The sequence below is a fragment of the Lactuca sativa genome, chromosome 7 (assembly GCF_002870075.4).
Source record: "Lactuca sativa cultivar Salinas chromosome 7, Lsat_Salinas_v11, whole genome shotgun sequence".
NCBI lineage: Eukaryota > Viridiplantae > Streptophyta > Magnoliopsida > Asterales > Asteraceae > Lactuca > Lactuca sativa.
Genome location: NC_056629.2, coordinates 183798886 through 183931661, shown reverse-complemented (window position 1 = coordinate 183931661; position 132776 = coordinate 183798886). Strand labels below are relative to the sequence as shown.

The 132776-nt window shown below is 38.6% G+C and overlaps 3 protein-coding genes and 2 non-coding genes across 8 annotated transcripts; 2 read left to right on the top strand and 3 right to left on the bottom strand.

Moving 5' to 3' along the window:
- Positions 1-16998: 16998 nt before the first annotated feature.
- Positions 16999-17105, bottom strand: LOC111915101 (small nucleolar RNA R71). Its single transcript, XR_002858045.2, has one exon. It is a non-coding gene; the product is annotated as a small nucleolar RNA R71 (small nucleolar RNA).
- Positions 17106-31468: 14363 nt separating this feature from the next.
- On the bottom strand, positions 31469-31575 carry LOC111915135 (small nucleolar RNA R71). The gene has a single exon (XR_002858061.1). It is a non-coding gene; the product is annotated as a small nucleolar RNA R71 (small nucleolar RNA).
- Positions 31576-77516: 45941 nt separating this feature from the next.
- Positions 77517-81827, top strand: LOC111913955 (protein trichome birefringence-like 41). Its single transcript, XM_023909671.3, has 5 exons — positions 77517-77897; positions 80546-80723; positions 80844-81019; positions 81094-81252; positions 81374-81827. Exons 1-5 carry the CDS (start codon positions 77626-77628, stop codon positions 81657-81659), a joined length of 1071 nt encoding a protein of 356 aa, XP_023765439.1. The 5' UTR covers positions 77517-77625; the 3' UTR covers positions 81660-81827.
- A 142-nt stretch (positions 81828-81969) lies between these two features.
- LOC111913947 (protein ROOT INITIATION DEFECTIVE 3) lies at positions 81970-83556 on the top strand. The gene has a single exon (XM_023909665.3). It carries the CDS (start codon positions 82100-82102, stop codon positions 83318-83320), a length of 1221 nt encoding a protein of 406 aa, XP_023765433.1. The 5' UTR covers positions 81970-82099; the 3' UTR covers positions 83321-83556.
- Positions 83557-89991: 6435 nt separating this feature from the next.
- On the bottom strand, positions 89992-93526 carry LOC111913963 (uncharacterized). 4 transcript variants are annotated; one of them, XM_052765396.1, is made up of 13 exons: positions 93373-93526; positions 93220-93292; positions 93064-93144; positions 92910-92973; positions 92733-92820; positions 92561-92645; positions 92030-92109; positions 91508-91670; positions 91302-91403; positions 91067-91138; positions 90694-90792; positions 90343-90448; positions 89992-90177 (listed from the first exon to the last, which is right to left on the bottom strand). In XM_052765396.1, the coding sequence occupies exons 1-9, from the start codon at positions 93471-93473 to the stop codon at positions 91341-91343; spliced, it is 798 nt and encodes a 265-aa protein (XP_052621356.1). In that variant the 5' UTR covers positions 93474-93526; the 3' UTR covers positions 89992-90177; positions 90343-90448; positions 90694-90792; positions 91067-91138; positions 91302-91340. The 4 variants fall into 4 exon arrangements, with proteins under 4 accessions (XP_052621356.1, XP_052621354.1, XP_052621355.1 ...); XM_052765394.1 differs by having other exon boundaries at positions 89992-90174; XM_052765395.1 differs by having other exon boundaries at positions 90343-90444.
- Between the last annotated feature and the right edge of the window lie 39250 nt (positions 93527-132776).

The following is a 132776-nucleotide window of genomic DNA, read 5'->3' as shown; positions in this document are numbered from 1 at the left end:
GGGGGTGCGTGCAGGAGTGGTAGCGGTGGTGAGTCTGGCTGCTTCAAGTGCGGTCGGACTGGTCATTTTAGCAGGGATTGTACTGTTACCGCCGCGCAGGGATCAGACATGATATGTTTTCATTGCAACCAGCGGGGCCACAAGAAGGCCCAGTGCCCCAGTTTGTCTTCAGCAGGACGGGTGATGGCACCCGCCCCTGCAACCTTGAGGATCGCAGATGGCCGTCAGGGCCGGGTAGAGGCACCTGCAGCAGGGAGCAGGGCTTTCCAGATGACGACTTTGGAGACGCGAGCATCGCCGGATGTTGCAGGTATGCAATTCCCATTCTCAGTTCTTTTATTTTGTGCATGATTTCATTGTTATGGTTCTGCATCATTATCGGTATAAGTGTTTTATTTTGATTGGTTGATTGTGATCGAGTTATATGCCTTTTGCATACCTTGGATAATTGTATGCGAGTTAGGGGGGGATGTGCTCTATTGAAGAAGGTTTCGAAGGATGCAGTAACTGTAGCATGCTTGGGAGGGATTTGGTTCGTTTCGTTAGTTCGGAGTGGTGCAGTGATTGTGATGGATTGGCTAAAGCCCTAGCTATGGCGGGCTTGGGTTCCTCAGTGGATGGGTTATGGAATGGTAGCAAGGATCGGGATCTCTTTGAGTATTGAGCAGCAAGGGGTAAGCAGGATCGAGTGGGGGAGAATTCTCCGGGTGTGCCCAGGGAGGAGCACACAGACCCAGAATGAGTGCGTGACCTCCAAGAGGGAAGAGAGAGGTAGTTCAGCGTTTGTTGGATTGAGGATTTCAGGGTGGGGAGTTTGAAAAACTCCACATCAGCTAGTGCGTGATATGGTAATGGTTAGTTATGGTTGCGAATTCAGATTGTGGATCGCCTGAAGGACTCGCGGGAGTCGGAATAAGGATCTTCAGAAGCTGATGTCTCGTGGGTGCCTTCGTATTAGCAGTCGGCAATGGTTGGTGATGTAAGACTACGGGTAAGCCGTAGCATTCATTGGTAGCTCCGTTAGTAGAGTTGGGGCGAGGCCCTTATCTCCTAGTGATCAGGTAGGGATCCAGATTGGGTAGTGGATGAGAATGTTAGGGAGTTGCCTGTATAGCTCTAGAGAGGTGAGACCTTGGGAGAGGCCGTTCCAGGATATAGTTGGGTGAGACCCGTGGGCGAGGCCCGTATGAGATTAGCGGTGCAGGTGAGACCTGGGAGCAGGGTTGCTCAGTAGTATGGTTGGGTGAGACCCGAGGGCGAGGCCCGTGAGTTTAGCAGCGCAGGTGGGACCTGGTCGGGATCTTAGTGTCAAGATAGGGGATCGGGGATCCCGAGTTTGTAGTGCCTGGATGGCAGGATTGTTTGAGCAGTTATAGATGGTCGAGGTTTCCTCGGTAGTCGCTGAGAGCGACCAGGGATGGTGTTGGGTTTAGCTACCGGTGGGAGCCGGTAATTCAGTCATTGATAGGTTGGTAGGGACCAGGGCGGTCGCAGTTTATCGGAAAGTCAGTCGAGGAATAGCGGAATTGCCAGTCGGTGGCAGTGCGAGTATGCAGCGTATGGTGGAGTTCAGTTGGCTGAGTCGAGGGGTGCTCGACACCAAGTGTTGGCAGGAAGGAGTGTCAGTGAGTGCTGACAGCGGTGACCCGTTCTGGGAATAGCAGGGGGGTGATGGAGTCAGTGAAGGATAGGACCTTCACAGTGTCAAAGGAAAAGTTGGTTATGAGGCTATGCCTTGGGAATGCAAGAGAGTTGCGCAAGGAAAGAAGTGGAGAACCTCTGCGGATTCAGTGCAGTATTGGTGGAAGACCAGCGCAGGTAGGCGGCTGGTGTTGGGTATTGGAGGCAGACCGTTGGCGGTGGGCCATGGTAAACTTCGAGGACGAAGTTCAGTTTAAGTGGGGGAGAGTTGTAACACCCAAGATTTTATTAGCCAAGAAAGTAAAGGAAACCCTAAATTTAAGAGGGACTCGACGAGTCGAAGGAAGGACTCGGCGAGTCGGAGCGGGATCCGGGTCGATAAGAAAGTGACCAACTCGACGAGTCGGCTAAGTGGACTCGGCGAGTCTGGTCTGTGCGAGGAAAACCCTAAATCCGGGGCTTGGAGCCTATTTAAGCATCTTAATCTTCTTCCTAGGGCTCCTTTACAGCCTCTTACACCCAGAACGCCGCACCTTGAGCCCCCATTGTGTTCATTCAAGCTTCTAGCCATTTTTGAGTGGGTTTAAGGAAGAAGAAGGAGTGGGAATCCTTGAAGCATCAGGGAGTGGCTTTGGATCTGAAGTTTGGGAAGCATTTCAGAGCAGTGGAAGGTATCAATTCGTTTCTCTCCTCCATAATTTCCCTTGGTTATGAGTTTTGGGGCTTTTAAGCCATGTTTAAGACCAATCTTGAGCTTGAGGTCCAGATCTGAGGTTGCTACCTCAGATCCATGTTTATTTTGGTATGTAATCCCATAAAGTATCAGCCATTGGGTGGAAATTGGAGTCTCTTGGTCCTAAACCCTAGCCATGGGTGTATTTTGCCTAGATCTCACTCTCTACACGTAAAGTTTGCAACTTTACGTGGGAAATAGGCTTGGGGAGGGTAGATCTATAGTTTGGAGCTCATGCATGACTCGGAAGTCCTCTGCATGTAAGTGGATCTTAGTGGACTCGACGAGTCCTTCGAGTGGACTCGGCGAGTAGCTTGAAGATGAGGAGGAACTCGACGAGTGGGATGAACAGCTCGACGAGTCGGATGAAGATGGGAATGAACTCGGCGAGTTGGATGAACAACTCGTCGAGTTGGATGAAGTTTGTCGTGTGCTCGGCGAGTCTGTTCTTAGACTCGGCGAGTCAGGTCGAGTGGTCCCAAACTCCTTCGAGTTAAGACTCGAGTCAGCGAGTCGAGCCAGGACTCAGTGAGTTGGTCAGGACAGGAATCGGGAATCAGTAAACTCGGCGAGTCAGGGGCTGACTCGGCGAGTAGAGTCGCGAGTGGAAGGACTCTGGAATTATGAACTCGGCGAGTCAGTAGGGTGACTCGACGAGTAGGGTTGACCTGGAAGGTTGACTTGGACCAGGATGTTGACTTTGATCAGAGTTGACTTGGTTGACCTTTGGAGGTCAGTTAGACTAAGTGTTGGGTTGTTGTTGGTAGCTCGGGGAGCTAGCGGAGCAGCAGTTCGGAGTTAGCGGTCAAAGGGGTTAGCAGCGGCAGTTCGGCAATATCAGGTGAGTTTCCCTTTGTATGAATGGGTCTACGGCCACAATGCCGGCCCATGTAGTTATGAGTAGAAGACCCGGGGGTTAGCCCTAGGCACAGTATGCTAGTATGATATTTGGACGAGGTCCAATGACAGAGGGCGGGTGCCCAAGGAACGGTTTATGTGATAGTTTATACTTGTTGTCTGTGTGATACTTGTATGTGCCTGGTAGGAAGGTGAGAGAGGGCGAGGTCCCGTATCTCACCAATAGCAGAGTGTGGATGGTGTTCCATATCTCAGTAGCAGCAGAGCAGGGGCGAGGCCCAAGTTAGGAAAGGAGTGAGGGTGGGCTGGGCCCGAACCTCACTATCAGCAGGAGTATGGACGAGGTTCCATGACTCCTCAGTAGCAGAACTCGGGCGGGGCCCAGAGATAGGCGAGGCCTTAGAGCAAGAGTTGTTAGTATATGTTTAGTTTATGTAATGTTATGTGATATGTTTATGTGCTATTATATGTTAGAGGGCGAGGCCCTGTGACAGGCGAGGCCTAAGTGAAACAGATCTGTATCCGAGCGGGGCTCGAAGCCAGGCGGGGCCTGGAGCGGCGGGGCCGTTGTAGCGGGCGAGGCCCGAAGTAGAGGGCGAGGCCCAGGATAGCGGGCGTGGCCCAGTATGTGCAGTATGTGGTTTTGCATGGTATGTGGTAAGGTGGGGAACTCACTAAGCTTCGTGCTTACGGTTTTCAGTTTTGTTTTCAGGTACTTCCGGTAGCGGAGGGAGGAGCTCGGGGTGATCGCATGGCACACACCATAGATTAGTCAACCTGGGAATGTTTACTCTGATAATAAACATGTGTTTTGAAAACCTATACTCAGATTATGTTTTGGAATGATGTCTTTGGTTAAAGTAATGTTTTATTAAAAAGAAATTTTTGGTCATAAATTTTGGGATGTTACATTCATCTTTCACCAAGAACACACACTAGTTCTTGGTGGCTGTAAACCCTCTTCAAGCTTCCAAATCGTGAGTAATTTCTTCCTATGCTTGTTACCTACTAGAAATGCTTGATATTCACCTGGAAATTGACCAACTTAGCATGAACATGAAGGGTGTACGGCCGTACACACCTCATAGGGCCGTAAACCCTCTTTGATGCTCATTATTGGCCTTAAACTTGCATTAAAACTAAGCATGGGACCTAGAACACTTCTTTGATGCTAGTTAGGACCTTAAAAACACCTCAAATGCACACTTCATTATGAGTGTACAACTGTACACCCATGGCTGTACACACCTTTGTGTGGCCGTAAACCTCCCTTATTCAATCACATATGATTCTAACACTTAGTTTCAAGTGTTTCCAAGTCCATAGGGTGGGTTCCTATCATAACTAGTTGTGATATACCCTAATTTGATACATATATGTGTTATTACATGCTAAATAGGATCCGTTTGTGTTCAAGACTTCACTTGACACTCAACATCCCATATCGATCTTTCATTCAAACCACTCACTTCAGGTGAGTTCATACGCCTATATTTTCCGAGTTTTTAATGTTTTCAGGGGGGATACAAGTAAAAGCATAAGTAACATTGTGTTTAAAATATAATTAGATTTATTATATTTTCCTATTGCTATTATACATTGAACATAGAAATTGCATACATGGTAAACATCGTCACCACTAGACTTGAAATCAATTTTACAAAACATGTTAAAAATACAAACATTACAAATACAATTTTCAGAACAGACGTAACAAACTTATGAATTATGAATTAAAAGACATTATTTTATAAGGATTCATAACAAAAAGGGTTTTCATAGTATTATTTGTGAATTCGTTGACAGAGCCAGCAGTGTGAGACGCCTTGTAACCAGAGTCTCTTGAGAGGGAGAGCGTGAGTTTGTGTATAGATCTATATGGGAGTGACAATCCCGCAACCTGACTATTAGCTATAGTCAACCAAGGGTGACAAACGTCATTTTTATCGACGTACCTCCGAGTACGTCGTATTGTTGAGCGTCCACAGTATGGTTATAAGAATCCACAGGTGAAACAACGACTCGTTCACATAATTATACACCTAACAAACATATACCAGGGTTAGTAACTATGTGATTACTTAGTATATACACTAGGGTAATATGAAATTAACATCCAACTTGCAGTGGGATGTGTGATCTCCGCCTCATTTCCTGTTCCTTGTTTGGTTGTGGGCTTAGGGCGGAATCACCCAATCGACTGTTTGTTCGATCCAAATTTCTATAACTCGTATGTACTAAGTGATCGCATGAGGGTATCCAAAATATGATATTCACACTATGGTATTCAAACTACGGTATTCATACAAAGGTTTTCATATTGGGTTTCAAACAGAACAATGCTTATACAACATAAGTATGGTAGATACTTATACTATATGGTTTGGAACAGATAATTCAATAACTTACACTTAGGGAAAATATAGGATTTTCCAGCGTAAACTGATGGGTTTCGAGCATTTTAACACTTCCTAAGTGTACATGAAACCTTAATAACCTTGGATCTATGTTTGTCTAATTATCATGCAAAGTTGAATTCCAAGGTTATATTCCTATCTAGCATACATGGGGAACAATTTTTAACTTGAATGAAAGATAGAATAACTTACCTTGTTGTTGCTTATGTTCCTTGAAACCTTGTGAGCCTAGCACCCCAAGTGTGATGCCTCAAATGCTTCACACAACACCAAATGTTCTTGGAAAGACTTTTGAGAGAATACACACTTCTTGAAATCGGCCTAGCCCTCTTGTTTCTTATGTGTAGCCGATTTTGGTGGAGAATGGGATTCTTATATAGTGTTGACACATCTAGGGTTACACCATGTAAACCCTAATGTGTCATGACTCTTCATTTCCATGACCCATGGGTTTGTAACTCCCATGGAGCATCCATGGAGCATCCTATGGGTAGAACCCAACTTGATAATCCATGGAGCCTCTTAGCCCACTATACAAGATATGAATGATTTACATAATCAACCCATATATTTAATTAGTTATCTTTTGATCACTTAATTAATTCTAAATTAATTCTTTGATCAAACTAATCAAAGAATATTATTAATATATTAGAACTTATAATATATTAATAATCTCCAAGTGTTATTCCTCTCATTTAGTCTATCCAATTGCATGGTGCCATGCAACCCAAATGGACCATGCCGAGTCGGGTCAAGTACTAACCATAAATAGTTATGGACTTAGACACCTTATCCAACAGTCTCCCACTTGGATAAGTGTAATAACTATAACTCCAGTACTTCAGGAAACGACCGACAATCGTAGCTCTTTCAAGGTCTCTCGGAACTGAGAAGATGTTGATATGCCATTTAAGATAAGTGATCATATAATCCTCTGTTTTGAGATATCAGCCGGACAAATACATGGAACAATGTCTTACTTATTGTCCAGCAGTTTGTTTCTCGATTTCCGATTTGTTTGACAAAGAACTTTAATTGAACACATCAACTTAGTTCTGACCGGGCCCGGTACATAGGTCAAAACAAAATCATCGAGGGGCCCATATATCAGCTTCTAATCCAAGAAGGAACAGATAAACTTCAACTCATATGTTTGTTCTACCACTCGTTGAATTATACACAAAAGCACGTTTTATAACATCGAGTTACCAATGCATTTTTGTACAATCAATGCATAACCAACTTGTAAGTAACAAATCATATCTCTAGGTTTGAAGACTTATATGATATTATCGTTTCACGATCACTCGAGATAGAATTCCATGAAGTGATTCCAGTGAGCGTGGGTTGAGTCCAATGCTCAGAACTTATGAGCACTCATGATTGTTGTAGCCTTGTCCAACACCGTAGACCTCTGCAACCAATCATGACAGCCTTAATTCGTACCTACTTCCAACATATGACCGACTGTGGAGGTTTGAATAATATGTTATACCAAACAAAATTATTCTGGAAGTCAAAACATGCAAAAGAAATATAGTAAACGATCGACAAGAGATAGCAACACTTTACTCATAAATAAAACACCTTTTATTCATCATCTAATGTCAATTACACTTTACAAATTTCGAGGTTATCTAACCACTAAATCTAATATCATCCTTCAGCGCTATGCTCCGAGCATGCTGGAGATGCTTAACCCGAGTCAGTCCCTTCGTGAGGGGATCTGCTGGGTTGTCATCCGATGATACCCTCTTTGCCACGATGAGTCCTTCTTCTATTCGATGTCTGATAAAATGGTATTTTCTGTCGATGTGTTTGGATCTCCCGTGATCCCTTGGTTCCTTGGCTAAGGCAACAACACTTTCAGTATCACAGAAAATTTCCATTGGCTCTTTAATAGCTGGTACAACTCCAAGGTCTCCAATGAAGTTCTTCAGCCATATCGCCTCCTTTTCCGCCTCCCTAGATGCAATATATTCTGATTCACAAGTTGAATCAGCCACTGTCTCTTGCTTGGAAGTCTTCCAAGTAATTGCTCCTCCATTTAGGATAAAGACCCAGCCCGACTGAGAGCGGAAATTATCCCTATCAGTCTGGAAGCTAGCATCACTATACCCTACAACTCTCAAGTCATCACTCCCACCGAGGGTAAGGACCCAGTCCTTAGTCCTCCATAGGGACTTGAGGATATTCTTTACTGTAGTCCAGTGTGCCTTGCTAGGGTTCCCCTGATACCTGCTAAGCATGCTCAGGGAAAAGGCTACATCAGGTCGAGTACACGTCATAGCATACATGATCGATCCTACAGTCGAAGCATAAGGTATTCGAGTCATTTCTGCTATCTCAGCCTCAGTGCTAGGGCTTTGTGTCTTACTCAATCTGGCGTTACTCTAGATGGGTAACTCTCCTTTCTTGGAGTCCTGCATGCTGAATCTCTTCAGCCCCTTATCCAAGTAGGTACTCTGACTAAGTCCAATTAGTCTTTTACTCCGATCTCTCAAGATCCTTATCCCTAGAATATAGGCAGCTTCTCCTAGGTCCTTCATAGAGAAACACTTCCCAAGCCAGGACTTAACTTCCTGCAGAGTTGGGATGTCATTTCCTATGAGTAGTATGTCATCCACATACAACACCAAAAAGCTAACTATACTCCCACTAGCCTTGACATACACGCAAGACTCATCTTCACTCCTAGAAAAGCCAAATTCCTTGACCTTTTTATCAAAGAAAAGATTCCATCTGCGAGGTTCTTGCTTCAATCCATAAATTGATTTCTCAAGCTTACACACTCTATTAGGGTACTCGTTGCTGACAAACCCTCTGGCTGACTCATGTAAACATCTTCAGCCAACTTTCCATTAAGGAAAGCGGTTTTGACATCCATTTGCCATATTTCATAGTCATGAAATGCAGCTATGGCTAACAGAACCCGAATAGACTTAATCTTGGCTACTGGAGAAAAGGTCTCATCATAGTCCACTCCAGGAATTTGAGAGAAGCCCTTTGTGACATCCCCAAAATCACGGCCAGAAAAGACCGATTTTGTTTATGCTTTATGAAAATCAGAGTACTTCGTTTTATAAAAAGGTTGCGGAATGTGTTCCCAGAAAAACATGGTAAATACGTTATTAAAACATTTTCGAGGAAACGTATTTATTTCATTTTAAAACGTTTGGGATGTCATCGTTAATACCGAAACATAAGCATAAACAGAACTTACACTAGTGATCTACATCTCTTTAAATCTCTCAGTGTAATGTCACTTCACTTCGTCACCTGTGATATACATAAACTGAGTGGGTCAGGTTGGGAAACCTGGTGAGTACATAGGGTTTTCAACCCACAATAATATAATTGTTATGTTTAATCATCAAACAATTAACCCCATTACCCATCCCCGTTATCTTCTTTACTCTTAAGGATTTAACCTAAGAGTCGTCTATCCTGCATTCGTTTATTCCGAAGTCCCTTACTTCCAGGGTTATAGGACTGGCACTAAATCCATAGCTGCCAATGTTCGTTCATAAAGCACTAATTCCATAGCTGCTATAGTCTATTCATCGGGTACTAAATCCATAGCTACCAGTCTTTATCTAATAGGTACTAAGTCCATAGCTACCAATGTTCAACAGGTACTAAATCCTTAGCTACCAGCGTCTAACTAATAGGTACTAAGTCCATAGCTACCAATTCCCAACAGGCACTAAATCCATAGCTACCAACGTCTAAAAGGTACTAAGTCCATAGCTACCGGTGTTCGTCTCATAGGCACTAAGTCTATAGCTGCCAATATATACTCACGTCATCTTCTATCTCTCATCATTCATCTACCCATCTCATACCCAACATATTCGTATATATAAAATACGTATACAGTTTAAATCCTTTAAAACATGTATAAAACGTTCATCCAACATAGACAGCAAGTATTCAGATAATATGCACACATAGCACGTAAAATACTTCATATCTATGTGTAAGATGAAAGGGACCATGCACTCACTTGAAAGGTGGTGAGTCGGCACTCGGACAGCACTTCGTTACTCTTAAAACAATTATCCCTTGACGAAACCTAGTATCATTACCACTATAGTTTAGTCTAACGCTTGACGAGACTAATTTAATAGTCTAGCTATTATTACTATTATATAAGCGTTAAATAACACTCAATATAACTCATAATAATAGCCTAAATAATTATTTTAAGGTCCTAACAATGTTACTATAATTAAATAAAATCTATATTAAATATACTATAGGCGTAGCTCACTTACAGCGGGTTTTTATTAAAAACCGGGCTTCGCTGGAGCAGCGTTTCCGAGCCGAAAGCTTTTCTTCTCGGAGCCGTCGGGCGCTCCGGGGCTCTCTTCTCGTGCTAGGGAGGTTCCGTAGACTTGGGAGGGGTTTAGGGAGGCTAGAGAGAAGTTAGAGAGAGAAAGAAAGGCTTATGGTGTGAAGAAAATATGAGGAGTTCACCCTTGTATTTATAGGAAGTGTATAGTAAAGTAGTCTCCAAGCTTCGTCCGTAACTTTTGCATACGAGCTCCGTTTTTGTCTGTCTTTTTACTGTTGAGTTCCTATTAATGAGATCTTCAACTTTCATTTAGACCTCGTTGGCTAATTCTCATTCTATCTCGTATTTACAAAACTGTATCAAATTCGCCGCGCTCGAAAAGTAGGGACTAAGCTTCGTCCATAACTTTCGCATACGAGCTCCATTTTTGTCTGTCTTTTTACCGTTGAGTTCCTATTAATGAGATCTTCAACTCTCATTTAGACCTCGTTGGCTAATTCTCATTCTATCTCGTATTTACAAAACTGTATCGAATTCGCCGCGCTCGAAAAGTAGGGACTAAGCTTCGTCCATAACTTTCGCATACGAGCTCTATTATCGACGTTCTTTATATCCACGCGTTGGTATTTGTGAGTACTACAACTTTCATTTAGATCCCGTCGGCTAAAAATCGACCGATCTAAAATTCAGATTTCGGGCTGTGCACTGTTATGCTAAATCTTAGAAAAATCATAACTTCCTCATACGAAGTCAGATTTGGGCGTTCTTTTTATCGATGTTCTTAGTTTAACATATTCTACGACTTTCGTTTAGATCGCTAAGGCTAAATCTCTCTCTATCGTAAATTCACTATTTACGCTTCCCGGTATCGTGCCGGTTCCGTCGCGAAACTTCAACGGGTCATAACTTCTTCGTTATAACTCAGATTTTGGCGTTCTTTATATGTACGAAAACCTTGTAACATACTCTACAACTTGGTTAAGATTATTTATTCTAAATAATCTTTTGTCGAAAAGTCGTTTTCGACCCCTAATGCCTCTAATTTGACTAGCTCGGATTTGCGGGCGTTACACCCTTTGCAACCAGTCTAGCCTTATAAGTGTGTACTTTACCATCCATGTTGGTCTTCTTCTTGAAGACCCATTTGCACCCAACTGTCTTACGACCTGGTACATTCTCAACCAAGTTCCAAACTTGATTGTCATACATGGACTGTATTTCGCTGTCCATTGCCTCTTTCCACTTGGCTGACTCAGGGCCTTCCATGGCTTCCGCGTAACTGTTAGGCTCATCCAGACCTATCAGTGTCTCATCACTGATAAGTGTATCTCCTTCTGCAGTAATATGGAATCCATAGTAATGCTCAGGAGCATTCCTAACCCTTGTGGAACGCCTCAGAGGTACATACTTGTCAATTGGCTCAACAGGAGTTTCCTCCTCAAGTTGAGTGCTAGGGTTTGAAGTTCCTTCACCGCTTGACTCTTGAATTTCTTCAAGATCAACTTGCCTCCCACTGTTTCCTTGGCTTATGAACTCTCTCTCTCTAAAGAAAGCCCTCCTAGCTACAAAGACCACATTTTCACTAGGTCTGTAGAAGAGGTAACCAAAGGATTGCTGTGGGTAGCCGATGAAAATACACCTCTCGCTTCGGGGTTCGAGCTTATCATGAGTCTCGCATCTCACGAAAGCCTCGCAACCCCAAATCTTGATGTGGTCTAGTTTGGGTACTTTACCAGTCCACATCTCGTGAGGAGTTTTGGCAACTTTCTTTGTAGGGACTAGATTAAGGATATGGGCGGCAGTCTCTAAGGCATACCCCCAGACTGAGATTGGTAGCAAAGCTCGACTCATCATGGAACGAACCATATCCAACAAGGTTCGATTACGCCTCTCTGCCACACCATTCAACTGAGGTGTCCTGGGAGGTGTCAATTGTGAGACTATCCCACATTCCCTTAGATAGTCAAGGAACTCTGAACTAAGATACTCACCACCACAATCGGATCGAAGCATCTTAATGTTCCTGCCCAATTGATTCTCGACTTCCTGTTTAAATTCCTTAAACCTTTCGAAAGTCTCGGACTTATGCTTGATCAAGTAGACATATCCATATCTACTGTAATCATCAGTAAAAGTCAAATAATAACGATTAGCATCCCTTGTGGCATGTTTGAATGGTCCACACACATCCGTGTGTACAAGGTCCAACAAACCTTCACCCCTCTCACACGATCCTGTGAAGGGTGACTTTGTCATTTTTCCAAGTAAGCGTGATTCGCAACTATCATCTGACTTTAGGTCAAATGATTCCAAGACTCCATCCTTTTGGAGTTGGCCTATGCGTTTCTTGCTTATATGTCCAAGACGACAATGCCATAATGATGCCATAATGATCCACTCATTGAAGTTGGATCCATCAAAAGTGACTTTCCCACACAAGTTCATAAGTGTAAAGGAGCAATTAGGATTAGAGCCAGAAGCAGCATTGTTTGAAGACATCTGAAAGAAAAGGACAAGATTAGTTTAGATATTAAGAGAGTCCTTAATAAAACACCCAAATGTAATATTAAGGCTAGGATCCAATCACAATATATTATAACTTAGAAGAGGTATGCCATAATCAAAGCTATAACATATTTGAAAGGTAGGTGAATGACGATTCACCAATTTCCACCACGAAAACCGAAATATTAAGTATTAGGTTTTGATTGGTTCTTAGAAATTCCTAGATTCTTTGAGATCCAATGAACTTTTCAAAGGCATGTTTCAATCTCGAGTGTGCCCTCCAAGTTTTGTGACTAGGATACCGAGGATCACAAAACGAGGTGTGAAGTAACCATGCAAATCACTTGGTGCCCTTAAAGTTTATCACTCAATCGATGTGCCGGTAAACCACACACGCTCCACCGATACTATAATAAACCTTAAGTCACCCTTTACCTACCTTGTTAAGTCCAAGTTAGTGTGCCGGTTAACTACACACGCTCCACAAACGACTTAAACAAAGTGTAAAGTGTAATTTCATGGATTAGCACCTTATTCACATTTTTCCTAAAGTAACTAAGATTGGGAATTTAATAAAACATTTAGTTACTTTATAATATTCGTCATACTTTTAATGAGAATTTATAAGTCCTTGTCTTACCCGTTCGGCTATCGACCCTCCACCGGTCAAGCAAGCGGTGGGTGAGAGTGGACACCGATTAAGTTGTCATTTTATAGGCAACAACCTTATACCCACCTTATAGACCGACTTCGTGAATGAGGCGTACTAGTGGTAAGACGACTTTGTTCTTATACATACATACATACATATATATATATATATATATATATATATATATATATATATATATATATATAATTATTAAATCATAATAATATAAGTATAAGTGTTGAATTTTAACTTTTAAAATTCTAAGGGTTGGAACTAAAGTTTTTAACATGACTTTACTTGTTCCAAAACTTGAGGGCAAGTTTTGTAAACTTTCAAAACTTTTCATTTCTTGTAACTTATGAGTTTAATAGAGTAATAAAATGAAGAATCTTCATTTTTCTAACTCTTGTGTTCTTTTAATGGTTTTAACTCAAGTGACTTTTGGTTTTCCATAACTTGAGGACAAGTTATGGACTCCATTAAAACACATTATGATCAAGAATTAAACTACGACATAGGTTACAAATAATTCCTATGATTATCTAAACATCATAAGATCAAGAACATGAACATGAACACTTTCATGAATCAAAACTACACTTAAAACTTTGTAATTTTGATAACTAGTTGTTGTAAATGGATTAGCAAAGACATTACACCATCTAAAACAAGTTTTCAAGTACCAAAACAGTTTAGGGTAATGTTTCTAGTCCATTTCCAGCAACTAAAGTCGAAAATCTGTGGCTCCTACTCGCCGAGTGCATGAACCTACTCGGCGAGTAGGTTGAAGATACAAGTGAACTCGGCGAGTCCCCCCATGGACTCGGCGAGTTCATCAGGCAGACAGCAAGTTTTTCGACTTTTTTCAACTTTTAAGCACAAATAACAAACAAACAAGCCTAGGCTCTGATACCACTGATGGGTTTTGAGCATTCTAACACTTCCTAAGTGTACATGCAACCCTAATAACCTTGGATCTATGTTTGTCTAATTATCATGCAAAGTTGAATTTCAAGGTTATATTCCTATCTAGCATACATGGGGAACAATTTTTAACTTGAATGAAAGATAGAATAACTTATCTTGTTGTTGCTTATGTTCCTTGAAACCTTGTGAGCCTAGCACCCCAAGTGTGATGCCTCAATTGCTTCACACAACACCAAATGCTCTTGGAAAGACTTTTGAGAGAATACACACCTCTTGAAATCGGCCTAGCCCTCTTGTTTCTTATGTGTAGCCGATTTTGGTGGAGAATGGGATTCTTATATAGTGTTGACACATCTAGGGTTACACCATGTAAACCCTAATGTGTCATGACTCTTCATTTCCATGACCCATGGGTTTGTAATTCCCATGGAGCATCCATGGAGCATCCTATGGGTAGAACCCAACTTGATAATCCATGGAGCCTCTTATCCCACTGTACAAGATATGAATGATTTACATAATCAACCCATATATTTAATTAGTTATCTTTTGATCACTTAATTAATTCTAAATTAATTCTTTGATGAAACTAATCAAATAATATTATTAATATATTAGTGATATGTGCATAATTAGTTAGTTATTTAGTATACATTTTTATTCATTTTTAACTAATTATGTGAATAATATGGACAAAAGGTACTTAATATTGTTTAAATTTTGTTTTCAGTCCAAAAGACATGCTTGGGAGTGAAAGGGAGCAAGGGAAAGCAATTAAAGACCAAAGAATGAAGATTGAAGAACAAAAGTCCATCTACTCGGCGAGTACACGAGTCTACTCGGCGAGTCCAGCTGAATATTCCAGAAGATAGCCACGACTCCTGATCTAAGACGGATAACAACGAGTCTACTCGGCGAGTTGGGTCTGCTACTCGCCGAGTACCCCCTGTTTTGAGATATCTATAAAAATCGAACCTTTATCCAAGGGGACTACACTTTTGGCGATTTTTGAAGATCCTTCTGCGATTGAGAGCACTGGAAGACGCTGAGGAATTCTAATCTCCAACCTTTTGAAGAATTGAAGCAGCTAGGTTAATCATTCCACTTAGCTTTAGGATTTGAGTATGTCTAATCTAGTTGAACTTGCTTTTGTGTGTGATTTTACTGCAACTATGAACTAATTTTGTTTTTGTTTCTGTTTGGGGAATACCAAGGAACTCCTATGGTTCAATTCTTAGTTTTGATTAATTGTTTATTGGTGATCTATTAAATTAAGTTTGTTAAAGACCCTTATGCATTAATCACGATTATTTTCTGTTAATTGGAAGACAATTAAGCTGCATGAATATCTCTTAGTTGTTAACCTCATATGTCTATGTGAACACCAATTCATATGCTTAGGATTAATGATTATGAAACTAAGATTAATAAGACAATAATTAGATTAATGTGTGAGCTTGTTTGAGAAACCATCAAACAAGAGGTTAATTGATTTACTAAATTGATTCACCACTACAAATCTTATTTAATCCAAATCATTAATCTAGGGAATTAATTAGTTTAAACATTTGATCACCGCTTAAATTAGTTGATTGTCTAAGGGCTAGGAGTAATGAACATGAACCTAACCACTTTAATTGGTAGCCAATAACAATTAATCTATCATAAATATAAATAACCATAGGAGTGAATTGGTTGAACCTAAATAGAAACATCTTTATCAAATTTGGTGAATTAGTTGTTTGTTTTAGTCATTTAGTTAAGTAAGTGTTGCTTAAGTTTCTAGTCTTGTAAAACTAGAAGAAAAACCTTTTACTTTCATTAATTGTGTTAGTTAAAATTAGTTGTTAGTTTAATTTTCCGTTCCCTGAGTTCGACACCTTACTTACTAAACTATACCACTAAAAGACAGGTTCACTGCCTTTGTGTGCTAAATATATTAATAAAAGTAGGGAATAAAATAAGTGTATTTTATACACATCAAGTTTTTGGCGCCGTTGTTGGGGAACGGTTCTAAATAATTAATCTAATTCCTAATTTTTTCGATCCTTTGTATGAGTTTACTTGCATAAAGTTACTTTATTGTAGTTAGTAGTCAGTAATTAGGTTTTAGTATCTGTTTTAGTTTTAATATTAAGTTTATAATTTTTTCAAAAACACACTGGTACTCGCCGAGTGCAGTCGCACCTACTCGGAGAGTAGCAGCGTAATCAATAGTTAAATTTTCGATTTCTTTTAGTACAATTTTTTTTGTTCTTTTTACGCTTTTATTCTGTTTATTTCAAGACTTTCATGACCAGAGGATCAAACACCCCGCTGGTACCCCCGTTTGAAGATCCCGAAACCGCATTGAAAAGAAACAAGGGAAAGGACGTCGAGAGTTCAAGTACACCAAAGAAGTCACCCTTGTCCAATTTGAAGACTATTTTTGGGAAAAAGAAGAGCAGCAAATCAGGAGCATCCAGCGCTTCCTTAGTAATCGACGAACCGGATAAGGAGGATATCGAGTACGAGACCGAGGAAGAAGAGGACCCGACATATGAGCACGAAACCGAGTCCGAGGAAGAGTTAACTGTCACAATGGCTAACATTGATGAAATCCCCATGGGAGAATGGAAGAAGAGGATGCGGGACGACACTGGCCCGAGACTTGTGCAACCCGCAATTCCCGCGACTGCTACCTTCGAGCTAAAGGGTCATATCCTAGCTTTACTTAAGGAAATACCTTTTTATGGAAAAGACCATGAAGATGCCTACAAAAATTTGGATGAAGTCAATGATGTAGCTGATTACTTCAATGTTCCAAATGTGCCCCGCGAGACTCAGCTACCTCGTATGCTTCCGGTGACATTCAAAGGTGTTGCAAAAGACTGGCTCAAGTCACTCCCCCCCCGGATCAGTCACCACTTGGGCCAAGATGAAAGAGGAATTCATTGATCACTTTTGCCCACCTTCCAAGATAGCCAAGTTGAAGAAGGTCATTGCTAACTTTGAACAACAAGCTGGAGAGTCACTATATGAAGCATGGGAGAGGTACAAGAGCTTACTAAGAAACTGCCCACACCATGACCTTAACAGCCAGCAAGAAGTATCCATCCTCTATGATGGAGTCAATGTCACAACCAGACAGTTACTAGACTCACAAGGCCCGCTCACAAAGAAGCCACCCCCGGTGATCAAAGAATTGATTGAAGAATTCTCTAAACACTCTAGAGAATACCACAACCCTAGGCATGATGTCACTAGGGGAGCCGCTTATGCAGCTACTGAAGACTTATCCGTGGTCATGGTTATGCTAAAAACAATGGATAGAAGGATGCATAAGATGGATCAAACAATCGATGCTATTCGGGTGGGTTGTGAAAACTGCAATGGGCCTCACCTCACTAGAGACTGTGATTTAGATGAGAATGGCAACAAGAAGGCGCAAGTGTGTTATTCAAGTGGAGACCGATACGATGAAGACTGGCGCAAACAAAAGAAAGATTGGATCCCTTATGAAGAGTACAAGAAAGCCAAGGAGGAAAGGTTTAGGCAAAAAGGGAGAGGGTTCTACCAAAAGGAGGAGCCGGTGCAAGAAAGGAAGCCCAGCTTGGAAGAAATGCTCACAAAATTTGTAGCTGCTTCAGAAAAAAGACATAGTGACCATGATGTTGCAATTCAAGAAACAAGGACCATGCTAAGGAACCAGCAAGCATCTATCCACAATATAGAGACACAACTTGGGCAACTTGCTCAACAAATCAACCAAAGGTCACCGGGCGAACTTCCTGGCAAAACTGAAAATAACCCACGAGGTGCGCAAATAAACATTGTCACAACAAGAAGTGGGAAGATAATCACTCCCCTAGCACCTATTCAGACTGAGTTATCCAAGAAATCACAGAAGGAGGAGGTAGAAAAGCAAACAGAAAACCAAGAAATGCACTCTGACAGTCCTACTCGCCGAGTACCACGTATGGACTCGGCGAGTACATCACAAAATCCCATCCCACAGGTTCCTGAAAAACTTTACCAGCCTCCCATGCCATACCCAACCCGAGCTAAGAAGGAGAAGCAGGAAGAGGAGTATCAGAAGTTTCTAGATCATATCAAGACTCTTCAAATCAACATACCCTTCATTGAAGTCGTCATGCAAATGCCCAAGTATGCAAAGTTCCTTAAGGAACTTCTCACCAATAGAAGGAAGATGGAAGAACTGAATAAGGTAGTACTCAATGAAAACTGCTCAGCTGCTATGCTAAATAAGCTACCAAAGAAAAAAGGTGATCCGAGGAGTTTGACCTTACCTTGCCAATTTGGCAACTTGACCATCATTCATGCCTTAGCCGATTCGGGAGCAAGTGTGAATCTAATTCCACATTCATTCTTTAAAAAGCTTGATCTCCCGGAACCAAGGCCAATTCGCATGGCAATACACTTGGCCAACAAAACAGTCACCTTCCCAAGAGGCATATGCGAAGACATACTAGTCAAGGTGGACAAATTCGTCTTTCCCGCTGATTTTATCATCCTAGACATGGAGACAGATCCACAAGTGCCAATCATCCTTGGAAGACCCTTCCTCAACACGGCAAGTGCCATAGTAGACATGAGGGACTCAAAACTCACCTTGCGGGTAGGAGAAGATTCAGTCACATTCGGAGTGGACCAAGCCATGAAGTATTCAAGGAACAGTGACGACACGACATTCTCAATCGATATGTTAGATGAGTTACTAGAGGAAGGCATAACTGAAGATTCCATCAAGTTCACAGCTGAGGATGAAGAATTTGATCCAGAAAAAGACTTGATGGAAATTGAAAGACTGCTGGAAGAAGCCGACTACGAAGAATTGGTAAAGAACACAAACAGTTCTACTCGCCGAGTAGGACCGATATACTCGCCGAGTACCTCTGAAGAAAAGGCAGAAGTCGTGAATACAACCACAAACTCGCCGAGTACCCTACCTGAAATCGGCGAGTCCAATAGTCAGAGCCAAAAATCGGAGCTTAAAACTTTACCAGATCATTTGGAGTATGCCTTTCTCGAAGAAGGCAACCAAAAGCCAGTAATTATAGCCTCCGACCTGACCAATTTTGAAAAAGAAGAACTCGTGCAAGTGTTGAAGAAGCGGAAACGGGCCATAGCATGGAGCATCACCGACATCAAGGGAATAAGTCCATCCTATTGCTCCCACAAGATCAACTTGGAAGAAGGAGCAAAGCCGGTTGTACAGCACCAAAGAAGACTGAACCCGAATATGCAAGAAGTAGTCAAGAAGGAGGTGGTCAAGCTTTTAGATGCGGGAATTATATATTCCATTTCCGACAGTCCATGGGTGAGTCCGGTCCAATTAGTGCCCAAGAAAGGAGGGATGACGGTGATAACCAATGAAAAGAACGAGCTAATTCCGACACGAACGGTAACCGGTTGGAGAGTGTGCATCGATTATCGGAAACTAAACGATGCCACTTGTAAAGACCATTTTCCCCTACCTTTTATTGATCAAATGCTAGAAAGATTATCGGGCCATAGCTATTATTGCTTTCTAGATGGATTTTCGGGTTATTTTCAAATACCCATAGACCCAATGGACCAAGAAAAGACCACATTCACTTGCCCAAGTGGGACTTTCGCTTATAGACGCATGCCTTTTGGGTTATGCAATGCACCCACGACTTTTCAAAGGTGTATGACAACTATATTCCACGATATGGTGGAAAAATTCATGGAAGTTTTTATGGACGATTTTTCCGTTTTTGGATCATCTTTCCATGATTGTCTCACTAATCTTGATTTAATGCTTGCTAGGTGTGAAAAAACCGACTTGGTACTCAATTGGGAGAAATGCCATTTTATGGTCAAGGAGGGTATAGTGTTGGGCCACAAGATTTCCAAAATGGGAATTGAAGTGGATAGGGCAAAGATAGACACTATTTCCAAATTACCCCCACCAACCAATGTGAAGGGCATTAGGAGTTTTCTAGGACACGCGGGTTTTTACTGACGTTTCATAAAAGATTTTTCCAAAATAACTAGACCTCTAACACAACTACTACTAAAAGATGCACCATTTAATTTCACTAAAGAGTGTTTAGAGGCATTTGAATTTTTAAAGGAAAAACTAACTAATGCCCCGATCATTATTACACCAAATTGGAACTTACCTTTTGAGATTATGTGTGATGCTAGTGACTATGAATTAGGAGCTGTCCTTGGTCAAAGGGTTGATAAGCACTTTCAACCCATATATTATGCTAGCAAGACTCTAAACCCAGCCCAAGAAAATTACACCACCACTGAAAAAGAATTACTAGCTGTGGTGTATGCCTTTGACAAATTCCGCCCTTATTTGGTTTTATCTAAAACCACTGTTTTTACTGACCACTCGGCTATCAAGTATTTATTTTCCAAACAGGATGCCAAGCCAAGACTGATACGATGGGTGCTACTTCTTCAAGAATTTGACATAGAGATACGAGACAAGAAGGGAATGGAGAATGTGGCAGCTGACCACTTGTCAAGGCTTGAGAACCCGCAATTGCAAGAAGATAAAGTTGGAGACGACTTCCCGGATGAGTACATCATGGTGACAGTGGGAGAAGATCCATGGTTCGCGGACATAGCTAATTACTTAGCTACAAATTACATCCCGAAAGACTTTAGTAGTCAACAAAAGAAGAAATTCTTTGCTGAATTAAAATATTACTTTTGGGATGAGCCATACCTCTTCCGAAGCTGTGTGGATGGGATCATATGAAGATGCATATTCGGAAAGGAAAGCCGGAAAATACTAGAGCATTGTCATAGTGGGCCCACGGGTGGACATCATGGAGCACATTACACGACGAAGAAGATCTTTGACATTGGGTTTTATTGGCCCACAATTTTTAAAGATGCAACCCAATTTGTCAAAGAATGTGATGCTTGTCAAAGGGTGGGAAACATTTCATCTCGAAATGAAATGCCACAACATAGTATCCAAGTATGCGAGGTGTTCGACGTGCGGGGAATTGATTTCATGGGACCATTTCTCATGTCTAAAGGAAACAAATACATACTAGTGGCGGTGGATTACGTATCTAAGTGGGCGGAAGCACAAGCATTACCAACAAATGACGGACGGGTGGTAGTACGGTTTTTAAAGAAACTATTCTCACGATTTGGAGTCTCGAAAGCCCTTATAAGTGACCGAGGCACACATTTTGCCAATGATCAATTGGAAAAGGTGTTAAAGAAATATGGGGTCACCCATAAGTTTTCCACATCATACCATCCATAAACTAGTGGACAAACCGAAGTGACAAATCGAGCCTTAAAGCGAATTTTGGAGAAATCGGTGGGGAGCAATCGCAAGGAATGGTCGGATAAGGTAGATGATGCACTTTGGGCCTTTCGTACAACTTTCAAAACACCTATTGGTACCACACCATATAGGTTAGTCTATGGAAAGCAATGTCATTTACCGGTGGAGCTAGAACACAAGGCGTTTTGGGCTTTGAAGAGGTGTAATTTTAACATGGAGGAATTAAAGAGCAACCGGTTAATACAAATGAATGCTCTTGAAGAACTAAGGAATGATGCATACTCCAGCTCATGGCTATATAAAGAGAAGACCAAGATGTGGCATGATAAGAGGATCAAAGATAAACAAATTCATGAAGGCCAAAAAGTGTTGCTTTTCAACTCAAGACTAAAGCTTTTCTCGGGAAAACTCAAGTCAAGGTGGGATGGGCCTTTTATAGTGAAAACGGTGTTTCCACATGGTGCCATAGAGCTATTATCAAGAGATGGCATGCCTTTCAAGGTCAATGGTCATAGGGTTAAAAAATATGAAGAAGGAGTCCCCCGGAATGAAGGAATGGAAGAGTTGTTGTTGCTGGAAAAGATTGCAGCCACGTAGAAGGGGAGGAGTCCAGCTAATGACTCCCTAAAAACAAGCGCTTCTCGGGAGGCAACCCAAGTTTCAAGTTTGCATTTTCTTTCCTTTTCTTTTACTTTATTTTTCTTTCTTTTCTTCATTTATTTTGAGAACATAACTGCTTGAGGACAAGCAATGCTTAGAGTGTGGGGTGGATGGTTTAAAAAAGGAGAAAATACATAAATTTTTAAAAATTGTTACAAAATTTTCAAACTGTAAGGTTTACTCGCCGAGTAGGCACGTATACTCGGCGAGTAAACCTTACAGTTTGAAAATTTTGTAACAATTTTTAAAAATTTATGTATTTTCTCCTTTTTTAAACCATCCACCCTAGGCACGTATACTCGGCGAGTACCTACCCGAGTAACCTGAAAAAACGCGTATTTGCACATCTACTTGGCGAGTAGGTCCTTTCTACTCGGCGAGTAGCCGATTTACACGGGTGAATTATAAGTCTGTAAAAAGAGGGTTTTTTCACCCATTACACCACATACTCGCCGTGCACAGCATGTCCTCGAGCAGTAGGCGATTTTCGCGATTCCAGTTCTCCGATCTTCTACTCAATTTGCATCATTCAACCGAAAAGGTAACATCTTTACACTATAAACTCCTTAAAGGTTCGATCTTTATCATGGATTTGCCCCGATTTTACTTGATTTCGGATTTGGGGGTTTCCTCAAATTCTAGGGTTTCGAATTAGCCATAAATTAAGTGATATTAGGACGAATTTCTTTATGATTTGTGGTTAGATAAGCCATTACAACAAACCCCTGTGGAAAAATTGGATTATTAACCGCTATACACAGGTCCGAGACAATACAGTCCCGAAGTTCATCCTACTCGCCGAGTAGGTCGTGTACTCGGCGAGTAGATGACTATTCAGACCCACTTTCTTGTTTTTAATTACTAGGTATTGTTTGCTGGTGTGTTTGTTGGTGTGTATGCAGGAACCATGTTCAGAAGGGGGCAATCTTCGCGCGGGGGAAGTCAAAATGATATTCCATGGCTTTCCTTTCAACACATAACGTCCAAGTCATCCCAAACCCGGGCTGGAAACAGGTTGGAAGCCCTCAAACAAAAGGAAATTCATCTCCCAAATGCAGTTGACTGGGGTTAACTGGGAAATGTCGGGTTAGAGGAGGAACTTACACCATATTTGGTGAAAGAGTTTAGTTTGGGGTACACCACCATTACGTGTGATGGGTGGTTACAATTGTTCAAAATTCAGGAGTCCGTGTATGCTGAGTTGTGCTGGGAGTTTTTCGCTACCATCTCATTCCGAGGTGGTAGTGACTACTACAATCCCAACGTAATCTCTTTTTCTTTGGGTGGAGAGCTGTGACAATGCAGCATTGCTAAGTTCTCGTGGAGGTTGGGAATTTATGATCAAAGCATGATGATGACGGAAGATTTTGAAGCGTTCCTGGAAAATAGCCACAAAGAACTTCTGGAGGCAGTGGTGGCCTTGACATGGTGGAACACAATCGCCAATCGAGTTTATATACCGTCCACCGCTCAAGAAGGCCACATCCGTTCACCAATCCACCGCCTTATTCACTGATTTGTTGCCAGCACCATCAACCAAAGGAAGGATTGGGACAAGGTCCCAACCCTTGACATCTTCTATTTATGGAGTATCATTACTCCCGAATCCTTTTGCAACCTCCCATACTACATTGCCAAATTCCTTGCCGAAGGGGCGGTCAAGGAGAAAGTCAATTCAAAAATCAATGGAGGAATGTTTATCACTCGACTGGCCAAGTCATTTGGGATACTTGATCTGCTGCAAGCTGGAGCGCTCACGGTTATCCACCCTCCACCATTCAACACGACATTATATCGGAGGGCGAGGATAGTCGAAAAGTTTGGTGACTCATTCACCATCCCACATGAAGACGAGCCGACGATTCCGGAGGAGCCGGGGAGGCGGGTCAGACAGCATAGCGAGCGGGTACGAGAAGACCCACCGGTTATTCCTGTGGAGGAAGATAATGATGGATGGAATCAATTAGAGTACTGCCGCTACCTAGATGACATTGGGAAAGGGGTGAACTACAATAACCAATCTTTTGAATATCTTTTTCAACAAATGAATATCACCCCAAGTTCCGATCCCGGATATCCATATATCATGACTTGGGATGAGCGGATGAGGAGGAGAGCCGGAGAAGGAGGAAGTGGCACAGGAGGAGCCGATATGGAGGATGAATGATGAAGAATTGTTTTCTTTTATGTTTTTTTATGATGTTTTAATTATGTTTTGGACAAATGTTAAAACACTTGGATGATGTTTGTTTTGGTGGTTTGATTATTAGTGTCACTTTTAGTTGTTTAATTTTTTTCAGGATAGAAGATTAGGAGGCATGATAATTTGGGGGTCAAGAAGGGATTAAAAGATTTCCAAGAAAAAAAATGGAGTGTTGTCCTTAGGGTTGAGTCCGAGCAAGTTGAGAGTAATGGAGTGTGCTATTACTGAATGAATTAGAAGAGAGGGTCAGGTTGCATTTCCAAACTAGAGTCAAATGGAGTATCAGTTATTAATTTTGGAACTGACAGTTCTACTCACCGAGTACACAAATTCTACTCGGCGAGTACCTGATTTATTGCACGATATCGTTCTAAGACAAGAGCTACTCGCCGAGTCCACGATTCTACTCGCCGAGTAGTTTGCCAATTTTCGAATTCCAGAACTGCTTTGGGCACTTTCACTGCAACATTTACCCACTTTTTGGGAGGAATTGTCTCTGGAGATATTCTAAAGAAGATTGTTCCTTAAAACTTTCGAGCCGTCAACCACACGAGACGCATGACACCCGAGCCATGGATGAGCTGTTCCCATGGTAAAAGTCAAGAGAAGAAGGAGCTGAAGAAAAGAGTATCAATCTATCGACTGCTACCCCAGGGGAGTTTGTTCCAATTCTCTCTATATTTGCATTTTTATTTTTGCATAATATGTAATGAGGGCATTGCATAAAATAAGTGTGGGGTAGGGGGTTGGTCACATAAATAGAAAACTTAGAATCTTAATTTAGGCTAATTTTAAAATTTTGTTGCATACCAAAAATATTACTTAGAACTTAATTTAGAAAATTTTGGTAAAAGTAAAATTAGGATTCCATGTTAGAATTGTGTTGATAATTGCATGATAACCCAAATGTTTAGTTGAGCCTATATACATTCTAGTGCATTTGTGGCTTCCTTATTTTAGTGAAATCATGGGACAAAAACACGACCCCGCTCGGCCCGAGGGATGCAATATGTTTAGCAACCTAAACCTGAAATGTATCCAGGAAGATTGTTATCGTTAGCCAATAAAGGTTGAGATTGAGCGCCCCTGCTTAAGCATGTAAGGATTTAAGTGAAAAAGTGAGTTACATGTAAAAAAAAAGAGAGGATTACAAGAAAAGTTTGAAGAATTTTTGGAGCATCAAAGTCAAATATGAAATTAGAAGATCAAAAATTCCAAGAAATTCAAAAAGTTGAAGATACCAAAAATCAAACAATAAAGGTGGTGAATTCAAAAAAAAATTAAAGATCAAATTACCAAAGGAAGTGAAGAATTCCAAAAGAGCTCCATAGTGGTATCGAAAAGTTGTAATTCTAGATTATGTATGCTTAGGTTGCTCAATTAAAAATACCTTGAGGGTAAGAGGTTTTCTGAGGATGGATTCGGAGGGTTGCATAAAATGAGCATAGTTCGGGATGAGTGGGCAAGTGTTTATGAGGATTGTGAGTATTTGGAGTAAGGGAGGTCCTTAGGAAAAATTTTAGACACAAATGCACGCGTTGCGGTCTCGACATAATGGTTGTGTTAGATTGGAGTTGTCATATGTGATTCTAATATGTTTAAAATTTAGTTTTGCTTGGGGGCAAGCAAAAGTCAAGTGTGGGGTATTTTGATATGTGCATAATTAGTTAGTTATTTAGTATACATTTTTATTCATTTTTAACTAATTATGTGAATAATATGGACAAAAGGTACTTAATATTGTTTAAATTTTGTTTTCAGTCCAAAAGACATGCTTGGAGTGAAAGGGAGCAAGGGAAAGCAATTAAAGACCAAAGAATGAAGATTGAGGAACAAAAGTCCATCTACTCGGCGAGTACACGAGTCTACTCGGCAAGTCCAGCTGAATATTCCAGAAGATAGCCACGATTCCTGATCTAAGACGGATAACAACGAGTCTACTCGGCGAGTTGGGTCTGCTACTCGCCGAGTACCCCCTGTTTTGAGATATCTATAAAAATCGAACCTTTATCCAAGGGGACTACACTTTTGGCGATTTTTGAAGATCCTTCTGCGATTAAGAGCACTGGAAGACGCTGAGGAATTATAATCTCCAACCTTTTGAAGAATTGAAGCAACTAGGTTAATCATTCCACTTAGCTTTAGGATTTGAGTATGTCTAATCTAGTTGAACTTTCTTTTGTGTGTGATTTTACTGCAACTATGAACTAATTTCGTTTTTGTTTCTGTTTGGGGAATACCAAGGAACTCCTATGGTTTAATTCTTAGTTTTGATTAATTGTTTATTGGTGATCTATTAAATTAAGTTTGTTAAAGACTCTTATGCATTAATCACAATTATTTTCTGTTAATTGGAAGACAATTAAGCTGCATGAATATCTCTTAGTTGTTAACCTCATATGTCTATGTGAACACCAATTCATATGCTTAGGATTAATGATTATGAAGCTAAGATTAATAAGACAATAATTAGATTAATGTGTGAGCTTGTTTGAGAAACCATCAAACAAGAGGTTAATTGATTTACTAAATTGATTCACCACTACAAATCTTATTTAATCCAAATCATTAATCTAGGGAATTAATTAGTTTAAACATTTGATCACCGCTTAAATTAGTTGATTGTCTAAGGGCTAGGAGTAATGAACATGAACCTAACCACTTTAATTGGTAGCCAATAACAATTAATCTATCATAAATATAAATAACCATAGGAGTGAATTGGTTGAACCTAAATAGAAACATCTTTATCAAATTTGGTGAATTAGTTGTTTGTTTTAGTCATTTAGTTAATTAAGTGTTGCTTAAGTTTGTAGTCTTGTAAAACTAGAAGAAAAACCTTTTACTTTCATTAATTGTTTTAGTTAAAATTAGTTGTTAGTTTAATTTTCCGTTCCCTAAGTTCGATACCTTACTTACTAAACTATACCACTAAAAGACAGGTTCACTGCCTTTGTGTGCTGAATATATTAATAAAAGTAGGGAATAAAACAAGTGCATTTTACACAAATCAATTAGAACTTATAATATATTAATAATCTCCAAGTGTTATTCCTCTCATTTAGTCTATCCGATTGCATGGTGCCATGCAACCCAAATGGACCATGCCGGGTCGGGTCAAGTACTAACCATAAATAGTTATGGACTTAGACACCTTATCCAACAGTCTCCCACTTGGATAAGTCTAATAACTATAACTCCAGTACTTCAGGAACCGACCAGCAATCGTAGCTCTTTCAAGGTCTCTCGGAATTGAGAAGATGTTGATACGCCATTTAAGATAAGTGATCATATAATCCTCTGTTTTGAGATATCAGCCGGACAAATACATGGAACAATGTCTTACTTATTGTCCAGCAGTTTGTTTCTCGATTTCCGATTTGTTTGACAAAGAACTTTAATTGAACACATCAACTTAGTTCTGACAGGGCCCGGTACATAGGTCAAAACAAGATCATCGAAGGGCCCATATATCAGCTTCTAATCCAAGAAGGAACAGATAAACTTCGACTCATATGTTTGTTCTACCACTCATTGAATTATACAAAAAAGCATGTTTTATAACATCGAGTTACCAATGCGTTTTCGTACAATCAATGCATAACCAACTTGTAAGTAACAAATCATATCTCTAGGTTTGAAGACTTATATGATATTATCGTCTCACGATCACTCGAGATAGAATTCCATGAAGTGATTCCAGTGAGTGTGGGTTAAGTCCAATGCTCAGAACTTATGAGCACTCATGATTGTTGTAGCCTTGTCCAACACCGTAGACCTCTGCAACCAATAATGATAGCCTTAATTCATACCTACTTCCAACATATGACCGACTGTGGAGGTTTGAATAATATGTTATACCAAACAAAATTATTCTGGAAGTCAAAACATGCAAAAGAAATATAGTAAATGATCGACAAGAGATAGCAACACTTTAATCATAAATAAAACACCTTTTATTCATCATCTAATGTCAATTACACTTTACAAATTTCGAGGTTACCTAACCACTAAATCTAATATCATCCTTCAGCCCTATGCTCCGAGCATGCTGGAGATGCTTAACCCGAGTCAGTCCCTTCGTGAGGGGATCTGCTGGGTTCTCATCCGATGATACCCTCTTTGCCACGAGGAGTCCTTCTTCTATTCGATGTCTGATAAAATGGTATTTTCTGTCGATGTGTCTGGATCTTCCATGATCCCTTGGTTCCTTGGCTAAGGCAACAACACTTTCACTATCACAGAAAATTTCCATTGGCTCTTTAATAGCTGGTACAACTCCAAGGTCTACAATGAAGTTCTTCAGCCATATCGCCTCCTTTTCCGCCTCGCAATATACTCTGATTCACAAGTTGAATCAGCCACTGTCTCTTGCTTGGAACTCTTCCAAGTAATTGCTCCTCTATTTAGGGTAAAGACCCAGCCCGACTGAGAGCGGAAATTATCCCTATCAGTCTGGAAGCTAGCATCACTATACCCTACAACTCTCAAGTCATCACTCCCACCGAGGGTCTATAATTTCAGAAATTAAAAGAACTTTACTAGTAGGTCTATAATTTCGGAGTGCATAATCCCAGGGTTTTATATAATTGAGATTTTATAGACTTAGAATTGGTGATCTACGCTCTGCTTCCTATTCCTTGTTTGGTTGTGGTTTCAGTGTAGGGTCACTTATTCGAATGTATGTAATCTTAAATTATATACAACTTGTATACATTACGTGATTATAGAAGGACCCGGTAAGGATCACCCCATAATGTTTCGCTTAATCTCATAGATTCTTTAGACACTCCCATTCTCGTATGACAAACCTAGATAGATGTAACCACTCCATCATAGCAGTTAGCAGAGGAGTCAAGGAGGAACAAGAAGAGAATCATGAGTACCTTCAAATAGATTTTCATTAAACGCCTGACCCAGCGACTGATATGTGCATATTTAGTTATATATTTAGTATAGATTTTCATCATTTGTTAGCTAATTATTTACATATTATGGAGAAAAAGTACTTAATAATGTTCAAATTGTATTTTCAGTCCAAAAGGGAAGCTCGGAAGCAAAAGGAAGCTGGAGATACGATCGAAAGCTTGGGAACTGAAGAAAGAAGAAAAATGCTAAAATCCTGAAGCTACTCGGCGAGTAGGGACGTCTACTCGACGAGTACCCACGAAGATTCGCAAAGCTACACGTGGAGTCCTTTTCGTATACGGATTCCTCAAGGGGGCTCGCCGAGTCGGTTGTCTACTCGACGAGTAGCCCCTGTTTTGAGATATCTATAAATAGAAGCCACAAATCTGAATTGACTCTCTCTCTAGCTTTTGGAAAACTTACTTGGCGACTAAGGAGACTGCTGGAGATCAGAAGAACGTGAGAAGAACCCTAATCCTCAAATCTAAGAAGAATAAGGAAACTTAGGTCTAATTTTCCACTTTACCTTTGAATAGGGCTATGTCTAGCATGTTTGAATTTGTTTTTAGGCTTTTATCAACTATAATCATGAACTAATTTTGTTAGTTTCTGTTTAGGGTAGACAAGTTTGCTCCTATGGATTAATTTACAATTTTGATTAATTGTTATGTGGTGAATTTTGTTAAATAAGCTTGTTAAAGACCCTTATGCATTAACCATAACTATTTTCTGTTAATTGCTAAGTAATTAAGTTACACGAACATCTCTTAATTGCTTACCTCATATAATTATTGTGAACACATTGCTATATGCCTAGGAATAATGAATACGAAACTAGGATTAATTAGAGAATGGGTAAATTAATGTGTAAGCTTAAGTGATACACCATCATCAAAAGGTTAACTGAATCATCAATTTAATTAGCTAGTTACAAGTCTTATTTAACCCAAATAATTAAACTAGGGAATTTATTAGTTTGAACACTTGATCACTGCTTAAATTAATCTATTTTCTAAGCATTGGTTATAACAAATGTGAATCTAATCACCTTACTCGGTAACCAAATAACAATTAATCCATTACATCACCATAAAAATTAACCTTAGGAGTAAATGAGTTCAACCTAAACAGAAACCCTTTTAATCATTGAATTTAGTTGATATTTACGTGCTTTCAGCTGTTAGTTAATTCGTTAAGTTTTAGTTAAGTTTCTAGTCTTGCAAAACTAGAGAAAACCCCTCTATTTTACTAATTGTTTTAGATAATTCTAGTAATTAGACTAATTTCCGTTCCTTGAGTTCGATACCGTACTTGCTAATTTATATTATCAATTGACAGGTCCACTGCCTTTTGTGTGTCAAATTCATAAATAAAAAGCAGGTTAAAACTACTTAGTTTAACACACATCAAGTTTTTGGCGCCGTTGCCGGAGAACGGTTCAAAATTTTATTCTAATCACTAGTGTTATCGATCCTTTGTGTGAGATTAATCTTACACAAAGTTACTGTTTTGATAGTCTAGGTATTAGGTTTAGTTTTAAGTTTATCTAATTTGTTAGAATTTTTGTTAATTTTTTTTTCAGTTTTAGCCGTGAACTCGCCGAGTGCAATCGAAGCTACTCGACAAGTCCATCGTTGAAACTCGGTTTCATTTTTTTATTTTTGTTCTTTTTACGCGTGTTTTTTGTTTTGTTTACAGTTCGTTTATGTCCAGGGGAGGAGGTACACCTTTGATCCCACCGCTTGAAGACCCGGGAGCAACCTTGAAGAAAAACAAAGCAAAGAATGTAGGAGAAACCGCAACATCGAAGAATTCACCGTTGAAGAATCTAAAAGTTGTCTTTAGTAAGAAAAGGGGCAAGAAAGTAGGAGAATCCAACTTCTCTTCAGTGGCGGACGAAGACCCGAAGAAGGAGGACACCGAGTATGAAACCGAAAGGGAAGAATCCGAAACCGAGGAAGAAAGCGACTTTGAAGGCGATTAGCTAATCCCATGGCTAACATCGATGAAGTTCCTATGGGTGAATGGAAGAAGAGGATACGTGACGATACCGACCCAGGACTCGTGCAACCCGTGAATCCCGCGACAGCTACTTTCGAACTCAAAGGCCACATACTTGCTCAACTTAAGGAGATTCCCTTCTATGGAAAACATCACGAAGATGCATACAAACATTTAGACGAGGTCAACGATGTAGCCAACTACTTTAATGTTCCAAATGTACCTTGCGAAACTGTTTTACTCTATATGCTTCCCGTTACATTCAAAGGAGCTGCGAAAGACTGGCTCAAATCACTCCCTCCCGGATCCATCACCACATGGGCCAAGATGAAAGAAGAATTTATTCACCAGTTTTGCCCACTTTCAAAGATAGCCAAGTTGAAGAAATCCATTGCCAACTTTGTACAACAAGTTGGAGAGTCACTTTATGAGGCTTGGGAGAGATACAAGGGCCTACTAAGGAACTGCCCACATCATGATTTAAACAGTCAACAAGAAGTCTCCATTTTCTATGATGGAGTCAGTGTAACAACTAGGCAGCTCCTTGACTCGCAAGGACCCCTCACAAAGAAGGCACCCCTGGTGATCAAAGAACTAATTGAAGAATTCTCTAAGCACTCTAGAGAATATCATAACCCAAGGAATGACTTGACTCGAGGGGCGGTAAATTCTATCACTGATGACATGGCAGCAATGATGGCAAAATTGGAAAGCATGGACCAAAGAATGACTAAGATGGACCAATCCATCCATGCTATTAGAGTGGGATGTGAAAACTGTAGAGGGCCCTACCTTACAAAAGACTGCGATCTTAATGAGAATGGGAACCGCAAGGTATAAGTGTGTTATTCAATTGGTGATATATTTGATGATAATTGGCGAAAACCAAAGAAAGAATGGCTACCATATGATGAGTACAAAAAGACAAGCGAAGAAAAGTATAAGAAAAAGGAGAGAGAATTTTATCAAAAGGAGGAATCGGTACATGAAAAGAAATTAGATTTGGAAGACATACTTACAAGATTCGTGGCCGCATCCTAGAAAAGACACAATGATATCGATGCTACACTTAAAGATCAACAAAATATGTTGAGAGAACACCAACTTATGATGTAAGATCAACAAGCCTTGCTTAGGAATCAACAAGCATCTATTCTCAACATAGAAAAGCAGTTGGGGCAACTTGCACAATAAGTGAATGAGAGAATACCGGGTGGACTTCCTAGTAATACTGAAAGTAACCCGAAAGGTGCACATATAAATATTATGACAACTAGGAGTGGGAAGATTATAACCCCCTGACTCCTATTCAAAAAGAAGATCCTAAACTGGTGCAAGAGGATAAAGAAGAACATGAAGAATCACAGAATCCTGACTCGACTCGCCGAGTCGACGTTATGGACTCGACGAGTCCCCCGGCTGAATAGAAAAACCAGCCACCTGTTAAGCCATACCAGCCTCCACTTCCCTTTCCGGCTTGAGCTAGACAAGAAAAAAAATGAAATTGACTACCAGAAGTTTCTGGAACACATAAAGGCTCTCCAGATTAATATGCCATTCATAGAGGCGGTTGCACAAATGTCAAAGTATGCCAAATTTCTCAAGTAGCTTCTAACTAATAGAAAGAAGATAGAAGAGGTGAAGAAAGTGGTCCTAAATGAGAATTGTTTAACTGCCATGTTGAACAAACTACCTAAGAAGAAAGGTGATCCGGGAAGCTTAACATTACCTTGCCAATTTGGGAACTTGGCTACCATTTATGCATTGGCTGATTCTGGGGCAAGTGTAATCTCACGCCATACTCATTTTTCAAGAAATTAGATCTTCCGGAGCCAAGGCCAATTCGAATGGAGATTCACCTAGCAAATAAAACGGTTACATTCTCAAGAGGAATATGTGAAGATCTATTGGTGAAGGTTGATAAGTTCGTGTTTCCCGCGGACTTCATAGTTTAAGACATGGAAGCGGATCCTCAAGTCCCGATAATACTTGGAAGACCTTTTCTTAACACCGCAAGTGCTATAGTTGATATGCAAGATTCTAAACTTACCCTTCGGGTAGGAGACGATCAGTCACTTTTGGGGTCAATCAAGCCATGAAACATCCAAGGAGTAGTGATGACACAACATTTTCGGTTGACATGTTGGAAGAATTGATGGAGGAATGGGATGATGTTGATTCAAACAAGTCCACCATCACACATGAAGAAGAATTTGATGCGGAAAGAGACCTACTGGAAATAGAAAGATTGCTCAAGGAAGCTGAGTATAATGATCTAATCAGAAATGCAGAACACCCGACTCGTCGAGTAGCCTCGACCGAATCGACGAGTCCATCCGAAGAAACCCGATCAACCACAGCTTTTATGAAGGACTCGACGAGTCCCCTCACTGGACTCGACGTGTTCAACATTTAGAACACGAAAATTGAACTTAAGGCACTACCATATCACTTGGAATACGCGTTTCTTGAAGATGTCCAACAAAAACCTGTAATTATAGCTGCTGATTTGTCCAAACATGAGAAAGAAAGTCTTGTAGGTGTATTGAGGAAGAGCCAAGGTGCTATAGCATGGTATATCATCGACATCAAAGGAATTAGTCCAGCTTATTGTTCTCATAAGATTAACTTAGAAGATGGAGCTAACCTGTAGTTCAACGCTAAAGAAGACTTGACCTGAACATGCAAGAAGTTGTAAAAAAGGAGGTGGTTAAACTACTCGATGCCGAAATCATTTACTCAATCTCCGATAGCCCATGGGTGAGCCCGGTGCAAGCGGTACTGAAAAAAGGAGGCATAACGGTGGTGGTCAATGAGTATAACGAATTAATTCCAACAAGAACGGTAACCGGGTGGCCAGTTTGCATAGATTATAGAAAGCTAAATGATGCCACATGCAAGGATCACTTTCCTTTACCCTTTATTGACCAAATGCTCGAAAGACTCTCCGACCATTTATACTTTTGTTTTCTTGATGGGTTTTTGGGGTATTTTCAAATTACAATAAAACCCTAAGACCAAGAGAAGACAACTTTTACATGCTCGAGTGGAACATTTGCATATAGACGCATGCCTTTTGGGTTATGCAATGCACTGGCCACTTTCCAAAGGTGCATGATGGCCATCTTTCATGATATGATCGAAAAGTTTATGGAGGTCTTCATGGATGATTTCTCGGTATTTTGAGTTATCTTTTTAAGATTGTTTATCTAATTTAGACTTGATGCTAGCTCGATGTGAGAAGACAAACCTTGTCCTTAATTGGGAAAAGTGCCACTTCATGGTGAAAGAAGGAATTGTATTGGGTCACAAAGTTTCAAGAAAAGGGATAGAAGTGGATAGAGAAAAAGTGGACACAATAGCTAAGTTACCCCCTCCAACTAATATAAAAGTGGTAAGGAGTTTTCTTGGCCATGCGGGATTTTATCGCCGCTTTATTAAAGATTTTTAGAAGATTACTAGGCCCTTGACTCAATTACTCTTGAAGGATGCCCCATTTGATTTTTACAAGGAATGTCATGAAACATTTCATTTGTTAAAGGAACGATTAACCACTACTCCTATCATGATAGCACCAAATTGGAATCTTCCTTTCGAGCTAATGTGTGATGCAAGTGATTATGTTGTGGGAGCTGTTTTGGGACAAAGAGTTGACAAGCATTTTCAGCCCATCTACTATACAAGCAAGACACTAAACCTAACTCAAGAAAACTACACTACTACTGAGAAGGAGCTACTTGTTGTGGTATACGCTTTTGATAAGTTCCGCCCTTATTTGGTATTATCAAAGACCATAGTTTTTACCGACCATTTGGCCCTAAAGTATCTTTTTACTAAACAAGATGCTAAGCCCCGATTGATACGTTGGGTCTTACTTTTTCAAGAGTTTGACATTGAAATACACGATAAAAAGGGCATGGATAAAGTAGCTGCCGACCATTTGTGAAGATTAGAAAACCCGCATTTGGAGGAATTGGAAGAAAACAAGATTGGGGACGATTTTCCCGATGAATATCTTTTAGTATTATCCAGATAAATGCCATGGTTTGCGGATATAACTAACTACTTATCAACCAATTACATTCCAAAAGACTTGACCCGCCTACAAAAGAAGAAATTCTTTTCAGAAATCAAGTACTACTTTTGGGATGAGCCGTATCTCTTCCGAAGCTGCACAGAAGGAATGATAAGAAGATGTGTATTCGAGAAGGAAAGTCGAGAAATCTTGGAATACTGTCATAGCGGGACCATCGGAGGACATCATGGAGCACACTACACAGCTAGGAAGATTTTTGATATTGGGTTTTATTGGCCCGCAATTTTTAAAGATGCTGCCAAATTTGTCAAAGAATGTGATTCGTGCCAACGAGCGGGAAATATATCATCCCAAAATGAAATGCCCCAACATAGTATTCAAATTTGTGAGATATTTGATGTCTGGGGTATTGATTTTATGGGACCTTTCCCAATGTCCAAAGGGAATAAATACATCTTGGTGGCAGTCGATTACGTGTCTAAATGGGCGGAGGCACAAGCATTACCAACTAATGATGCTTGGGTGGTGGTGCGATTTCTAAAGAAGTTATTCTCAAGATTTGGAGTTCCTAAAGCTCTTATTAGTGACCGTGGCACTCACTTTGAAAATGATCAATTTGCCAAAGTGTTAAAAAAATATGGGGTACATCATAGGTTCTCCACATCTTATCATCCACAAACTAGTGGGCAAACTGAAGTGACAAATAGGGCGTTAAAAAGAATTTTAGAAAGATCGGTTGGAGGAAATCGAAAAGAATAGTCGGATAAATTAGATGATGCACTTTGGGCCTTTCGAACACCTTTCAAGACACCTATTGGTACCACACCATATAGGCTAGTTTATGGAAAGAATTGCCACTTACCGGTAGAAATTTAGCATAAAGCTTTTTGGGCTCTAAAGATGTGCAATTTTGATTTGGCTGAACTTCGAACCAACCAGTTGATGAAAATGAATGCCCTTGATGAGCTTAGAAATGAGGCTTACACTAGTTCCTTGATATACAAAGAAAAGACAAAGAGTTGCCATGACAAAAGATTAAAGAGTTGCCATGACAAAAGATTTCTTAAATGACTCGTCGAGTAGGTACACCTACTCGGCGAGCCCATTTAAGAAATCCCGATCAAACGTGGAATAGCGAAACTACTTGGCGAGTAGGTATATCTACTCGGCGAGTCCACGTATTTACACGCAAAAAAAATTATTTTTACATTGTGTAAAAGGGGATTTACCCTAATTGTAAAACACTTTCAACCATTCATCCAGCCGCCACCCATACACAACGAGCAAAGTTCCTCTCAAGTTTCCATCTTGATTTCTTCTATTTCCTAGCAATTCCAACTCAAAGGTAACCATTTTCACTCTTAATTTGTTAAAAGTTTCAATCTTTGGTGGCGTTATACCCTTAATTTCTGCAAAATCCCGATTTTGACAAAACTTGGATTTTAGGGTTTTGAGTTCGTGTTAAATTAGGACGTTTTAGACAAAATTTCTTACATATTTATGCTCCTGGAACATACCGAAGCAAACCCCTAGAGTAATTTATAGATTTGGCCGATTCATTCCATCTAACAGGACTGGACTCGTAATGTTCATCCTACTCGCGAAGTCGGTTTGTGGACTCGGCGAGTCCAAGATGCAGAAGCTAGAAATTTTTATGTTTTTAATCTCTCTGTGTTTTGTTTTTGGTTTTTTTGGTTGTGTTTTGTAGGAAGAATGTCTAGAAGAGGGCAGAGTTCTAGGGGATGTGGCTATGGGGATCTTCCATGGTTAACCTTTCCAAGCATTACCTCAAAATCTTCACTTGCCCGTGCAAAAAACAAGCTGACAGCTTTGAGGCGCAACGAGATATATGTCCCAAATGAAATTGGCAGGCACTGGCTTGGTCAAACGGGGTTGGAGGAAGAATTGACTCCTTACTTGGTCAAGTCTTTCAACAATAATGGGGTAACAATAATCTGTGATGGCTGGAGCCGACTATTCAAAATTCAAGAACTTGTTTATCAGGAGCTGTGTTAGGAGTTCTTTGCTACCATCTCCTTCAGAGGTGGTAGTGACTATTACAGTCCAAACATTATATCTTTCTGTCTTGGAGGGGAGCTGCGCCAACGCAGCACTGCAGAGCTTGCATGGAGGATGGGGATTTATGATCAAGATGTGATCATGTCTGAAAAATTTAAAAGATTTTTAGAGCATTGTCACAAGGACCTACTCGAGGAAGTGGTTGCCTCGACCTGGTGGAACACAATCGCCAACCGGGTCTACATTCAATCATCTACTCAAGAGGGGAGTATCCGTTCCCCAATCCATCACCTAATTCATCGTTTGGTCACAAGTACCATTAATATGATCAAGGATGATGATAAGGTGCCCACCCTTAACATTTTCTACATGTGGAGTATTATCACTCCTAATATTTTCCGCAACTTCCCTTATTGTTTGGCAAAGTATTTATTAGAGGGTGCAGCCAAGGAACGGATTACCTCTAAGATTAATGGGGGCATGTTTGTCATAAGATTAGCAAGAACATATGGGATCTTAGACCAAGGTGCAACGAGGGTGTTAACAATGATTCCTTCTCCTCCGTTTAGTACTAGTTTATTCAGGAGAGCGAGGATCATTGAAGATTATGGCGGGGGAAATTTTCGGATCCCGGACGAGGATACGGTATTAGAGCCGGGAAGAAGGGTAGGGAAAAGGCGGGAGCAAGTCTTGGAAGACCCACCGGTCATTCCGGTGGATGAAGAGTTACCTATGGATTGGTACAACATTGAAGCAAGAAGGTACCAAGATGACCTTGGGAGAAGCATGAACTATAACAACGAGTCATTTGTTTATTTGTTTGAACAAATGAATATCGCACCAAGGCCTAGACCCGGATTCCCCTATGTGCCAAGTTGGGAGGAAAGATTGCAAGCAAGGAGAAACCAAGCTAGTGGAAGCGGGATAGGAGGCAATGAAGAGTAGGATGATGATTGATATTTTTATTTGTTTTGTTTTGGATGTTTAAAAACTATTTCTATTTGTTTTGTGGGTTTGAAACTGTTTGAAACTTTTAGTACGATAAGTAGGAATTTATTTTTATCACTTGTGGTTGCTCTTATTTATTTTTCAGATTGAGGCTAGGATGCATGCGAGAGTCTCAAGTGTCAAGGCTAGAGTAAGGGTCGGGTCTAGAATAAAATGTGCAATTTTTGAGTTTAAGGTCGAGTCCGTTATCAAAGAGGGTTTAGGAGTGTTTCTTATTAAAGGAAAATGAAGGAAAGACACTAAATCATTATACCCAAGCATAGCAGAAACGGACTCAAAAGCAGAAGATATATTTATCACTCAGCGATGTACTCGCCGAGTGCATATTTTGGGCTCGGCGAGTCCGCTTGCAAAACTACGACTTTTCTGCTAAAAGCCCTTCCGCTCGACGAGCAGCCATATTTACTTGGCGAGTCACTCATTATTTCACTATCAAAATTTGGATTTTGGCCACATATGATATGGGTTTACTCATATTCTTTAAAGGCTAATTCCCGGAGATTTTTCAAGACTATTTTCCTGCATATTTCGAGCTGTACCACACGAGATTTGACACCCAAGACATGGATGATCTGTTCCCAGGTTTAAATTCAATTGAAGATGGAGCTTTCAAAGAAGGAAATCAACCTCGCGACTACTATCCTAGGGGAGTTTGTTCCAATTCTCTCTTTACTTTTATGTTTTCCATGCACAACATGCAATGGGGACATTGCATAATTTAAGTGTGGGGTAGGGGTTGGTTATTACACTAGTTAAATTTTAAAATTTTTGCAAAAAATTGCTAGGAATTAATTTAGAAAATTTGGTAAAAAAAAGCAATTAGGAATCATGCTAGTATTATGTTTGGTGATTACATGAAGACCCAAATGTTTAGTTGAGCCTATACACGTTCTAGTGCATTTGTGGCCCCCTTTATTCTAATGAAATCATGGGACAAAAACACAACCTTGCTTAGTTTTAGGAATGCAAAACGTTTAGCATCGTGTACTTGAAATGTATCCAGGAAAACTATTATCTTTAACCAATAAAGGTTGAAGTTGAGCACCTCTGCTTAAGAATGTAGGGTTTTGAGTGAAAAAAAAGTGAGATACATGTTTTAAAAAAAAAGAAAAAAAAGAGAGAATTACAAGAAAAGTTTGAAGAATTTTGGAGCAATTAAAGTGAAGATAAAAAGATCAAAATTCTGAAGGATCAAAAGTTAAAGGTACCAAAAATCAAAAGTTGGTGCATTCAAAGAAATAAAGATCAAGTGATCAAGGAAGTGAAGAATTCTAAAAATAGCTCCATATTGGTATCGAAAATTTTGTAATTTTGTAGTTATGTATGCTTGGGTTGCTCAACCAAAAATACCTTGAGATTAGGAGGTTTTCTGCGGATGGATTCGGAGGGATGCATAAAATGAGTATGGTTCAAAAGAAGTGGGCAAGTGTTTATGAGGATTGTGAGTATTTAGAACTAAGGGGGGTCCTTAGGAAAATTTTAGACACAAATGCATGCGTTGCGGTCTTGACATAATGGTTGGGTTTGATTGGAATTGTCATATTTGATATTAGTATGCTAAAATTCAGTTTTGCTTGGGGGCAAACAAAAGTCAAGTGTGGGGTATTTTGATATGTGCATATTTAGCTATATATTTTCATCATTTATTAGCTAATTATTTACATATTATGGAAAAAAGGTACTTAATAATGTTCAAATTGTATTTTCAGTCCAAAAGGGAAGATCGAAAGCAAAAGGAAGCAGGAGATACGATCGAAAGCTTAGGAACTGAAGAAAGAAGAAAAATGCTAAAATCCTGAAGCTACTCGGTGAGTAGGGACGTCTACTCGACGAGTACCCACGAAGATTCGTGAAGCTACACCTGGAGTCCTTGTCGTATACGGATTCCTCAAGGGGGCTCGCCGAGTTGGTTGTCTACTCGACGAGTAGCCCCTGTTTTGAGATATCTATAAATAGAAGCCACAAATCTGAATTGACTCTCTCTGGATTTTGGAAAACTTACTTGGCGACTAAGGAGACTGTTGGAGATTAGAAGAACATGAGAAGAACCCTAATCCTCAAATCTAAGAAGAGTAAGGCAACTTAGGTTTAATTTTCCACTTTACCTTTGAATAGAACTATTCTAGCATGTTTGAATTCGTTTTTAGTCTTTTATCAACTATAATCATGAACTAATTTCGTTAGTTTCTGTTTAGGGTAGACAAGTTTGCTCCTATGGATTAATTTACTATTTTGATTAATTGTTATGTGGTGAATTTTGTTAAATAAGCTTGTTAAAGACCCTTATGCATTAACCATAACTATTTTCTGTTAATTGCTAAGTAATTAAGTTGCATGAACATCTCTTAATTGCTTACCTCATATAATTATTGTGAACACATTGCTATATGCCTAGGAATAATGAATATGAAAGTAGGATTAATTAGAGAATGGGTAAATTTATGTGTGAGCTTGAGTGATACACCATCATCAAGAGGTTAATTGAATCACCAATTTAATTAGCTAGTTACAAGTCTTATTTAACCCGAATAATTAAATTAGGGAATTTATTAGTTTGAACACTTGAGCACTGCTTAAATTAATCTATTTTCTAAGGATTGGTAATAACGAATGTGAATCTAATCACCTAACTCGGTAGCCAAATAACAATTAATCCATTACATCACCATAAAAATTAACCATAGGAGTAAATGAGTTGAACCTAAACAGAAACTCTTTTAATCATTAAATTTAGTTAATATTTATGTGCTTTCAGCTGTTAGTTAATTTGTTAAGTTTTAGTTAAGTTTCTAGTATTGCAAAACTAGAGAAACCCCCTCTATTTTACTAATAGTTTTAGATTTTTTTTTGAAACGGCAAACTAACTAATCTACTCCTAAATAACCACCTATATCTCCACCGAGACTTGAACCCCAGACCTCTCATATGAGATGGTCAGTCCATACCGCTAGGCCATTGACCCTTTGGTACTAATAGTTTTAGATAATTCTAGTAATTAGACTAATTTCCCTTCCCTGAGTTTGATACCCTACTTGCTAATTTATATTATCAATTGATAGGTCCACTGCCTTTTGTGTGTCAAATTCATAAATAAAAAGTAGGTTAAAACTAGTTAGTTTAACACACATCAGCGACTCATTGACCATGGAGTCTGCCATGGCGTGGTAGTCCCCGTTCCTGAGCCAACAAAGGGAGGAGACTAGAAACAAAAGTCGGGGAACACGAGGAAGGGACAAACAACACAAGAATCCCCGCATGAGCATGTAACGACCGAAAAATTTCAACCAATTTAAACTTTTCAAAAACAACCCGATTTCATTAAATTATCATAAAAAGGTTTTCAATACATTTAAATTAAAGTATTCCCAGAATCACGTCACATCATAAACACGAGGAGCGGTACGATCACGCATTCGCCTTGCCACGGTCTCCTGAAGAACCTGAAAAACATAAAACCACAACTGTAAGCCCGAAAGCTTAGTGAGATATCCCCAAAATACCAACCACATATACCATACACTCATAACATGCCATATCATATCCTTTCACAGAACAGCCATGCACTTCGGGTCTACTGTGTGACTGCTCCACCGTACCGGCCAACAGTCCACATGGTCCACCCTCCGAGTCTAGCCATATACATCGAGTCTGCAGAGTGATTGGTCCGCCCGCACCGGACCTTCAATCCACCCAGTCCACTCTCAGAGTCTACAATATGACTGGTCCACTCTCCGAGCCTCGGCAAGTCTGGTCCGCCCTCTTGGGGCCTACAGCCTATCCGGACCACTCGCTGGGCCTTCGGGACAATCGGTCCGCCCTGGGTATCTTGGCCTACAGCACAAAGCAAGACCCGCCTCAACCCAACTCCAGTCCAAACAACCATGTGCACATAAACATACAATCATATAACAATTCACAGTCAACAAACCGATCAAACAGATCACGTAACATATCATCATCCTAACTAGGATACCGAACTAACCGGTCACTAGCATAGCATCACCCTACATCTCAGGATACCGACCTCAACAGGTCTCTAACATATACCATCCTAGCTACCAGGATGCAACATATCAAGCAATAACATAACAACAAATACCCGGATCTCAATCCGATAAAGGGTCGGCCTTGGTGCCGTAGACCCGGTTGATATAGTGAGGATAACTCACCTCGAAACTGCCGACTGAACATATAACCCAAGCTGCCCGATCACTGATATGATCTACACCACTGGCCAACCACCAAAATACTAAACTCAAAACAATATCCAACAATTACCAAAATGGCCTTGGACGTCAACTAGTCAACCCTTGGTCAAAGTCAAAGTCAACCCGATGACTCGCCGAGTCCCCATGCCCAGAACTTTCCTCAATCCGCGACTCAACTCGCCGAGTCACCCCGAGACTCGCCGAGTCCAACAACTCTGAGTCCTTCCTCACTCGACTCACCGAGTCATACCTTGACTCACCGAGTCACAGCTCAACCAGAAGAAACTTGGAACTCACAACCAGACTTGCCGAGTCTAAGGCTATCTTCAACCTACTCACCGAGTTGTTCTTCCAACTCGCCGAGTTCCAGTCCATCTTCAAGAAACTCGCCGAGTGCCTCTAGATCTCATTCCAAACAGAACCTTCCAGGCCATGCAATTGATCCAAAACATAGATCTAGCCTCCTACAACCCATCCATCACGTAAAGTGGCGAACTTTACGTAAATCCAAAGAGATCTAGGCATTTTACACTTTAGGGTTTGGGTTTGGGACAAGATAGCTTCACCAATCACTTATCAACAGGGACTTTATGCGATTTTGGATCACCACTACTCCAGATATGAGGTAGCATCCTCAGATCCATCTTCCAATCCCGAAATGACTCATGAAATCCACCAAAAACCCCAAAACAACCACTATGGATGACAATAAGGGAAAAAGGGTTCAAGACAGAGGATTCTTACCCCAAAGATGAGCCTAAACTGATGTAGACTTCAGATCCACAAGCCCTTTTGGTGCTATCCTCGAATTCCTCCAACTTCTCTTCACAAATTCCCTCTTCCAAGCTTCAATCCTCTCAATAATGGAGTTTCTCACGATTAGGGTTTTCTCTGGAACTCTCAGGGTAAATAGAGGCTGAAGAGAAGGCGTAACATCCTTTAAATAGGGGCAAACCCCGAAGATTAGGGTTTTCCTTGCCCAGCACCAACTCGCCGAGTCCAACCGCCGACTCGCCAAGTTGGCCACTTAACACGCGACCAAAGTCGCAACTCTACTGGCCGAGTTGCCCTTATACATTTTCACTTTGAACCCTGAACTTGCACTCCTGAACTCAGGATGTTACAATTCTCCCCCACTTAAATTAGGCTTCGCCCTCGAAGCCTGCGATAACTCTACTCCAGAAATACTCCCGCAACGCACCACCTGGCATAAACCAAACTAGGTTCCTCAAAGCACAACCATAGAAACCCGAAACTCGCTTTTCCTTCCCGTGGTGTTCCGACCATTGCTTCAAGCCGGCCACCGGCTTCGACCTCTGATAACCACACTTATCAACTGAGTACTACCCATAATGCAACACTGCTCCAAATCACAACAATCACTCGGCCCATATGAGCTAGAAATAACCATGAACCACTGGAATCCCGATTAGAGTCCATCTCTAACCACTCCAGGTTGACAGAAGGACACATCCTTCAGTCTTAGAGCAACTCCCATGAGTTCTCTTCTTGCAATCACACAAACATGCTGAACTAGCCCTAGCACTCTCGGGTTGGGAAAACCCGACACACTGACGACACCTCCAAACATCCCCTCAGATGAACCACCATTACATACACAACTCCCTGATCAGAATCAAGCTGGGAGTCCAAGACTCCATCCCTGCATCCCTTCCGAGTCTCTTGGCTCTACACCCACGGAATCCCTTCCGCGACCTCAGCAGACATCCCATCCGGATGTGATTCCATGCCACTGCCGCAATCATGCTGCTCAAAGACCATAATTGGATCACTCTAATCATAACTCTGTTCTGCTGCTTTCACTTCCGTGAATTTGCACTCCCTCTCGGAGTTACACTCCTCTCTCTTCCTTTACCAAGGAAATCCACTTGGCCGCCTTGTTACTATGACAAGTGCTACGGTGCTCGCTCAACACTACATCACTCCTTTTAAGCATAACCACTATCCATGCAACACACCTACTCTGAATCTGCTCGCAAGGACCCTTGAGTCCCTGCACCATCTCCACTAATCAAGATCAATACTCGGGGCCAGACCTTCTAATGCTACACATCGCAACATACTCAATCCATTTCCTCGAATCGGCCTAACGATACATGCAGAGTCTTCAGCATGACTGGACCGCCTTACCAGGCCTTCAGTCAATATGGACCACTCTCAGAACCTTCAGCCAATTTGGACCGCCCTCCAGTGCCTTCAGTCTGGATGGACCGTTCTCCGAGTCTTCGGCCTGACTGGTACGCCTAGCGGCCTTCAGTCCCTCCGGACCGCTCAACTATCATTCATCATTCCGAGTTTTCTCTCTGGGAAATCCTCCCATGCATACTATTCTAGCCCTCTAGGGGTTCCGAACTCTATTTCGATCATACATACTCAATCCCGTCCTGATCCCAGGCCCTCTACAATCAAATGCCCTAGGTCTGTATCCCGCCCCACATGCCTGCGACTTACTCATACCAGCCTATGCTCTGGGCTGACAGAACACTGCTGAATCCCACACAGCTAAGCAACCTCACGTACTCATCGATCTTCCGGAGAATTTTCCAATTCTCCCCCACTTATAGCACTGATTATCAACCATCGGTCGCTATCACCGACCTCCCAAAACAACCCTACACAAAACCAACACTTACACGTAGACTAATTCCCACTAGCACTAACAACCTTCACAAAAATCACATTTCCACACTGATCATTCCACTCGAAAGAAACTCAATCTGAAGCAAACCACTCCTCAGAAAGCAGATGCTACCGGCCTTCAGACCAATTCCAGATTTCCACTAACAACCCTCATGAAAGATAACCAACAAAATTTCCATCACTAACCCATAAGCATACCATAACTCTCAAAGAACAACAAATACCATACCGAAAACCACACAAAGAGACCAGCAGATAAACAATACTTCACAATAATCACAAGATAATCAAGACATCAAGAAAGAAACATACCCGCGGCTGCATCCGATACTACTCTGACCTCCTCTGCTGTAAGCTGAAAAGCACGACCCTGAGCCCTTGGGGGATCCGCTCCACCCTGACCTCCACCTGTGATCCTCAAAGTGGCCGGTGCTGGAGCCTGCATCGGTCCTGCAGCAAGCTGTGGACAGTTGACCCTCAAGTGCCCAACCTGATGACAATGATAACAAATCCTCAAATCCCGAACCGGCACTGACTGCCGACACTCCCTCGCATAGTGCCCCACCTTTCCGCACTTGCGGCATGCGCCACCTGTGACAACCCAAGTTGTCCCGTTACATTTCCCCGTTACCGTTAACGGAATATTCCACTGTATAAAAGTTCCGTTAATTAGAGGGCATCAATTTAATAAACATTCCATTTGATTACCTTTAACATGCCGTTAAGTCGTGATAAAAGGAAATAAAAACACAGGACACACATTTTCATTCATTTGGAAAATGTCAAGTTTTATTATTACGACCACTAAATCGGGTGCGACCAAAAGCCCCTTTTAACGGCAGTATCGGGTAAAATTCCACTGAGCCCCGACTGTGAAACCTATATATGGGTGAGTGGAGTCCATTAGAGACTTTTTACACTCTCTCTCTATACTCTCTCTCTAGACCCGTTTTCGCCCCGAATTCGCAACCAAACGCTTCCAAATTGTATGTCCGCTTACCCTAGCTTATTCTAAGCGTATTGATTTATGTTTAAAGCCCAAAAACCATCCAAGAAGGCATAGGATAAGGAGTTTACGGCCCAGGAACATCCTAGGGCCGTAAACCCCTAAAAAGGTGCTAAATATGCCTTTAAACTTGACCATAAGCTTAGAATCTATTAAGGGATATAGCCTAGGGGTGTTTAAACACTAAAATGCATGGATTTAGGACTCAAAGAAGAGTTTACGGCCCAAGCACATGCTTAGGCCGTAAACTCCACAAGTCATGGTCCCAAATGTGCACCAAACTCATCCTAGGGCTTATTACATAATTTAGGGACTTATCCTCTTGAGTTTAGACCCTTGAAACACTCCAAAATGATTTAATGAAAGGAGTTTACGGCCCAAACTTGGTCAAGGCCGTAAACACCCTAAATCATGCCCTAAAGTGTGATTTTTGCCCCCCTAATGGCCTTAGACAATTACCATAAAATACTAGGAGGGGATCTAAGGACTTAAACCCAAGAAAATGAGGGATTTCTTGGAGTTTACGGCCCAAGCATTTATCTAGGCCGTAAACTCCCCAAAACCCCCTCAAATGTTGGTTTTAATCACCCATAATAGCATCAAACTTCATAAGAAAATTCTAGAAAGGCATTAGAGGCTTGAAACTTCACAAATCACTAAGGGTGAGAGTTTACGGCCGTAAACTCCCTTGGGAGAGTTCTTAGGCCGTAAACTCCTATAAAATACCCTTAGAGGCCTCAATTCCACTCATGCCTTTTGGGAAAAGTGCTTAGAATAAATCAAGGAACAAGCTAGAAGCATCAAACACCCAAGAACATGACCTTGGGAGTTTACGGCCGTAAACTCCCTTAGGTTGGGCCGTAAACTCCTTGTTTGGTCCATATTGATGCTTTAAACCCCTTTACACACTAGATATGTGAGTATAGCAAAGTCCCACAGCTCATAGGAGACCCTTAGCACCCTTAAACGCTACCCGGGACCCCAAACACTCAACCGGGAGTGTTTTCCACTCCTTTGAGTGTGTAAAATTGTTTAATTAGTATATTATATGCTAATTGTATGTGAACATATGTTATCATATGTTAAAATAGGTCCTTGTGTGTGTTCAAGTCCTTGCGTGACCCTGAACGCCTAAACGGCACTACCGTCGGACCTACTTACACCAGGTAAGTTCATACCCCTGAATGAACCTTTTAAATGCTTTTAAATGTTTTTATAGGGGGGGATTACAAGTTAAACATGCCAATTATCATATCAATCACATGTGATTGATAACCCGCATGCACAAGATTCTGCCACTATACACTGTTTTTACTGAGTAGGACGCTATAACGTTTTTCAATTGTTTTAAAACTCTTACTTATACCTTTTAAACTAAATTCATTCTAGACTGGTTTGTGAAAGATTTTTTTACAAGATTTTCAAGAATACTTTACAAAGAATACAAAGTGTGAAATTTTCTGTTCGTAAAGGCTTTTCATTAAGATTCCTTTTTACGTATATTTTTAATTGAAGTTATTGTTGATTCGCTTATACTTATTCCATATTCCTACTCTGTAATGCTTCCACTTATACTGATAGTCGCTTATACCTTATGACGCTTATACTTATTCACGCTCTTACTTAGTGATACGATTCTTCTTCGCTTATACTTGATAACAACTCTACTTCACTTATACTTGATACGCCTTCGCTTCACTTATTGTCGCCTCTACTTCATGATACGCTTATACTTGTGCGACACTTCTACTTCACTTGAGAACGCTTTTACTTCACTTATTAGGCACTACTACTTCATAAGGATCACTTCTACTTAAAACGCACTTAGTCATAGTTAGATGTATGTCCGTGCTTATATAGGTATATATAAGTAATGATTGAAAGACTTAGGAAGGCTCGTCGGCCCTATTTCCTTTTCTTCGTTGAGATGTGGTCTGGTGGGATCGGGTAGCTGTCCGAAGGTCGTTTGGTTCATTAGTTAAATACTATGTATATGAGTATGGACATACAGGAAATTCTCTAGTCAAGTCAGTTAAGAATCTCTACCTCCATTCTACACTTACTTTAGAAACACACTACCCACTGTTTGAAAGTCTTTACCTCTAGAATATCACTTACATTAGAAACCCACTCCCCTCTAGAAAAACACTATCCTCTATTTGGGATGCATCTTCGGGACGCGGCCTTCTCCGTCGTCTAGTTGGTAACCAGAGTCTCCTGTAGGGAGAGCGGACATTATGTGTATAGGCCTATACGGGATTGACAACCCCGCACCCTGACTGCTAGCTACAGTCCACGGCCGACCAAGCCAAGGGGTGACAAATGTCACATTCTATAGATGCTTGTAGGGCGTCTGGAACTCTAGTCAGTATGGTTACGAGTATCCTGGGTTGCCTTATAATTCATGGCTTTAAGGTAACGGTATTTCGTCAGCAATTTACACTGTATGCTGATGTCACTTTTCAGAGTCACACTGTTTCGACCTTGCTAGCTGTATCTTTCATTTGATACCGTCTGGGGTCTATAGTCTCTGTTTCGACCTTGCTAGCTGTATCTTTCATTTGATACTGTATGGGGTCTATAGTCTCTATTTCAACCTTGCTAGCTGTATCCTTCATTTCATACTGTCTGGGGTTTATAGTCTCTGTTTCGACCTTGCTAGCTGTATCTTTCATTTGATACTGTCTGGGGTCTATAGTCTCTGTTTCGACCTTGCTAGTTGTATTTTTCATTTGATACTGTCTGGGGTCTATAGTCTCTATTTCGACCTTGCTAGCTGTATCTTTCATTTGATACTGTCTGGGGTCTATAGTCTCTGTTTCGACCTTGCTAGCTGTATCTTTCATTAGATACTGTCAGGGGTCTGTAGTCTTTGTTTTGACCCTGCGAGATGTACTTTTCATTTAGTATCGTCTTCGGTCTATATTCACTGTTTTAGACCTTACCAGCTGTACCTTTCATTTGGTACCTTCTGGGGTCTATGTCTCCCCTTTGTTAGACTGAACCAGGCGTGTCGTTAATTCGATACCCTCCTGGAGTCTATGATTCTTTGCCTTAGTCAGCAGTCCTCACTGCTGAGGCATATATTATTCCCTGATGTCTCCTGCTTTCTTTAATAATCAAATTCAGTATTTTGATAAAAATAGCAATTAAGGGAAAACTACCTCTTACCACGATACACTGAAACAGTCTTGGTAGAAGGCTGCTTTATTTAAAGAAAATATAGGATTTTCTGGAAAGAACACTGATGCAACGAAAACACTTAAACTACTACTTATTAAAGTTATTTGACTAAATGACATTAAATGCTTATGAACTCACCAGCATTGTAAAAATGCTGATACTCGCTTTTCAAATAACTTGTAATCTCAGGTCAGCAATTAGACAGGTACATCCCCGGAGCTGCTGATGAAGATGGCTTAAGTACCTTGCTGCACTTTATATATTTGCTTGTATTACTTTGATACTATGTAATGTAACCATGCAAAATTATTACTATTAATGCAATGATTTGTTGTACTTTGATTACTATGTGCATGTGTTATGATACTTGACATGACGTCATCCACCCCAGAACGTTTCCGCCGTTCCGGTTTTGGGGTGTGACACCACCGGACCTACAAACTCTGGTGTGACCCCTCCCACACTTCCCACAAGTGTGACTACTCTGTTCTCCCACCCTGGAATCAACGGTCTTGGACCGTTTCGGCGCCGGCTGCGACTGCACCGGAGCCTGCCTCAGCTCATGCAACTGCAACTCCATCTCTAACTCACGCCGCCTGGCGGCCTCCTGCAACTCCAACAAAGTCTCGCACCTCTGCGTAGACACAAACTGTCTGATATCCCTCTTGAGCATGCTCAGATATCGAGACATCTGAGCCTGCTCCGAAGCAAACTCAGGGCAGAACATCACCCTCTCAGTGAACATCCGGGTGATCTCCGTCACCGACTCCGAATCCTGCTTCAGCTCAAGGAATTCCTGAGCCAATCCCTCCCTCTCAACCCGCGGAACATAACGAGTGCTGAACATCTCTCTGAACTGATCCCATGAAACCGCAGCCCTCTGCGCATTCGAATATGACCCCGTGGTCAATCTCCAACAATCCTTTGCCCCGAGCCTCAACAGGTTCAGAGCACACCTCACCCTCTGATCAGCAGGGCATGAACACGTGAAGAAACACCCCTCCACGTCCGATAACCATCTCATAGAAACAATTGGGTCCTGAACTCCATCGAAGGTGGGAGGCTTCGTATTATCGAAGTCCCGATACTGGAAACCCCGACCAGCTCCTCCCCCTGCCGCTGCTACAGCCGTTGTAGCCGCCGCGGCAGCCATCTCTGTGAGAGCTGCATAGCGCTCATCAAAATACTCAACCATGGCGGTCTTGATCGACCCAAACAGTTCCGACAACTCAGCCCGTAACAACGCAGCAACCTCATCGTGCAGGATCTCACGAATCCTCGCATCCAACTCGCACGTGCTCATCTGACCAATAACCTCGGGCGGCACAGACCCGCCCGGAACTCCCTCTTCTGCTCCCGATCCTGACCCGGATCCACTCCCAGCATGCCTCAGAATCTCCATACTGAAAAACACCACAAAAACTCAGACACTTCCCACTAACCCGGAAACCGACTCTCAACCCATCCCTAGAGGTCATGGTTTCCCTGATACGTGTATGGGTCCTGTGCTTTCAGTAGTATGGGCCCATACTACCTTCCACACCTACCCATATTTGTATGAAGTACTACCACAACACCCTAGTGAAAACATACAAAATAAGCGCTCAACCCTCACCACTAGAGGAACACTGGAAAATCTCCCACAAGGAAACCCTAGGCTATCAGGCATCATAAATCATGCATATTATCATGAAATCCTGAAGATCCCTAGCCTAGCACTAGCATGTTGTTCTATCAAAGCTCAAAAACAAATAGCATGTATGGTATTTTGGGGTTACTTCCTGGCTCCGACTGATCATACCTCCGCGTCCTCCTTTTACTCATTTTGAAAACCGTTTTAAATTCTCTTTTGAAAACCCTCCTCGATTTGAGACTGGAGTCACACGAGTGTTCCTCCAATTCACTCAAACCAAGGCTCTGATACCAACTTGTAACGACCGAAAAATTTCAACCAATTTAAACTTTTCAAAAACAACCCGATTTCATTAAATTATCATAAAAAGGTTTTCAATACAATAAAATTAAAGTATTCCCAGAATCACGTCACATCATAAACACGAGGAGCGGTACGATCACGCCTTCGCCTTGCCACGGTCTCCTGAAGAACCTGAAAAACATAAAACCACAACTGTAAGCCCGAAAGCTTAGTGAGATATCCCCAAAATACCAACCACATATACCATACACGCATAACATGCCATATCATATCCATTCACAGAACAGCCATGCACTTCGGGTCTACTATGTGACTGGTCCGCCGCACCGGCCAACAGTCCACCTGGTCCACCCTCCGAGTCTAGCCATATACATCGAGTCTGTAGAGTGATTGGTCCACCCGCACCGGGCCTTCAATCCACCCGGTCCACTCTCAGAGTCTATAGTATGACTGGTCCGCCCGCACCGGGCCTTCAGTCGGCCTGGTCCACTCTCCGAGCCTCGGCATGTCTGGTCCGCTCTCTTGGGGCCTACAGCTTATCCAGACCGCCCGCTGGACCTTCAGGACAACCGGTCTGCCCTAGGTATCTTGGCCTACAGCACAAAGCAGGACCCACCTCAACCTAACTCCAGTCCAAACAATCATGTGCACATAAACATACAATTATATAACAATTCATAGTCAACAAACCGATCAAACAGATCACGTAACATATCATTATCCTAACCAGGATACCGACCTAACCGGTCACTAGCATAGCATCACCCTACATCTCAGGATACCGACCTCAACAGGTCTCTAACATATACCATCCTAGCTACCAGGATGCAACATATCAAGCAATAACATAACAACAAATACCCAGATCTCAATCCGATAAAGGGCCGACCTTGGTGCCGTAGACCCGGTTGATATAGTGAGGATAACTCACCTCGAAACTGCCGACTGAACAGATAACCCAAGCTGCCCGATCACTGATATGATCTCCACCACTGGCCAACCACCAAAATACTAAACTCAAAACAATATCCAACAATTACCAAAATGTCCCTGGACGTCAACTGGTCAACCCTTGGTCAAAGTCAAAGTCAACCCCTAACCGACTCTACTCGCCGAGTCAACCCGATGACTCGCTGAGTCCCCATGCCCAGAACTTTCCTCAATCCGCGACTCAACTCGCCGAGTCACCCCGAGACTTGCCGAGTCCAACAACTCTGAGTCCTTCCTCACTCGACTCACCAAGTCACAGCTCAACCAGAAGAAACTTGGAACTCACAACTAGACTCGCCGAGTCCAAGAACAGACTCGCCGAGTTTAAGGCTATCTTCAACCTACTCGCCGAGTTGTTCTTCCAACTCGCCGAGTTCCAGTCCATCTTCAAGCAACTCGCCGAGTACACCTTTGTGACTCGCCGAGTGCCTCTAGATCTCATTCCAAACAGAACCTTCCAGGCCATGCAATTGATCCAAAACATAGATCTAGCCTCCTACAACCCATCCATCACGTAAAGTGGCGAACTTTACGTGAATCCAAAGAGATCTAGGCATTTTACACTTCAGGGTTTGGGTTTGGGACAAGATAGCTTCGCCAATCACTTATCAACAGGGACTTTATGCGATTTTGGATCACCACTACTCCAGATCTGAGGTAGCATCCTCAGATCCATCTTCCAATCCCGAAATGACTCATGAAATCCTCCAAAAACCCCAAAACAACCACCATGGATGACAATAAGGGAAAAAGGGTTCAAGACAGAGGATTCTTACCCCAAAGATGAGCCTAAACTGACGTAGACTTCAGATCCACAAGCCCTCTTGGTGCTATCCTCGAATTCCTCCAACTTCTCTTCACAAATTCCCTCTTCCAAGCTTCAATCCTCTCAATAATGGAGTTTCTCACGATTAGGGTTTTCTTTGGAACTCTCAGGGTAAATAGAGGCTGAAGAGAAGGCATAACATCCTTTAAATAGGGGGCAAACCCCGAAGATTAGGGTTTTCCTTGCCCAGCACCAACTCGCCGAGTCCAGCCGCCGACTCGCCAAGTTGGCCACTTAACACGCGACCAAAGTCGCGACTCTACTCGCCGAGTCCACCCATGGACTCGCCGAGTTGCCCTTATACATTTTCACTTTGAACCCTGAACCTGCACTCCTGAACTCGGGATGTTACAGAGCAACAAATAGTTACTTTACATGATGCCACAACACCTGCCACTCCAGCGCCTGTTAGTCGATATGCTAGAACTCTCCCGAAGTGTAGTAACTATAACTACCATCACACTGGAGCTTGCCGGGAGATGAAGTGTAAGAATTGCCACAGGAAGGGGCACGCTACCCGTTCCTGTAGGGCGCCGACACAACCAATCTCCCAGGTCCCCGGATTTGAAGTAAACCAGGCCTGTTATGGGTGTGGTAAGACAAGGCGCTACAAGAAGGACTGCCCAATAACGTAGAACTCTGGTGGGGAGGGGCGAATAATGATGATCACCGTAGGAGAGACTGTCCCTGAGCCAACTGTGAACAGCGGTACGTTTTCTAAATAATAATAAAATTTTAAAGCTTAGTATTCCAATTAAAAATTAAATTTTAAATTAGTCGCTCGTCCGAACAAATCACAACATTCATATAAGAACTAAGGATCCGTGCAGGTGAGCTATGATGGATTAGTGTGTATATCAAGGTTATGCATAACTAAGATTTTGCAATCTTAGAGTGAGTGATTCTGCCCTATTTACTATTCATTGTTTGGTTGTGGATTTAGGGCAGAGTCACTCAGTCGACCGTCTTATTCATCTTAATTATGCATGACTTGTATACACCAAGCGATCATAGAGGGACATGATAAGGATCATAATATGAAGTATCATCACTAATTATCGGAACACTTTTACTGCTAGTACTCGCTAATTGTGGTACGATATGTTGCAGTGGTAATAACTAGGAGAAACCTGAAAGCACTAGAAAGTATACACAGAATGCACTATCGAGTATACACGGAATACACTATTGCTATAGTAAATGTTTCTTTCGAATCAACTTAACACTTGTTTCTATAAGGAGTCTAACGCCGTCATTCGACATGGATTGGCGTGGTCCTTACCATACCAAGTTCATGTACTGCGAAAACCCTCGCCTTAACTGACCGACTGACGAAACCCTCGTCACTCATATACCTGAGAATCGTCCCTCGCATTCTATACCTGAAATACTCATGCGATCAAGACTCTTCCCTCTGAAACCTTTCTGATGTATACTAGCAGACCTTTCGGGAATGCCACTCATGCAACAGGTCAAGTTCAAGCACAAAGGATAAGGATGTATACGGTTAACCTATCACTACTAAGTGTATATGCCAGAGTAGTATATAATTAAGATTCTATGGACTTAGAATGTGTGTTTCCTCCTTATCTCTTGTTCCTTGTTTGGTTGTGGACCTGGGGCAGAGTCGCACATCCGACCGTCTTATTAATCTTAATTATATACGACTTGTATATATGAGGTAATGATAGATGGACCAGGTATGAATCCTACTATGAATTTCAGGACAAAGCTGCCCAGGACTATGAGTGAACATTCTACGATTTAGATGAGCATAACCCCTGAAGTCCTGCACAGAAACCTAATTTCAGGACGAAATTCTCTCTAACGGGGGGGGGGGGGGGGGGGGGGGGATGATGTGATAACTTGTTATTTCAGGTCAACAAAAAGTCAATAGCACCAAGATTCTAGAAACCATTTGATTAAAACGTGATTATAATTAGGTGACCATGTAAAAGTGTTATTGTAATCAAAATATGCCTTTCCTATGAATACTGAGATGTCTCGCAATCACTTGCCTCAGAATGAAAATGAGTTCTCGGTCAGGGTTGCAATCCCTCGCATCTGACCATTTCCTTTGGACCATAAACAGTTCGCAGCCGAGAACCCTCGGTCTAATCCCCTCGGTTCGCATCCCCACGCATGTGTCACTTCTCATCAGTTTCTTGCTAGAAATAACATGATCCGAAAACATACTCTCACTTCTTCTGCTTCCAACTGAAAACACTATCTATTCTCTCAAGAACACCAACCGAAAACTCTTTTTTCTCTCTCAAGTACCATCCAAAACCCTTTGAATCTCCTTCGGATCATGTTTATAACATCAAGTGTTCTTCATTTCATCAAGATATCACCTTCCTTTTTGGTGATATTCAACCGAAAACCTTTGAATCTTCTTGCTTTGACCAAGAACACGAAGAACATCACCAAGATCTTCATATGGCCGAAAACCCAAGGGTTGGCCGAAAACACCTTGCAGCCTCACGAATTCACTTCTAACACTCTTATTTGTAAGTGAATTCACTAATTGTATACCTATATATTATGTGAAATGCTTTTAGGACTCGGTTTTGTTGCGGGACTTAACTTGTGGAAATTACATCATATATCGAACCTTTTATCGAATCACTCGCATAAGGTGAGTTCATACCCCTATGTTTTTACTATTTTTCAAAGTTTTAAGGGGCGGGATACAAGTAAAAACACAAGGAAATCTTGTGTTAAATAGTTCAAGCTATTTCAATTGATTTAAACTATTTTAAAAAGTGTTTTCAATCTTCTTAAATTGTTTTATACTTTGATTTTCCAAAATACATGTTTCTCTCTCTCTCTCTCTCTCTCTCTCTCTCTATATATATATATATATATATATATATATATATATATATATATATATATATATATGTGTGTGTGTGTGTGTGTGTGTAATGTAGATCCAACAGACTTACGACTGGTGTTTCCGCCTTATCTCATGTTCCTTGTCTAGTTGTGGACTAGGCTTGGAACCATTTGTCCGACTGATTGTTTGATCTCAATTATATATATATATATATATATATATATATATATATATATATATATATATATATATATATATATATATATATATATATATATATATATATATGTATTGAACATGAAACGAATTTAAATAAACCTTTAACCCCTTTTGTAAATATGTCGAGTACTAGGTATCTTTCTCAAATTATTTCATTGTGTTATATAAACTGTTATATTACTAAGATTGACATTGTGTGCAGAACATACATATAAAATATAATAGGTATAGTTTAGGGAACACTAATACTATTTTAATAAGTTAGGAATATCATACTAAAATGATTATTTAAATTATAATTATTGTACACTTCTAGTACAATGTAATTCGTACGTTTTCAAGTATAAAAGAACGTTGTATTCTCTTCATGTCTAGTTATACAGAGTTGTGAGGTACTACTTGGTCGTACCCAAATGGGTACAGGTTTCTAAGTATTATATATTATAACCAGAGTCTCTTGGAGGGTGAGCGTGATTTTGTGTATAGATCTATATGGGACTGGCAATCTCGCACTTTGGCTGTTAGCTACAGTTGGGACTGGTAGGTCTACGGGTGACAAACATCATAACTTTTTCGACGCCTACATCACGTCGTGTTTTTTATCTAGTCCAATTAAGCATGGTTATATGAAACTCACAATGGTATCAACTAAGGCATTTAGATTACGGGATTTTCATAACTTCAAGTAGTTTTACTAAACAATAGAACTACACCACACAACTTTCCTAGTAACATGAACATATGGTTTAGAAGAGACCTATAATGCTAACTCTATGATTCCTTGGTTTAGACATTAGGGTTATATATTAATAGGATCTGGTAGGTAGTAGAATGTGTGCTTTCTGCTTCACTCCTGTTCGTTGTTTAGTTGTGGGCTTAGAGCAGATTCATACAGTCTACTATTTATTTGATCTTAGTTATATATATGATCCGTATACACTAAGTAATCATAGGGGGAAAAGTATGGGTCAGGTCATAACATACAAGTACAACATACTATTTTCTAGTACAAAAACATACTTTTCGTATGGAACATTTGACTAAGTACATACATACATAAAGGATTGCATACAAATACAACAATATTACATTACTTTCTAAGTACAATGTAGATTTCACACAAAAAAGACCAACACCGTTAACTCTGTAATTACCTAGTGTATACACCAGGGTCACATACGATGTAGATCCGACCAATTGTGGAATGTGTGGATTCCGCCTCATTTCCTGTTCCTTGTTTGGTTGTGGGCTTAGGGAACAACCACATAATCGATTGTATGTTCGATCTATATTGTATATAACCTGTATCTACCAGGTGATTGTAAAAGGAACTAAAGGGTCACATTTTTCTTACATTAGATTATATTAGAAAATATTGAATTTTCTGGAGGAACATACTAAGGTCTTCAAGGAACAAAGAACATGCTTTCTAAAACATAATACTTATGAACTCACCAACTTAAATGTTGATACACTTTGAAAATCAGTTGTATTCTTAGGAAACTAGTAGACAGGTACATGCACAGGGTTCTAGAAGACGGAGCATAATAGTACGAGTCTTATTTTTCTGCTTACTTTTGGAGTCAATCATATGTGTTTTGAATACAATGTAAACACTTTAATATTAATGCAATGGATGTTGTTACTTGTTTTAATATTCTACATTTGTTGTGATATTGAACATGACGTCCTCCGCCCCTGAATGTTTCCGCCATCTCGGTTTGGGGGTATGACAGACGAGGGGGTTCATCTCTCCTGAGATTATGCACAACATCCTTGATCAGACTCCTGTGATCTTTAGCACGGTCAAGGAGGGTATTCTGGAGATTCTTGATGAGAGATTGAGCGAGCTCCGTGCTGAGATTGTGGCTTGGATCGGAACGCTCCCTCTGACCTTCAGGGAGTTTCGGGTATGTGGAGCGCTAGACTACCATGGGGCTAGGGAACCCATTGCGAGTAGCAGGTGGTTGGCAGATGTTTCCAACGCCTTCCTTACCAGCCGTTGTCCCGAGGGGGACAAGGTCAGACTAGCTTCCTGCCTCCTGAAGAACAGGGCTCGTGATTATTGGGAGGAGGTAGAGCATGTTGTAGGAGATGATGCTATTGATTCGATGAACTGGAGTGATTTCTCGACCACGTTCCGAGCCGAGTTTGCACCGGTGATCGAGGTGCAGCAGCTAGTGCGAGAGTTTCAGGATCTTTATCAGACTATTGAGACGGTGACTGGGATCACTGCTATGTTAAGGGAGATGGCACTTTTGGTTCCGCAATATGTAGCGGATGAGGAGATGAAGAATGCCCGGTACCACGAGATGCTGAGGAGTGACATTCGACAGTTTGTTAGACAATCTAGTTGCAAGACATTGGAAGACATGATAGAGAGGGTTCGAGAGAGGAAGATTGACTTGGAGATGGAGAGAAAAGGGAAGCCTGATTCTGCTACGAGTGTTGAGGGTTCGGTCAAGAGGCCTAAGGTACCTAATTCTAGACCGAAGGGCCAACACGGCCGTAGCCGCTGTAGCAAGTGAGGCAAGACGCATGAGGGGACGTGCAGAGGGGTGGGTTCTGGCTGCTTCAAGTGCGGTCGGACTGGTCACATCAGTAGAGATTGTACTGCTACCATTCCCATCACTCCGATAACTGGTCGGTTTAAAGTGTGAAAAAAGTGAGATATTTATAAAAAAAAGAGAGAGAAATTTCCAAAAAGTTGAAAGAATTTTGGAGATATCAAATTATGAAAATCAAAACATAAAAATTCTGAAGAAACAAAAGTTCAAGATACCAAAAATCAAACGAAGAAGTTGGTGAATTCAAAGAGATAAAAAATCAAATATTCAAAGAAGAGATGAATTTGAAGAGCTTCATTATGGTATCAAAGTTGTAATTCTTTCTAGATATTTTATATGTTTGGGTAGCTTAACCAAAAATACCTTGAGGTTAAGAAAGATTTCTAAGGATGGATTCAGATGGTTGCAAAAATAAATGTCGCATAAACTAAGGGGTGAAGGTTCATAAGGATTGTGAGTATTTAGGGGGAGCTTTTAGGAATCATAGACACAAATACATGCCTTGCGGTCTTGGGATAATGGTTGGGTTAAAAATGGATTGTTTTATGCAATATTTGTAAGATAAAAAATCAATTTTCTTGGGGGCAAGCAAAGAATAAGCATGGGGTATTTTGATATATGCATATCTATACATATATTTTACATCATGTCTTAATATTTATAGTTATTTTTATGCCCTTTATAGAACAAAAGGTACTTAATCTATTGTATATTGTGTTATAGTGGTAAAAGACATGCTCGGAGCAAAAAGGAAGCTGGAAGCTGGAAACTTGGAATTTGGATCAAGACAAAAATGAAGAAAATTACACTCACCACGTTGTGGTGACATTCCCACAACGTGGTGTTTTGGTTTTCCCAGATGGATCTAGAAGACTTGTTGAATACAGGATAAAGACAAAGTCCACGACGTGGTGGACTTACCACGTCGTGGTGATATGTTTTCTGGAAAACTATAAACTGAAGGCGTTATCATCCGAAAGGAAAACTTTTTCTTGAAGCTACTGTCGATCTTTAAAGGCCAAATATCCACCTTGAAGCTTAGAGTTACAGAAGTCAATCATAGCTTGGAATCGAGAGCATTGAGGCAATACAACCCTTGATTACGATTTTCTACTTAGGTTTAATCATGTCTATTATTATGAATTTCATTTTTCTGAGTTTACTTGCTAAAATCACTGGCTAAAAGCCTATGACTTTCGTTTAGTCTAGATGATTTGACTTTTTATGGATTGATTTATGGTTAGGGTTAAATTTAGATGGTTATTTGTTACTTTAGCTTGTTAAAGAACCTTTTGTGCTTATGAGAACTATTTTTTCTATTTATTGTTGAGTTTTATTAAGTTTGGATGACCATCACTCTTGATTAAACTTGAATATTATGATCTTTGTGAATTGCAAAGTTGTAGGACTAGAGTTTTGACTAAAACATAGGGTTATAGAAAAGTGGGTAAGTAATCGTAGGAGCTAATATATGATGACCAATCATATATTGAATTGATCTAATAAACCCAATTAATCAATTCATCTAAATCTAATTTAACTCGAACTGAACACTAGTAAACCTATTTTTTTATCTGCCTGATCACCATATGAATGAACTTTTTTGCAAAAGGATTAGGATTTGTGAACATTAACCTAGTCATCTTAGGATTCGGTAACCAACAAAGCATAATCGATTTCACTTCCATAAATCAACCATAATAGCAAGTTTATCAAAGCTAAACGAAAGTCTCTTAATTACCTTGATTTAAATCATCTTTTGTGTTTCTTGTTTTTAGTTTTAATATTCGCTTCAATAATTGATAGTTAGTTTAGTTTGGTTAATTTAGTTTCTAGCATTGCAAAACTAGAGAAACCCCCTTTATCTAAATTTAATAGTAATTTAGTTAGTTAGTAAATAAGAATTAGCTAATCACTTCGTTCCCTGCGTTCGATACCCGTCTATTGTGATATACTATTTTCAACAAGGTACACTGCCTTAGGTAATAATTAGTTACATTAGTAGGATTAACTAGTGCATAATTATTTATGCATCAACCTTCCACGGTATTAAAGTCTCAAACATAACATAGAGTATTCAACTTGTCCCGAACGCCTGCCAAAACACTATTTGCATGGTCTACATACTACCATCTCATATGGCCTACATGCCAAAACACACTATGTTTCCCATACCATTTCATTCTTATTTTCTATAATTGTAATTAAACCATTGTTGGATTTTATACTTAGAGTCTAATCACTCTTCATAATCTCTTATTTTGATACTAACGATGACATCCTTCATCACTATCCACAAGATAACCTAATAATGCATATCATACATATCATACATATACGTCAACACAAGGATGTACTTGGTCTATTTCGCCCCCGAGTCTATTTCAACTCATATGTCAGCACTAAGTAGTACCGGGTCTATATCACCTCTAGGTCTGTTTCACCCCCCGAGTCTATTTCAACTTATATGTCAACATAAGGATGTAACGGGTCAATTTCACCCCACATATATATAGCAAACTGGCACACATGCATAAAAGCATACAATAGGAGACACAAAGACTAGAATCACAAACAGACCCTAGTATCCTATAGTATAGTGATTAGAATCACCTCAGTCTTCTGACAGTCAAATAGATGATTGGGCTACTAGACTGAAAATTTTGTGCGCTCAAAGAAGCTGAGAAATAAGAGTAAACTATGGATCTACAGGCTCCAACTTGATCAATTCTCCTTCACCAAACTTCTTCTTCTTCAAGGTTCACCAAACACCCACTAGAACACACACACACACACAAGGGTTAAATCTCTCTAGATGAGTTAGGGTTTCAAAATAAGGCTCAAAAGGGGAAATGGATGCTAGTAAGGAAAGAACCTCGGGGCATAAGGTTGTTTAAGTATGGTCCATACCCTAAAAATTAAGGTTTCTCCCCTGACCACGTACGCCCAACATACTAGAATGTACGCCCAACATATGCACGTCTTCCCCAATTATACATTTAACACCCTTAGGGACCAATTTTACAAACTATTTTTATACCAAGGGTCAAAATGTAAAATACCTTGAATTGGGTGTTACGGTATCCCTTGGTGAGTCGTATGCTATGAAGTCCCCTATGATGCTCAAGATTGTTCAAGGAAGCTCAGAAGTTGAAGATACTCAAGGATTAATTCTTGAAGCGTCACCATGATGGTTGATATGCCATGGTGATCTTGATATGCCACTCTTGCATCATGATTTTCCACTATGGATCATGATGCTCCATCATGTTTGTTGTTGATGCTCATGCAATGATGAATGTTCTAGAAGCTGTTGTATGCCGGGTTGTGATTGGTTGACACCATTCATGCGCCTATGGACCAATGGGCTTGGCCCATTAGGGTTTTAGGTCTGATCCCTCAAGTATAAATATGGATGCATGCTAAGTTAGTTGTGTTGTGTCTTTTGTATCCTTAGTGAGTAGGACGAATCTTTGTTGGTTGTACTTGTAATCTCTGTTTGAGAAATTTTTAAATAAAGGATACCCCCTCTCCTGCCCGTGTACATAGGTCACCTTGACCGAACCACATAAATACTGTGTCTTTGTGTGCTTTTGGTTTCGTGTGTTATCCGCGTTACTTCCTAACAATGGTCATCAGAACTTGACAAGTGGCATCAGATTTATTCTGAGTCTTGACAATTATCGTCTATTTTTCCTAACAGACGGTAAAAGAAAATTTTGTCTAGTTTTCGTTTATAAACTTCCCAGAAATATAGGAAGAGTTTGTGAGACAGGAACAAAAAAAACTTTATAAATAATTTTAATGAAAAAATTAATACTTAATCCTCTAACCTTTTAATTATAAAACTACAAACAAAATCAAAATAATTGAAAAATTATTAAATTTTTCGTTTTTTCCTAAATAATTAACACATTATCTAAATTTTATTCCTAAACTACTTATTTTTTTTCATAACGAGACTTAAAACCTCAACGCATGAAGATTTTTTCAAACATCTTATACTCTTCATCTTTAACATTAAGCATAAAAAAATATCAATATATGATATTTAACTTTCTTTTATTTCAACATGAAAATAGAGATAGAAAATAACATCAAAACTTTTCCCTTTATTTTCTCTCATAACTTATGTTTTTTTCTTTCTAGTTTAACTTATGTTTTTTTCTTTCTAGTTTTAGCTTATGTTTTTTCTTTTTCTTTTTCTGGTTTTAACTTTGTATTTTGGGTTGTGTTTGACTATACATAAGCTTAGTTTATAAACTATATTTTTTTAAGACTTTATTACAATTTAATATTTAAAAAGAATACAAAAATAGCTTATAATATCTTATAAACTAGAATTTTAATAAGTTATTTGAACAAAATATGATTCTTATTTAACAATTTTTTACACAAACAAACCTCCTACACATATACCTAATCTACTATCTTTCTTGCCTAATAACTCGAGAGATATAAACCCTAAAATGAAGAACACTAACAGAAGAGAAAAACATCTCAGTAAACAAAGATGTGTGATATATATCATGCGACTCTTTCCTAAGGTTGGGCGGAATGGGTGATGGCAAGCCTCGGCATGTCCGAGCTGGCCTCGGCAAACACTGCACCATGCCGAGTTCGGTTGCCAAACTCGATGAAGGTGTACTGATGAGAGAGAAACGTGTGAAAATTTATCAATTGTGTGAACATTTATCATTTTTTTCTTCTTTTTTCTCCATTAAACAAACTCTATAGTTTCAAAAAACACCCAATTTTTTTTTAAAAATCTAATTTTTCAAAATATAACCAGTTTTATTTTCAAAATTTCAATTTTTAAACCTTACCCTAACTACTATAAATACTAACATTTTCTTTTATTTTTCACCATATTTAAACCTTCTCAATTCAACTCTCCTAATATTTTTATTTTTCATCTTCTTCAAAACTTCATCTCAAAAAAATGGCTCGTGTTTTGTTAATGGATGAAGAGATTATATTGGCTTGTTCATGCGTTGATGTAACTGAAGAGCCAATGAACATTAGCGTCAATACACCTATTTTTTGGAGGAGAGTTGTCAAAAGATACAACCGCGAAGCCATTCGAGCTCGAAGTAAAGACCAACTCTTCTTAAAATGGAGAAATGCAAACGTAGTGGCAATGAAGTTGCACACTATCTTTTTTAAGGTGATGCTTGAAGCGGTGAATGGTGAAAATGAAAATATTTTGTTTGTGAATGCTCTTAAGGCTTTCCGTAAATGGGAATACATTGTTATGGATTTTGTCACTAAACTGTCCAGAACAAAGAATGGTCACGTCATGATTTGGGTGGTCATTGATCGCTTCACTAAAATCCCGCACTTCATAGCAGCCAATGAGAAATGGTTTATGGATAAGCTTGTGAATTATTACGTGAAGGAAATTGTGAGGCTTCACGATGTGCCATTAACAATTGTATCGGATCGTGACAACCGTTTCACCTCAAGGTTTTGGAGAAGTCTACAAGAGGAATTGGGTACCAAGTTGTGTTTGAGTACAACTTACCATCCACAGACTGATGGGCAGAGCAAACGAACGATACAAACACTTGAAGATATGCTGAGAGCATGTACCCTGGAATTCCAAGGTAATTGGGATGAACATTTACCTTTGGTAGAATTTTCCTACAATAATAGTTTCCACTCGAGCATAAAGATGACACCTTATCAAGCTTTGTACGGACAGAAGTGCCGTACAACTCTTGTTGGCTTGAGGCTGGGGAAAAGCAGTTTATGGGACCTGAGATAGTCCATCAAACTGCTAAAAAGTTGAAAATAATTAGGGAGAGAATGTTAGCAGCTCAGGATCGTCAAAAGAGCTATGTTGACAACAAGCGTAGACTGATGACTTTTGAAGTTGGAGATTCGATTCTGCTTAAAGTCTCACCGTGGAAGTGACTTATAAAGTTTGGAAAAAGAGGAAAGTTAAGTCCAAGGTTTATTGGACCGCTTAAGGTTCTTCAGAGGATTGGGAACCAAGCTTACAAGCTCAAATTACCCGAAGAACTAAATGGAATTCATAACACTTTCCATGTGTGTTATTTGAAGAAGTTCATGACATAATTCCAATTTCTGAGTTAAGAATTAATGAGAACAAAAGGTTAATTGAAGAACCAGAGGCAATCGTTGACCGAAAGACTAAGAAGTTACGACGTAAGATGGTCGAATTAGTGCTTGTCTGTTGGAAACATACGAATGGGCCAAATCTCACATGGGAGACGGAGAGTGACATGATGAGTCGCTATTCGCATTTGTTTGTTGATGTGTGATTCCGGGGACGGAATCATCCTACGGGGGAGAGAACTGTAACGCCCGTGTTTCTAGGCTAGGCATTAATGATGATGTAATAATCTAGGGTAACCTTTGTAAACCGTTGTGAAATAATAAAAAATGCATTGTTTTGAGTGTTATGTGTTTTATGCTTAATTGTGTAACTTAAATGAATTAAGAACAAGAGAAAGTGTAATAAAAAAATATTAGATAATCCCAATATCTATGAAGGAAGTTGTAGTGGTCGTGGCAAGGTTTCCGAATATATAAAGAATGCCGAAATCCGAGTTATAAACGAAGAAGTTATGACATGTCGAAGTTTCGTGACAGAACCGGTACGACACTGCGTGACGTAAATAGTGAATTTATGATAGAGCGATATTTAGCCTTAGTGATCTAAACGAAAGTCGTAGAATACGTTAAACCAAGAACGTGCATAAAAAGAACGTCTAAATCTGACTTCGTATGAGGAAGTTATGATTTTTCGAAGTTTCAACTTAGCGGTATGCAGCCCAAAGTTCGAATATGAGATCAAGTGATTTCTAGCCGAAACAATCTAAACGAGAATCAAAGATCTCGTCGATATTAGTCCAACGGTAAAAAGGCAGACGAAAACGGACGTCGGATGAAGGAGTTGTGAATTCCTAATGGAGTTTTCCTGTCTCGGCCTACTAAAAATAATATAATAAAAGACAAATTCAAAATTAGCCGACGGAGTCTAAACGTAGAGTTGTTGAGAATAATCTCACCTACACGTGCATATAAAGAACGTCGAAAATGGATCTCGTATGCGAAAGATATGATTTTTTGAAGTTCGGGGCACGGACCCCGGCACTGTGTCAGAGTTCATGACGTGAACACAGTGTTCACGACGTGAACAGGTGCTGGACGCCTTCCAGAGCAAGTGGACTGATGACGAACGCAATGACCTATGCCCAGCCAAACTCACGATGTGAGTTTTTGAGATTCACGACATGAATCCAGAAAATTTGCCCTATAAATAGAAATCGAAGGGGCAGCCGATTTTGGTTGCTACTTTCTTACTCTCTCACTCCCGATACCCTCTTTAGCTGTCTTGAAGTACCCCCGAAGCCCTGATATCATCCTGACACCTGAAGCATGTCCTGAAGCACCGAAGATCCCGAGAAGAAAAGAGTTTTCGAGCCAAATCTCTGCCCGCGAGAAGCCCGGTGTGTGAAGATACCCCGGTTTCACTGAAGAATACTACTATAAGAGTCGTAGTGCTATCCGATAATCTTCTTATCAGGTGAGTGTGTAGTTGCTTTCTGCTAACACATAAATATGAATTATTCTCTATAAAATATGTGCTGTGTGTTTGTATATTATCTGTTATCTGGAATGAGTATTGAATGGATATATTATACAGGTTTTAAAGTTGTATAAGTATGTATATATGTATATGTTATCTACAAAACTGTTGGGTATAACATGGGTAGATAGTTGATGTGTGATGAAATAAAATGATGAGAGACCTCGATGTTGTTGTTGATCTAGTCATCTAGCAGAGTATGGATGACGACTATGGACTCTTTCTAGACTGTCCAGTGGAACGCTGACAGGTTCATAACCTGTAGGTGTTGTGAACGATGTGTTCACCGGTGTACTCTATCCCCCTCATGGTTGCCTTTAGGACATCTATTGTCGAGGAAACCCCTTTGGAGTAATGTTCATCCCGATGAAAAATCCTAGACTATGTCCCTTGTGATAGTTGTTGTTTTAGGGACGTAAAGTGAGGATAACTGGAATGGGTAATTGGGTTATTGTTGGTTGGTGAAATTAAATATAATTATTTATTGTGGGTTGAAAACCCTATATGTTCACCAGACTCCCAAGCCTGACCCACTCAATTTTCTTTGTAATTACAAGTAGTGGCGTGAGAGCATAAGTTGGAGAACTTGTGAAGATATTTAGTTTATAGGCCAGTAGTTGTATATAACTGTTGTAAGGCTTCTAATATTCCGTTTATGCTTTTGGTTTGTATTGGAACATGACATCCCGAGTTTTGTTATATGTGAAAATACATTTCTTTAAAGAAGTGCTTCGATAAATTTTGTTTTATCATATTTTGTTGTGGGAACAAATTCCGCAATTCATTTAATCAAAGGATTACTCTGAAATTATCTTAAAAGCATAAATGAAAGCGGTCTTTTATGGCCGTGATTTTAGGGATATCAATGTTGGTATCAGAGCATTAGTTGAAGCGAACTAGGAATTTGTAGTATTTCTAGACTTAAACTTTGAATGCTAAGTGAAGATTATGAGACGAGTGTCTGTTATATTTAAGACACGAGCACTAGTTTATATTAGGAAAGTTGCCTAAATTGATTTTATGTACGTACTAAATGTTATATGTTTGCCATATATGATATTATTTGTTCGGATCTACGGTTTGTTGCCAACCGGATTCGGAAACCTTATGTGTTTAGGGTTCTAAGCGTAGGACTACGGTATTAGAACTAGCATGTAAATGTTTCGCAGTGATTTGGATAATTTAATTATCTGTCATGAATAAGGATCTAAATTCACCTTATTCGGTGTATAGATCAAGAATGGCAAGAACAAGAAGCGGAGTTGGAAACATGAACGAAAACAGGAATCAACCACCTGTAATCGAGCAAATACCTATTGTAGCATCAGCACCTAAGCCAATGACAATGGCTGATGTACAATTGATGATTCAGACGATGCTGGATCGTCAGATGGAAGAGACTAGACGTCTGCTTCAGCAGAATCGTGAAGAACTTTCTATGTTGATTGTACAGCCCGAATTAAGTGAAGGACAGTCGGAAAGAGGCAACTTCAGTGAGATTATTAGTCAAGCCAACCCACCGTTGGTTAGACATAACAACCAGGATGGAGGAAATGATGGACGCGAATGCAAATACAAAGATTTCATGGCATCCAAACCACCATGTCTATCCGGAAGCCCGACGCCGGTAGAAGTTATAAACTGGATCTCCGAAATGGAGACACTGTTTGAAAGTTGCGAATGCAGCAACAGGAAGAAGACCGCTTGTAACACTCGTAGATCCGGGCTAGTAAATTTAGAGATAATAGGGGTCGAAAATGAATTTTCGACAAAAGATTATTTAGAATAAATAATCTTAACCAAGTTGTAGCATATGTCTCAAGGGTTACGTACATATAAAGAATGCCGAAATCCGAGTTATAACAAAAAAGTTATGGCCCGTTGAAGTTTTACGGCAAAACCGGCACGACACTGGGAAACGTAAATAGTGAATTTACGATGGAGGACTTTTTAGCCTTAGAAATCTAAACAAAAGTTGTAGTATACGTTAAAACGAGTACTTACAAAAAATAGAACGCCCAAATCTGACTTTGTATGAGGAAGTTATGAATTTTCTAATATTTGGCATAGCAGTGCACGGCCCGAAACTCGAATTTTAGTTCGAGCGATTTTTGGCCTACGCGACCTAAATAAGAGTTGAAGATTTCATTAATAGTAACTCAACGATAAAAAGACATACGAAAACGGAGTCCGTATGAAGGAGTTATGAATTCTTTGCAGTCATTTAACAGTCTAATCTCCTCCTACTATTAAATTTAAGATCGGTTGAGAATTAGTCGAGGGAGTCAAAATGAAAGTTGTAGATCTTGTTTTTACCTACGCGTGGATATAAAGACCGTCGAAAACGGAGTTTGTATACAAAAGTTACAGGGTTTAGAAGTCAGCAGGGTACTGCTGCAAAAGGGGTGACGTGGCTGAATATGGGCCAAGGCTTTCTCCCCAAGAAAAGCCATCAGGTGATGACACGTGGCACCAACTCGGCGAGTCCATCAGGAATTCAGCCTATAAGTAGAGGTGACGGGCATTGCCATTTCTCCACACCTCTCAATCCTTCTTTCTCTCTCTAGAACCTCTCTCTAGCTCCCCTTAAGCCCCCTAAAGTCTTGGTAAACCCCCTCGTACCCAAAGGAAGCCCCGAGGCTCCCGAAGTCCCGAGAAAAAGGGTCTTTCGGATCGGAAACTCTACTCCAGCGAATTCCGGTTTTCGAGAAAACCCGCTGTAAGTGAGCTATGCCTACCTTATCTTTAGTATAGCTTATGTTTTAATATAGTAACATTATTAGGACCTTAAAATAATTATTTGGGCTATTATTATGAGTTATATAAGAGTATTGCTTAACGCTTATATAATAGTAATAATAGATAGACTATTAATTAGACTCATCAAACGTTAGACTAAACTCTAGTGGTAATGATACTAGGTTTCGTCAAGGGATAATTGTTTTAAGAGTAACGAAGTGCTGTCCGAGTGCCGAATCACCACCTTACCAGGTGAGTGCATAGTTACTTTCATCTTACACATAGATATGAAGTATTTTATATAAATTACGTGTTATGTGTGCATACTATCTGAATACTTGTTTTCTATGCTGGAAGAATGATTTTATACATGTTTTAAAATGGTTTAAATTGTATATGTATTTTATATCTACAAATATGTTGGGTATGACATGGGTAGATGGATAATGAGAGATAAAAGATGATGTGAGTAAACATTGGCAGCTATAGACTTAGTGCCTATTGGACAAACACTGGTAACTATGGACTTAGTTAGAGATGCACAAAACCCGAATCCGATCCGATCCGATCCGGTTTCGCTTACGTCATCAAAAATCCGATCCGGTTCCAACCAAAATCCGAATCTGATTCTAATCCGATTTGAAACCGGTTTAAACCGATTTTAGTGGGTTTTCATCGGATTTTTGGGCGGATTTGGATCCGGTTTTTAGCGAATCCGGTATCAAATCCGATTTGGAATATAGGATTAGGATCCGATTGAAAATCCGGTTTTAAATCCGATCCGATCCGGTTTGGTCAAAACCGGTTTTGACCCAATCCGGTTTCGGATTGGATCCGGTTTTGAATAGTGAAACCGGTTTTTGTGTGCATCTCTAGACTTAGTACCTATTAGATAAACACGGGTGCCTATGGACTTAGTACCTGTTAGGTGATGGTAGTTATGGACTTAGTACCTGGCAGCTATGGACTTAGTGCCTGTTAGATAAACGTTGGTAGCTATGGACTTAGTACCTACACTGGTAGCTATGGATTTAGTACCTGATAAATAAACTTTAGCAGCTATGGATGTAGTGCATTAACAGCTATCGAATTAGTGCTTGTCTTATAAACCCTGGAATCAAGGGACTTCGAAATGAACGAATGCAAGATAGATGAATCTTAGGGTAGACCCTTAAGAGTAAGGAAGATAATGGGGATGGGTAATTGGATTGATTGTTTGATGTTTAAACATAATAATTATATTATTGTGGGTTGAAAATCTTATGTACTCACCAGGTTTCCTAACCTGACCCACTCAGTTTATTTACATCACAGGTGTTGATATGAAGTCACATTACACTGAGAGATTAAGGAGACATAAATCACTAGTGATAATGAATGTAAGTTCTGTTTATGCTTATGTTTCTGTATTAACGATGACATCCCAAATGTTTTAAAACGAACAAAAATACTTTTCTTTGGAAATGCCTTGATAACATATTTATCATGTTTTACTGGGAACAAATTCCGCAACATTTTTATTAAAAGAGGTACTCTGATTTTTAAACAAAGCATAAACAAAATCGGACTTTTCTGGCCATAATAATAGGGATGTTACACCGCTCTTGCGATCCCTTTGTTAAAATCTGGAGTATTGAGTTGGTGGAAGCTATTAGTCGACTCAATGCCCAAGGGAGAAGCTAGCAAGATGTCTTGGGAAGACTTTGTGGAATAACTGAAACTGCAATACTGCTCAGAGCAGGACCTTCTGGAAATCAATAATGAGTTTCAGAATTTCAAAAAGGGAAAAATGATCGTTACTGAATACGCTGCAAATTTCATAGAAAAGATGAAGCTTATCCCATACCTAGTTCCAACAGAACTCTCAAAGGTCAACAAGTTTTCCCGTGGATTACTAGCAGACTTTGGTCTAATGGTTAAGCAAGCAACCACATTGAAAGCCGCCATCTGGGCTGCTAAGAAAGTTGAGACTCAGATCAGGGAGAAGGGTCTGGAGATGTCAGAGGTTGGTGATAAGAGGAAGTTCGATGGACCTTCAGGTTCCAACAAGAAAAATAAATTCTCGAAATCCGGTTCGAGAGGAGGTGGAGGAGGCGAAGCGAAATAGTGCGACAAATGTAAGAAGAAGCATCATGGGAAATGTGACGGGGAAGCCACATGCTTCAAATGTGGAAAGCCAGGGCACTATGCCAATGAATACACCCTTACCAAGAAAGTCTGTTATGGGTGTGGTGAGGAGGGGCACATCTCGAGGGATTGTCCGAAAAAGAAGGAGGCAGCAAAACCCAACATTCCACCGAAGCCGAAGGCGAGAGCCTTTCAGATGACACTAGAATCTGCTAAAGAAGAAGCTGATGTCGCTTCAGGTACCTTTCTCGTAAACGAATTGCCTGCCCAAATCTTGTTTGACTCGGGAGCCAACTACTTCCTTTTATTTTGCATGAATTTGGTAGAAAACTAGCTTTGCCTGTTGATAGACTAGATAATGCTTTATTAGCTGAAGTTTCTAGTGGCAAGTTTATACCTGTTAGCCATCGTATGAAAAACGTCTTAATTGATTTGAATGGGAATAAGTTCCACGAGGAATTATTGCCTATTGAGTTAAATGGTTTCGACATTGTGCCGGAAATGGATTGGCTTAGCGCCAATGATGCCGAAATACTGTGCAAGAAGAAGATTGTAAAAGTAAACCCACCAGGGAAAGACTCATTTATGGTGTATGGGGACAAACGTAGAGTGAATTCTGGGATTATTCGTCTAATGAAAGCTAGAAAGTGTTTGGCCAAAGGATGTACATCATATTTGGCAAAAACGAGATGCAGAGCATTCCTATCATGTGTGATTATCCAGAAGTATTTCCCGAGGATCTTCCTGGATTACCACCTGATTGACAAGTAGAATTCCGTATTGACTTGTTACCAGGAACAACGCCAATAGCAAAAGCACCTTACCGACTAGCGCCAACGGAGATGAAGGAGCTGATGATGCAACTTCAGGAGTTATTGGACAAAGGTTTCATTATACCTAGTTCATCACCCTAGGGAGCTCCGGTGTTATTCGTAAAGAAAAAAATGAGAGTATGAGGATGTGTATTGATTACAGAGAGCTGAATAAGGAAACGATAAAGAATATATATCCATTTCCAAGGATTGATGACTTGTTCGATCAGCTACAAGGTTTAAGCTATTTCTCGAAGATCGATCTTAGGTCAGGATATCATCAGCTGAAGGTGAGAGAGCAGGATATCGAGAAGACTGCATTCAAAACACGATATGGACACTACGAGTTCTTGGTTATGTCGGTTGGACTAACCAATGCTCCAGCAACATTCATGTATTTAGTGAACAGGGTATGTAATCCGTTCCTTAATAAATCTGTGATAGTGTTCATAGATGACATTCTGATTTACTTAAAAAGCCAAGAGGAGCATGGCATACACTTGCGAGAAGTGTTGGAAGTCTTGAAGAAGGAGAAGTTGTATGCTAAGTTCTCCAAATGTGATTTTTGGATTCGAGAAGTCCAATTCTTGGGTCACGTGGTCAACCAAGAAGGGATATGGTTGATCCAGCAAAGATTGAAGCTGTGATGAAGTGGGAACAACCGAAAAGTCCCACGGAGATCCGAAGCTTTTTGGGATTAGCTGGATATTACCGAAGGTTATCCAAAGCTTTTCTTCGATCACTACTCTATTAACAACTTTGAATCACAAAGGAGCTACTTATTCTTGGAGTGATAAGCACAAAGAAGCATTCGAGGTTGCTAAAGAAGAAGCTATATGAAGCACCGATTCTTTCTCTACCCGATGGGGTTGAAAACTTCGCTGTCTATAAGGATACGTTTGGTGTTGGATTGGGTTATGTGTTGACCCAAAGAGAAAAGATGATAGCATATGCGTCTCTACAACTGAAAGAGCATGAAAAGAACTACCCCACTCATGATTTGGAGTTGGCAGCGGTAGTATTTGCTCTAAAGATATGGAGGCATTACCTCTATGGCACGAGGTGAAAAATTTTCACTGATCATAAGAGTCTCCAATATCTCTTTAATCAGAATGAATTAAATATGAGGCAACAACAGTTACTCAAGGACTACAACTGTGAGATACTTTATCACCCCTGTAAAGCAAATGTTGTTGCTGATGCTCTCAGTAGGAAAGTCAATCTTGAAAGAAAAAGGCTAAGAGTGTTGAGAATAGAAGTTGTCTCGACAATTGTGGAGAGCATAAAGAAAGATCAATAAGAAGCTTCAGAAAAGAATGACCGAAAGGAGGAACGTTTGGGCAAAAGTTTAATGTTCGGTATAAACAGTCACGGACTGAAGGTATTCCAAGATCAGATTTGGATACCTAATTCAGGAGCAGTAAGAGATCTTCCGATGGAAGAAGCTCACAAAACAATGTAATCGATACATCCCGGTAGCACAAAAATGTATAGGGGCCTAAAACCTTATTACCGGTGGCAGACGATGAAACTCAATATTGCAAAGTATGTGTCCGAGTGTGTGACATGTGCGAGAGTTAAGGCACAACATCAGAAACCATATGGGAGTTTAGAACCTTTAACTGTACTGATGGGTAAGTGGGAAGACATTGCCATGGATTTTGTCACTAAACTACCCAGAACAAAGAGTGGTTTGACATGATTTGGGTGGTCGTTGATCGCTTCACTAAGAGTGCGTACTTCATAGCAGCCAATGAGAAATGGTTTATCGATAAGCTTGCGGATTCTTACGTAAAGGAAATTATGAGGCTTCACGGTGTGCCATTAATGATTGTATCCGATCGTGACAACCGTTTCACCTCAAGGTTTTGGAGAAGTCTATAAGAGGAATTGGGTACCAAGTTGTGTTTGAGTACAACTTACCATCCACAGACTGATGGGCAGAGCGAATGAACGATACAAACGCTTGAAGATATGCTGAGAGCATGTACCATGGAATTCCAAGGTAACTGGGATGAACATTTACCTTTGGTAGAATTTTCCTACAATAATAGTTTCCACTCGAGCATAAAGATGACACCTTATCAAGCTTTGTACGGACAGAAGTGTCGTACGCCGTCTTGTTGGCTTGAGGCTGGGGAAAAGCAGTTTATGGGATCTGAGATAGTCCATCAAACTGCTAAAAAGTTGAAAATATTTAGGGAGAGAATGTTAGCAGCTCAAGATCGTCAAAAGAGCTATGCTGACAACAAGCGAAGACCGACCGATGACTTTTGAAGTTGGAGATTCGGTTTTGCTTAAAGTCTCACTGTGGAAGGGACTTATAAAGTTTGGAAAAAGAGGAAAGTTAAGTCCAAGGTTTATTGGATCGTTTAAAGTTCTTCAGAGGATTGGGAACCAAGCTTACAAGCTCGAATTACCCGAAGAACTAAATGGAATTCATAACACTTTCCATGTGTGTTATTTGTGGAAGTTCCCGGCATAATTCCAATTTCTGAGTTAAGAATTTATGAGAACAAAAAGTTAATTGAAGAACCAGAGGCAATCGTTAACCGAAAGACTAAGAAGTCACGACGTAAGATGGTCGAATTAGTGCTTCTCCATTGGAAACATACGAATGGGCCAAATCTCACATGGGAGACGGATAGTGACATGATGAGTCGCTATCCGCATTTGTTTGTTGATGTGTGATTCTGGGGACGGAATCATCCTACGAGGAGAGAATTGTAACGCCCATGTTTCTAGGCTAGGCATTAATGATGATGTAATAGTCTAGGTTAACCTTTGTAAACCGTTGTGAAATAATAAAAAAATGTATTATTTTGAGTGTTATGTGTTTTATGCTTAATTGTGTAACTTAAATGAATTATGAACAAGAGAAAGTGTAATAATAAAATATTAGATAAGCCCGATATCTATGAAGGAAGTTGTAGTGGTCATAGCAAGGTTTCTGAATATACAAAGAATGCCGAAATCCGAGTTATAACGAAGAAGTTATGACCTGTCGAAGTTTCATGACAGAACCGGTACGACACTGCGTGAGGTAAATAGTGAATTTACGATAGAGCGATTTTTAGCCTTAGTGATCTAAACGAAAGTCATAGAAAACGTTAAACCGAGAGCGTGCATAAAAAGAACGTCTAAATCTGATTTCGTATGAGGAAGTTATGATTTTTCGAAGTTTCAACTTAGCGGTATGCAACCCAAAGTTCGAATATGAGATCGAGTGATTTCTAGCCGAAACAATCTAAACAATAATCAAAGATCCCGTCGATAGGAGTCCAACGGTAAAAAGACAGACGAAAACGGACGTCAGATGAAGGAGTTGTGAATTCCTAACGGAGTTTTCCTGTCTCGGCCTACTAAAAATAATATAATAAAAGATAAAGCCAAAATTAGCCGACGGAGTCTAAATGAGAGTTGTTGATAATAATCTCAACTACGTGTGCATATAAAGAACGTAGAAAACGGAGTTCGTATGCGAAAGATATAAATTTCTGAAGTTCGGGGCACGAACCCCGACACTGTGTCAGAGTTCACGACGTGAACAGGTGCTAGACGCCTTCCAAAGCAAGTGGACTGATGACGAACGCAATGACCTATGCCTGGCCAAACTCACAATGTGAATTTTTGAGATTCACGACGTGAATCCAGAAAATCAGCCCTATAAATAGAAATCGAAGGGGCAATTGATTTTGGTTGCTACTTTCATACTCTCCCACTCCCGATACCCTCTCTAGCTGTCTTGAAGTACCCCGAAGCACCGATATCATCCCGACATCCGAAGCAAGTCCCGGAGCACCGAAGATCCCGAGAGGAAAAGAGTTTTTGAGCCGAAGCTCTTCTCGCGAGAAGCCCGGTGTGTGAAGATATCCCAGTTTCGTTGAAGAATACTACTATAAGAGCCGCAGTGCTGTCCGATAATCTTCTTATCAGGTGAGTGTGTAGTTGCTTTCTTCTAACACATAGATATGGATTATTCTCTATAAAATACGTGCTATGTGTTTTTATATTATTTGTTATCTCGAATGAGTATTGAATGGATATATTATACAGGTTTTAAAGTTATATAAGTATGTATATATGTATATGCTATCTACAAAACTGTTGGGTAAAACATGGGCAGATAGTTGATGTGTGATGAAATAAAATGATGAGAGGCCTCAATGTTGCTGTTGATCTAGTCATCTAGCGGAGTATGGATGACGACCACGGTCTCTTTCTAGACTGTCCAGTGGAACGCTGACAGGTTCATAACCTGTAGGTGTTGTGAACGATGTGTTCACCCGTGTACTCTATCCCCCTCATGGTTGCCTTTAGGACATCTATTGTCGAGGAAACCCCTTTACAGTAATGTCTATCCCGATGAAAAATCCTAGACTAGGTCCCTTGTGATAGTTGTTGTTTTAAGGACGTAAAGTGAGGATAACGAGAATGGGTAATCGGGTTATTGTTGGTTGGTGAAATTAAATATAATTATTTACTGTGGGTTGAAAACGCTATATGTTCACCAAGCTCCAAAGCCTGACCCACTCAGTTTTCTTTGTAATTACAGGTAGTGGCGCGAGAGCATAAGTTGGACAATTGTGAAGATATTTTGTTTATAGGCCAGTAGTTGTATATAACTGTTATAAGGCTTATAATGTGCCGTTTATGCTTTTGGTATGTATTGGAACATGACATCCCGAGTTTTGTTATATATGAAAATACATTTCTTTAAAGAAATGCTTTGATAAATTTTGTTTTATCATATTTTGTTTTGGGAACAAATTCAGTAATTATTTTAATCAAAGGATTACTCTGAAATTATTTTAAAAACATAAATGAAATCGGTTTTTTCTGGCCGTGATTTTGGGGATATCACATTTTAAACTTTTTTTTTTTTAAATTTAAATAAAAAAATGAAATAAATGGATTAAATTTAGAAACTTAGAAATTAAAAACAAAGTTGTATTAATTAAATTGATATGCATTTATTATTACATTTATCACGTTAATTATTATATTATATTTAAATATTATATGAAATTTACTAAAATAGAAAAACCACAAAATAACAAGTGAAAAAACAAAAAATCAAAAAAAATTAAAAAATAACATATGTCAAATACAATGATAATATGATATTTGGCAAAAATAATTTTCATTTATTAGGTGGATAGATTTTATATTTTACCCTTTCAATGATTATATTGGTTCAAAGGACATAATTTATCACTACAAAACAATTATTATAAATCTGTAAATTCAAAAAACTTCATTCATCAAATGTACAGTTAATGGGTTATAATATCTTATGTAACTCCTACAAAATACAATTATAGATGCAACATTAAATTTAATAGAATACATTCCAATAATGTAAGAAAATAACACATCAAATTGGTCAACAAAACTATAAAGAGTTGTATTATTAACACAATCAATGAAATTTATCACACAGTTCAACCAATTTCCATGTCTAATATTTCCTTCATACATCAATTATTTAATTTCCAAATACCTGTATAAATTTTATTCGTATATCACTATATGCATTTAAAATTTTCACTTAATAAGAATGAAATAAATAAATATTGTAATATTATAATCACACGGAAACCTCACCTATAAATAACCATGTCCACATTGATTAACAGAATAAGCCAGAAAACCAAAAAGTGTTTTTCATTCCTCCCTCCTCATTCTCCCTCTCTTTCTCTCTCTGCAATTTCTAGTTTTTGCGAGGGAGATTGAAAATGGAGTTGAGGGTAAACAGTGATCTGCGTTTGTTAGTGGTGATTATTAGCATTCTATCGCCATTAATGGCACTCGGAGCAATTAAATCCGACGAAGCAATGATGGGGTGTGATCTGTTCGAAGGAAATTGGGTATTGGATCAAACATATCCACTCTACAATGAATCCACCTGCCCTTTCCTTGAAAAGGAGTTCAACTGCGTCAACAATGGCCGCCCTGACCGATTGTATCTCAAATACCGGTGGCAACCCCATGACTGCCGGTTATCCAGGTACTTCCTCCATCTATCAATCTGATCATCTGAATGTTACTATTTATGTTGATAGTTACTGTTCATGAATGTTATTGGTGTATATCTGGGGCTTTGATAGCTATTGATGGAGGTTGGTGTCGACGGCCGCCATTGGTGATAGTTAATGGTTGTCGTTGGCGGTGGTTCGTTTTCCCTCCACCAAGAGTTGGTCCCCCACACTTGAAAATGGGTGGTGCTTCATAGCTGTCATTTGAGAAAGGGAATTTGTGTGTGCAATGTGTGTGTTTTTATTGGGTGAAACTATTCCTTTTCTGTTAATAACTTTTTACTTATGGATTTGATTTGATTAAGACGTAATTTCTTTTAAATTTTAATATTTAGTTATTATATTTAAAAAAATATAGAAAGAAAGTAAACATATATCCGAAAGTTTAGAATTAGAATACTAAAACATATATCCTTGCTTCTGTGTCCAACATCGTTGATTATTGTTCCATATAGTTATCTGTAAAATGAATAATTTATTCAATGATTAGAATCAAAACATTGTTTACCAGAAATTAATAATTTTATTGTGTTAAATCATATGGTATCATGTGATTTTGAAAAACATGGTACTTAAAAAATCAATTATTATTAAGATATTAAAAGTTACCATAATTTACTTAAATTACCTACAACGTTATATATTAATTTATATTTTCTTTTTAAGTAATTAGTTATTTTAACTAATTGTTTTAATTAAAAAATAAACAGAAAAACAGTTAAGATGAACAGTGCAATAGCAATAAATACAAGTATATTTATCCATAAATTCAATCTCACTGTGTTTCTATTTCACAATAACTAGTGATTTAATCCTATAAAATCAATTATTTTACGATATAAAAAGTTACCAAATGTGATTGAATTCATTATTTATCCTTATATATTTTTATTTCGTACTAGTTGTAAATACTTATAATATTAAAATAGAAAATAATTTATTCATTGGTTTAATATTTTCCACCGACATTTCTTGTGAGAGAGAGAAAAAATAAAATAATAAAAAGGAAATGATTGTGAACATGAAATTGAGGACATAGATCTCAAATGTGATTGGGGAGGGAGTGTTTGTTTTATGGGCAATTATTATATTACTTTCTCAAGTGTAAAAAAGTATAGTATTCATTTTGTGAAGTAATTATATATTTCTTAAAATGCGTTTAAACTTTAAATAAAAAAATAAATAAAAATTAGTAGTAAATTGTTAGCAAATATTTTAAATTTTTAGTACGGATAATGTATTAATTTAAATCCGACAAAAGGGTAATGTGAGGAAGGAAACAACGAAAAAAGCATGGCACAATATACGAGGTGAGTTGTCACGGAGGATGTCTTCTCGATCTCTACATCTTTTTTCTACTATTTATTTCCCTCGCAAATTAAATCCAACTTATTTTTAAAATAATAGATAAATCTTCGATTAAAAATATTAGAGAATAACAGTTTATTTGTTTTTATAAAACAATATTATTTAAAAAGTATCATCATAACTCTTCATATTGGTTCAGAAAGTATCGTTGAAATAATGGTATTAATGATTTGTTATGAAAAAAGTTATGTTTGCATATTTTATGACAATATTCTCTATATCATTGATTTGTTATGAAAAAACAACAATACTTTGTTACCATTTATAACATTGACCCTATTTATAATTTTAATTGAGATCACATGCTATATCATACATATTTAATGAATAACCGAAGATACCTTTATTAAACTATATGTTTAGAAAAAAATATAAAAAGTTTAATAAATGCTCAATTTATTTGGTATATAATATTAGATAATGAAAATAAAATATGGATAGTGATGGTTTTAGCCTTTATGGGACTAAGGTTGACACTAGACATTAGTGGGGCTTGATAGGTGAGGTAGATTGTGACAAAGAGCAAGATATACATTAATATCATTTTCGTTGAAAAAATACAATGTATCTTTAAAATAAAAAAATGTAAAGTAAGAAAGTTTACGTATCAAACACGGAAATATCTCGTAAAGTATGAATTATTAAAGTTTTTTAACTTGATATAGCCGAAATGAATATAACGATAAATTAATTGTGGGGTTACTTAGATATATTAAGCTTGTCATTTCAAGTTCATTTGGTGATGGTTTGTGGTTGTGGGCACAAGAAATGGTTGTCTTTTATTTCGAATTTCTTGATGAAGAATTGATTGATACCAACCATTTTTTAATGCAATGAATATGGGAATGAAAGTTTAGGCATCCATATTTGACACCAAACTTTTTTTAATCAAACTTTTATAAACCAAAATTGATGTGATTTATAAAACACCTTCATGTGGTTATGCATGTGATTGGGTCCATTTTACAACTAGCAAACTATTTTTGTTTTAGAAAGAAGTTTTAGTCAAAATAGAATGATGGAATACTTGTCTTTACATGTTATACCATTGAAAAAACATAATTCTTGTTTACAATGAATTGAAAGATTTTTATATTTATGTTTGAAGGTGTGTAACATATAACATGGTGGTAGAAAATAGAAAAGTATGTAGAAAACCCAATGATGAATATATTTTCTTGTATTTGATATAAATGAAACTACTAATCTATTATTAAGAATGTTAATTAATATATTCCCATTCTTTTACTAGATTTGATGGTCGAAACTTCTTACAAAAACTAAGAGGGAAAACAATAATGTTTGTAGGAGATTCACTCAGTCGAAACCAATGGTTGTCGTTGCTCTGCATGATTCATTCATCAGTGCCAACTGCAAATTACGCTGTTAACATCTCCTTAATTCAAGACATGACCACCTACACATTTACGGTATATATGCCTTTCATCCATTTATATTCAAATTCAACCTCATTTTTTTTTTTTTTTTATTATAAAACAAAAACTATCTTGAAATATTTTGTAATTAGTTTTTTTTTATGATAATTGTAGGATTATAAGGTGAAAGTAATATACCATCACAACTTGTACCTAGTAGATATAGTGAAACAAAGAATTGGGAGGGTGTTGAAGTTGGATACATTGACAGCTGGCAAGCTGTGGTTGGGGGTTGATTACCTTGTGTTCAACACGTGGCATTGGTGGAATCGAAGAGGAGCAAGCCAACCGTAAGTTTTTATTTTATTTTTACATTTTAATAAAAATATTTTGTTACATTTTTTGATCAATTTTTTTTATATAGATTTGATTATATACAAGATGGAAGTCATATATACAAGGACATGGATCGAGTAGTCGCTTTTGGAAAGGCCATTACTACATGGGGTCAATGGGTTGATAAAAATATTATTCAGAATAAAACAAAAGTGTTTTTTCAAGGAATATCGCCTTCTCATTATAAGTATGTTTTTTTTTTTTTTTTTTTCATTAAGTTTCATGGTACAATTCGAAATGCTTCAAGTACAACTCACGAAGGATAATTAGGTCAAATCTAAATCTGAAATGTTTTTGGAATTACACAGTGGCACCGATTGGGGAGAACCGAAGGCAAAATCCTGCTCCGGCGAGAAAGTTCCTCTTCTGAGCTCCACCTATCCCGGAGCTTCGCCGCCGGCGTTGAAGGTTCTCAAGAACTCACTCAAAACCATCAAGAAACCGGTGACTTTGCTCGACATTACTAACCTTTCACTGCTGCGGAAAGACGGACATCCGGCGGCGTACGGCTTAGGAGTGGTGGATTGCAGCCACTGGTGCCTCGCCGGAGTTCCAGATACATGGACGCTTTTACTTTACAATCTTATGTTTTAGAAAATGAATATTATATATTCAATTATTGGATTGGATTTTATATAGAAAATAATGAATATGGTATAGCATAAAATATCCCAAATGGGAATTTCTTGAGTAAGGGGCATTATTGTAATTTTGTTTAAAAATATATACAGTTGTCATTGAATTAAATGGCAAAATTTTCCATTCTTTTTTATATTTTTTATAAAGAAATAAAATTTTATATAGTTAATATCGAGCTTCGAGTTGTCTGATTCAAACTCATGCAACCATGAGCCTGGACGTCGTCGGCGACGACCAATGACACTTTCTGTTCATCTTTGTCCCCAAAAAGTAGAAAATCAAAAGGACGAAAAGGTGAAAAGCTTTGAATTTGGTTACGATTTACGATGATGTCGTTGTCGATTACTTATAAATCGCGTTTGCTAGTCCATCATCGACGCTGTGATTCTGTGTAAATGTTATCGCCACCACCATTGCCGGAAACTGCCCTCACAGCCTCTCCTGAAGGTACGTTCACCGCCTACGATCCATACACTGGAAATGTTGTCGGTCGCTTCAATGACCACCGGTGTCCTCGTAACGGCATCTGCATTCTCGGAAACGACCTATTCGCCGCCTCTCATGTCTCGCCGGAGGCTCGGGCAGGCTATGTCCGAATCTATTACTGGTGGTCAACATCTTGTACACAGAGTGTTCCTCTTCCAGAACCTGTAGCTCCGCTTGTTGCTTCCGTCGACGGATCGTTTGTATTTTCCGGCGGAATTTCAGGTCAGATCCATTCGGTATCCATACATTCAGGAGATGTAATTAGATCATTTCCGGTTCATGAGAAGCCTGTATCTTGCCTTGCGATCAATAGTGATGGATCATTGATTCTCTCAGGAAGTGATGATGGAACACTTGCTGTTCTTCCGATTTTCCTGCTTCTAGATGCTTCGTTTAATACAGAATCGAGATATTCCAATTTCACTAGATTCACCGGACACGAGTCACCGGTGACGGGATTAACCACCGGCGTTGGAAGATCCGGTGGAATTATGATCTCTAGTTCTTTGGACTGTACGTGTAAGGTGTGGAGCCTCGTGAACGGGATCCATCTACAAACGGTGAGATTCCCCAACGAGGTGTGGTGCATGGTGTTGGATCCGTCGGAGACGGAGTTGTTCGCTGCCGGAGTAGATGGAATGATATATAAAAGAAGGCTTAAAGTAGAGACGAGAAAAAAGGTTGCAGAAAGTGGAAAGACGGTGGTGTGGGGAGGGATGCACGGCGGAGGAGTGGTTGCGATGGAAATGCTGAGCTACGGGAGGATTCTTTTAACGGTTTCTGAAAATGGTGAAATTTGTGTATGGGAGGTGGAGAGTGGTAAGATGATACGTGGATTCGGTGAGAAGATTGGAGGAGTTAGTGGAGTTGTGGTGGCGAAAGGTGGTGGTGGTTTTGGAAAGAGATGGGTTGGAAGTGGGGAATGCGGTGGTTATGGCGGAGGGAAGGAGTTGGGTAAGGCGGTGAAGGAGGTGGCGGAAATAGAGAAAGTGTTGAAAGGGGCGGTGGATGACCGGAGCAGGGCGATTAGTAAACTTGAGTCAGCAATTGAGATTAACGACAAGATGCTGAAACTCATGCTCCGGGAGGCCAAAGCAATTGCCAAATATAACGACTCCAATAATAATTAGAATTTGTATCCATTATTTTAATGAATTTATAATGGATTAAATAGGAGTATACTTTTGGGTTATATGATGTTATATGCCATGATTAGACATAAGTTCATCTCCAATACATTGAACTTATATGAGTTCAATGTATTCACACATATACATTCTATCAAAGTTTTAAAATCGATTTTTTAGTTGAACCGGTATTGTTACCGGTTTAATCGGTTCGATCGCCGAGTGAATCGGTTTCTATATTTTTCATGTTTTTTTTTTTTATTTTCCTACACATACATACGTATATAAATTATGAATTTGATGTTTACAAGTTCAAACATTAAAAATATACATAAAAATAAGTTGTAAATGAATCAAAATACATTAACATAAAACAAAACCATAAGTTTAGTGTTTTACATCTATCGATATACGCTAAAAAGAAAATAAAATATAATACCGAAACAAAATATAGTTTTAGATGAATACAACCACATCAAAAAACTTTATAACATTTAACATATGTTTTTATTTAGAGAAAACTAAATATATTTGAAAATAAAAATACCAAAGTTTATTATGTAAATAATTATTTTTCATGTGTTTTTATTCGGATTAACCGGTTCAACCGGTTTATTTTGACCGGTTCAACCGGGTTTTTCTAAAAACCGGCCGGTTCAATCCGGTTCAGAAATCAATGTAAAACCGGTGATAGTTGCACTGCTCCCTCCCCCGGTTCCCGGTCCAACCGGTTCGACCGGCCGGTTCAAACCGGTTTTTAAAACATTGCATTCCACTCATTATACAATTTTCCTCATTAAACTCTACACTCCATTAAACTCTATACAATTTAATGGATTGTCACATCATTTATCATTTTCTTTTTATTTATTGTTATTAAAAAAAATTAATTAGCATGAAATTAAAAATTAAAAACTACAATTAAAATTAACATTAATTTAAAATAAAAAATAAAAAATTATATATATATATATATATATATATATATATATATATATATATATATATATATATATATGTGTGTGTGTGTGTGTGTGTGTGTGTGTGTGTTTGAGAGAGAGAGATGAGAGAGAATATAGAGTTCAATGGGGATTGAACTCTCCATTCCATTGAATCCTAGTCATTTTTCTACAATGGGGATTTTAAATTAGGTTTAATGAGATTAAACTCCCCATTAAACCTCCCATTGAACTCCCATTGGAGATGGCCTAATACCTATATAAAAATATTAAGTCATCATATCAGAATATGTGGTTGTCGAATTGTTCGATATTAGCCAATGTTTTAAAACCGGTTTAAACCGGCCGGTCGAACCGGTTGGACCGGGAACCGGTGCAGTGAACGGTTCAACTATCACCGGTTTTATATTGATTTCTGAACCGGACAATTTTTTGAAAAAACCGGTTGAACCAGTCAAAATAAACCGGTTGAACCGGTTAAATCGAATAAAAACACATGAAAAAAAAAAACAATTTACATAATAAACTTTGGTGAATTTTTTCATATCTATTTAGTTTTTCCTAAATAAAAACATATGATAAATGTGATAATTTTTTTTGATGTGTTTGTATTCATTTAAAACTATATTTTGTTATAGTATTATACTTTATTTCTTTTTGACGTATATGAATTGATGTAAAACACTATAACTTATGGTTATGTGTTATTTTAATGTTTTTGGATTTATCTACAATTTTTTATGTGTATTTTTAATCTTTGAATTTGTAAACATCAAATTCATGATTTATATATGTATGTATGTGTAGGAAAATAGGAAAAAACATGAAAACTATAGAAACCGGTTGATCCGGCGGTCGAACCGGGAACCGGTCAACATACCGGTTCAATTAAAAAACCAGTTTTTAAAACATTGATATTAACTAAATCTTTGAAATTATATCAGACATGAATATTCATACGTTTCTGATCTCAATAAAGAAAATAACAGAAGATTCATGTAGAAGTTAGTGTGAAGATTTCTCTAGCCAATGCAATGTACAAGGCAATGACAAATTAGCATGTAGGTTCAAAGACATATGAAGACATGGACGTGGTCATGGTTCACAAAATATTGCAAAACATCAACGAATTGTCAATTTGCAAGTTGTTCAACACATTTAATCTCTAAGGAGGGAGGGAGTCGTTCCCTCCCAACCCACTGAACCCACTGTCGTATCAATTTTTTTTCATCTTTCTCAACCTCCAACACACGGAAATCCTATCTTTCTGAAGTCACTCAACCCACTTAATTAAAAAAATACAAAACAACTAAGGTACAGGTTTTAAAACACATTCTACAAGAGAAAATGAGAGAGAGATGATGAAGTGAGTTAGTGAAACCAATTAACCAACCCGTTCAAGTGGGAGTGGTGTCGCTGGTAACTCTATTGCGAATTAGGATTTTACCTTTGATTGTTTTGTATTTTTTTTAATTGAATGGATTGAGTGGGTTCAAAAAGATAGAGTTTGCGTGTGTTGTGGGTTGGAAAAGATGAAGAAAAATAAAAGAGAAAAAGTAATGTGACAGTAGGTTCAGTGGGTTAGTAGGGAATGACTCCCTCTTCTCTAAAGATACTTCCCATCAAAGAGGTGGACAGGCGGTTGGTTGAGTTCATCTCAAAGTTAGGGGGAATAGTATGGAGCATATTTAAAAATTTCTAGAGGTTTTTATGTATAAACGGAAGAACATAAGGGGAAGAAGACTCAAGAAACAACATAACTTCAGATATTTATGAAGGATCAACAGTCTCAATGGCTATTGACAAGAATCACGAAAACTCTCAGAGCATCCAAATTAAGGTTTATTTTATGACGTCAAAAGTACATATAAGAAGTCGGTGTATTGTTTTTAAGCTTTGTTTGGTCCATTTTCTCGAGGGTGTTCAGTTTCTTACTAATAATGGGTATGACCGCCTAGATAAACAAACCAAATATTTATAATAGCGACTGAACCCAATCTTGAATTTGAATTTGATTTTGATTAGGAAAGTACATCCAAACCAAAATTTATCGCCTTCTTAACTATAAAGACATCCAAAAAAATATTAGTATTAAGAAATAATATATATATATATATATATATATATATATATATATATATATATATATATATATATATAGAGAGAGAGAGAGAGAGAGAGAGAGGAATAGGTTCAAATAAAGACAATGAATAAAATGACGAAGTGATGATGATTTTCAACCAATCATTTTAAATGTTGCTTTTGTATAATTACCAAACTAATTAGGGGTAGTTTCGGACTTTTATATATGCAATTAATATGATATCCCTACTTATTTGGAAACTCTCTCCTGTTAGGTTTAAAAGCGGCTCCATTCTTGAAAAGTAACAGCCCCACCTCACGTTTCCCTCTTCCATTTTTTTGTTTCTCTAATCGACATCTTCTCTCAATTAGGAAGAAGCACCTGTTGCAATGGAAATCGATCACGGGCCAAGGCGGCGACAATTACGGCTTATGTATTGTTTTCCTCCCATTGATACTTGGATGTCTCCTCTGTATGGTAGTCGTCTCCTCCACCCTTATACTTTGTCTCGTTATCTTTCTGATCAATGACATTAGGTCTACGACCTGACAAGGTAAATTAGATCTTTGAAAGTTTTATTAATATTTGCATTATGATATGCTTCAATTATTTTTTTTTCTTAAAATTTTATACTACTTTATTTAGATAGGGCAAACCATGAACCAAGGCTTCCGTAGTGGCGTCCTTCGGGTTTTTATGCGATGATGAATGTTCTGTGTTTCAATTTAACTTATCTATTTTTCGTTGGGAAAACTTAGGTTTGGATTTCTTTGTCTTTCACCTTAATTTTGTTCCCCACACTTATGTATCAGTTAAACCGATTTAATTTTGTAGGTTTTTGTTAATATACCATCTTAAATCTATTTTTTTATGCAATTTCTAAAGACGTGAGATTCTTTGCACTTCGATTACAAATAAATCAAACAATACGGGTGGAAGAAGGTGGATGTGATATAGATTATAGACCTTGGTAGTGATACTCATATGGATCCAAAACCCATTCTTGCTTCGTTTGTACAATCTGGTATGTAGTTTATACATTTCATAACATTATCGTATGTTTTCTTTTTCAAGTTTTTTAATACACATTAGTGATATTCTATATTCTAATGCCTTGAAACAATGTTAATTTCAAGGACTGTTTCCAAAGTATTTCAAAAAAGATAGGTCAGTAGCTGTAACGCCCGTAGATCCGGGCTAGTCAATTTTGAGGCAATAAGTGTCGAAAATGACTTTTCGGCAAAAGATTATTTATAATAAATAGTCTTAACCAAGTTGTAGAATATGTCTCAAGGTTTCCGTACATATAAAGAACGCCGAAATCCGAGTTATAACGAAGAAGTTATGGCGCGTCGAAGTTTTACGGCAAAACCGGCACGACACCGGGAAGCGTAAATAGTAAATTTATGATGGAGCGACTTTTAGCCTTATCAATCTAAACAAAAGTTGTAATATATGTTAAACCGAGAACATACAAAAAAAGAACGTCCAAATCTGACTTCGTATGAGGAAATTATGATTTTTCTAAGATTCGGCTTAGTAGTGCACGGCCCGAAGCTCGAATTTTAGTTCGAGCGGTTTTTGGTTTATGCGACCTAAATGAGAGTTGAAGATCTCATTAATAGGAACTCAACGGTAAAAATATAGACGAAAACGGAGTCCGTATGAAGGAGTTACGAATTCTTCGCGGTCATTTAACAATCTAAACGCCTCCTACTGTTAAATTTGAGATCGGTCGAGAATTAGCCGACGGAGTCTAAATGAAAGTTGTAGATCTTGATTTTACCTACGCGTTGAAAAAAAGAACGTCGAAAACAGAGCTCGTATGCGAGAGTTATGATTTTTCTAAGTTTGAAGGCTGATACGCGATAGGGGGTGACGTGGCACCACCAGAATTGGACACGTGGCACCACCAGAAGGCTGCCACATGCCCCAACTCGGCGAGTAGGTCTTCCTACTCGGCGAGTCAATCAGTCAGCACCCCTATAAATAGAGGTGTCGGGTTCCCTCATTTCCTCACCCCTCAACCCTCTTCTTTCTCTCTATATACTCTCTCTCTCTCTCTAAGCTCCCTAACCCCCCCTAAAAGCCTAGGTAAACCCCCTAGCACCCGAAGGAAGCCCCGAGGCTCCCAGAGTCCCGAGAAAAGAGCCTTTCAACTTGGGAACGCTGCTCCAGCGAAGCCCAGTTTTCGAGAAAACCCGCTAAAAGTGAGGTACCCCTAACCTATCTTTATCTTTAGTATAGCTTATGTTTCATTATAGTAATTTTATTAGGTCCTTAAAATAATTATTTGGGCTATTATTATGAGTTATATAAGTATCGTTTAACACTTATATAACAGTAATAATAGCCAGACTATTAATTTGTCGCGGTTATTGTTAGACTAAACCCTAATGGTATTGATACTAGGTTTTATCGAAGGAAAAATTGTTTTGAGAGTATCAAAGCGCTGTCCGAGTGTTGAGTCACCACCTTTCAAGTGAGTGCATAGTCCCTTTCATGAACATGATTTTAATACAAGTATTGATTGAAGTATTAATTATATGTTTATGTGCGAGTTAATTGATGTTGCCTGAAATACGTGTTAAAGAACATACCTGATTATATATGATAATTTAGGATAAAGAGTAGACCTAAATTAATTATGAGGAATATTGGGTAGTATTGTTATACTCAGAGACTAGAACTTTAGTATATGTCATTTATCCGGGAGCATGGATTAGACACAGTCATTGTCCCTAGTCCGAGAGTATGGATTGGACATAGTCAACTGTCATTAATTCGAGGGTATGGATTAAGACATAGTCAGTTGTCCTTAATCCGGGAGTATGGATTAAGACATAGTCATCCGTCCTTAGTCCAGGAGTATGGATTAATACATAGTCATTCGTCCCTAGTCCGAGAGTATGGATTAGTTATAATTCTTTTTCATTAATCCGAGAGTATGGATTAGACATTCATCCCTAGTCCGAGAGTATGGATTAGGTAAAGCCGTTCATTTCTAATCCGGGAGTATGGATTAGGTAAAACGGTTAATCTTAGGTTTGAGAGTATGGATAGTCTCGTTGTGAGGATCGACGGGGTGGGATAAGAGTTGCTTACACATATATGGTGAAATTGTATGTTTTGTGAGTTCTAAATTATATATATGATATAACCACTACAAGAAAAAAGGCCTTTTACGACGCTCATTGCGCGTCGTAAAAGGCTCAGACGACGCGCAAATGCGTGTCAAGGAAGGCCCTGTCATAAAGAGAGACGACGCGCTTTTGACGACGCTCATTTACGACGCTCATTTACGACGCGCGTTTACGACACGCAATGCGTATCAAGGAAGGCCCTGTCATAAAGGAAGATGACACGCATTCGTGTGTCGTAACCTTACGACGCGCGTGTTAATGACACGCAATGCGTATCAAGAAAGCCCCTGTCAAGAAAGGCCATGTCATAAATGAAGATGACACACATTTTTGCGTATCGTAAATTTAAATGTTTAAAAAAAATAAATTTATATATTTATTAATTTTTAAATTAAATTTGCATTTAATTTCTCATAATAGAAATAAAATACCATATACAAAAAATACAATCCATTGCATAATATAAAATAAAATTTCATACTCAAAAAATAAAATAAATTACACAAATTGTAATGTCATACAAAGAATCATTCAAATGTTAAACAAAAATAAAACATTGCTAACATGGGTTATACATTCCTATAAAACTAACAAATAATCATACAACTCTTTTTCTTACTGGAAAGGAATGTCAAACATGATTACAAGTCTCCCTTAATCTTGATTACTCACCTGCTTAAGTAGAATGTTGTTATTGAGAAGGTTACCTAGCAACAGAGAAAAACACAACACCTCTCCCACAATCACAACATCATTTACAGAGAAAGATTGTCAATTACTTTCATTAAGACTTTCATTCAATCACAAAAATATTAAATAAAGGGTGAAACAGTAACTTACTTGTGATAAGTTGATCTCCCTTAGAGCAAACACAGCTAAAGCATTGAACAAGACCCTATTTCCCTCTTCTTTTAAAGTTTCCAGAATGTTTAGAATGCTCTCCTTACTCATAATATATAATCAATAATCAGATTGAATTATATATTATGAGTAAGTAATAAAGTACATGTAACACAATAAAGTATTATTAAGGAACTTATGAGTTCAAATATTATTTTTTACACTCAGATGCCAAAATAGTTTATGTTATTCTTCTACAAGTTGAGAACCAACTCAAACATGAAAGATAATAGTCCATCTGGCAGCTTTTGATGACATGGCAAATGAAATTTCTCAGAGATAGAATAATACCTGTACTATTAAAATGATGGCAACCACAACAGGTGGTCCAATAACTACAGCCAAAAACATGCCTTTAATCATGTCTAGAAAGAAAAGAAAGATTGTTTGCTGTAATCATAAATCCCATGTGTTACAAACTTATATCCAAATTTAAATTAAATAAAAAGAGAAAACTGTAAAAACAAATTATATCCAAGGTAATACACCATACAACAAAATAGCAAAGTCCATCAGTATTTTTCAAAAAAACACCGTTTTCTTAATTATTAGAACACATTAGGAAAGCTTTATACTCTTTGATTTAAGAAGCTAAGTAAACTATAAGAAATCCACAACAAAAAGAAACTATAAAAAATCCACAACAAAAAGATTTGAAACTTACCTGTCCAGTAAGAAGAGGGGTATCAGCAACAAGCTTGAAAGCAACAGGCCTTGGAGTACCCACAGGCCAAGCCTGCAAATAAAAGGTGCATCAAGTATAAAAGAGAACAAGGAAACTGATATTAAAAACAAGAACTTTGATCATTAGAATAAAAGAGAGAGAGAAAAATAGAGAGGGAAGAAATGGAATGGAATGACTCATTCCATTCCATTCCATTCTATATTCCAACCTTTACCTTGTTTTCTTATCATTATCAGTTGTATCTGCACCTCTTTCATTTCCTGCAAGATTTATGAACGAAGAATGGCATGTGATCGTGAAGATTCCTCATTTGCATCTGTTGTCCCTGTGATTGTAAATTAGTAAAAAAGTACAGAAAACATGAGAATTTAATCATTTATATATTGAAATTTGTTAAATATGAGGAATGATATAACTTACAGGCAAACGATCCCAAACAAGGTGACCATCATTTGGTTTGAGGTGATAATAAGAGCATCCAAAAGCAACAGCAGCCACACCAATGTAAAAGCATGTCCAACCACAAAGCTCACCTTGTAGACTTAGGCATTTTATACCAGGCAGAATCAGGGGCAGTATAAACCTGAGAAGTGGATGCTACTTTGTTTAATTGTAGTTATCACTATTATATAGGTCATCCATAAAAGTTAAAAGGTACACCATTTGAAAGAGAAAACAAGAAAAAGATAAAAAAGTGTTATCTGTTAAGGATGAAAAGTGGAAAGAGTAGCTCTTTAAAAAGATTGACAAAATCAGAAAATATATTTCCGTTAACTTGTTAACACAAACCCCTCGCTTTATCAATCTTTTATACGTATATCATAAATCCAAAAAGTTATCTACGTTGAAACCCAACAAACCAAGTTTCAACAAACATAGCAATGGAAATGGAACACCCATGTTAAAATATATACAAGATGAAGGGCATAATCGTCAATCTACCATCGACATATCCCAGGTGCTTCTGTCCTCAACATTGATATCGCCTCTTCATACTCTGAAGCATATACAAACCCCCACAGCTGCACACATTGACATTCATATCAACTCAACTTATGCAAACTATTTATATTAAATTACACTTTTGGTCCCTGAGAATCTCTAATTTTTCTGATTTTGGTCCCAAAAAGTTTTCTCTTGCAACTTTAGTCCTTATTTGACTATTTTTGGTCCCGAACCATTTTTTCAATTTTGGTCCCCAAAAATTCTCTTACAATTTTGGTCCTTTGAAATTTCTTGTAGAGTTTCAGTCCTTGTTCTAAGTAAGATGACCATTTTTGGTCCCTGAGTATTGCTGATCTTTTCAATTTTAGTCCCAACTCATTTTACTTGGAACGAAGAGTAAAAACGTTACAAAAACCTCAAATAACGATCAAATTTGCAAGAGAATTTTGTAGGACCCAAATTGAACAAAATCAGCCATACTCGAGGACCAAAAATGTAATTTTTGCAAAAATAAGTGAGAGAAAGCACCTCAATTTCCTTCACTTCAAATTCTTGGGTGTGTGACAAACAAGAGTTACCATAAGTTTCTGAGGCCAAACTTGACCCATTCAATCTGGGGAAAAAAAATATGCAAATTGCCAAATTACCATATTATCCCTCAAAAAGAAAAATAGGAATGATGCAAGTGCAACACTCTTACAAGTCACTATCGAGATACAATGTAAAATGATTTCCCCCACCAAGCGCTAAATACTCAGTTGAACAAAGAGTAAAATACCGATTCACCCCTAATAAATGCACAATTAACATAATAAATCCCAAATAAATATTAAAATTATAAAAGATTTTTTTATATATTATCAAGAAAATGCAGTACCTGTGGGGCGATATATAACAGGACGCCCTGGTGTATTTGTAAACACAAATGTATCATTCGATCCCTGTATAGTATTTACTCATCATAGTGAAAAAGGGTAGAAAAGTCTTTTGTCAACATATAGAGAAACGAACTTAATTAAACAATTACAAACCTGGTATCTTTTCTTTGTTGATGGTTTCAAAGGTGCCTCAACTAAACCACCAAACACTGCACCTTTACGATCTCCAACAACCTGAAAATGTTTAATCAAGTTTCAGTTAAAGGGTAAAGTTGACATTTTGCATAGTTACTGAAGACAAGACATTACCAGTAGACTTAACCCAGGGCAAAGATTGCTTCTTCTATATAAGGTTGAAAGAGATATGCCATGCCTCCATGTACTAACATATAAAAAAGATAATGATATATCAAGATTCAAGAATAATGTGAAACTGAAAATATGATGAAGATGAAATTTTACCTGTATAGTAAGACCCATTTCTTTCCTTGACTGAGAACAGGGAGTGCAACATAAAGATCAGAACGTGTATTTTCTGTCATAAGTTGTGAAGGTTCTGACATTTTTGGAAGTTTATCAGAAGGAAAATCTAAGAACAAGAGCCTCAACAAGTGCTCCAGTTCCACCAACAGGGTATTCTAAACTACAACCTGGTTTATACCATTCTGCAAACATATAAATCTGCAAATATGTGGATATATATACAGGCAAAAGATTAGACATTTAGAGAACTATAAAATATGAAGGAATAGAATGGATTCTGTTTGGTTGGAATGGAATGGATGAGGACATGTGGTAATGGAATAGCCCATTCCATTCCTTCCTCAATTCCATCACACCAAAAAGTAAAACTACCTTAAAAGAAACTTTTTAATGTATGATATGATTATGTACCATTTCTGCTGAAAGAACACCATCGGATTTCACTCCAGCAAGTAAGAAAGACAAAAGATCCACCCAATTTCTAATGAAAGGATCTTTGAGTCCCAATGAATCAACTATTTCTGAAAAAGGGCGTAAAAGCTTTGTGGCACCAAGAACACCTTGAGGTCCCATTTTTGCAAATGATTTTAGGAGTGGATATGCATATCTAACTCCAGCAGTAGAAACAACTCCCAAATCACCTCGAATAGATAAAGGTGGCAAAGCCATGGCAGCTGTAGATAATGGAAGTATTGCATCAACCAAGACTGGAACATCTTCTTCTTGATTACATTGTTGTGTGTTTCTCCTTGGTTCATTACTCACATCGCCCTAACAAAAACGAAGGAATCCCATTACTAAACCCTAATCCTAAAGTGTATTAGTTCGTTCACAGAGATTAGATTTCATGAAGATAAACCCTAAGATTAAAAGGTCAAAGAATTGCACAAAAGGTCATATCAGAAATAGAATTTCAAATCGATGATCAGGAATTGAACTAAACTTGATCGAACTATTTTATTATTGATGGTGGCAGCTTAGGGCTTAGAGAGAGAGAGAGAGAGAGAGAGAGTGAGTGAGAGTACAGAGGTAAAGGAAGACAAACCGATTCAAAAGGATGTGCTGATCCCAATTTCACAAATCGGCGTTCCAAAACCAAAATTCCCGATCCCAATCGCGTTTCTGTGCAATCCAATTTGCCAATTTCACGTTTCAGGTATGCTTACTTTGGCAAATTACAGTCTTTAGGCTGCCACCTCCATTTTTGATATGAAGTCGTCGCTTGCTTTACAGAGAGATATGAAGTCGAGACAAAAAGACGAGATTGACCCATCTGGTAATAAACGGACTCGGGAAGCTGAACAAAATGACCCGAGATTGACCCATCTAGTAACAACGCTATTGATGCCATTCCTTCCATTTTCGACTGTTCATCCTCCACTTCCTCTACTGCTACTTCTTCACCATCTTCTATTTTTTCTGTATTTAGACTTGAGAGTATAATTAGGGCTTTTTCTAACAATTTCAACATCGAGTGGGAGATATGGTGGTTCCAGTAGGTAGAAGTGAGGGAAGAAGTAAGCAGCAGTCAATGTCGGGAGGGGGAAGGAAGGAGCGTCCAGGGCAAGAGGGAAAGGAGAAAAAAAAGGAAGGCGGGATTTTTAATTTTTTCAGAATTTCATTTCCCCCTACTGTTAAAGGATGGAACGCGCGTTCCATTAAAAATTATAAAGCGACATCCTTAGACGACGCGCATTTTATTATAGGTGCCCTCCGTGTTTTTTTTAGACACTAATTTAAGGGCGCGCAATAATGCGTGTCTTCTATCCTTAAATTTTTTGAAGAGATGACATTTTTCTAATGTCACTCTCCTTTGCGTAACATAGATCAATGAGCGTCGTATTTTGCGCGTCGTAAAAGGCCTTTTTTCTTGTAGTGAACATTGTGGGATTGAAATCTCTATGTACTCACCAGGTTTCCCAACCTGACCCACTTAGTTTATTTATATCATAGGTGTCGATATGAAGTGACATTACACTGAGAGATTAAGGAGATATAGATCACTAGTGTAAATGAATGTAAGTTCTGTTTATGCTTATATTTCTGTATTGACGATGACATCCCAAACGTTTTAAAATGAATAAAAATACATTTCTTCAGAAATGCTTTGATAACGTATTTATCATGTTTTACTGGGAACAAATTCCGCAACATTTTTATTAAAAGAAGTACTCTAATTTTTTTTTTTATAAAGCATAAACAAAATCAGTCTTTTCTGGCCGTGAAAAATAGGGATGTCACAGTAGTCTAGTTTCAGTTGGTTGAAGGTGAAAAAGGCAAATAAATGTTGAAGATATCATTTTGTTGTGAGTTGGTTCATGGTTCCATCTGCAATGTGATACAGTTTAATTGCAGTCCAATATGAATTATATAAGACATTGATAATATATGTATATTCTTAATGGAATTTATGTTAGTTTCAAACCATGCTTATTGCATATAATATTTTTTATATTCATAAATGAAATTGTCTAACTTATTTTGCTACTCAAAATTTATTTATTGGATGTTCAAAGTATGAATATTAACTTAATGTTTCATTCTAAATTGAATTATATATATGCTAGTATGAATCTGCAATGTTAATTAGTTTTAGTTAATATTCTCATCAGAATTTTATAATGATATATGCACATAAACATAACATTTTGGACATTCTAACGTGAATCTGCATAGTTCTTTCAAATTCTGTATTTTTTTTTTCAAAAATCAAGTTAAAATTAGTGTTTTAAAAATTCAAACTTTGAAATCCTAAATAATTAACAAAAATTAAAAATAGTTATCTATAAGAATCTCAAAAAAAATCCTCCAGAAATCTGATTTCCTTATTTATCTCTTTCACTTTTACCATATTGCCCTTACATATTAATTAATCTATTTTTGATACTATTGTTTTATTAATTACCAAGAATTACTTAATTAAAGAAAATGATTGGCTTAGAATTGTCCTCATTGTCTTCACTTTAACTAGTGTCATCAAAAGAACTATCTGATATATATATATATATATATATATATATATATATATATATATATATATATATATATATATATATATATATATATATATAGGCTTGGGGAATATGTGACTGTTATATACCTAATATTATGTATAGAACTATCAAAAAGTACATCATTTTAACAAAATTCAATCAAATACCTTTACCATATTTCTTGTATCCTCTATTAGAGCATATGTTAGGCTTTATATATATATTTTTTATGGAGTTTTATAAGTTTAATTTTGCACCATAAACCGTGTATAAGAATATTTTGCCAACTACATGTAGTTCGGTATGTTGAAATTTATTATAGAAAACTATAGTGAAAGATTGAATTGTTCATTAAAAACCCGATAAAGCTCTTCCCATAATCCATAAAAAAACAATGCAAGTATACGTAAGGTAGGTGTCGGAGGAAGTTATGAAGCTTTGATTTAAGGTCTAATAAAAAACACATTTGAAATACCTAGATGTTGGGGATGAATTCCAAAATAAAATATAATATGAGTTCAAAAGTAATAGGAAGAAGCTAATAGTGAAAGAAAATTGTGTTTTTTTAATCAAATAAAGTCAATATAGATGGTTCTATACCTAATATTACATACATGACAGCTACATATTCAGTTTTCCCTATATAGATATATCATTGTGTCCCTTGACGATCACAAATGTCTAAAAAACATCTTTATATCATGGAGAAGTTCGATCTACCATGTGATATTCATTGATGTCGAAGGCAAGTGCAGTTAAATTATCTAAGTGGCGATTTGTGATGATATCATTGTTGATGTCATCACCATTCTCTACATTAGATATTATGTGTAACACGTGTGTATTACACGGGTTGATTAAAAATTTTAAATATCAATGTGTAACATTAAACATTTTTTAAAGTAGAAATTTAAAATATATACAAACAAAATGATGAATAAGTAAGTAATTCAATCTATACGATTGACAAAATAATTTATATTCAGAAGTCATTACTTGATCATAATGATCTTTATACCTTTCAACACAATGCAGCAAAAGGGGTCAAAATTTGTGCAGGTAAAACTCATGGAGCTCACACCACCTATTGAAGCAACTTATGATGAATTCAATTCACCATGCTAGCACCTAAAAGTACAACAACCTAGCTCCAAGAAAACACTTAAACATTAATAAGTCTAACAACAAAGCAACCACGAAGACCCGTGATAATTTTAGAATTCACCAACACTCATCCAAAAGCCATAAACATAAGTAAAAGCCTTCAAAGATCAACATATATACCAAGATTTTTCAAAAGTGTCAACAACTTGAATATTGGAGGAAAGCTCCATAAATACCTTGCATTTTAAAATATTCTATTTTCATATCTTTATAATAGCTATTCTTTAGTTTTAAAAGTAATGTCGCATTCTCATGCTTTTTGATTGAGTAACTATTCTTTATTTTTTTAAAGTAAAACAACTAACATTACGAAAATGTTTAATTTATATCGATTCAAACAAAATGCCGTAATATATAATATCAAAATGAATAAATTATATTTTTATAAAGTACAAGTCAAAGTTGAATTATAGTCATATACTTACAATCTTTTTATAAATTATATCATTGAACAATTATAACTAAATTAAGTGTTCGGATACAATTAACTCAAATTAATTTTTATATTATTCAAACACGTATTTATTTAATAATAAAATTACATTAATAACACATTTAAATAAATAATAGTAAGCAATCAGTTATAATCAATTAGAATTAATTGCTATAATAATATGACTTAATTACTTTAATGGTATGACACTAAAATAAAAATGGAAAAAATAAGAAAATGACATATGGAAACAAAATTACTCTAAATTAATGAAAAAATTACATGTGTTAAGATCAAAGAGAATGTGTCATTTGGCAAAAATATCTTTATTTATTAGGATAAAGATATAACAAATTTAATAACGAGTAGTGCTACTTTACATAAATGAAAATCTCTCAATTGTCTATTTCAGATTCGTGGCATGTCACATGTCAGATCCAATTTAGATGTTTTGTCATCCAATTTTTTATTTCTCTAATTTGGCTACAAATTTATCTTCCATTTGGTGTATTTTAAGTTTTTAACTTTAAATCACACAAACTTGGGGATTTCTATAAGTATAAATTGTGTGACCGATATCTTATTAGTTTTACATTAGTCAGTTTCAATTATCATGATTTGGCAATATCTACCAACTTTAGAAATCAATTGTAGGCCTTTAAAGTTATAACAAAATTAAAAACATTCCTTCTTTATGAAATATTGAACTAGAGATACACAACCAAACTAATTTGAAAAAACCCAAAATTCGACATTTGATTTGTATGTAGATTTAGGAAAACCGAATATGATAAATTTGATTCGTCGGATCAACATGGGTTCTCAAAAGTTTTGGAATACTAGATTTGAACCCGAATTGACAATCAATGTTAACCAATTCATTAATGCTAGGAACGAGACCAAAATTTCTGGTTCTACTCCCCATGATATGGACTACATACAAAAAATTGTCATTTTACTTGAAGACGAACTTATACACCTGTTAGTATATATATTATTAGCCCACTTTTTTATGGGCCCTTTTGTCTTTAGCCCATTAGGGTTTCTGTCTAGCTAGTATTTATATCCGCTTTATTCCTTGTAGTCTTTATGCTTTTATCTAAGAACCCTTGCAATTTCTCTTTGTTATAATCATATGACAATGTTATCATGGTATCAGAGCAGAGGTTTGATATGTTGTTAGAAGTCTTTGTAATTTCTAGGGTTACTGTAGCATGTCGTTTTTGTTCATTGTCACTGGTATTCGTTTTTTTGATGTGTTGATTCGTTGCTGCTATTGATTCGTTGCTGCTGTTGGTTCGTTGCTGTTGTTGGTTCGTAATTGTTGTTGATTCGTTATTCAAGTGATTGCTTCCACTGGTTTGTTACTCCTTTCATTCTCAGATTGTCATATTGTCATTGTGGTTATTCATTCACTATCAACATGACTGGAAAGGATGACTCCCTTCAGTCAATCAATACTCGTTTGGATTGAAAGAATTATATGTATTGGAGTTACGTTATGAAGAACTTCCTTCGTGGGAAGAATATGTGGGGCTATGTCACTAGGACTAAATCCAAACCCTCAGTACCTCAAACTGAGAATTTTGGTATGTTGCTTGATGCTTGGGAGACTGATAACTCCAAGGTTATTACTTGGATCAATAACTCTGTTACTCAGTCCATTGGTATGCAGTTGGCTAAGTATGACACAACAAAGGAAGTTTGGAATCACTTAGAGAGACTGTATACTCAGTCCAATTTTGCTAAACAATACCAGTTGGAATATGATATTCGTGCCCTTCAACAGAATGACCAAAGCATTCAAGATTTCTATGCTGTTATGTCTGATCTTTGGGATCAATTGGCTCTTATTGAATCTAAAGAGTTAAAAGACTTTGAGCCTTACATTTCTAGGAGGGAAGAACAACTCTTGGTTCAGTTCTTGATGACCTTGCGTTCTGATTTTGAAGGTCTTCATGGAACAATTCTTCATCGCTCTCCACTTCCTTCAGTTGATTCAATTGTCCATGAGTTAATTGCAGAAGAGACTCGTATCAAGTCCCATGCAGATAAAGGGTTTAAATCAACCTCTACTCCTACTCCCGCTCTTGCTGTGCTTGCTGTCTCCTCCAGTCATTCTCGACAAACTTCAAGAGTCTTTTATAATGAGTGTGCATTCTGCAAACAAAAGAATCATTGGAAAGCTCAGTGTCCATTGTTAGTCAACAAGGGTAAATCTGGTCAACCTCAGTCAGGGCAACAAAATAGGTCTGGTCAACAGAAGTTTCAATCGTGTTCCTCTGGTACTCCTCCATGGACCCCTTGTTCTCCATAGTTTGTTGATGTTGCTGCTGTTCCACCAGTTGACATAGAATCTGTTGGACATATGCCACCATCTGCATTGGATCCCAAGGTGTTTAAGAGCTTTAGACAGTATTTGGCTTCTAATCCCAATGCCATGTCTGCATCTATGTCTCATTCTGGTCCTTCTTCATCTGGTACTTTAGGTATTCCCTCATCTTTGTGGATTTTAGATTCTGGTGCAACCCATCATATGACTCCTCATTTGTCATCATTTACTTCTTTGTCGCAATTGTCATCTATTTCTGTTAAGTCTGCTAGTGATACATCTATGCTAGTTGAGGGTGTTGGGTCTGTCTCTGTTTCTCATATCACTCTTCCTGATGTTTATTACATTCCCAAACTTACTTTGAACCTTGCCTCAGTCAGTCAGTTATGCAAGTCTTGTAACTGGGTGTTCTTTTCTGATTCTATCTGTGTTATACAAGATCAACACACCCAGAAGGTGATTGGGATCGGCCGTAGGGTGGGGGAACTATATGTCTTGGAGGTCCTCAAAGTATCTGATGTTGCTGCTTCCAACATTGATTTATCTTCTTTTCGTTTGATTCCTTTGTCGTCTGAGTTTTATCTTTGTCATTCTCGTTTGGGACATGTGTCTGTATCACGTTTGAATTTCTTAGCATCTAGTGGTGTTTCGGGTCATTTAAACTCTTGTGATATTTCTGATTGTAGTGGTTGCAAACTAGCAAAATTTGCTAGCTTTACCCTTCCATAAAAGTATGTCTTGTTCTACTGCTCCTTTTGATAATATTTATTTGATGTGTGGGGTCCTGCACCAGTATCCACAAAGGGTGGGTCAACCTATTATGTATTTTTTATAGATGATGATACTTGATATACATGGGTTTATCTTATGAAACACAGATCTGATTTCTTTGATATCTACAACAATTTTAGAGCTCTTGTTAAAACTCAACATTCGGCTGTGATTAAGTGCTTCAGGTGTGACTTAGGGGGTGAATATACCTCTAATGATTTCACTCAGTTACTTGCTTCTGATGGTACCATACACCAGTCTTCGTGTACTAACACACCTCAGCAAAACGGTGTGACAGAACGAAAACATCGTCATATTGTTGAGACTGCCCGCTCATTGCTCCTGTCTGTGCAGGTCCCTAGTGCCTTTTGGGGAGAAGCAGTCCTAATTGCTGTGTATGTGATTAATCGTATCCCTACTTCATTGAATTCAGGAATATCTCCTTTTGAGAAGTTATATGGTCATTTACCAGACTACTCTCCCTTATGAGTTTTTGGATGTACTTGTTTTGTTCTCCGTCCTCATGTTGAAAGGAACAATTTGGGGCCGAAATCTGCTATTTGTGTATTTTTGGGGTATGGTATTGGTCAGAAAGGATACCGTTGCTATGATCCTGTGAGTCAGAAGTAACGTGCCGGGAAACATATAACTTCTGCATATTGATCCTTTTAATGAAGATATAGAGGCTCAAGACTCATCTATGCCACATGATCCCTCAACACATGACACACCCACTTCTTCAGAGGGTGCCTCGACTCCACCTGTTTCTGAGCTTGATCCTCTGATTATTGAAGTTGAGGATCCACCTCCACCACCACCCCTCAGGAGATCTTCTCGTCCTGTCAAGTCCACCAATGTGACAACCGTTAATTTTTGGTCAAGTCAAAGTCAACCAAAGTCAACAAGTCAAACCGGTCAACTCATCTAACCCTTGTATATTAGGGTTTCCATTATGATTCTTATTGTACAACTCTCAATCTTAATACAAAGTATCACTTAGAGTTTTCACGTGTTCGGAAATTCTAAACCCTAATCAGGGTAAGTGATGAGTCTACTCAATAAAACATTATTCCATACCCCTCGGGAGCGTATAACAATCATAACGAGGCTTAACGGGGTGTACGAACCTTGCGTTACAAAGCCAAACACTCAAAAAGGTCACAAACATAGTCTTTCTCAACCTCTTTCACTCTATCTCTCTACCTCAAATCTCTCCCAAATCTCTCCAAGTATGTGAAATCTCTCCCAAATCTCTCTAAGTACGAAAAATCTCTTCAAAATCTCTCTCAAAACTTCTTTCAACTTTTTATAATCATTCGGGTTATCCCGACACTTAACTTGGTGAAAACCCGCTCGAAACGGGAAGATACTTTGAAAAATAGCCATATAGGGCCGAAGCCCTATTAAGAACCGAAGCCTCCCTCTAGAACCGATCCCCCATAATGAACCGAAACCTGCTGGGCAAAAACCACTTGGACCGAATCAAACCTCGGAAGACCGAAGGTCCCTTCGGACCGAAACCACCCTTTGCCCTATTTCGCCTTCAGGTCATCTCGCCTTCGGGCTATTTCGCTTCATTTACCTTCGGTTCATTCCGCTTCCGGGCCACCTTCGGTCCTATCCTCACAACCGAACTTCAGTCCCAACCTCTAAGGGCCGAACCCTCGCACCTTCGGTCCCTATGCGAGCAACTTCGCTGTAAAGCCTTTTCTTCCCGGTTTTCGACTAGTTTTGCGTTTTAAGCCCGTTTTTGATTATTTTAACATGAGATTTTCATCCAAAATTATATTTAAACATATAGAACCCCATATTTCATGATTTTATCATGTTTTGGGTATAATCCTTATCCAATATTAGTGGGTAGGATATTTTAGGTAGAGTGTTGACTTTGCCTTAGTATATGACACAAGCAACCACCCCATACCAACTCTATGACCAACCCTTGTCCTTCCACCATTCCTAGTCATTTCATTGTCCTTTTCCCACCATTTTCCAGCCACACTCTTAGTCAAAGGCTGGAAAAACTCTTATCTCTCCTCTCATTTCTCTTATTCTCCACCAAAGAACAAACTCCATTCTCTCTCACTTCTCTCTCTAAATTTCGAGATTCCAAGGCTGATTCTCAAGTTCTTCATCTACTTTTGGTAAGTAATATTATCCTTCATATGATTATTCCACCTCTTTCTACTCAAATCATAGGTTTCTTACACAAACTTCATCATATTTGTGTTAGAACTTCGAATCTTCAAGCATCTCCCAAGTGTTCTTGACTTGGAAACTCCTTTTATTCATCATACATCTACTAAAATCAATCAAGGTGAGTTCATACCCCTATCTTTTCATGTTTTCCAAAGTTTTAGGGGGGGGGGGGATACAAGTTAAAACACCAAGAACACAACTAAACTCATCCAACAGCTTTCATCAGAAAAGTTGAGTCTTATTCACGGACTGTTTTGACCATCTTAAACTTAATATTTTTCAAAATTGTTTAATATGCAAATATTTCAGATTCTTAACTTTAAAATGACTACTTGCACATATCCATACAATTTTTCTACAATTTATGGTGATTTTTACAAAGCAACCTATCATTTCAAGAACAAATCCGGACCTTTCTGTGAATATGGACATTTTTACACAAGTTAAATGTCTTCAAAAATCATAATAAAATTTAGGAACAAACTAGAAACATTTTCCAAACTCCCAAAATTTATGGACTCTGATTTCGACTTCAAATGATTTTCTGTGATTTTTCTAAGAACAGGAACGAAAAGGTTAAAAAAATTAGAAAATGGTTAACAATTTCATTTACACCTTGTAACTTGTTGAGCAAGGTGTGTATCATTATGTGCATATATGTGTTGTATTATATGTCATTTTGTCTTGGTAAATAGACATACATCAGAAAACAAATGGATTCTTACCTCCACAAGTATGGTAATTAGTTATAATAAACAAATTTTATATCCATTGCATACAAACATTTTGATAAACTATAATACGTATAGTTTATGTTCATTTACATTAAAAACAATTTGATAAAATATGACAAAGATATTTTATGTTATACGAGCAAACTTCCTACGAAAGGTTTTATTTCTACACAAAAGAGTTTTCGGTTCACCTCACATAAATTTGTTAATGAATAACTTTGTGAGACATTCGCTTCACGTTACTTTTAAAGTAGCGCATCAAAAGTCCTGTAATTGTAACCAGAGTCTCTTAGAGGGAGAGCGTGATAGTTGTGTATAGATCTATATTGGGATTGACACCCCACACCTTGTTGTTAGCTGCAGTAGGACCTCGAGGTCTACAGGTGACAAATGTCATTAACGTCTGACGCCTGAAGAACGTCGTCTACAAGGCTGACTGAGTCATAACATGGTTATAATAACTCACTTAGGGTATTCACAAAACATAAGATTTACGCGGTGTTCTATCATTAAATCGTATTTATGACAACCTAAACTTGTGCATGTCTTCATAAGTACAGAAAACATGGATACAATTCTAGTCTTAGGATAGCTAAGACTACATCTTAACTAGATTTGTAGGTTTCAGGTATAACTGCTGAGTGTATAAGTTGGAGTTATATAAGAGTTCAGTCATAAATCGACTTAGAATTGGTGGGCCCACCCTATTTCCTGTTCCTTGTTTGGTTGTAGGCCTAGGGCAGACCCATTATATTCGAAAGTTTATTTAACTTGAATTTTATATAACTTATATACATCGGGTGATTATAGAAGGAATCTATGGATCTTCTAGAGTACATTATTTCCTAACATAGAAACTTTCATTTCACATCTCATAAAGAAAATATTGGATATTCTGGAATCACATTCATTCTCTTTTACAAAGGAAAAACGATTTCTTTCTCAAATAAAAGTCTTATGAACTCACCAACTTAATTGTTGACACTTTTCCAAAACTACTTGTATTCTCAGGAAATCAGTGATTCAGGAAATCAACATCATTTTGAGGATGGGACGTTAAATCGTCAAACAGTTCATTTTGTTATCATAATGTAATTGAATTTGAACATGTAAACATATACTATGGTGTAACCTTTTCAATTATATTTATGATGGTTGTATTTACTTTGAGCATTATTATACTCGTTGTTGTGATACTATACATAAAGTCCTCCACCCCCGGACGTTTCCGCCATCCTTGGTTTGGGGGTGTGACAACCAAGCTACCAGATTTTCTTATTCTACATATTCTGGACCGTTTGCTTCAATTAATGCAAGCATCTATCATCTGTCTGAACCTGAATTATATAGAGAAGCTGTTTTAGATCCTCTTTGGTAGAATGCTATGGCTGAAGAACTCACTGCTCTTCATCAGACTCATATATGGGATTTGGTTTCTCTTCCTCCTGGGAAACATACGATAGGTTGTCGTTGGGTGTACAAGATAAAAACAAAAGCTGATGGTTCTGTTGAACGATATAAGGCTAGAATTGTAGCAAAAGGGTATTCCTAACAATATGGTTTTGACTATGAGGAGACATTTGCCCTAGTTGCAAAGGTGACGACAGTTCGTACTATGATTGCAGTTGCATCCGTTCGACAGTGGAAGATCTTTCAAATGGATGTCAAGAATGCCTTTTTGAATGGTGACCTTCATGAAGAGGTTTATATGACCCCTCCTCCAGGAATTCAGCATCGACCAGGCGCGGTTTTTCGGCTTTGAAAAGCTTTGTATGGGCTCAATCAAGCCCCTCGTGCTTGGTTTCAGAAATTCTCCACAATGATTACCTCTCTTGGATTTGTCCAGAGTAATCACGATTCTGCTCTATTTGTTAGATGCTCGAGTGCAGGACGGATTCTTCTGTCCTTGTATGTGGATGACAAGATTATTACAAGTGATCACCATGGTGGTTGTGACAACCCTATATTTCGAGTCAATGTAATGTAAAACCGATCAAATTTAGGTCAAAATGTAACCTTCCTAAAATCTTGTTCGGATTAAATAAAGTAGTAGGAATCATATCAAGGTTTGCATACATAAAAAGAACGTCCAAATCTGACTTCGGATGAGGAAGTTATGAATTTTTGAAGAAATTCCTTAATCACGTCATTTTAATAAATAAATAATAAAAATAATTTCGGAATTTGCCAACGGAATCTAAACGAAAGTTGTAGATCATGGTCTCACCTTCGCGTGGATATAAAGAACGTCAAAAACGGAGTTCGTATGAGGGAGATATGAATTTTTGAAGTTTATTTATAATAAATATAAATTTAATTATAAATTCCCGGTAATATCCGAAGGGGAGTCATCGGATTGGACCGAAGTACGCCCTGCGTACCTTTGTACGCCCCGCGTACTGAGATCGAGGGCCTCAGATCGTCCACGTCGCACTATCCGAAGAATTCTAAACCGTCCGACCCGTCCGAAGCTCCGACCCGTCCGACCCGCTGTCCCGTCCGACCCGCCGTCCCATCCGACCCGCGTACCCAGCAACCCGTCCCATCCGAACCGAGGCAGTCGAGGCTTCGGTCATGCATGACGTACGCGTACGCGCTGCGTACGAGCGTACGCCCCGCGTACGGAGGCGGTTCAGCCTTCCTATAAATAGGATGCGAGGCTTTCTGAAAATGTTGCTCATTTCTCTCCTCTCTCTCAAAACCTTGTCTCGTTTTCCGTGCCCGTTATAACCCGAAGCTCTGGTCTTTTTGCTCAAGTCCCGAGGGTCGATTTTACTCTCGAGATTCCCGAGAATCCCGAGAGAAATCCGTTTTCCGAGACGAAACTCTGCCCGGTTTTCCATCTCGCTTCCTTCAATCAATCAAGTGAGTTTCATACCCCTTAATCAACCTTTTTAAATATTCTAAATGCTTTTATATGCTTTCAAGGGGGGGAATACAAGTTAAATACTTATAGTTATTGTTTCAATCACATGTGATTGCATTAAGCACATGTGATTAATAACTAGGGAAACCATGATTTTATCACTATTCAAACTACCTATCAAACTGTTTTACTTCTAAATGTTTTCCAGACCCATTTACTTTTCGAATTTACACTGCAACAGTGATTTAAACAAATGTTCCTTATACTTAATCTGTTTTAATCAAATCTACGCCTTCAAATTGTTTTATAGATTGACATCAAGTCAATCTTTCTTTAAAAATAATACTTATGTTTCAAATGTCTTATAAATACTTATTTATGTTTTTATATTATAAATTGCATGCCCATATATGTATAGACGTATAAATAATGTTTAAAGGGCTTAGGAAGGCCATCCACCCTATTTCCTTTTCCTCGATTTGGATGTGGTCTGGTGGGATTTTGGGTGACCATCCGAAGGTCGTTTCCATGTTAATTACATATCAAATATACATATATAGACATAAAAGTACTTCCATAATCATACGTACTAGACGCACCGTTAACAAGTTACCATCGGGGTAACACAGAACTATACTATTACAACTGCTAGATCAATGAGTCAGTTCATTCATGAGTCTATACTAGGAAGAGAATATATACAACTATACTATGAGAACATATACAACTATACTAGAACAAGAAACATTTCATCACATATGCAAGAATACGATAACAAATGTGATCCACTGTATCGGAGCATGCCTTAAATGTCATGGCCCGAGTTGTAGCCAGAATTCTCTTGGAGGGAGAGCGTTGAGTTTGCGTATAGATCTATACTGGATTGACTATCCTACACCTTGCTGCTAGCTACAGCCGGACCTGCAGGTCTGCGGGTGCCAAACGTCATTCCGTTATTACGACCGTTCTTTATGTCGTTGTTATCATTCGATAGTATGGTGCAATTATCACATTATACCTTAATATAAATCCGGTTTAAGGTAGTAGTAATTAGTACAACAGTAGTTCTTATTATACAAAACTACAGTAGTACAATGATTTACCCATTACATATTTTGGTGATAATCTCACTTAAGCATTAATGTACAAACTATATTTTATCAAATGATAGTTATACTTGGGTAATTACACACTTTTACAACAGACGAGTTTACAAAACATTTAAGCCTCGGTAGAAGGTTACTTTTATAGAAAATATAGGATTTTCTGAGAGATTCAAACTTTTGCAAACACTTTTAAACATTTACTTACATTTTTACAAACTTATACATTGAGACAGGTTCAAACGTTTTTGACAACGAACATTGACACTAAAATACTTATGAACTCACCAGCTTAATGCTGATAAACTCTTTCAAAATAACTTGTATTCTCAGGTCATCAGTAGACAGGTACCGATGCCAGCTTTTGAGATGATGGAGCGTACTCAAGACTCATCATTTTATTATTTTGATTTACGTTATATCTTTGGTGTCTAAAACTGTATAGAACACGCATGTATTAAATTTATATATTTAATGCAATGGATGATGTTGTTTGCCTATTTACATTTACTGTGTTGTGATTACCTTACATGACGTCCTCCGCCCCAGAACGTTTCCGCCGTTCTTGGTTTTGGGGTGTGACATAAAGTAAACAGGAAAGTGTATATGATAGTCTTCTACCAAGACTTAAAGGTTCTGTAAGTAAAATAATAGTTTTTCCTTCTATTGACTAGTACTAAAGTACTTAGTCTAACTCATCGTTTATGTGAAAGTATCACAAAATAAAGTAAACAGGAAAGATATACTCGTGTAAGTGTTGTCACTGGGTACTAGGACTAACACAACATCGCAATAAGCGAAATAGATAACCTAATGAACATCCAAAGATTGTCTAGAAAAAGTATTAATGTAAGTGTTATCACTGGGTACTAGGAGTAACACAACATCGCAATAAGCGAAAGGTATAACCTAATGAACATTCGAAGATTGTCCACTTGTCCTCTGTAGCAGCAGCAAGTGGGTGGAGGGGTTAGCCCCTGATATCGATCTACCTAATATAAATAGTAACCTTAGACCTCCGTAGATGGTCATTGACCACTGGTGCTAATCAGTGGGTTTCGGAATGGTTAGTCCTGCCGAGATATCCCATTGAACCGGGATAGGAAAGATAATTTACACAAAAAGTACTAATAAATCATCCTCGTAGTTCTAAGTACAATTATCCAGGTAAGTGAATACAAGATAATGCACCTATGTAACAGTGCTCATGTATGGTATTCATGTAAGTGTGTTCATGTAACAGGTAAGTATATGTAAACATATTCATGTATCAGGTAAGCATATGTATATGTACTCATGTATCAGGTAATGTACTGGTGTAGACTCATGAATGAACTGACTCTTGTGTGATTCCTTGTAATAGGAATAATGTTTGATATCTTCAAATTATCCCTATGATAATTTACTGAAAGTTAATTGATTGTTCAAGTAGGTTTATACACTCTTACTACTCAAGGGTGTGGGAAACTAAATGAAAGATGTAAACTATAACATCAATACATATATACGAATATAAGTGTATATGCATAGTTTAGTTCAAGAATGTAAAATGGTTTTGTAAGATATCTAAGGGTTTTGAACAAATATAAAAGTGACTTGATGTCATTTTGATAAACATTTCAAAAGTAATACATTTGATAACAAAGTATTTTAAAGATAGAAAACCATTTCATGCATCACATTTTGTAGTATGTGAAATTTGTTGAATGAAAACACAGTTATAAATACATATAGATGATTTAATTGTTGGGTTATGTGCATTCTAACACTTCCTAAGTGTACATGCAACCCTAAATACCTTGGATCTATGTTTTCTCTATTATACATGCAAATAAGAACATCCAAGGTATTATCCTAATCTAGCATACAAAAACTATGAATGTAACAAGATAGAATACATACCTCTTGATGTAGCTTGATGTCTTCAAGCTTTAAGAGCTTAGCCCCAATAGTGTGGAAGCCTCAAGTGGAATCACAAATCACCAAGACACCTTGGAATACTTTAGAGAATATGATTACTTGGTTCTCTCTAGTGAAATTGGCTAGCCCTTCTTTAGTGTATCCACACTAGTGCCAATTTCACCAACCAAAGACATCTTTATATAGTATGGAGGATTAGGGTTAAACCCTAATACCCATGACCTTTCATTTCCTAGGATCCATGGGTTAAACACTCCATGGACTATCCATGAAAGCTTAGCCCAACCTAAATGAACTTGGCCCATTCCATATATATAAGAGTCCATATTTAATTAGTTCCTTTTGATCACTTAATTAATTATAAATTAATTCTTGATCAATACTAATTAAATAATATGATTCCATATTAATATATTAGAACTTATAACATATTAATATTAATCATAAACATACTATTCTCAAAAGATTATCCATATAAATTATGTCGGAGAAGTGCAACCCAAATGGACCATGCCGGGTCGGGTCAAGTATATACCAAATATAGTTATGGACTTAGACATTAATCCAACAGTCTCCCACTTGGATAAGTCTAAAACTATTATTGCGTATGACTTCAAACCTAACTGGCAATCGTAGCTCTCAAAAGCTTCTGTCGTACTCTGACCTTGTAGATGAACTCTGACCTTTGTCAGTGACTTGTCCATTAGATAAGGGATCATATATTCCTCCATTCTAGATATCATATGGACTGAGACATGGATTATAATCATTCTCTCTGTCCATTTGTTGTTTCCCGATTTGCGATTTATGACGACTGACTAATTGAACAAATCAAATCAGTCCTGGCCCGGCCGAGCACTTCCATTTGTCATCATCAAATCATCGAGGGGCCCACAGATATCGCTTTTATCCCGAAGGTAAAAGGAACGGATAAACTTCGACTCATATGGCTTGTTCTACTACTTGTTTAATCATACACAAAGGCACGTTTTATAGCACCGAGTTACCAAATGCGTTTTCGTGCAATCAATGTACTATCAACTCATAGTAACAACTCATATCTCTAGGTTTGAAGAATATAAGATATTATCGTCTCATGATCACTCGTGATAAAATCCATGAAGTGATTCCAATGAGCGCGGGTTGAATCCAATACTCAGAACTTATGAGCACTCATGAGTGTTGTAGCCCTTTGTCCAACACCTTAGACCTCTACAAGCCAACCCATGACAGTCTTAATTCATATCTACTTCCAACATATTACCGACTGTGGATGTTTGAATAACTTAGTCATTCAGGAAGAATAACCCAGTTTATTCGGGAAGTCAAAACATGCAAAATAAAACACAATAATAATTGAATCCAATATGGTATCAACCCTTTGAACATAAATAAAACACCTTTTATTTATCACCATATGATTACACATTATTCATTGTATACTGTTTCAGCTATCAACTTTATTCTTGAATTTAAAACAATAGTTGTTCCATGCTCCAAGCATGTACACTATGTTTTCTTAAACACTAGTCATGCCACACACCAAGTATGCATACTATGTTTGTCTATGATCTTTACTTTGTGAACTAGATCAATTGAACATAACTTCAATGATTCTCTTTTCACACTCCCAAATCCTTACTGCAAATGCAAGAATTCCAAATTCATGCCATTTACAGAAATCTGTTAGATTCTAAACTTATATGCATTGATCCTCTTGTAACGATTATGCACAAAGTCACAAAGACTTGGCAACAATCATTACAGAGTATTCCAAAGGAGATCAACTCCTTGGAAATATCCTTCTTGCATTAAGTTTCCTTAATTTTACACAGATTGAAAATTCTAACTTTGAAACATTTCCAGATTCCATTTTGACTATCACTTCTGAACAAGAGTTGCCTCCTTACAGATTATGTCAATATGGTCCTTCCAGAATTATCACTATACTTACAATTGTCCTTGAGTAACCAATCTTTGGTAAACCTTAGATTGTCCTCGACAATTGTTTAATCCTTTTAGTCATATCCAGTTCTAAACCTTTTCCCTTCTTAATGCCCCAGGCATTTGGAAAATTTTAGAACGGATGAATATAGCACATGTAATCGATCCTATATCCGAAGCATATGGGACACGATTCATGATGTCTTACATAAAGACTAAACCAGTCTTTTGCTATAATATTTCCATTTCAATTTGCCAAGTTCTCATAATTCAGATTATGAAAAGGGATGCCGTAATCATAATCGAATTTTAGAACGCAAATAATGGACCCATATACAGAATTTCCTTATGTTGAGCCATTCCAACATGAAATTCATATATATCCTTGACTAAATGATTAAAACCTCACGATCTAAGCTTATAGATTTGAGATGAAGCATAATTTCCTCTCCCTTAATTATAGCAAAACAACTTTTTCCCAATTGAAACTTTTGTTTTCTATAATTAACATTACTAACTTGCAATACTTATCATAATTATTGCTCCCACTAACATGATGATTATTAGCATAACACTTATGCTCCCACTAGCTTTGACATGTACTCAGAAATCAGCTGGACAGTCTGAAATTTAGATTCATACACCCTTTCCGTAGATAGCTCACCTGTGTGTCTAAGCAATTTCAAGAACCATGAAAAGGGATACCGTAATCATAGTCTCAATTGCTTAGGCATTTGCCATTTCTCACAAGTCCATGTTAGTGTGCCGGTTAACCACACGCGCTCCACTAACGACTTTTGAAAATGCAAATAACACAATTGATATGTTCGAAAATCTACTTAGTGAAAGCGTTTCCTCACCATCATTTTCATGAATCGGAGAGAAACCTTATGACACTTAGATTTATATGGTGTATGAGTTCCTACCCATATGAATTTGTCAAACCATAATCACAAGACAAAGATAATGACAAATCCAAAACCATATGGATTGAACTCAATCTTAACTTCTTGCCACCTGGCAGCTCAAGGGCCTGCCATTGCTTCCAAGTTGTTATGCGACAAACTGAGAACTCTAAGAACTCATATGCAAAGCCAACTTTAACTGGAATGGGCACAGATATGTCAACACGATAGGTTATAAACCTCAAGTCGTGTGCTAGTGAAGAACTTCAGGTTTTATTCTTGATTATTTCTTGAGACTTTCAAGACCTTTAAGACTCCCACTGTCCTCTTGACATATAAGACTCCCTTGTTAAACATCCAAGAGATAGTGCGGATTCCAATCAAGAAAAACACTTTACCCAATTGGCCTAAGTTGGTCTTTGTTTTATCCAAAACATCACAACTTACCAATTTCAAATGTATAAGAGTAGAAAATTTTTTACTCTTACATTTGACAAGTGTTTTAAACCTTCTTTAAGACATGTCACTCAAATGACAATCTTGGAGTATGACTCTAAGACTTGTATTGGAACGAAGTATGACTCATCTTCTTGATTTAACCATTTCAACAATTCAAGTTCCTCTTCTTAGTCATAATAATGCACTAAGATTTCCTTAGAGAACTAATTTTGATATGGTTTCTTAATCATTAAGATGATCACAAAAACTGATACTAAAGTACTCTCCCATCTTTTCAGATTTGAGAAACTTTTATCCTTCTGCCTAATTTGATTCTTCTTATTCGCTCTGCCTTACATTGGAACCTTTTCCAATGTCTCAGAGTTACACTTAAGCATGTAAGTATAATCATATTTACTGAGCTTTAGTAAACTATGACGAATAATCTTATCGATCTTTTGTGGTGGACTTAATCAGTGCACAAGACTGTGTACTCGATCCTTTAGTCCTTCACTTGACTTACACATCCATGTGAACCAGTAATTAGTCTTAATTTTTCCAAAACTTGAAAGTTCTCATTCATCATGCTATATAACTTGCATGATTCCAAGTCCCGGTCCAAATGAAACTTGGGTGATGAGAATCTTTCCTTATTTGGTAAATATAGACATTACCACAAATGAAAGAATCAACTTCATATTTCCACTCTTGCTCTTAATGGAATCATATAAGCAACAATTTTTCCTCAAAAGCCATTGTAAGGATATTTTAAAATAAATAAAATCAAAAAAATTTTCTTTTATTTTAAAACTTTGCGGAAAAACTTATCCTTACAATCCATATGAAAACTTGTTGTTATCTATTCCTAAGCAATATCTCATAACTCCTAAGAAGTAGCTCAAGAATCCGATCTTCAAACTACGCGATAGAAAACCATCTACGCGATCAGATTCAGCATATTCTTTCTTTAAGTATCTTCACGTTTCTTTGATTCTTAAAACATCAACATGTGACCCAGTCACATCATGTAATAAGAATCTCAGAATAGAAACTTAGCAGAGTTAGATAGTGGACTTTACCTGAAGTAGAGTCAAACTTATTGACTTTAACCTCCTTAGGTAAATTTGGCAGCTTCGCAACCAATGCCCCTTTCTTTGGCAATATAAACATATGGACCCTTTGATAAAGGTGCACAGGACTATCACAGACTTAGTTTTTCTCTTTACCATTTGGTCAACCGAGTTGACTATGGCCGATCCCTTTCCATTGGGAAGAGAATGCTTTTCTGGATATCTTGTGTCACTATTGTCAATGTCCATCAAGTTTTAAGGAAGTTGATCTTAACAAATAGATAAGATCATTAAGGGTCTTGTCATAGTCTGTTTCATAGGTGTCCCAAAGGAACTCACTATGTGACTTAGAAAGTGATTGAACCACCAACTTTCTCAAGACTTTGACACCCAACTCTCCCGGCTTGTCAATATGTGACTACATCTCCAAGATGTGTTCACACCTAGACCTTGCCTTGCCAATAGGGCTTGAGTGACCTTAAACTTTTCAAGAACTTGTGGGTTGGGGAGAATAATTGGAGGAGGTGAAAGAAGTATGATTTCCAAAGGACATCATCTTCATTTAGGAAACCTTGTTTCACTAGATTTGGGAAGATCATAGGTGTCTATTACAGACATCTTTTGGGAGATATTCAAGATAGTTGATTTAAAGTCCTTAATATGACACCCAATATGAAATATTAAGGCTAGGACCCAACAAACTATTTTATAACTTAGAAGAGGGATGCCGTAATCCAAGCTATAAAATATATGAAGGTAGGTGAATGACGATTCACCAATTTCCACCAAGATGAACGAAATGTATTATTAGGTTTTAATTGGTTTTGAAACTCCTAGATCTATCGAGATTCATTGAACTGTTCAATGACATGTTTCAATCTCGAGTGTGCCCTTCAGGTTTTGTGACTGGGATGCCGAGGATCACAAAACAAGGTGTGAAGTAACCATGCAAATCACTTGGTACCCTTAATAAATTACCCCTCAATCGATGTGCCGGTTAACCACACACGCTCCATCGATACTATGATAAATATTAAGTCACCCTTTACCTACCTTGTTAAGTCCAAGTTAGTGTGCCGGTTAACCACACACGCTCCACTAACGACTTAGACAAAGTGTAAAGTGTAATTTCATGGGTTAGCACCTTATTCACATTTTTCCTAAGTAACTAAGATTGGGTATTACTAAGAGTTTAGTTACTTAGTATTATCATTAATACTTTTAATGAAGGGAGAATTCTAGTCCTGTCAAACCCGTTCGGCTAACGACCCTCCACCAGTCAAGCAAGCGGTGGGTGAGAGTGGACACCCATTAAGTTGCCATTTTATAGGCAACAACCTTATACCCACCTTATAGACCGGCTTCGTGAATGAGGCGTACTAGCGGTAAGACTGACTTTACTCTTATACATATATATATTATTAACTTATAATATTATAAAGTATAAGGGTTGAATTTTAACTTTTAAAATTCTAAGGGCTAACTTGGAATTAAAGTATTCATAAGTGAAAACTTTACAAATTCCAAAACTTGAGGGCAAGTTTTGAAACTATTCAAAACTAATTAATTCCATAACTTATGTGTTTAAAGTAGTTTTAATCCAAAAACTCTCAAGTTCCATAACTTGAGGACAAGTTATGGAAGACTTTAAACTAATAAAAGAATTAAATTTTCTTTATTTTATAACTTATGGAATTAATTAAGGTTACACCTTTTTTTTATTTTATTTTATTTTATTAAATGAAGAGACTCTTGGTCCTCCATAACTTGAGGACAAGTTATGGAGTCATAAAACCATTTAATTAGAACTAGACTCTTCATTTTTGTAACCTTTGCCAATTTTTATGAGTTTTATGATTCTTAAATGTGACTTTTCATATAACTTGATGACAAGTTACAAAAACACATTTTAGAATCAATTCTTAGATTAATTTGGATTAAAACCAACTATCACATAATTTTATTCATTAATCTAAATTCACTCATAAAACAAGCTAACACAAAAAACTTTTGGTGATCCATAACTTATTCTTAAGTTATGGAATCCTTTAAAACATTAACACCAAATTTTGTAACTCCAAAAAAACTTTGAATCAAATTTTTTTTTTTTAAAACCTTTTCATATCCATAACTTATGGAGGTTTCAAAAAATAAAACTCTTTAGATCAAACTTTTAAGACTAATAAAATAATCATATTATTTTATCTTTTATTAAATTTGACCTAATTCAACTCATAAAACAAATTATTCAAATTTTACAAATAATTAGTTTTTCACAAGAACAAGTAATTATCTTAAAATTTGACAAACTTCATGTTTTTTTTCTTTTTTTTTTCAACTTTGAAAATAAAATATTTGCATCAATATAACAGAAAACAACCCGTGGCTCTGATACCACTGTTGGGTTATGTGCATTCTAACACTTCCTAAGTGTACATGCAACCCTAAATACCTTGGATCTATGTTTTCTCTATTATACATGCAAATAAGAACATCCAAGGTATTATCCTAATCTAGCATACAAAAACTATGAATGTAACAAGATAGAATACATACCTCTTGATGTAGCTTGATGTCTTCAAGCTTTAAGAGCTTAGCCCCAATAGTGTGGAAGCCTCAAGTGGAATCACAAATCACCAAGACACCTTGGAATACTTTAGAGAATATGATTACTTGGTTCTCTCTAGTGAAATTGGCTATCCCTTCTTTAGTGTATCCACACTAGTGCCAATTTCACCAACCAAAGACATCTTTATATAGTATGGAGGATTAGGGTTAAACCCTAATACCCATGACCTTTCATTTCCTAGGATCCATGGGTTAAACACTCCATGGACTATCCATGAAAGCTTAGCCCAACCTAAATGAACTTGGCCCATTCCATATATATAAGAGTCCATATTTAATTAGTTCCTTTTGATCACTTAATTAATTATAAATTAATTCTTGATCAATACTAATTAAATAATATGATTCCATATTAATATATTAGAACTTATAACATATTAATATTAATCATAAACATACTATTCTCAAAAGATTATCCATATAAATTGTGTCGGTGAAGTGCAACCCAAATGGATCATGCCGGGTCGGGTCAAGTATATACCAAATATAGTTATGGACTTAGACATTAATCCAACATTAATAACATGCTGTTTTCTACTTGTATCCCCCCCCATTAAAGCATTTAAAATTATTTAAAACATTGATTAGGGGTATGAACTCACCTGTTGTGAGTGGTTCTAGCGGGTACGCGTGTAGGGATGAGAAGTTCCACGAATGAAGTCCTGAGACACAATAAGTCCTAAATGACATATAAGGACACATATTGACATGAATATAGTGTTTATAACATCTATATGAAAGGAAACACCTTCCGGGACTAGGTAACACCTTGACCAGGTGTTGGAATCACATGTGATTCAACATAGGAAGGTATAAGGCACACATATGAGTTTACTACCATGAGTTCACGGCCCAAGGGAGTTTACGGCCGTAAACTCATGGTTACTCATGGGTTAGTGCAAGTATGAAAGCTAGGGAATGATTTAGGGACATTAGCTTTAGCCTAGGATGAGAAAGACCACTTCTTTTGGCACTTTTGGGGTGTTCACGGCCCAAATGAGTTTACAACCGTAAAATCATGTCCAAATATGTTTATGAGGGTCTTAAAGGTCATAAGGAAGCATTCTAAATTCATGCCTAAGCCTTAGGAAGTGTTTGTGGCACCAAAACACCCCTAACTTGAGTTTTCGGCCCATAGACCATTTGGTCATGTGTTTGCGGTCGTAAACACTTGTGGGTGTTGGTATTTTGGTTGTTTTGGGTCTTAGACACATCAAGGTAAAAAGCTATGCTGGACTCTTGGCTTAAGGGTGGCATTTAGGGCATTTTGACACTCTAAAATGGAGTTCACGTCCCAAGAACTTCCTTGGTCGTGAACTCACTTTCAACCCTTGATTCTATTTGTTTTGGATGTCTAAACATGTCATGGGTAGTCTCAAGGTTCATTTCCAAGGCTTTGAGGGACATTGGGACACTTTTGGCCCTTAAAATGGAGTTTACTCTCCAAAAGGAGTTTACTCTCCAAGAGGAGTTTACTCTCCAAGATGTTCTTGGGGAGTAAACTCTCAAATCTTGTTGCTTTGAGTTTGTTTTCTGTCCCTAAACTCGTTAGTGTACAAGTCCAAACTAGTTTCATGGCTTAAGGAAGGACTAGGCCTCATTTGGCTTTTGAAAAGGAGTTTACTGTCCAAGATGTTCTTGGGGAGTAAACTCACAGATCTTGCTGTTTTGTCATTATTTTGATGTTATTAAGCACAATCTAAGCTATATAATACAACTAGATTGAAGTACTCACGATTTGGATAAAAACCTGAAGATCTGTGAGAGAGAATTTGGCTTTTCTCTAATTGGAAATGCGAATAATAAATGAATTTGGTTCAGAATTCTATTTATAGTCCTGAGATATATTTTTTTTGGCAGAAAATATTTTTATTCCTGAAATGATTTCTAATATAACAGAGTGTTGGAATAACAGTGTTGCACGAAACCCTAGTGCATCCACTCTCCTGATATCTCCTGAAGTGTAAACCCAGAATTACTCAAACTTATCCGAAAAGTCTGAAAATTTACTGTGACTGTTATAACTTCTATTGAAGTGATATTGTTTGTTCAGAATGGAAATTTCGGGTTGTCACATCATCCCCCTGTTAAAGGGAATTTCGTCCCGAAATTAGAATTTAGGCAAGGAAGTATGTACGAATGATCGAGTCGTTATGTGAACTTCCTAATCGATTGGTTCTCACACTCCTAAGTGAAATCAGGTTCTCGGTTGGTATCCCAACGAACCTTCACTAACGGGCGACGGCGTTGCTTCGTCCGCTTGACCTCTCGGTCGAGGGTCACTACGGTTCTAATACGAAGGCAAGGATCTCGTAAATCTCGATCTCGTCGAAAGGGATTACGAAAGTCCTAACGGAAGGATACTGTTTCAAGTTCGAGACGCGAAGGGGAAAATGTATGTTATTGAGTTCGCAGAGTAGGTCTAATTTGTGAGATGTAGGACCGATTCTGGTAAGAAGCTCGGAGGTCCCAACTACATTGGATTTAGCTTTCCACGCTTTACGAAGCGTATTAAGCCGTTCCTAGAGTGAGGTTTCCTAAAGAATTTGGTCTCTCACTTGGAATTCCAAAGGTTCTTTCTCTCGCTTACTTCCCAGTCAAAGGCCATCCCTTGCTGGGTCAAAGTCGAAAGGGTTCGTGAAGTTTGTGGGGAGTTCCGAATGGACTATGATAGTAGGTCTGTAAGACCTAGAATTTGGCGAATTTTCCGTCGGTGACTACGGTGCCGAAAAATTCTCAACGGTTTTGGATAATTTGACAGAGTACTCAAGAATTTCCACATCACTAATAGTGTGTCTCAGGAAATCTGACTCTTAATTCCAAAACTCATGCTCGGAGAACTTTGCGAAAATTATCTCCGAAGGTAATGTTTCCATGGGTTCTTTCTTACTACAAGGGTAGATAAGTAAGTCGTTTCATGGAGAAATGACGAACTGATCCCAGTAAGAAAGACGTACTCCACGCATTTAGCTCATGAATACTGTGGACGTATTGGTCCTATCCGAGGGGTATCACTACGGACATGAAATGTCCGCATCGAGTTCGGAGGATAGTCTTCAGGACATCCTTCCCTATCACTCGAACTGGTGATATTCGGATCTCAGGTCCATTTCTGAAAGTAACTCTTTCCCTATGTTTGCTAAATCAACTCGTCTAAACAAGGCAGAGACAACGATTTCTAAAGGAAATCTAAATGAAGTCTCCGGTCGTCGAGGTACATATGATGCACTCCGTCGACTTCTGGTAAGGATAAGACCGGAGCTCTCAAGGGTGAGAAACCTGGTCTTCTAATTCTATTGTTGAGTAGTTCGCTGTGTTGTCCGGGCTGTTCTTGTATCTTCCGTATATGTTTAGACTATAAGGCGTTCTGGTTATAAGAGTCATACTGGGTCCTAAGTTTGTTCACATGCTAAATGTAATTTCTCGTAGTCTTGGGCAGCCTCCGTCCTGAAGTTCATATTATAATTCATACATGGTTCAATGATCACAATTTCGTTTATACGAGTCGTATATAACTAAGGTTGAAAAGGTAGTCGAATAACTGATTCTTCCTTAACCTCACATCCCATCGAGGGAAAGAAGTTATAGTGAAATCATCAATTCTAAACCTGTAGAACATTGATTATATATCACTCTCATGTATACATTCTTCAGTGATAGGTCAACCGTATGAATCCTGGAGTTGAACTTGACGTACTGCACGAGTAATACAACTAGATTGATGTTATTAAGCACAATCTAAGCTATATAATACAACTAGATTGAAGTACGATTTGGGATAAAAACCTGAAGATCCGTGAGAGAGAATTTCGCTTTTCTCTAATTGGAAATGTGAATAATAAATGAATTTGGTTTACAATTCTATTTATAGTGCTGAGATATTTTTTTTGGCAAAAAATATTTTTATTCCTGAAATGATTTCTAATATAACAGAGTGTTAGAATAACAGTGTTGCATGAAACCCTAGTGCATCCACTCTCCTGATATCTCCTGAAGTGTAAACCCTGAATTACTCAAACTTATCCGAAAAGTCTGAAAATTTACTGTGACTGTTATAACTTCTATTAAAGTGATATTGTTTGTTCATAATGGAAATTTCGGGTTATCACAGTGCTCATCCCATTTCCCTTGGAACTCAAGGGTACAAGCTCTCAGCATATCTTCCAATGTTTGAATCGTTCTTTCGCTCTGGCCATCGATCTGCGGATGGTAAGCTGTACTCAAACATAAATTTGTACCCAACTCCTCTTGTAGACTCCTCCAAAACCGTGACGTGAAACGACTATCATGATCAGATACAATTGTTAGAGGAACACCGTGAAGTCTTACAATCTCCTTCACATAAGCATTTGCGAGCTTATCTATAGACCACCTCTCGTTGGCTGCTATGAAGTGTGCACTCTTGGTGAACGATCCACGACCACCCAAATCATGTCGTGACCGCTCTTAGTTTTGGGCAGTTTAGTCACAAAATCCATGGTGATGTCTTCCTATTTACCCATGGGTACAAGTAAAGGTTCTAAACTCCCATATGGTTTCTGATGTTGTGCCTTAACCCTTCACAAGTTACACAATCGGCCATATACTTCGCAACGTCGAGCTTCATCGTCGGCCACCAGTAGTAGGGTTTTAGGTCTCTATACATTTTAGTGCTATCAGGATGAATTGAGTACATGGTCTTGTGTGCTTCTTCCATCAAAAGATCTCTTATTCCTCCCGTATTAGGTACCCAAATTCTGCCTTGGAATACCTTCAACCCTTGGTTGTTTGTGCCAAACACTAACGTTTTGCCCAAACGTTCTTCTTTTCGGTTATTCTTCTCAGAAGCTTCCTCCTGAGCTTTCTTGATGCTCTCCACAATTGTCGAGACAACTTCAATTCTCAACGCTCTTGGTCTCTTCCTCTCAAGGTTGACTTTCCGACTGAGAGCATCAGCAACAACATTGGCTTTACCAGGGTGGTAAAGTATCTCGCAGTCGTAGTCTTTAAGCAATTCCAGCCAGCATCGTTGCCTCATGTTCAATTCCTTCTGATTAAAGAGATACTGGAGACTCTTATGATCAGTGAAGAGTTTACACTTGGTACCATAGAGGTAATGCCTCCATATCTTTAGAGCAAATACTACCGCTGCCAACTCCAAGTCATGAGTGGGGTGGTTCTTTTCATGCTCCTTCAATTGTCGAGATGCATATGCTATCACTTTTTCCCTTTGGGTTAGAACACAACCCAACCCGACTCCAGATGCGTCACTATGGACCGTGAAGTCTTCAAATCCATCGGGTAGAGAAAGAATCGGTGCTTCGCATAACTTCTTCTTCAGCTTCTAAAATGATTCCTTGTGTTTCTCACTCCATGTATATGTAGCTCCTTTATGGGTCAAAGCTGTCAATGGAGCAGCTATCGAAGAAAAGCCTTGGATAAACCTTCGGTAGTATCTGGCTAATACTAGAAATCTTCGAATCTCCGTGGGACTTTTTAGTCGTTCCCACTTCATTACAGCTTTGATTTTTGCTGGGTCAACCATTATTCCCTCCTGGATAACCACATGACCCAAGAATTGGACTTCTCGGATCCAAAAGTCGCACTTGGAGAACTTAGCGTAAAGCTTCTCCTTCTTCATACTTCCAACACTTCTTGTAGATGCTTGCCATTTTCCTCCTGGCTTTTCGAGTAGATGAGAATGTCATCTATGAACACTATCACGGATTTGTCGAGGAATGGTTTACAAACCCTATTCATCAAATCCATGAATGCTGCTGGAGCATTGGTTAGTCCAAATCACATAACCAAGAACTCGTAGTGTCCATATCTAGGTATGAATGCAGTCTTCTCGATATCCTGCTCCCTCACCTTCAGCTGATGATATCCTGACCTAAGATCGATCTTTGAGAAATAGCTCGATCCTTTCAGCTGGTCGAATATGTCATCAATTCTTGGTAATGGATACTTGTTCTTTACCGTTTCATTGCTCAACTCTCGGTAGTCTATACACATTCTCATGCTTCCGTCCTTCTTTTTCACGAATAGCACCGAAGCTCCCCCGGGTGATGAACTAGGTCGAATGAAACCGTTGTCCAACAACTCCTGAAGCTGCGTCATAAGCTCCTTCATCTCCGTCGGTGCTAGTCGGTAAGGTGCCTTTGCTATCGGTGTTGTTCCTGGTAACAAGTCTATTCTGAACTCCACTTGTCTATCAGGCGGTAATCCAGGAAGATCTTCGGGAAAGACCTCCGGATAATCACACACGACTGGTATATTCTGCACCTCCTTCTTTTCCTTCTTAGCATCGATAACAAATGCCAAGTATGATGCACATCCCTTGGACAAACATTTTTTGGCTTTCATCAGGGAGATGATTCCAGAATTCACTCTGCGTTTGTCCCCGTACACCATAAATGACTCTTTTCCGGGTGGGTTTACCCTTACTATCTTCTTTCGGAATTGAATCTCAGCATCTTTGGCGCTAAGCCAATCAATTCCCAGAACGATGTCGAAACCGTTCAACTCTATAGGTAATAGCTCCTCGTGGAATTCGTTTATGTTTAAGTCGATGAGGATATTCATAATATGATCACTAACAGGTACGAACCTTCCACTGGCAACTTCTACAATTAGGGCGTCATCAAGTTTTTCTACAGGCAATGCTATTTTTTCTCCAAATCTATGCGATACAAAGGAGTAGTTTGCTCCAAAATCAAACAGTATACTGGCAGGTAAACCATTTACAAGAAAGGTACCTGAAGCGACATCTGCTGCCTCCTTTGCAGCCTCAAGTATCATTTGGAAGGCTCTCACCTTCGGCTTCGGTGGAACGTTGGGTCTCCCTGCCTCCTTTTTCTTCGGGCAGTCCTTCGAAATGTGCCCTTCCTCGTTGCACTTGTAATAGACCTTCTTAGTAAACGTGCACTAGTTGGCATAGTGCCCAGGCTTTCCACACTTGAAACAGGTGCCTCCTCGGTCACACTTCCCAGAGTGCTTCTTCTTGCACTTGTCACACCACTTTGCTTCTGCTCTTCCTCCTTTCAAACCAGACTTCGAGAATTTACTCTTCTTGTTGGATTTTGAAGACCCATCAGATTTCCTTTACTCTCCCACCTCCGCTCTCTCCAGACCCTTCTCTCGTATCTGGGTCTCCACATTCTTAGCAGCCCAGATGGCGGCTTTCAGAGTGGTTGCTTGCTTGACCATTGGACTGAAGTCCGCTGGTAATCCGAGGGCAAATTTGTTAACCTTGGAGAGTTCAGTTGGGACGAGGTGAGGAACAAGCTTCATTTTCTCAGTAAAGCTTGCAGCGTATTCAGTAATGCTCATTCTTCCCTTCTTCAAATTCTGGAATTCGTTGTTGATCTCCAGTAGATCCTGCTCAGAGCAGTATTGCATCTTCAACTGCACCAGAAAATCCTCCCACGACATCTTGCTTTCTTCACTTTTGGGCATTGAATCAGCTAGTAGCTTCCACTAACTTAGTACTCCATATTTCAATAGAGGAACCGCGAGAGCGGTCTTCTGCCTGTTGCTTCACTCGCAACTTTCAAACATCGTCTCCATCTCGAAGATCCAGTTCATGACTTCCACCGGCGTCGGGCTTCCGGATAGACTCGGTGGTTTGGATGCCATCAAATCCTTGTATTTGCATCCACGTCCGTCATTTCCTTCATCCTGGTGGTTTTGCCTAAATATCAGTGGGTTGGCTTGACCAACAGCCCCGCTATAGTTTCCTCCTTCTGACTGCCCATCATTCAGTTCGGTCTGTTCAATTGGTACCGTAAGTTCTTCTCGGTTCTGTTGAAGTAAACGCCTTGTTTCCTCCATTTGGCGATCCAACATCATCTGGATCATCGCTTGCACTCCGACCATCGTCATTGGCTCAGGTGCCACTTCTTCGACAACAAGTATTTGTTGTATTACTGGAGGTTGAGGGGGTTGGTTCCTATTTCCATTTGCGTTTACATTTCCGCTACGGGTCCTTTCCATCTTGATCTATACACCAAATAAGGTGAATTTAGATCTTTATTTAGGATGGACGTTTAAATCATCCTTATCTCTACGAAACATTTACATGCTATTTCTAATATCGTAGCCATACGTTTAGAATCCTAAACACATCAGGTTTCCAGATCCGGTCGGCAACAGACCATAGATCCGAACAAATAACAGCATGTCAGGCACAAAGCATTTAGCACATAAAAGCATTTTAGGCATAATTCCTAAAATAAGCTAGTGCTCACACCTCACAATCATTGCTTAGCATTCTAAGCTTAAGTCTAGAAATCCTACAAATTCCTAATTCGCTTAAACTAATGCTCTGATACCAACTGAGACATCCCCATTTTCACAGCCAGAAAATACCGATTTTGTTTATGTTTTGTTTAAAAATCAGAGTAACATTTTAAATAAAAGTGTTGTGGAATTTGTCCCAAAACAAAATATGATAAAGATTTATCAAAAGCATTTCCAAAGAAATGTATTTCATTAAAAGACTTGGGAATTCATGTTCGTTACAGATCAAAAGCATAAACAATACAATATAAGCCTTACTACATTATTTCATATCTACAGGCCTATATCCGTAATCCCTTATCCAAAACATCACATCTATGCTCATGCGCCACTACCTATAATACAAGAAACTGAGTGGGTCAGGCTTGGGAGCCTGGTAAGCACATAGGGTTTTCAACCCACAATAAATAAGTTTATTAACTTCATCAATCAACAATAACCCGATTACCCGTTCTCGTTATCCTCACTTTACGTCCCTAAACACCTATCATAAGGGACCTAGCCTAAGGATCATCATCGGGATGGACACTACTGCTAAGGGGATTCCTCAGCAATAAATGTCCTTAAGGCAACCATGTGGGGGATGGAGTACACCGGTGAACACATTGTTCACAAACACCTACAGGTTGCGATCCTGCTAGTGTCCCACTGGACTGTCTAGAAGAGTTTGTGGTCGTCATCCATACTCCGCTAGATGAAAAAAATCAACAACATTAACATCGAGGCCTCTCATCATTTTATCACACATCACCTATTACATCTACCCATGTTTTACCCCAACATTTTTGTAGATATAAAATACATATATAGTTTAAATCATTGAAAACATGTATAAAAATGTTCATCCAACATAGATAGCAAGTATTCAGATAATATGCACACATAGCACGTAATTTATATAAAATACTTCATATCTATGTGTAAGCTGAAAGTAACTATGCACTCAACTGATAAGGTGATGACTCGGTACTCGGACAACACTTCGTTACTGTTAAAACAATTTCCCTCGGACAAAACCTAGTATCATTACCACTAGAGTTTAGTCTAATGTTAACCGCGACTAATTAATAGTCTAGATATTATTACTATTATATAAGCGTTAAGAAACACTCTTATATAACTCATAATAATAGCCCAAATACTCATTATAAGTTCCTAATAACGTTACTATATTAAAACATAAGTTATACTAAAGATAGGGTAGGTATAACTCACTTACAGCGGGTTTCCTTGGAAACCGGGCTCTGTCGGAGTAGAGTTTCTGAGCCAAAGTGTGACAACCCGATATTTCGAGTCAATGTAATGTAAATCCGATCAAATTTAGGTCAAAATGTAACCTTCCTAAAATCTTATTCGGATTAAATAAAGTAATAGGAATCATATCAAGGTTTGCGTGCATAAAAAGAACGTCCAAATCTGACCTCGGGCGAGGAAGTTATGAATTTTTGAAGAAATTCCTTAATCACGTCATTTTAATAAATAAATAATAAAAAAATAATTTCGGAATTAGCCAACGGAATCTAAACGAAAGTTGTAGATCATGGTCTCACCTTCGCGTGGATATAAAGAACGTCAAAAACGGAGTTCGTATGAGAGAGATATGAATTTTTGAAGTTTATTTAAAATAAATAAGAATTTAAATATAAATTCCCGGTAATATCCGAAGGGGAGTCATCGGATTGGACCGAAGTACGCCCTGCGTACCTTCGTACGCCCCGCGTACTGAGATAGAGGGTCTCGGATCGTCCACGTCGCACTATCCGAAGAGTTCTAACCCGTCCGACCCGTCCGAAGCTCCGACCCATCCGACCCGCCGTCCCATCCGACCCGCGTACCCAGCAACCCGTCCCATCCGAACCGAGGCAGTCGAGGCTTCGGTCATGCATGACGTACGCGTACGCGCTGCGTACGAGCGTACGCCCCGCGTTCGGAGGCGGTTCAGCCTTCCTATAAATAGGATGCGAGGCTTTCCGAAAATGTTGCTCATTTCTCTCCTCTCTCTCACAACTTTGTCTCGTTTTCCGTGCCCGTTATAACCCGAAGCTCTGGTCTTTTTGCTCAAGTCCCGAGGGTCGATTTTACTCCCGAGATTCCCGAGAATCCCGAGAAAAATCCGTTTTCTGAGACGAAACTCTGCCCGGTTTTCCATCTCGCTTTCTTCAATCAATCAAGTGAGTTTCATACCCCTTAATCAACCTGTTAAATATTCTAAATGCGTTTATATGCTTTCAAAGGGGGGGAATACAAGTTAAAACACTTATAGTTATTGTTTCAATCACTTATGATTGCTCTAATCACATGTGATTAATAACTAGGGAAATCAGTGGTTTTATCACTATTCAAACTATATATATCAAACTGTTTTACTTCTAAATGTTTTCCAAACCCATTTACTATTCGAATTTACACTGCAACTGTGATTTAAGCAAATGTTCCTTATACTTAAACTGTTTTAATCAAATCTACGCCTTCAAATTGTTTTACAGATTGACATCAAGTTAATCTTTCTTTAATAAAATATACTTATGTTTCAAATGTCTCATAAACACTTATTTATGTTTTTAAATTACAAATTACATGCCCGTATATGTATAGACGTATAAATAATGTTTAAAGGGCTTAGGAAGGCTATCCACCTTGTTTCCTTTTCCTCGATTTGGATGTGGTCTGATAGGATTTTGGGTGACCATCCGAAGGTCGTTTCCATATTAATTATATATCAAATATACATATATAGACATAAAAGTACTTCCATAATCATACGTACTAAACACACTGTTAACAAGTTACCATCGGGGTAACACAGAATCACACTATTACAACTGCTAGATCAATGAGTCAGTTCATTCATGAGTCTATACTAGGAAGGGAATATATATAACTATACTACGAGAACATATATAACTATACTACGAGAACATATATAACTATACTAGAACAAGAAACATTTCATCACACATGCAAGAACACGATAACAAATGTGATCCACTGTATCGGAGCATGCCTTAAATGTCATGGCCCGAGTTGTAGCCAGAATTCTCTTGGAGGGAGAGCGTTGAGTTTGCGTATAGATCTATACTGGATTGACTATCCTACACCTTGCTGCTAGCTACAGCCGGACCTGCAGGTCTGTGGGTGCCAAACGTCATTCCGTTATTACGACCGTTCCTTATGTCGTTGTTATCAGTCGATAGTATGGTGCAATTATCACATTATACCTTAATATAAATCCGGTTTAAGGTAGTAGTAATTAGTACAACAGTAGTTCTTATTATACAAGACTACAGTACTACAATGATTTACCCATTACATATTTTGGTGATAATCTCACTTAAGCATTAATGTACAAACTATATTTTAACAAATGATAGTTATACTTGGGTAATTATACACTTTTACAAACAGACGAGTTTACAAAACAGTTAAGCCTTGGTAGAAGGCTACTTTTATAGAAAATATGGGATTTTCTGAGAGATTCAAACTTTTACAAACTTATACATTGAGACAGGTTCAAACGTTTTTACAACGAACATTGACACAAAAATACTTATGAACTCACCAGCTTAATGCTGATAAACTCTTTCAAAATAACTTGTATTCTCAGGTCATCAGTAGACAGGTACCGATGCCAGCTTTTGAGATGATGGAGCGTACTCAAGACTCATCATTTTATTATTTTGATTTATGTTATATTTTTGGTGTCTAAAACTGTACAGAACACGCATGTATTAAATTTATATATTTAATGCAATGGATGATGTTGTTTGCCTATTTACATTTACTGTGTTGTGATTACCTTACATGACGTCCTCCGCCCCAGAACGTTTCCGCCGTTCTTGGTTTTGGGGTGTGACAGATTGGTATCAGAGCATTGTTTATAGTGAATTGAGTATATCAACCCATAAAAGATATACTAAACTATAAACCCATTAGGGATTAAACTCTGACCAAGAGTCTATACTTTAAATAATAAAATATTTAACTAAGTATACTAGTCTGCATACATACTAAAATAAGTGTCACAATGACAAGAACAAAAGTATTACGATTGTTAAATATCACAAGTGAGCTCGGGGATGTATGGTCAGTCCTGGGAATGGCATAGCCTGATCAACTATGCTGATCCTAGGAGTGATTAGCACATGCCTTAGAATGGTTGTGATAGGTTAACAAGTCTAAAAACTTACCAACAATACCACAAGAAGATCAATAGAATTTAAACTTAAAATACTATAGGAGTATTTTGCGCTACTAGTTACACGTATACTATATTCTTATAACTCTATTCTCGCGTAGAACTTGATGGCTAGATATCCATCATGGCGACCCGTACTTTCCCAATGAAGGCAATGCCGGGTGGATCGATGAAGAGCCCGAAGTTGATCATCCAATCCCTTTGAATGATCACCTCGCAGAAGGCTTTTCAGATGGGTCCGACTCTGAGCCTGAAGTCAACAACCTACTGATTGTAGGTCAAGCCCCGAACAACAACCCTCGACCAGCGTTTCCAGGTCCTACACCCATGTGGGCAAAACAACCTGAACCGCTGAAGTAATGATCAGGGACAACCCTTACCATACTTTGGGGACCGAACCTTTTACAACGTCAGCGATGGTGGCTCTACTGACCGAGCTCTGCCTGTCATTATCCGCAGAATAGCTCGTATTGTCGAGCAAGGTGGAGCAGCCGTCGACCGGGTCATAGAGATTGATGCCGACTCAAGTGTCAACACAGTCAGCATCCGCCGTCTTGAAGAAGACATGGAACGGACCCGGAGGACAAATAAAACCCTGCAGTAGCAGTTGGCTGCCTCACGAGCTGAAATATTGGAACTTCGAGCTTGTCAGAGGACTTAGGATCGACCCATTCAAAGAGGTGTCTCGTCAAGTGTCCGACCGCAGTACTCGCCCGGGATTTTCCCATCGCCGTTGGTTGATGTCTAGTACATCTCCGTCTTTTAATTAAGGGATAGCCTTTAAAAATTTGTGCTCCAAGTAGCGCTTGTGTGTAAAATGTTTCTAACTCCCTTACTCAAATTTGAAATCTAAGGACTGTCAAACTTTTCTATATGGTATGATGTATGACCTACTGTTAGGTCGATTTTCCCTGAACTTATTACATCAGTAATACCAGTAAATTTTTGAGATCTATCTATCTGGGGAAAAATCTATACACTTGTGCTTTCCTACTAATAATGCTTGTTGTGGTTTCAAGCACCCTTTCAACTGTTGGACTATGTTTAGTTAGTCCATGTGTCACTCTCGCGTTGCTTACAAATTGATTCTTACCATCTTTCCTATCTTTTTAAACTTTCAGCTGAAGGATGCCTCCTCGCAAGTCTCCCAGGAATAGGAATAATCCTGCACCTCCACCACCTCCTCCGCCTCCGGTCATCGATACTGTAGCCCTGAATGCTGTCGTAGCTGCAGCAGTGGCAACCGCCATGGCTCAGTATCACTCTTCTGATGCCAGCAGAGGTGGAACCCCTGTGGAATCTATTCCGATCGAAATCCCTGTGCGCTCAAGGGAGTGCTCTTACAAGGATTTTACAAACTGCAAGCCGAAGCCTTTCTATGGCACCGGCGGAGTCATTGCTCTCTCACAATGGTTCGAGAAGACTGAATCAGTCTTCGAAATTTGTTCATGCCCTGCTGCGTGCAAGGTGAAATATGCCGCCTGCACCTTTGAGGGTAAAGCCCTAACATGGTGGAACGGCCACGTCAAAGCCCTAACTCTCGTCGTAGCCAACGACCTGGGCTGGGAAACAATGAAAGACCTCATGACTGAGGAATACTGCCCGAGGGGCGAGATCCAGAAACTGGAGCAGGAACTCTGGAACCTGTCGATGAAGGGCACCAATGTGGTCGCTTATACTGCTCGATTCAGCGAGCTGGTGGCCCTCTGCCCCAATATGGTTCCCACCGAGGGGAAGAAGATCGAGAGGTACATATGGGGACTAGTGCCTCCGTATCAGGGGAATGTGCTAGCGTCAAACCCCGCTACCTTCGACAGTGCCAAACGATTGGCACAACGACTCATTGACCATGGAGTCAAAACCCCTGCAACCACAACCACCCTAGCCATCCCGGAACCCTCCAAACCCGCCGATACTAAGCGGAAATTCTGGGATGAAAGGAAGAAGCATCAGGCTGCCAAAAAGCAGCAATTGGTGGCAATTCATGCCGCAGTAACCCCTACTGCTGTTACAACTGCTCCGGTGAGTCGGTATGCTGGAAGTTCGCCCAAGTGCACCAAATGCAGCTACCACCACAACGGCCCCTGCCGTGAATTGCAGTGCTCTAACTGCAACAGGAAAGGACACACCGCCCGATTCTGTAAGTTCCCGGCACAACCTATCAACCAAGTCCCTGGCTCTGGCGCGAGCCCAACCTGCTATGGATGTGGCGAAGCAGGCCACTTTAAGAGGGACTGCCCCAAAGCGAGGAATGCTGGAGGAGCAGGGAGGGTACTAGCTATTGGCCACGGGGAAGCAGTTGCTGACCCGACAGTGGTGACCGGTACGTTCCTCCTCGATAACTCCTATGCATGCATTCTATTCGATAGTGGAGCGGAGCGAAGCTTCGTAAGCCATAAATTTGCTCGCATGCTTAATCAACCACCGCACGCACTCAAAGAACTATTTACAGTAGAAATGGCTAATGGAAAAACTGAAAACACGAGTAGCATATACTTAGGTTGTACCCTAACTCTAGACAACCATTCATTTCCAATCGACCTCATGCCAGTCTCAATAAAAAGTTTCGACGTCATCATTGGCATGGACTGGTTAAGCCTTCATCGTGCCGACATCATGTGCTTCGAGAAAGCAGTCCGTCTAAACCTTCCGTCTAGCGAAACTCTTATAGTCTATGGCGACAAACCCGGTGCAAGTCTTCGCATCATATCAAGTATTCAAGCACAGAAATACCTGCGTAAGGAATACCACGCATTCCTTGCTCACGTCGTCGACACGAACCTAGAAACGAAAGAACTAAAGAACCTCCCTGTAGTGAGCGACTTCCCCGACATTTTCCCAGAAGAACTACCCGGATTACCTCCGCAACGACAAGTCGAGTTCAGAATCGACTTAGTCCCAGGAGCTACCCCAGTAGCCAAGTCGCCCTACCGTTTAGCACCAGCCGAAATGCAAGAACTCTCTGGTCAACTTAACGAACTGCTCAGCAAGGGCTTTATAAGGCCAAGTTTCTCACCTTGGGGAGCACCAGTCTTGTTTGTTAAGAAGAAGGACGGATCCTTCCGTATGTGTATTGACTACAGAGAACTCAACAAACTGACGGTCAAGAACCGTTATCCTCTACCACGCATAGATGATCTATTCGACCAACTGCAAGGGGCGAACTATTTTTCTAAGATTGATCTGAGATCCGGGTATCACCAGTTACGAGTGCTAGAGGAGGATGTGCCGAAGACCGCCTTCCGAACTCGTTACGGACATTACGAGTTCGTGGTGATGCCATTCGGATTGACCAATGCGCCCGCAGTCTTCATGGATCTGATGAATAGAGTATGCCGACCCTACTTGGATCAGTTCGTCATCGTTTTCATTGACGACATCCTAATCTACTCCCGAAGTAAGAAAGAA

Bases quoted from the DNA above. Each gene is read 5' to 3' on its own strand.
- LOC111913955 (XM_023909671.3), top strand. From the start codon at position 77,626: ATGGAGTTGAGGGTAAACAGTGATCTGCGTTTGTTAGTGGTGATTATT. The intron at 80,724-80,843 runs GTATATATGCCT...TGATAATTGTAG, and splicing joins TGACCACCTACACATTTACG to GATTATAAGGTGAAAGTAAT. The intron at 81,020-81,093 runs GTAAGTTTTTAT...TTTTTTATATAG, and splicing joins CGAAGAGGAGCAAGCCAACC to ATTTGATTATATACAAGATG.
- LOC111913947 (XM_023909665.3), top strand. From the start codon at position 82,100: ATGTTATCGCCACCACCATTGCCGGAAACTGCCCTCACAGCCTCTCCT.
- LOC111913963 (XM_052765396.1), bottom strand. From the start codon at position 93,473: ATGTCAGAACCTTCACAACTTATGACAGAAAATACACGTTCTGATCTT. The intron at 92,974-93,063 runs GTTTGTAATTGT...AATACTATACAG, and splicing joins CAACAAAGAAAAGATACCAG to GGATCGAATGATACATTTGT. The intron at 91,671-92,029 runs GTAGATTGACGA...TCCACTTCTCAG, and splicing joins GCACCTGGGATATGTCGATG to GTTTATACTGCCCCTGATTC.